Here is a 144,179-nt window from a genome sequence, read left to right on the forward strand (position 1 = left end):
GTTCTATAGATTTTTGAGGAGATGGGTAGACCGAGACACTGACCAGAATGTTTTATAGTCCTTTGGCTGTTATTCTGCACTCACATAAACATGATATCCCTATTAGAAATGAGTCATCGCTTACCCTTAATTCAGCAAATGTGCTGTTTTTTTTTCCTTTTAACAGTGCATTGTTTAATTTCCTTCCAATTTCTGTGTAGGTGATTTTCCCACTCCATAAAACCAGCCAGGATTATGTCTCTCACTCCTGGAGAGCCTGAATCCATGATTCTTAAACATTCGCATTACCCAAAATCGTAATTGATTAATTTAGATCATAATAACAAAAACACTTTTAAATAGATGCTCAAGTCTCAAACGCTTCCAAAAGGTTTTTCTTTCAGACAGAATTCTTTCACTTAGCCACAAATGGTCAACACATTTTGAAATTACGTCTAACATTCAGATGTTTCCAATCCAGTTTTTCCGGCATCTCTTTGAAGTATTTGAGTTCTATGTTTGCATGGTCAGACAGTTTTCCTGGATACACCGAGTTGATGTTGTCCTGTCTCTGTAATTGTCTGAGAATGTGGGTGGTTCTTAAACACTTTAATCGATCTGTATGCTGTGACACTGTCTCAGTCCTTTCCTGTCCTCTTCTCTCGTCTCATTCAAAAAACATCTGGAAATAATTTACCCAATGTTGTAACTGTTGTTGAGACTGAAATATCACTATACTAATCTGATAAATGTGAATTTAAATGTTCTTATACTAATACAGATGTAAGTTCTTAATTTGTGCCAGTTTGCTACAGCATGAAATACAGCAGCAACAGGAAATGTGAATTATTATGTGGATTATAAATCATTGTATGGTTTGATACCTTTTTTATATGAGAAAATCAAATCAACATAGGATTTGGAAGTTTAATTTCCTCTTTCTAAACATCAACTACACTAACATTTTTAAATGTCCTGCATTGCATGAAAGTTATCCTGCTACAGGGTGATCAAATTAAGATTATACAGTGCCTTATTCGGCCCCCTTGAACTTTGCGAACTTTTGCCACATTTCAGGCTTCAAACATAAAGATATAAAACTGTATTTTTTTGTGAAGAATCAACAACAAGTGGGACACAATCATGAAGTGGAACGACATTTATTGGATATTTCAAACCTTTTTAACAAATCAAAAACTGAAAAATTGGGCGTGCAAAATTATTCAGACCCTTTACTTTCAGTGCAGCAAACTCTCTCCAGAAGTTCAGTGAGGATCTCTGAATGATCCAATGTTGACCTAAATGACTAATGATGATAAATACAATCCACCTGTGTGTAATCAAGTCTCCGTATAAATGCACCTGCACTGTGATAGTCTCAGAGGTACGTTAAAAGCGCAGAGAGCATCATGAAGAACAAGGAACACACCAGGCAGGTCCGAGATACTTTTGTGAAGAAGTTTAAAGCCAGATTTGGATACAAAAAGATTTCCCAAGCTTTAAACATCCCAAGGAGCACTGTGCAAGCGATAATATTGAAATGGAAGGAGTATGAGACCACTGCAAATCTACCAAGACCTGGCCGTCCCTCTAAACTTTCAGCTCATACAAGGAGAAGACTGATCAGAGATGCAGCCAAGAGGCCCATGATCACTCTGGATGAACTGCAGAGATCTACAGCTGAGGTGGGAGACTCTGTCCATAGGACAACAATCAGTCGTATATTGCACAAATCTGGCCTTTATGGAAGAGTGGCAAGAAGAAAGCCATTTCTTAAAGATATCCATAAAAAGTGTAGTTTAAAGTTTGCCACAAGCCACCTGGGAGACACACCAAACATGTGGAAGAAGGTGCTCTGGTCAGATGAAACCAAAATTGAACTTTTTGGCATCAACGCAAAACGTTATGTTTGGCGTAAAAGCAACACAGCTCAACACCCTGAACACACCATCCCCACTGTCAAACATGGTGGTGGCAGCATCATGGTTTGGGCCTGCTTTTCTTCAGCAGGGACAGGGAAGATGGTTAAAATTGATGGGATGATGGATGGAGCCAAATACAGGACCATTCTGGAAGAAAACCTGATGGAGTCTGCAAAAGACCTGAGACTGGGACGGAGATTTGTCTTCCAACAAGACAATGATCCAAAACATAAAGCAAAATCTACAATGGAATGGTTCAAAAATAAACATATCCAGGTGTTAGAATGGCCAAGTCAAAGTCCACACCTGAATCCAATCGAGAATCTGTGGAAGGAACTGAAAACTGCTGTTCACAAATGCTCTCCATCCAAACTCACTGAGCTCGAGCTGTTTTGCAAGGAGGAATGGGAAAACATTTCAGTCTCTCGATGTGCAAAACCGATAGAGACACACCCCAAGCGACTTACAGCTGTAATCGCAGCAAAAGGTGGCGCTACAAAGTATTAACTTAAGGGGGCTGAATAATTTTGCACGCCCAATTTTTCAGTTTTTGATTTGTTCGAAAAGTTTGAAATATCCAATAAATGTCGTTCCACTTCATGATTGTGTCCCACTTGTTGTTGATTCTTCACAAAAAAATACAGTTTTATATATTTATGTTTGAAGCCTGAAATGTGGCAAAGGTTCGCAAAGTTCAAAGGGGCCAAATACATTCGCAAGGCACTGTATATCTGTAGGTGGATTGGGAAAACATCCTCAGATTTGGTAACATCTCGGTGTAATGCATTTCGAATTGATTGTAGGGTGCCAACTTTGCAATTTTGCATGATTATGCATTTCTGAGAGGCTTTAGTCACAGTGGGTAAGCAACATTTACCTTCGTGATGAAACCCTTTGAAGCCAATTACAGAACACAAAACGGTACTTGGCCACATTGGCCAATGGAAACACTTTAGGAAGTAAAACTAAGGAAATAGATATTGTCAATCCACTAATACTAAGCGTGTATTTAACATAGAAACATCCTATATATTTAGGATTTTGATCTTGAAAAACATTTATTAGAGGTATGGGTAGCACCATCTTGAATTGCCATAGTAACAACTGATGCCAATGCGTCATTGGCAGGATTTAGCAAATTGTGAGATTTGGCGCGGCGACTGAAAGTGAATGCTGCCACCGGGAGGCACTTCGCCTCCACTGGACCTGAAAGATTTCTTTGACACTGCTCTTTCATTGAGACCAGATCGACAAAATTAAGGTAAGAAACGGTATACAATGTGTTTTTATGATGGTAGCTAATTATAATATTACTATTTTATAACAAGTTGAGTAGACAGTCAGTCAAAACGAGGCAAGGTAGTTAGCTAGACTAAGTTACTTGATTTAGATCTTGGGGCGGCAGTTAGCCTAGTGGTTAGAGCGTTGGGCCTATAACTGAAAGGTTGATAGATCAAATCCATCCAAGTACTTCATCTCTATACTGTTATTTATTTTATTTATTTTGCTCCTTTGCACCACAGTATCACTACTTGCACACTCATCTTCTGCACATTTATCACTCCAGTTTTTAATTGCTATATTGTAATTATTTAGCCTCTATGGCCTATTTATTGCCTCACCCCCTTATCCTACCTCATTTGCACACGCTGTGTATAGACTTTTTCTATTGTATTATTGACTGTATGTTTGTTATTCTGTTGTTGTTTGTGTCGCACTACTTTGCTTTATCTTGGCCAGGTCACAGTTGTGAATGAGAAGTTGTTCTCAACTAGCCTACCTGGTTAAATAAAGGTGAAATATATAATATATATATATAATTATTATTATTATTATTATTATAATTTTTTTTTTTATTCTAAATAAATCTCAGAGCTGACAGGGTAAAAATCTGTCATTCTGCCCCTGAACAAGGCAGTTCCTTGTTCAGGCTGTCATTGTAAATAAAAATGTGTTCTTAACTGGCTTTCCTAGTTAAATAAATACAAATATATTTTTATGATATTCATGTTTTATTTGATAGCTATACTACATAAAATGCCCATATTGACAATTTGAAGAGCATTTGTCATTAGGCATTATTCAGAGCTAAAATGAACTGGCTAGTGATTCAATCTATAGCTAGCCAGCCAGAGAGGGTTGTTGCAGGATTGTTATTTCACCAGTAAAATGTAACTAGCTAGTTACTGTAGCTCCCTTGCTATGATCCCCATAGCTATAATTATTAGCTAGCTGGCTAGCTAGATAACTACATAGCTAGATACAGTAACTACCTTTCCTATTCATAATATCATTAACAAAGGTAATTCCTTTTTTATCCATAAAGAATGTTTAAAAAAAATCTATTACTATATCTGAATTTAACTATAATATTTGTTGTAATAAATGTTATATCTTTTCTGGAGAATGAAACTGGAATTGTAACCAGGTTTGTATGACTTGTTTTAGAAAGGGAAATATTTTAAACAAGGTTCCATTTTCAATTAATTGGAAGTGAGAGGTTGTAATCTGGATTTGGAAAAATGACATTTTTGAACAAGGGGTGAGCCATTCTTACTAATCTACTGAATATCCAGTTCAGGTTTAAGTATAACTTTTGTATGACTGATTAAATGTTTTTTGCTCAGATAATTTAAAAGACAAATTGTTTGGCTTAGGCAGCACCATAAGTAAATACAGTACCAGTCAAAAGTTTGGACACACCTATTCATTCCAAGGTTTTTCTTTATTTTCACTTTTTCTACATTGTAGAATAATAGTGAAGACATCAAAACTATGAAATAACACATGTGAAATCATGTAGTAACCAAAAAAGTGTTAAACAAATCTAAATATATTTGAGATTCTTCAAAGTAGCATCCTTTGATTGATGACAGCTTTGCACACTCTTGGCATTCTCTCAACTAGCTTCATGCATTTCAATTAACAGGTGTGCTTTGTTAAAAGTTAATTTGTGGACTTTCTTTCCTTCTTAATGTGTTTGAGCCAATCAGTTGTGACAAGGTAGGGATGGTGTACAGAAGATACCCTATTTGGTAAAAGACCGAGTCCATAAAATGGAAAGAGAAACGACAGTCCATAGTTACTTTAAGACATGAAGGTCAGTCAATCCGTAACATTTCAATAACTTTCTTCAAGTGCAGTCACAAAAACCATCAAACGCTATGATGAAACTGGCTCAGGAGAGGAAGAATCAGAGTTTCCTCTGCTGTAGAGGATAAGTTAATTATAGTTACCAGCCTCAGAAATTGCAGCCCAAATAAATGCTTCAGATTGCAGTGGTCGGTAATCTGTTTGTTGACTTGGCTTTCGAAGACCTTAGAAAGGCAGGGTAGGATAGATATAGGTCTGTAGCAGTTTGGGTCAAGAGTGTCTCCCCCTTTGAAGAGGCCGCAGCTGCTTTCCAGTCTCTGGGAATCTCAGACGACACGAAAGAGAGGTTGAACAGGCTAGTAATAGGGGTGGCAACAATTTCGGCAAATAATTTTAGAAAGAAAGGGTCCAGATTGTCTAGCCTGGCTGATTTGTAGGGGTCCAGATTTTGCAGCTCTTTCAGAACATCAGCTGACTGGATTTGGGAGAAGGAGAAATGGGGAAGGCTTGGGCGGGTTGCTGTGGGTGGTGCAGAGCTGTTGACCGGTGTAAGGGTAGCCAGGTGGAAAGCATGGCCAGCCGTAGAAAAATGCTTATTGAAATTCTCAATTATAGTGGATTTATTGGTGGTGACAGTGTTTCCTATATTCAGTGCAGTGGGCAGCTGGGGGAGGTGTTCTTATTCTCCATGGACTTTACACTGTCCCAAAACCTTTTTCAGTTTGTGTTGCAGGAAGCACATTTCTGCTTGAAAAAGCTAGCCTTGGCTTTTCTAACTGCCCTGTGTATTTTGGTTTCTAGCTTCCCTGAAAAGTTGCATATCATGGGGGCTATTCGATGCTAATGCAGAACGCCATAGGAATTTTTGGTGTTTGTTAAGGGAAGTCAGGTCTGGAGAGAAGGGCTATATCTGTTCCTGGTTCTAAATTTCTTGAATGGGGCATGCTTATTTAAGATGGTGAGGAAGGCATTTAAAAAAAAACAGGCATCCTCTACTGACGGGATGAGATCAATATCCTTCCAGGATACCCCGGCCAGGTCGATTAGAAAGGCCTGCTCGCTGAAGTGTTTCAGGGAGCATTTGACAGTGATGAGTGGAGGTCGTTTAACCGCTGACCAATTACGGATGCAGGCAATGAGGCAGTGATCGCTGAGATCTTGGTTGAAAACAGCAGAGGTGTATTTAGAGGGCAAGTTGGTTAGGATGATATCTATGAGGGTGCCCGTGTTTACGGCTTTGGGGTGGTACCTGGTAGGTTCATTGATCATTTGTGTGAGATTGAGGGCATCAATCTTAGATTGTAGGATTGCTGGGGTGTTAAGCATGTTCCAGTTTAGGTCGCCTAGCAGCAAGAGCTCTGAAGACAGATAGGGGTCAATCAGTTCACATATGGTGTCCAGAGCACAGCTGGGAGCAGAGGGTGGTCTATAGCAGGCGGCAACGGTGAGAGACTTGTTTTTGAGAGGTGTATTTTTAAAAGTAGAAGTTCAAATTGTTTGGGTACAGACCTGGATAGTAGGACAGAACTCTGCAGGCTGTCTTTGCAGTAGATTGCAACAAAGCCCCCTTTGGCCGTTCTATCTTGTCTGAAAATGTTGTAGGTAGGGATGAACATTTCAGAATTTTTGGTGGTCTTCCTAAGCCAGGATTCAGACACGGCTAAAACATCCGGATTGGCAGAGTGTGCTAAATCAGTGAATAAAACAAACTTAGGGAGGAGGCTTCTAATGTTAACATGCATGAAACCATGGCTATTACGGTTACAGAAGTCATCAAAAGAGAGTGCCTGGGGAATAGGAGTGGAGCTAGGCACTGCAGGGCCTGGATTCACCTCTACATAACCAGATGAACAGAAGAGGAGTAGGATAAGGGTGATGTCATCGCATGTGTGGGTGGTGGAACTGAAAGGTTGGATAAGGTATAGTGAGCAGGACTAGAGGCTTTACAGCGATAAGACAGCTAACGATTACGGGCCACAGATGGGCGTTCAGGTAACGTCGCGACCGATGGGCCAGTTGGATAACTCCCTCGGGCAGATAACGTCGGTAATCCAGTCGTGAAGGCCCGGTGGGGCTTCGCATTGGCAGTAAAACGGGTCCGGATTGATTGTAGCCCAGGAGTGGCTGATGGAACTCTTCAGCTGGCTAGTTCCTGAATAATTTATGTTTGCTCCGGGATCGACGTAAGCCAATAGTCACACGGATAGCAGCTAGCTTGCTGCGAGATCCAGGTGTAAATGTCCAGAGCTTGTGGTTTAAATCCGGGGATATGGAGAGAAAAATAGGTCCGGTATGTTCTGGTTTGAGTCGCGTTGTACAAAACATGGCGATAGATTTTCGAGCTAAAGGATAGCTGATGACCACAAACCGTGGTTAGCTGAATACTAACATTAGCCAGTAAACTGGCTAGCTTCTGGCTAGCTTCTGGTTAGCTTCTGGCTAGCTTCTATTGTGGATTTCAGATTTGAGGTAAATAATACTGTTTTTTTTATTGGTGAGGCAGGTTGCAGGAGAGTGTTTTGAAGTAAAATATGTAAAAGATATGCGAAGAAAGGTGTAAATATATATATACGGGACACGACAAGACGAGTACAAAGGACGTCTGACTTCTATGCCATCTTGGGATAATGATATCATTTACAGTACAGTGGCCCACATCTTTTGCCTCAGATCTCAAATACTTCCCCACATCTTACTATTTTACTTGGTAGAAACCAATCCTGAGAGATATGCCGACTTGAACGCTCAGCATTGGGGAGGTCCAGGAGGACAATGGCGACTGACTGACAGTGTTCAGTTGTGCCACAGAATGCCTGGCCCCAAGGGGATCGGTGAGAAAGAAAAACAGAGAAATCTAGAGACAGTTTCCACTGTGACTCAGATAAATTAAGGGTATTTACAGTGAGGCTCCTCAATGTGAAACCAATTATGGGTCCCGGCATTTATGGCTCCTGTGAAAAGACAGAGAGCCAATAGAATGAGTCACCACCGAACGTTGTAGCTTCAGTATGTGCAGTGCTGCTGAGAACAGTGGTGGAGAGCTTGCTCCTCCTCTCTTTTTATCTTTCTTTCTCTCTTTCCCACTCAACCACAGACAGGACTACCAAGGGCAGAATATATCTTCCCACACTCTCAGTTTAACCTTGACCACTTCATAAACTGGAGCATGGGCTGACACTCACAAAAGAACGTTGACCTTGATTCTGCACAATATTGCTTAATGGCCTATGAAGCAAGTTACTTCAGAGCAAGCCATTACTTCATTCCACTTCTGTGCTCTAGAGGACTGCGTTATGTGGATGCTCCAGCATTAAACAAAAAGTTAAGGAAAGACACCAATATTTAATCAAACATTTCACATTTTTGGCCTGTAACTGAAATATAATTGACTCTCCCTCTAACCATGTCTACATTGGCAGTCTCATGACCCACTATGACTCATCAGGCTGAGCAGAGGGGAACAGACCACTGCTTTGGCATATCCAGCACACTGCGGAGCCAAGTTTGGTAAAGTAGATTGAACGAGATCTCCCCTATACTCTGTCTGAATGGTTTCAATTAAGATCAAACGAATATGTCATGGGAGACAAAGGGAGGTCGACATGTGGAGACAAGAAACTTGATCACTGAGCATTAAAGTGTCCAGCAGCTTGAGACTCATGAGAAACCTAGTGATGAATTAATCTAACGCCAAAAGTTGACTGGGCAGAATTTTCAACAGGACAATGACCCAACACACCTCCAGGCTGTGTAAGGGCTATTTGATCAATAAGGAGAGTGATGAAGTGCTGCATCAGATGACCTTGTCTCCACAATCACCCAACCTCAACCCAATTGAGATGGTTTGGGATGAGTTGGACTGCAGTGTGAAAGAAAAGCAGCCAACAAGTGCACAGCATATGTGGGAACTCCTTCATGACTGTTGGGAAAGCATTTCAGGCGAAGCTAATTGAGAGAATAACAAGAATGTGCAAAGCTCTCATCAAGGCAAAAAATGGCTACTTTGAAGAATCTTAAATATTAAATATATTTTGATTTGTTTAACACTTTTTTGGTTACTACATGATTCCATATGTGCTATTTCATAGTTTTGATGTCTTCACTATTATTCTACAATGTAGAAAATAGTAAAAATAAAGAAAAACCCTTGAATGAGTTGGTGTGTCCAAACTTTTGACTGGTACTGTATATGCTCACATGCCCATCTCCAGCGTCCACATCACTCTCTGCCACATTGCCTCAAACTGCACCATTTTGTTTCTCTCTGTCCCCCACGCACTTTCAACATTTAAATAGTAAATAATTTTACCTTTCCATTGGGTTAACAACAGTGGATTGGTTGATTTCAGGTTTTAAGTATACGTTTCTTCACGATGATTGACGAGAAAAGTATCATCCAACCCATTGGGTATCTCACTGCACCCTCATAAACCATGTCTTGAAAAAACACATTTACATTGTAATATTTCTTACAGCCAACTTTCGAACTCCACCCATAACATTTGAACTTTATAACATTCCCAGAAGGCATGGGTTATTGAGTCATTGTTAGTTTTACACTTATGTTGTCCTGTAGAATTTGTGAATTTTGTCTCTTGTATAATACATTCTATACATTAGTTTATACTGGATTAAGCGTACATTTTCATTAACTGTAATTTCATTAGTTATGTTCCAACATTCCCTTCATCTTGTGCCAATATCAGTTATTTTTAAGTCTTGGTTCCAATAGTAATAATTTTTCTAAGAGAATGTCAGTTGGATAGGCTCTCTGCAAGGTTTTGTATAGCTTACTTATCATATGAATATCTTTTTCTGAGTCAAATAGGATTCCCTCAAGACTGCTCTGATGTATGAAAGATTTAAAGTGGAAATTTCATGATATGACATTTTTAAGTTACATGTTTTTAAAAATATCTGCATTGGTCAATCCAAAAATAGATTTTTAACCTCTACGGGATCGTTGTCCCTATACTAGGACGGTTGATGCTAACGTGCGCTAATGTGACTAGAATGACGTCGTAAGTAACAGAAAACTTTCTAGGACATAGACATGTCTTATATGGAGAGAAAGCTTTAATTCCTATTAATGTATCAGCAATGTCCAATTTACAGTAGCTATAAAAGGTACAATATACCATGCTATGGTTTGAGGAGAGTGCACAACAACAAAACACTTTTATCACTGCAACTGGTTTGATACATTCATCTCTGAAGGTAAATCATGTACTTACATTCAGTAATCTTGCTCTGATTTGCCATCCTGAGGGTCCCAGAGATAAAATGTAGCATAGTTTGTATATTCAAAAGTAGGAACTGGGTTCTACAGTTTGAACCCCTGCTGTCTCTAGCTTCCCCCCCCCCCCCCCCCCCCGGATATCTAGATGTGTGAAAGTTAGTGTATAAGCTACTGATCCATCTTGTTTGACATTCTTGGGAGTGTGTAAACAAAAATGTTGTATACCATATCATTTTTTGTATGCTCTCTGTAGTTATGTACTTGAAAATGTATCAATTGACCAATTCGGCACATTTGGGCAGACTTCATACAAAATACTGTGTTGTATTGCAGTGCTTCACTGGATCAATCTGAAATTTTGCTCACACACTGCTGCCAACAAGTGTCCAAAATTGAAATTGCGCCTAAACTACAATATTATATTATGACCCTTCTCTTGCATTTCAAAGATGATGGAACAAATAAAATAAAATAAAATCAAATAAAATTTATTTATATAGCCCTTCGTACATCAGCTGATATCTCAAAGTGCTGTACAGAAACCCAGCCTAAAACCCCAAACAGCAAGCAATGCAGGTGTAGAAGCACGGTGGCTAGGAAAAACTCCCTAGAAAGGCCAATACCTAGGAAGAAACCTAGAGAGGAACCAGGCTATGTGGGGTGGCCAGTCCTCTTCTGGCTGTGCCGGGTGGAGATTATAACAGAACATGGTCAAGATGTTCAATGTTCATAAATGACCAGCATGGTCGAATAATAATAAGGCAGAACAGTTGAAACTAGAGCAGCAGCACAGTCAGGTGGAAGTTGAAACTGGAGCAGCAGCATGGCCAGGTAGACTGGGGACAGCAAGGAGTCATCATGTCAGGTAGTCCTGGGGCATGGTCCTAGGGCTCAGGTCAGTTGAAACTGGAACAGCAGCATGGCCAGGTGGACTGGGGACAGCAAGGAGTCATCATGTCAGGTAGTCCTGGGGCATGGTCCTAGGGCTCAGGTCAGTTGAAACTGGAACAGCAGCATGGCCAGGTGGACTGGGGACAGCAAGGAGTCATCATGTCAGGTTCAACAATTCATTTTTTTGAAAACGCATGTTTTTTGCTTGTATTATCTTTTACCAGTCCTAATGTGCTATATTCTCCTACATTAATTTCACATTTCCACAAACAGTGTTTTCAGTGTTTCCTTTCAAATTGTATCAAGAATATGCATATCCTTGCTTCGGATCTTGAGCTACAGGCAGTTCGATTTAGGTATTTCATTTTAGGTGAAAATGGAAAAAAAGGGTCCGATCCTCATGGAAATAAATGTGTTAAAATTGGAATGGAAAGGGTGCTCTACCAAATTGGAAGTCATCTGACTAGGTTGGAAATACAGTACCTTGCAGTTTCAAAAAGACCTCACTGCTGCCCGATGAGCCTATTTTTACAACCTGATTTATTTTTTGCAACATTTATTTTTGACTCTGTCGCAAATCTAACTAAAAAGCAGCATTCCCCAAGTGAGGTTGGCCTTCATTTCAGTAGTGATGAATTCATTAACTTCTTTGACGAAAATATCATGATCATTAGAAAACAAATGATGGATTCCTCCTTGAATATGGCTATTTCTCCAAATCTCAGTTGTCCTGAGTCTGCACAGAACTGCCAGGACCTCGGATCAACGGAAACACATTATCCTGTATTCCTTGAAACATTGACAAATCAAACTGTGAAGGACCTCGGTGTTACTCTGTACCCTGATCTCTTCCATTCAACGAACATATCAAATATATTTCAAGAGTAGCCTTTTTTCGTCTTCTTAACATTGCAATATTCAGAATATGCTTGGAATATTTGATGCAGAAAATCCATGCCTTTGTCACTTCAAGACTAGATTACTACAATGCTCTACTCTCCGGCTACCCAGATAAAGCACTAAATAAACTTCAGTTAATGCTAAATACGGCTGCTAGAATCTTGACTAGAACCTCAAAATTGTATCATATTACCCCAGTGCTGGCCTCCCTACACTTGCTCTCTGTTGAGACTAGGGCTGACTTCAAGGTTGTTCTGCTAACCTACAAAGCACTACATGGACTTGCTCCTACCTATCTCGCCAATTGGTTCTGCCATACATACCAACACGTACGATATGGTCACAAGATGCAGGCCTCCTTGTTCCTAGAATTTCTAAGCAAACAGCTGGGGGCAGGGCTTTCTCCTAAACAAACATTTTATGGAATGATCTGCCAATCCATGTGACAGTGGCAGACTTGGTCTCAACCTTTAAGTCTTTACTGAAAACGAATCTCTTCAGTAGGTCCTATGATTGAGTGTAGTTTGTCCCAGGGGTGCAAAGGTGAACGGCAAGGCACTGGAGTGACGAACCACCCTTGCTGTTTCACAAGGTCCTTTGCTGTTGTTCTGGGATTGATTTGCAGTTTTCGCACCAAAGTACGTTCATCTCTAGGAGACAGAGTGCATCTCCTTCCTGAGTGGTATGACGGCTGCGTGGTCCCATGGGGTTTATACTTGTGTACTATTGTTTATACAGATGAACGTGGTACCTTCAGGCGTTTGGAAATTGCTCCCAAGGATGAACCAGACTTGTGGAGGTCTACCATTTTTTTTCTGAGGTCTTGGCTGATTTCTTTTGATTTACCCATGATGTCAAGCAAAGAGGCACTGAGTTTGAAGGTAGGCCTTGAAATACATCCACAGGTACACCTCCAAATGACTCAAATTATGTCAATTAGCTCTAAAGCCGTGACTCCATTTTCTGGAATTTTCCAATCTATTTAAATCTTGTTTTTCAACCACTCCACGAGTTTCTTGTTAATAAACTATAGTTTTGGCAAGTCGGTTAGGACATCTACTTTGTGCATGATACAAGTCATTTTTCCAACAATTGTTTACAGATTATTTCATTTATAATTCACTGTATCACAATTCCAATGGGTCAGACGTTTGCATACACTAAGTTGACAGTGCCTTTAACCTCAATGACTCCAACCTAAGTGTATGTAAACTTCTGACTTCAACTGTATATCCTGATGCCAGGTCACCTTACCCCTGTACATGTCCACCTCTATCACACCAGTATCCCTAGACATTGTGAATATGGTATTGGAACTGACCCTGTATATACTGTAGTTTCTTACTTTCTCGTGTTCTTCTTATTTTTTTACTACCACATGTTATTTTTTGAGCTACATTGATATTGATTGCATTATTGGGGTTGGAGCTTGCAAAAAGGGCATTTCACTGTACTTGTGCACGTGATATTAAAACTTGAAACTTAAATCCCAGGTCACCTTTAGCTCATCTGCGAAATCTGCAATCCAACCCAAGTGATCTGCTGCCCTACGACATTGCTCCAACAAAGGCACATTAACAACCAACGGTTCACTCTCCCCCTCCCCGAATCCAAAGCTGTGGCTGTCATCCAATTCACACTGAAAACCCTCCAAAGCCAACCAGGGATAGAGTAGGCTCGGCTTTAATTTATGTGCTCTCTGTCACCTGGAGTTGAATGGCAAATGGTCCAGCAACACAAAGAAAGCACAAAGGACAATTCCCAAGGACTGGTCAGCCCTTCCCCCTGAGGGGCCAAAATGTATTTCTCTGTTGCAGTATCCAGAGGACTGGCTATTGAATGTGTGATAGATACTGAACATGGATATTATAGTATTATTCTATCTGAAAGTTGTCCCCTAAAGAGGACTCTGAAGCTATCTATATGTATGTATGATATCTGTGGTTACTTTTATCTGTAAAGGCTGAACTCTAAATTACTCTGTGCAAAGGGGTTTACATTGGTTTCATCCCTAACACACGCCTTTAGATGCTGTGACACCTTGTGGAGATTGGGCCTTGGTGGTCAGGTTACTCTGTGAACTTGGTATCATTTGATTGTTCAATGGTTGTTGGTTTTGGGTTGAGTTACACCTTCAGATGGTATAAATGGAAATGAGGTCTGTTATTCTCTCTCTTATCCTGTATCCTGTCCACTGGAGGAAGGAGGTGTGATTCTCATTTTCTAGGCCTCTGGCTTAGTAGGCATCTCTTTGTTCATGCATTGTCTTGTAAGTTAACCTTAGGATCTACAGTATATGCCTAGAATAATGCTTTAGGCCTTGTATGTGAATCCGTTCATTTTGCAGTTATTGAATAATACTTACTTTGATATTCAATCCTTGTGAACATTCCTTGATCTTAGCCTATTAAAATGTTTATTTGGTTAGTTGCTTAGTCTTATTATGAGTCGCATATGAGGTATATACGGTATAATATGCATATATGATCATTATTACCCCACTACAATAGTATTTTATCCCTGGAATCCGGACTCTGAACACTTGTAGAGAAACCGGAATGAGACTCACTCGGCTGGCATTACACCCCTATCAACTCCGACCACCGCTGCTGCTCTCCACCGGCCTTAGACAACCCCATTCCCAAGGATGCCTCACCAGAAGACCCTTTGCCAGCCGCCTCAATATTCCTCACAAAGTCAGCCCAGCCGGAGACAATGGTCACACGAACTGTTCCAAGCCAAGGCCTCCTGATCGTGTTTCCACCGCAGGCAAACAGGACAGCACTTTAATCTTTAATTTTTAATTTTCATTCTGAAAACACATGCCCTAGGGCACGGTTGGTGGCTCAAACTCGGCTGGTTAACCTCAAGCAAGGCAAGCAATGGCTTAAAGAGCAGGAGCATAAGCAAACACAAATCCTTCCCAAGCAAGGAAGCATTAGCTACACAAGCAGAGCAGAAAGTAGTCAGATCCAAAACTCGCAACGTCTAAGGGGATGAGTACTCTTTCCTCACTAACAGACACCTAAGTTAGAGCCGAATCTCGTAGCCTTCGTGTGCTTGAAAAGTTGCATGACACGCTCTTCCTTCAGGCGAGTTGAAGAGCTGAGAATTGAGGAAATGTATGCAAGTTGCGCTATTATGGCATCCATTGACCCGTTGGGCGTGATTTCATTTTGCTTCAGGTGAATAAGATTTGTCGTTGACTCTCCATAGTATGTTATACCAAGTGACAGACTGAAAGGGAACCACAATTTGGCCCCTATAAGAATATAGTTTAATAGCCCTGTCATAGACCTAAGGATAGTCTTTCCACTCCTTATTTAATCTTGCTCTTGTGACTGGGTTCAAATCAGATTTGAACCAGGTCTCCTGCATGTCACAAGAATGTGTTAGCCCACTAAGCTAAGCCCATGGGGATGAGTTCAGGAAGCTAAAACAAGTCTTCAAGTCTACAGCAAGGCTTTCATCAGGAGATTATGGTTCATTGAACCACCTCAGTTATGTTTCACCCCACTTTGATATCATACTCATAGATCAGTCTACCAATATAACTGACTGGGTTTCGAAATCAAGCCTACTGCACAACAACAACATGTTTTGTGGCAAACAGAGGCAGAAGGATCTGTGTACCCCAGTGCAACAGAGATGGTTTGGTGATCCATGCATGTGATGAGCAAACTTGTCCAAGACCTGAAGCAGTGGTGGGGCTCCTCAGAGGTGGGGAGGACCATCCTCCTCAGTGAATTCCAGAAAAATTAAAATAGTGAAATATTTAAAAAGTTAACCTTTTCAGATAAAACTATACTAAATATATACACACACCACCAAATAATTGATTTAAACACACGGTTTTGCAATGAAGATCTACAGTAGCCTCAACAGCACTCTGTAGGGTAGCACCATGTAGCCGGAGAATAGCTAGTTTCCGTCCTCCTCTGGTACATTGACTTTAATACAAAACCTAGGAGGCTCGTGGTTCTCACCCCCTTCCATAGCTTGTGAAAAGGCAGTGAAATGACTATGCAATACTGCTGTACATATGCACCTGAAAAGTGTGTGGTGGAGGCACACACTTTCAGGGGCACATTTACAGTATACTAAAACTTTGTGTTGGTTGAAATTAACTACCTTGGCGCTGCTCTCTCACTCACTCTCTCCCTGGGCAACTGCCCGACTTGCACTGGCAGCCAGTAGCCATTAGGCCGAAAATGTGGATAGACAATCTTTTGATTTCTGTTAATTAAACAATTGATTTGAATGCCTCTGATGCCTTTATTCATCAACAACAGGAAAGACAAGTTTAAGCATAGTAATTGTTGGTTTCCCTCGTTATTTATTTTCCCAGGTGCTCCAGTGTCAAAATGTAATTTCATTTATCCCAACAACAGTTGCACGTTTGCATGTGTTGAGCATATTACCTTAATTAAAGAGACTTTCACTTTATTTAGATAGTCCCAATGCATATCTATAGAGGGTTACTGGGGTGTTAGTGAATGCACTGAACATGCTCTTCAGTTGATACATATTTGAATGTGAACTAGATTGTATGTAGACCGTCAACTAAGCTGAAAACTTGTTTTTCACTTTATTTGGATAGTCCCAAAGCAAATACTGTAGACAGATAGTTACTAGAATGACAACACATATGCTGTTAAATTGTAATTGATATTCAGTTGAGATGCTGCTGATAGTCACCTGATTGTTTGTTGATCATCTATAAATGTGCTTGACATTTGTGCAAGTGATGGGATACACTGTTAAAATATCACTGAAATGCTAAATACATGCTGTTGACATGTTATTACTGATTGTCTGTAGAGCATGTGTCAAACTCTTTCCATGGAGGGCTGAGTGTCTGCGGGTTTTCGCTCCTCCCTTGTACTTGACTGATGAATTAAGGTCACTGATTAGTAGAGAGCTCCCCTCGCCTGGTTGCTGAGGTCTAAATTGAAAATGTAAAAAAATAAATAAACAGCAGACACCATGCCCTCCATGAAACGATTTTGACACCCCTGCTGTAGCGAATCTACAGATGGACTATCCAAATAAAGTGTTACCCTACTTGGTGTCATTAGTCCCCTACGAACATTCATCACAGCATTTACCATGACTGATAATGGCTGGAATTGCAATGAAATGACCAATTGTCGGAACTCTGTGACAGGATGATGATGCAAACTCCCCACACTGAGGTTAGTCACACACCTGCCTGTCGAAATAAGAATAACTAGTAGGCGACCATGTTTGTGGACAGAAAAAAGGACTAATTCTATGGTTTTGAACGCAGTTCTCTGTGAACCCTGTCACTTACAACTGTCAACTGGAAATCACGACCATGATAAACAATTGTCAACTGGAAACCACGACCATGATAAAGTGAAGTTAATAGCGCTGAGGGTGGATGTTTCTAGTGAAGGGAGTTAATTCGGTAGACAGTGGTGGCATAGTGACAAGGAGAGGGACGTAATCTTTGGCCCACGCTGAATGCACAGCAGTACAACGCTTAGTCACTCCTCATGCCCCACAGAAACTCTGACACGGTTGGTGCCAGTCTGGCATGACCCTCGTTTCTGTTCTACATGGACGGCTGACAACTTAGCAGTTTGCACTGCCAGAGTTCTTCTCTCAGGACAAACCACACCACTTGGAGAACCATGGAAGAGCTAGCTAGCTTGGGCTCAGCTGTGGCAGCACAGGAAATATGTTGGGGAAAACAACACAAAACAATGCATCTGTCACTGTGAAATCCACACGCTGCTTATCAAGTTCACATAACTGCACTGTGCATGTGTTTGTCAAGCTGTGTTAGCCTCTCTTGGATGAGCGATAAAGGGAGACACTTGGAACACATGTTGGTTATTTATCACAGCTTAAACTATTGATCAGTGCAAACAGTGGACACTAAATGGGTTATTCGGGATGGGGATGCTTTTACAAACAAAGAGATTGCAGAGCAAGCACGAAAAGCTTGCTTGATCAAAACCCAACTGGAAAACAGAATGAGGCTTGTATCCAGTATGTCTGTATGTGCCAGAGTGCATAATGGTTTGTGTGTGTGTGTGTTTGATTCCATGCCATTAGACTTACGCATGCAACACACAGCTGTTGAGAACAGTTTAACAGTTTTTATTTTGTTTTACAAAACTAACCTGAACATTCTGAAGAATAAAATAATGGTACACCACACTCCTCATTTAAACAGCTCCAGCAGCGCAATCTAAGAGACTTGGTGGTAATGCCATGAGTGTGTTCATTAGTGCACACTCTAGCAAAACGTTTTGCAAACAGACAAATTCACATTAGTCTCTCCCGGTTTCAGCCCGTTTGATTCCTTTTGGTCCCTAGTGAGTACACCCCATGTCTCACTTCTAATTGCCAACAGCTAATTTGAGTGGAGACCTTTTCACTAGTGAATGCATGCTAAGCGAATGGTTACATAAAGTCACCAAGCATGTATTTTATTAAGTGCTCTGTGACAAGTAAGCCTCTGAACACTTAGCATGAGATATCTCAACACTCCCTCATCAGCAAATAGATCACAGCCATAAGGTAATTTTCCTTGAAGTACTGTACAATAAGTCCCACACGGCCAACAGGGCTTACTCAGAAAGTGTACACTATTACATATTTATAAGCTTATCCAGATTACATGTATAAGTATAACAATTACAGTACTATAATTCTACTATTTGATAACATACTTAGTCTAAAGACACATTTTTTAAATATAAAACACGGGCAGTCTTGAAAGGTCCAATCAGAAAAATGACTTGCCCTTTCCAATAATCTTTTGATAAATACTTCCAAAGAGATTCACAGAAGGTTCAGTCAAAATGTTGTGACACTGTTGCTTGTTGAGTTACCATAGTGATCAACATTAAAAAGAGGTTAGGGAGTTGAATGCCTTTCCCCTCATTCCCTGATCTAAATGTCTCATTTGTGACAGGGCTTCATTTTTTTTTGCGTTTTTAAGGAACATTTTTGTGAAGGGAACAGTCCTATCTTGGCCATCAAAACAACTGCAGAGGTAGAGCATCTGGAGTTACTGTGCTGAGTTCGGGGGGTCACTGGACCCCTTCTCTAACACTACTAAGCACAAACTCATAAATCACATTTCCTCCTTCACAGTACCCAGAACAGTTTGAGCTCCTTGGACTTGACCCGTTTCTACACGGGCTGGAATTTCATTGCAGCCAGCATGAAAGTGCAGTCTTAGTGTTACAAAGATTTTTATTTAACCCTTATTTTACCAGGTAAGTTGACTGAGAACACATTCTCATTTACAGAGGTTCACCCTGTAAACTATTTGGCCAGCATTATCTCTGCCTGGGACAGGCAAGGCTCAGTGTCTCTCATCCATTTAAGCCTCAGAAGTATAAAGTATGGTCTACTGTACCAGCCTTAAATAGACAGTTGTTGTGATAAAAATTCATGATAGACCACAGATAAATACTTTCACTTGTTACAATTAACCTGTCAACTTAGATGAGTGCAGCAACTTAATGAGCACAATGTTAAGCCAATCATACCATGGCAATTATATCTTCAACAGTGGAACATAATACTTAAATGGTGCCTACTAGGTCTATTTCACCTAGAGTATATCATCTGGATTTCTATGGTGGTTAGGTAATCAATCCCTTGCCTCAAATGACTTCTGTTTGACGGTAAGTGCTTTGTTTGGCCTTTTCTCACTCCTCTCATGAGTTATCTAAAAAAAAAAAGATCCTAAGTTGCGTCAGTATCGCACGCGCGCACGCGTACACACTCACACACACACACAGGATCTTTCACTCTGTTCGGTCTTCGTTTTTTGTCCTTTTGGCCTCTCTCTTTTTTGGTCAGTCTAACATTTCACAGTCTCCAGGGACCAGTCAGTACTGTTAAAGAGCTTTGCTCTCAAACTGAGTCATATACCAAAAAGAAGAAATCCACTGCTCAAGTTTATTAGAAAGTCTAATAAATGTTTATTCCCCCCCCCCCCCCCGTTCCCAGATGAAACACAAAGTTAAGTAAAACAAGACAACAAAAAAAACACTAACAGCTTGATAAGTACATTCCATATTCAAAAACTGGAACATGTGTGTTTGTGGCAGTGGTTCTAGAAGTGAATTTACATTACATGATGAATTCCTTTCCTTGCTGAGAAACTGGTTTAACTGTCATTATATACACACTGCCAGCTTGGACTTGTGTAAACATCAGCATGATGAGTGAATGTCTGTATTGGGAGATATAGTGAAGTAATACAAACGTATGATGACTCTTTCAAAGTCACTGTGGACTTGTGAGTGTATGTGCATGTGCATATGTAAATAAGGATTTATTGATAAATCTGTGTCCCAAGATATTCATACACGTTACTTAATAAAATGACGAGTTTAACTTTTTAATGAAAAACATATTCTGTAACTGTTCCAGAAATGTTACATTACAAACACTGGATGTTCTCCGCAACTCAACCAGAGAAAAAAAAACACAAAAAACACTATGTAGCACCAGTAGGAAAAATCATGCAGCAAATTGATTTGCTTTCATTCTTTTTGTAATATAGACTACTTCAATACTCATTTTGATCAAATCCTGTTTGTGGAATCCAGTGCAGCCACCTCTCCTTTGGTATAGCTTCTCTTTGGTCATTTTTGTTGATTTTCCTCAGAATCTCCTCAGTAGAGGTATATGTTGACAATGAATCAATGTCCTCCTACGTTTTTATTGCGGCAATGACTCCTTGGTTGACAGGTGCTGTCAGTGAAAAGCAGGAAAGAAGACAGACATGATATTTAAACAAAAACAATAACATTTAATTTATCTTGTTCATAGGGCAGGTCTGCCTCAACGGCAGAAAAACATGTGTTTGGTTAAGGTTAGGTGTGACATGTGACAAGTAATCCCAATTGGTTAGGGGTTGGGTTAAGTTTCGAAAATACATGTTATTGGTGAAGGTTAGGGGTTATGGTAAGATTCCAAAGAGCAACTTTGTATATGGCACATCATATACAAAGTAACTTTGTTACGCCCCCTTTATACCACCAACCTACCACCTAGGGAGCCTTTTCTTCTCTTTCCTTTTATTCTCACTCGTCGCTGTGAGCGCCGCCCGCTGTTTGCACGGCTTTCATCCAACCAATCCCATGCCTTCTGCCCTCGAGGCGGAGCTGCCCTCAGGACAAGATTGAAGGAAAACTCCAATGAGCATTTATTTACACATACACAATATTTGCAATATTGTCTGTCCCTGAGAAATGTTATTTTAGACGATGGATTGACAGATGGAACATCCACCTCTGATAAGGTGTATACTACTGTACATTATCCTCTGTTTACCCACCCATATGGAAGCAAAACCATTTATGTTCCACTGTTGGCAACCTGCCATGCTTAGTTAAGTCCTAATAAAGGTATCTGACTAAAAGCAGATGGGTAACAACGAAACAGCTATATTGCTATATAAACACCTTTTTTTGTGTGTGTGTGTGTGTGTGGGGGGGGGGGGGGGGGGGTCCTGTTTTTTGGTTTGAGCACATGCCCCCCAAAAGGTCTGTGCACTGCCCTGTATAATGCTGTATACTGCACTTCATAGAATGTGTTACCAATAGGGGAATTTACCAATAGCTGGAAGGATCTCCGTCTCGGGCTGCTGCTCCACTTGTTGCTGAGGCTCTGCTGTCAAACAGGGGGGAAAAAAAGAGTTTCTAAACTCAAGCAACAACCTTTTACAAACGGATCTACAACATCCTTAACACTTTAATTGTATGCGCCGTCATAGAGCTGTTTTTATACTGTGATGTAATAGATGCCATATACAGTCATGATAGGCAACAATATGTAAGCTTAACATGGTTAGCTTATCAGCTAGCTAACCAGGTAACCTAAATTGCATCCTGTATCATGACATTAGCTATCAGGGCTTCTTACGACAACTGTTATCAAGCGAATTACGGTCTATGATTGGCTATTTAGTTAGTTAGTCAAATAAGACCAGACAGGTGCAAACATCCTCGGCAAGCTTTTGGAAAACATGGCAACAAGGACCACTCACCTGACCTCAAGCAGCGTTTTAAGCACTGGGCCTCAGTCTCGAACCTATTGACAATGCTTTCACAACCACCATACCACAACCACCATACCAGATGCCGTTCATTCTGTCAAAGGAACACGTAGCCTGAAAGTCTTTGCACGCCATTCCAAGGTTATAGTTAAGAGAGCATGGCTCTGCGAGCTCGTTAGCTAGAGCATGCAAAACAAGACCAGTCACGAGAGGGTTGAGAGAGAGGAGAGCTGTATAAGTATGCTTAAGATGAACAACACCCACCTGAAAGCATATTTGAGATAGTGTCAGCTTGTTGTCTGCCATGACTAAACAGTATTTAATGAATATGTAATGGTATTGTCACTGGCTTGGAAGTGAAATGTGAAAACAGAACATTTGATAAGGTAATCAAATGTATCTCATTGCCGGATAAATTAAACTAAAAAATCTATTAGTAGGACTATTGCATATTACAGTAGCTGTACATCTATCAATGTGAGTCATTTTGAACAAGGAGTGTAGGAACAGGCATAGACTGTAAAGTAGCATAGGTTTGTATTGGTGAATTGTTGATATGAAATCAGCTGCTTCTCCCTAAACCATGTTGCTATCAGAGTTAATACATTTTAATGTTAGTACATTTTACTAATTGAGTAGGTCTGTGGATGTGTGGTCCCCATGTTCTGCAGCGAAACCACCATCTGTACATAATCCCGGTGGGCCAACTCCACAAGTACCTCTCGGTAATGCTGAGAAAGTACATGAATTCAACCACAGTCTTGGACGCAAGCGCACCCGTCAAAGCCACCCTACTGCAAAGTCCTTCCTGCTTTGCACATTACACAGTAATAGTATATCTTCTTAAAATAGCATTATCATTGCATAGTATTGCAATAATATGACTGGCTTCAATCAAGACCAATTATATATATATATATATATATATATATATATATATATATATATATATATATATATATATATATATATACATATACAGGTAACTGTCAAAATAAAGGAAACACCAACATAAAGTCTCTTAATAGGCATTGGGCCACCACGAGCTGCCAGAACAGCTTAAATGCGCCTTGGCATAAATTCTGAAACTCTATTGGACGGATGCGACACCATTCTTCAACAAGAAATGCAATCATGTGGTTGATGTGTGGTGGAAAACGCTGTTTTAGGCGCCGCTCCAGAATCTCCCATAGGCCTAAGTGTTCAATTGGGTTGATCTGGTGACTGAGACGGCCATGGCATATGGTTTACATCATTTTCATGCTCATCAAACCATTCAGTGACCACTCGTGCCCTGTGAATGGGGCATTGGCATCCTGGAAGAGACCACTCCCATCAGAATAGAAATGATTCACCATAGGTTGAAGGTGATTACTCAGAATGGCTGTGTATTTATTGGCATTTACCTTGCCCTCTAAGGGTTTGAGTGGATCTAAACTATGCCAGGAATATGCCCCCGACACCATAACAGCCACCAGAACCCTCATTTACTCAAGTGTTTCCTTTATTTTGTCAGTTACCTGTATGTATATCATATATACTGTAAATATAATATGTACATATACTGTAAGTATACTGTAAGTATATCATGAAAATATACAGTTGAAGTCGGAAGTTTACATACACTCCACAAATTTCTTGTTAACAAACTATAGTTTTTGCAAGTCATTTGGGACATCTACTTTGTGCATTACACAAGTAATTTTTACATCAATTGTTTACAGACAGATTATTTCACTTATAATTCACTGTATCACAATTCCAGTGGTTCATAAGTTTAATATACTAAGTTGACTGTGCCTTTTAAAAAGCTTGGAAAATTCCAGAAAATTACGTCATGGCTTTAGAAGCTTCTGATAGGCTAATTGACATCATTTGAGTCAATTGGAGGTGTACCTGTAGATGTATTTCAAGGCCTAACTTCAAACTCAGTGCCTCTTTGCTTGACATCATGGGAAAATCAAAAGAAATCAGCCAAGACCTCAGAAAAACATTGTAGACCTCCACATGTCTGGTTCATCCTTGGGAGCAATTTCCAAATGCCTGAAGGTATCACGTTCATCTGTACAAACAATAGTACGCAAGTATAAACACCATGGGACCAAGCAGCCGTCATACCGCTCAGGAAGGTGACGTGTTCTGTCTCCTAGAGAAGAACGTACTTTGGTGCGAAAAGTGCAAATCAATCCCAGAACAATAGCAAAGGACCTTGTGAAGATGCTGGAGGAAACAGGTACAAAAGTTCCTATATCCACAGTAAAATAAGTCCTATATCGACATAACCTGAAACGCCGCTCAGCAAGGATCAAGCCGCTGCTCCAAGACCGCCACAAAAAAGCCAGACTATGGTTTTCAACTGCACATGGGGACAAAGATCGTACTTTTTGGAGAAATGTCCTCTGGTTTGATGAAACAAAAATTTAACTGTTTTGCCATAATGACCGTCGTTATGTTTGGAGGAAAAAGGGGTAGGCTTGCAAGCCAAAGAACACCATCCCAACCGTGAAGCACGGGGGTGGCAGCATCATGTTGTGGGGGTGCTTTGCTGCAGGTTGAACTGGTGCACTTCAGAAAATAGATGGCATCATGAGGTAGGAAAATTATGTGGAAATCTTGAAGCAATATCTCAAGACATCAGCCGGGAAGTTAAAGCTTGGTCGCAAATTGGTCTTTCAAATGGACAATGACCCCAAGCATACTTCCAAAGTTGTGGCAAAATGGCTTAAGGACAACAAAGTCAAGGTATTGGAGTGGCCATCACAATGGCCTGACCTCAATCCTATAGAACATTTGTGGGCAGAACTGAAAAAAAAAATGTGTGCGAGCAAGGAGGCCTACAAACCAGACACAGTTACACCAGCTCTGTCAGGAGTTTTTGTGTAAAGCTTCTGGAAGGCTACCTGAAACGTTTGACCAAAGTATGTAAACTTCTGACCCACAGGGAATGTGATGAAATATATAAAAGCTGAAATAAATCATTCCCTACTATTATAAAATAAAGTGGTGATCCGAACTGACGTAAAAGGGATTTTTTACTCGGATTAAATGCAGGAATTGTGAAAAACTGAGTTTAAATCTATTTGGCTTAGGCGTATGTAAACTTCTGACCTCAACTGTATATGATTTTTTTAAAATCATTTGTCACTATGACAACTATAGTAGTTGTGTTTGTGAGTTCTCAGAGTTATCTGAATCTCAGAGGCAGCCCCCCTCAAAAACTCCCTGATTCGCTGGTTCAGGAGATTAACTAATCTCTTAGCTATTCCCACCGTACGCTCTCTACCATAAGGGAGAGTGTGCAGTGGCCTCACTCCAAGGCTCAACATGTGAGCAATAAATCTTCATCAATGGAGTTATTTTCTACAAATACTTTTTCTCTCTCTCACTGTAAAAGCTACAGGAGCTATAATAATAGTTAAGAGATTGTATTTCAGTGAACAGTTCAGTTGTTTATTAAGTAATAATTTTCTCCATGCCCCATATTTTTGGCAGCATAACTTACTATCAGGGGCAGAAATACTGCTTGTTTATTTTTTTTTACAGAAAACTGCCCTTTTCGTCCTCATGCAGTCTAGCAGTAGCCACGGCAGCCATTTTGGAATGGCAGTGTCAGCCAATCAGTTCCTTTCTTGTTCAACGCGACGTGCCATTCCAAAATGTCTGCTGTGGCTACTGCTAGCGATCATGACTACACAGTGTCTTAGTGTAACCATGATTGCGTTCCGATCCCAGTTCAACTCAGTGTAAACAAGTGTAATGGTAGGGTTGGTTTCTTCTTGCAAGGGCGGACTGTGACCAGATTTATTGTTCCTTGAGGCCCCCATTATTAACCAGATGAGGAGCATTTTGTGCTAAAAAGTTAGATGGGCCAACTGGGCAAAAAAACTGACCAGCCCATTTAGCATGATGGCCAGTCGGCCCCTTCTGAATATAGATTAAAAAGGCACCTTTTTTAATTAAAGGACCTCTCTGTGATATTTACACCCATGTTTTTTTTATTTGAATAAATGATTTACGAGTGGGCTTTTAACTTGAAAATCATTGTGCATTATGTGTGAAAAGCTTTTGTGTGTTGAAGAGTGATTCTGAACCATACTGTTGGATTTATTGGAGTAACAACAATGCTGCCAATGCAAACGCAAACACAATGAATCCCATTAGAGACCATTAGCCAGAATGAAAGGCAATCTCTGAACCAGGCAAGCCAAGGGGCGGCTTCTCAAAAGTAAAAGCTGGCTCTTTTTGAGTTCAAATGGAAAGTTCCTAGTGGGCCAATTCAAATTAGCCTCAATGCCTAATAAATCTGCTAATTGTTTGAAGAAAACATGGTTTGAAATCATGCCAACCCTCGCTCACACATGCCAACCCTCGCCACCCCTTGCACATAACACACGCACACGCACGCACATATACACACACGTTTGTTCTACTGTCCTTGTGGGGACAAAACAATTGATTTTCCCTAAACCCTAGCCCCAAACCCCTAATCCTAAACCTAATCCCTAAACCCTAACCCTAATTCTAACCCTAAACCTAACCCATAAGCCTAAAATAGCCTTTTTTCCTTGTGGGGACCAGCGAAATGTCCCCACTTGTCTGAATTTTCCACGTTTTACTATCCTTGTGAGGACTTCGGTCCCTACAAGGATAGTAAAACCACAAAAAAACACACGCACACACACACACACAGAGACAGGTGTCACTCACCAATCTCTGGTTTGTCCAGTGGTGTAGTGGCCATGATACCTGTCACCTCCATGGGGGCAGTGACCTTATGCTCTGCTGCTGCTTCTGTCCAATCAGATATTACATAATAATGGTCAGTGGATTCAGTTATACAGATATTTATGGATGTTGTGTGGCTAGTCTGCCACCAGGTGGCATGTTTTGTTTTGCCTTGCACAAAAAACAATCTTCCAATAAAATATAAGAAAGAAAGATGGTTTTCCGAAAGAGGAAAACCACCTTTATCACAATACCAATTTAATTATCACAATAACAATACTTTAGATATTTTATTATGCCGAAATAGGACTACTGTACAGTATACACATTTCTATCAATTGCTCAGGCAAAACTGTCATTAACAATGATTTTCAGGTTGACATTACCATTGCAGGGGAAAAACGGGGAAAACCTAAGCAGACCAGACAATCGCTGTGGTGTGTATCATGGACTTACTGGTGGTAATAATGCCTTTGTGGGTGGCCGCAACGTGGCCCTGGGCGGTGTGCATGGTCACCACGGCGTGGTAGGTCTGGGCGCTCTCCAGGCCGCCAACAGTGAGCTCTGTGCCCGTCACATTTCTCCTCAACACCAGTGTGTTGTCACGCAGGCGCGTCACCACCACCTTAAAGTAGGCCATGTACTTGGGGTCCGGGCTGGCCCAGTGCAGGGTCAGGCTGCTGGAAGTGACGTTGGCTACGTGCAACTCGTCTGAGTCTTGGTCTAGGGATAAAACGTAATGACACACGCAGACATAGAACACACACACACACATAACATACACAGATAAAAACATACACGTTCACAAATGATCAGTCTTTGAACCACCACGGGAGACAAAGCATGACTGCTGTTGATTTATTGAACTGGTGGTAAACCCTACAATTGTATTTTTATTTAATGTACCATTGTGCTTTCTTGGATGGACTGCCTGGTGGTTTTCGTGTTTTTGATGTTTCCTACGCAGAGTGGATTATTGACACGTTATATAGGATTCTACCAATACATAAAGATATCTATATAGCGATTTACATGACAAACATGACAAAAAATGTTGTAACTATACACGTGATAAACATGATCTGAATACTCACTCTTGGCTGTGGTGTGACTTGGGGAAGGGGAACTTGGGGAATGACTGGTCACTCTGGTACCAGTGACAGTTTTTGGAGACTTCAGGGGACATGTAGAAAACGTTCTCAACTGCAGACACAGGAGGAAAAGGACAATATTCACATACAGTATCAAACTGACAAAAAGGCCATTAAAGGTTTCTAAGTGGTTTCCACAATTAAAACCAGAACGACAATCAATGTGTCCACAAGTATGTGATTTCAATCTTATTATTGAATTTGCTTTGTCCATGAAAAACCTGTTTTCAGTGAATACAAGATTAAAATAAATCAAACAGATACTCAATAGACAGCAACAGTGTAAAATAATGCACTCACTGCTGAGATACTTGGGCAGCAGTCGGCCAAAGTTCTGAATGTGCATGTCGTAGAAGTGCGTGGTGCTGGTCAGCCTCTTGAAGAAGACGTCGGATGGCTCGCTGGCCATGCGCGTCAGCACGCGGGTGTCCCCAGCACCCAGCTTCTCGCCCACACCCAGGATGACCAAGAAATAGCCCTTACACTTGGCCTCGGTGGCCACAGCAACCAGCTGCTCCTCATCCTGCTCCACAGGGCCTGTCACAAACAACATCAGAACCTTGAGGTCTCGCTGGTGGGGTGCTTTCTCAAACACCTGCTCCACCGTGTGCTCGATGGCCACTGCCAGCGCCCGCCCACCCTCCAGTTGGGGCGTCTTCTCAAGTAGGAAGTTGCGGATGTCCTGGGCCGAGCGGTGGTCAGTCAGGCCCACATCCACAAGGATGGGTGAGCCGCTGCTGTTGCGCAGGAACTCGTAGGGAGCATGCTGGATTACAGCCACGCGGGCGTGGTGGATGGATGCCACGGGGTCCGACGAGACTTCCAGCTGCTCTACGATGTGTGCAACGTAGCGTTTCATCTCAGTGAAGTCGGTGGGGTAAGTGGTCTCGGAGCTATCCATGACAAAGGCCATGTCAATGTCCACATCAGTGGTGGAGGCCCTCCTGTCTCTTGACTGCTGAGGGGGGGCATAGTCACACATTTGGTCCGGGGCGCAGGAGTCTGGAGAACAAAGGAACACATAAATGGGCTCAGGCATTTTGGCTTGTTATGGTTTTCATTATGTCCCACTGGATTTGTTTAGAAAGCTATTTTTCTGCAACTGTCAATGGCAGGCAATGTGCATCCAATTAGCTTACAATAGAACTACTATGATCAGAAGGAAAGTGTGGGAAAATCCGTAACACCATTAAAAATAAATAGTGTTCCATAAAAAAATGTAGAACACAAGAATGCACAATGTACTTATTGGTTGTTGAATAGAAATTCAAATAAAAGTTCATTGCAGAATTTGTGTGAAGTTAGTCTCTAAAAGCTCTTACCCAGGCAGATGTGGCAGTTCATGACCTTTTGGATAGCTGAGATGTACTGTGCACTTCCGGGATTGGGCAGCACAATCACCTGACCCAGTGCTGACCCAGTGCTGTTCATCTGACACAAAGAGAGGAGGTAACAACATGTAAAAAAACATGTTCAGGTCAGCTGACAAGACATCTCTGTAAATTCATGTTTAAGTGTTGTATACTACTTTCAGGTACCAGAACAATAACTACATTTCAATATCTATACTACCACATTGCATGCAGAATACATTGCCTCATTCTACAGTATGCTGGTGCAGACATTAGAGCCAAAATTATAAACATGCTCTGTGTTTTGGTGACAGAGCCTATTTTTCTGCCTCTTGTCTCCTCCTTAAACCCGCTTTACGTTACCTTCAGAGCTCTGGTGAGCTGGCCATCCTCTTTATTGGTCAGGAACACTGAGGCGATGCCGGAGTCATAGAGGCGTAGGGCGGCTGCGCTTACCGCCCGCTGATCCTTCACTGGCCCATTAACAAAGAAGATGGCCACCTTCCTCATGAGGAAGCCGCTGCGCACCCTCTTGAAGGTGTTCTGCGCCAGGAAGTTCATGGCTGTCTCCAGGCTACGCTGTTTGCGCGTCTGTAATGCCTGGAGGCCCTCCACACGCTGCACCAGTGCACGCCGCTTCAGCCCGTCTGCAAAGCGGATTTCGGTGGTCACTTCATTGTTGTAGAGGGTGAGGGCCACTCGGGCGCCGCGGGGGCAGTTGCTCTCGGCAATGGTGATGTTGCCAACCAGGCGGAGCACGGTGTCACGCATGTTGTTGAAGTCAGGCCTACCCACGTTTTCGGAGGTGTCCAGTGCGAAGGCCAGCTCGGTAGGGTAGAGTGGGCACTCCTGCTGACCATAGCAGCAAGCTAAGAATAAAACGAAAAAGAAAACAGGTTTTGGGGCATTAATACTCCTATGTCAAGTATATGAGTGCCAGAGCAGGAGAGGGAGGTGGGTTATGCAGTGTGCATCTAAGGTGGGTTTACACGACATTAAGGATGGGGGGTCCTGGCATCCCTTTTCGGCACCAATGAATCAGTTAAATAAGGTACATTACATACTAATCAGTGTAAGCAGTTTTTTACTTACGACAGTTGTCTCTGATTTTCTTCACCAAGTCACATTGCTGAAGAGAAAAGGAACCATTTAAAACTGATGTTAAGACAATTATACATATTCCACACATGTAAACTTTTTTTTGGTAAAATTTCCTATACAAAATATTTTCTGTCTGATAAATGGACTCTCACCACAACGCCAGGTCCTCTCGGTCCTTTCTGGCCCTGTGGGAAGACAAACAGCAGAGTTGAACAACAGATGGACACAGCTGGAAGGAAACAAAGCAACAGGACACACTCTCAGGACTGACACCACTCTAGATAACAACACCATTATTTGTGTCAATTACATAAACAATGAACGGATTGTGTTGACGTTATAAACAATACATATTCTATACATTTACAATGTGACATGCTGTACAGTGCATTCAGAAAGTATTCAGACTCCTTCCCCTTTTCCACATTTGTTACATTACAGCCTTATTCTAAAATGGATTAAATGAAGAAGAAAAAAATCCTCAACAATCTAAACAAAATACCCCATAATGACAAAGCAAAAACAGGTTTTCAGAAATTCTTGCAAATGTATTAAAAACAGAAATACTTTATTTACACAAGTATTCAGACCCTATGCTATGAGACTTCAAATTGAGCTCAGGTGCATCCTGTTTCCATTGATCATCCTAAATTAAATTGATTGGACATGATTTGGAAATGCCCACACCTGTCCATATAAGGTCCCTCACCTCCGAGACAGGACTGTGTATGAGGCACAGATCTGGAGAAGGGTAACAAAACTTTTCTACAGCAATGAAGGCCCCCAAGAACACAGTGGCCTCCATCATTCTTAAATGGAAGAAGTTTATAACCACCAAGACTCTTCCTAGAGCTGGCCTCCCGGCCAAATTGAGGTTTTGGTCAGAGAGGTGAGGTGACTAAGTACCCGATGGTCTCTCTGACAGAGCTCTGGAGTTCCTCTGTGGAGATGGGAGAACCTTCAAGAAGGACAACAATCTCTGCAGCTCTCCACCAATCATAACTTTATGGTAGAGTGGCCAGACGGAAGCCACTCCTCAGTAAAAAGGCACATGACAGTCCGCTTGACACCTAAAGGATTCTCAGAACATGAAAAACAAGATTCTCTGGTCTGATGAAACCAAGATTGAACACATTGGCCTGAATGCCAAGCGTCACGTCTGGAGGAAACCTGGCACCATCCCTATGGTGAAGCATGGTGGTGGCAGCATCATGCTGTGGGGATGTTTTTCAGAGGCAGGGACTGGGAGACTAGTCAGGATCGAGGGAAAGATGAATGGAGCAAAGTACAGAGAGATCCTTGATGAAAACCTGCCCCAGAGCACTCAGGACCTCAAACTATGGTGAAGGTTCACCTTCCAACAGGACAACAACCCTAAGCGCACAGCCAAGAGCACCCAACACAGGAGTGGCTTTGGGTAACTGGCCTCTACCATCAGTCCTATTAGCCAACATGCAATCATTGGATAATAAACTATATGAGCTCCGACATAGACAGCGACATAGACAGCATAAAGATGGCTGTATTTGGCTGTATTTTCCGTGGATCTGCAATATGGAAGAGCTGCCTCCGGTAAGACAAGGGGTGGCCGTCTGTGTCTATTTGTCAATAACAGCTGGTGCACGAAATCTAATACAAGTGAAGTCTTGAGGTTTTGCGTGAGTATCTCATGATAAGTTGAAGACCACACTATTTACCAAGAGAGTATCATCTATATTTTTTGTAGCTTTCTATTTTCCACCACAAACCAATGCTGGCATTAAGACCGTACTCAACAAGCTGTATAAGGCCATAAGCAAACAAGAAAATGCTCATCCAGAGGCGGCGCTCCTAGTGGCCGGGGACTTTAATGCAGGGAAACTTAAATACATTTTTCCTCATTTCTACCAGCATTTTAAATGTGCAACCAGAGGGAAAAAAACTCTAGAGCACCTTTACTCCACACACAGAGATGCGTACAAAGCTCTCCTTCGCCCTCCATTTGGCAAATCTGACCGTAACTCTATCCTCCTGATTCCTGCTTAGAAGCAAAAACTAAAGCAGGATGTACCAGTTACTCGTCAATATGGAAGAGGTAAGATGACGCAGATGCTAAGCTACTGTTTTGCTAGCACAGACTGGAATATGTTCCAGGACTCTTCAGATGGCATTGAGGAGTACACCACATCAGTCACTGGCTTCATCAATAAGTGCATTGATGATGTCGTCCCCACAGTGACTGTACGTAAATACCACAACGAGAAACCATTGATTAGAGTCAACATCCGTACTGAGCTAAAGGGTAGAGCTGCAGCTTTCAAGGAGCGGGATTCTAACCCGGATGCTTATGAGAAATCCCGCTATGCTCTCCGACGAACCATCAAACAAGCAAAGTGTCAATACAGGACTAAGATTGAATCCTACTGCACCGGCTCCGATACTCGTCAGAGGTGGCAGGGATACGTATTATTACTGACTACAAAGGGAAGCACAGCCATGAGCTGCCCAGTGACATGAGCCTACCAGACGAGCTAAATGACTTCTGTGCGCGCTTCAAGGCAAGCAAATAATACGTATCCCTGCCACCTCTGACGAGTATCGGAGCCGGTGCAGTAGGATTCAATCTTAGTCCTGTATTGACACTTTGCTTGTTTGATGGCATACATAAAAGCACCAGGTGTTTCAGACGACTGTGTGATCACACTCTCCGTAGCTGATCTGAGTAAGACCTTTAAACAGGTCAACATTCACAAGCCCGGAGGGCCAGACTGATTACCAGGACGTGTACTCCGAGCATGCGCTGACCAACTGGAAAGTGTATTCACTGATATTTTATAGAATGTTCTCTCTGCTACCGCACAGCAAGCGTTACCGGAGCGCCAAGTCTAGGTCCAAAATGCTTCTTAACAGCTTCTACCCCCAAGCCATAAGACTCCTGAACAGCTAACCAAATGGCTACCCAGACTATTTGCAATGACTCCATTTTTACGCTGTTGCTACTCTCTGCTTATTATATATGCATAGTCACTTTACCTCTACCTACATGTACATATTACCTCAATTAGCTCGACTAACCTGTGTCATCGCACATTGCTTCAGTTTATTTTAGTAAATACTTTCTTAACACTTTTCTTAAAACTGCATTGTTGGTTAAGGGCTCGTAAGTAAGCATTTCACTTTAAGGTCTACATCTGTTGTATTCGGCGCATGTGATAAATACAATTGGATTTGATTAGATTTTGACAAGTCTCTGAATGTCCTTGAGTGGCCCAGCCAGAGCCCAGACTTGAACACCATCGGACATCTCTGGAGAGACCTGAAAATAATTGGGCAGCGATGCTCCCCATCCAACCTGACAGAGCTTGATAGTATCTGCAGAGAAGAATGGGAGAAACTCCCCAAATACAGGGTTGCCAAGCTTGTAGCATCATACCCAAAGAAGACTCAAGGCTGTAATCACTGCCAAAGGGGATTCAACAAAGTACTGAGTAAAGGGTCGTAATACTTATGTAAATGTTTTTTTTTAACTACTAACTAGTCTTAGACTATTAGTCATTACTATGAATTCATCTTTATGCAATTATGGACTATTGTACAGAGCAAAGGAGAGAATGTGTTTATAAAGGGTCTCTCCGGGTTGTAAACACATGGGGCTGGTTTCCTGGACCCAGATTAAGCCTAGTATTGGACTAAAAATCATTCTAAATGGAGAATGTCGATTGAACGTGCTTTTCAGTCCAGGACCAGGATTAATCTGGGTACGGGAAAGGGATCCATGATGTACAGTTAAGTCAGTGCTTACATAAGGTCCCGGGTATCCAACCTCTCCCTTCTGTCCTGGAGTACCAATTTCTCCTGAAACACCCTAGAAGAGCAATACAACAGCATAAAAAGTTTGATTTAAAACATCATTGTGTATGATGACATTCCAAACATACACATAATTTATCCATACTGTACACTCTACCCTGATATCCAGAGCAACTTACAGTCTGTGCAGTCAACTAAGGTAGGTAAAACAAACACATATCAGTGGTTGTTTTAGTTATAATGGCAGTTAAGAAACTCCCAGAGCACACAGCACTCCTTATCCCAGTCTCCCACCCCAGCTAAAACATTCACCCTCTGGCCACGGTTTCCCATGGGTCCTGGTCCGCCATTGGTTCCGCCATCACCTGCCGCTCCCTGTATGGTGACAGAAACATCAGTGTGGGAACCGTCACAGGGAACAATAAGACAGAAACCTTGGTCATGTTAATTTGGCAAGAAACTGAAGTAAATGGCTCGAAACGGGAAGGTACCATGTGAACCTGTCTAATAGGAAATGATCGTTATCATTTTCCAGTGCAAAACATTTTGCTACGGTGTGCCTTAGTGAACACAACCCTTGTGTCAAAAGTGACTAATTCAAGAGAGCCCATATTACAGGTCATATTACAACCTGAGATTATTTGAGTGAAAATTTGAACAATTCTTGCGTTTAACTGAATGAAATGTGACAGTGATTATGTCCTTGACATTACCTTTGGTCCTGGGAATCCTGGGAAGCCCTCATCACCCTGTAAGGAAGACACTTGTCTGTTCATTTGAGCATACAAGGCAATTTCAGATATCATGCAAGCTCATTATAACATAGAACATTGATTGATTGACTGATTGATTTTGTTGGATATTTAAAAGTAGTAGGCTGCTCCAGACAACATTACATACAACATGATTACATGAATTATTTCGGTGCAGATTGGACAGCTTGGACTGAACAGATGAATATATTGTGCGTACAGTACAAACAGTTGCAAATCGCATTTTGTCAAAGGTTTGATTATTTACCTTTCTTCCTTTGGGCCCTGCGATTCCAAATCCATCTCGACCATCTTCGCCCTGTAAGAAGATGATACTGTGCTTACTGCAATTTGACAGATGGCACAGTATTGTCTACTGACCCAATCTTATAGTTAAAAGTACCATGTGCGTTAAACTAACACCGAACAATGTCGCTGTAAGTGCAGCTGACCTGGGTTCAAATAGTATTCAAAATCATCAAATACTTTCACTGTGCTTGATTGAGCCTGCCTGGGGCAACATAAGTAATGAAATGGTCCCAAAAGTGCCTACCCTGCCCATATGGCACTCCAGGCAGGCACAAGAAAACACTCAAAGTATTTGCAAGTCTCAAATACTTTTTAAACCCAGGTCTAATATACAGCCTGAGGTAATGGTTGAGGAGAAAACTGTATGCACTTATCTAAACTGATCATTAGAGTACAAGGATAGTATGTACAAATACAGGGCTCTCCAACCCTAATCTTCCGTACCTGATTCTAATAATTAGCTGGTTGATAAGCTGAATCAGGTTAGTTACAACTAGGGTTGGATAGAAAACCTACAGGAGGGTAACGCTCCAGGAACAGGGTTGGAGAGCCCTGTACTTGTACCAGGGACTAACTCACAGAATGGGAACAGATCACGTAAGAAGCCAATGAAGCGAGATAGAATGTTTGGTGTTAGGTTCTGAGGAGTGAGAGGAGCTCAGAGACATAAATCCTGCTGCTCCTTGAACTGGCCATGACTGTGAAATCCAGATTACCATCAGTAGGCCTAGGAGCCTGGAGCACATCTAAGGTTGAGTCCAGATTCTCTACCCGTCTCCTGAAGTGTGTAATTACACACATCCTCATATTGATTTAACATTGATCTGGCCTGGTAAAAGAAACCAAAGTATGGATTTCTGTCTTACCTGCTTATAGGGTAAGAAAACTGTTATATACAGTGCATTCAGAAAGCATTCAGACCCCTTGACTTTTTCCACATTTTGTTACATCACAGCCTTATTCTAAAATGGTTTAAATACAAATATTTCCTCATCAATCTACACATAATACACCATAATGACAAAGCGAAAAAAGATTTTAAGCAAATTTATAAAAAACAGAAATGCCTTTTTTACATAAGTATTCAGACCCTTTGCTATGAGACTAGAAATTTAGCTCAGGTGCATCCTGTTTCCATTGATCATCCTTGAGATGTTTCTACAACTTGATTAGAGTCCACCTGTGGTAAATTCAATTGATTGGACATGATTTGGAAGGCCATACACCTGTCTATATACGGTCCCACAGTCCCACAGCATGTCAGAGCAAAAACCCAGCCATGAGGTGGCTTCAGCACCAGTCTCTGAATGTCCTTTAGTGGCCCAGCCAGAGCCCAGACTTAAACCCAATCTAACATCTCTGGAGAGACCTGAAAATAGCTGTGCAGTGGTTTTCCGCATCCAACCTGACAGAGCTTGAGAGGATCTGCAGAGAAGAATGAAAGTCGCCAAATACAGGTGTGCCAACCTTGTAGCATCATACAAGACTCGACGCTGTAACCGCTGCCAAAGTTGCTTCAAGAAAGTACTGAGTAAAGTGTCTGAATACTTATGTAAATGTGATATTTCATTTTTTATTTTTATTACATTGGCAAAAATGTCTAAAGACCTGTTTTTGCTTTGCCATTATGGGGTATTGTGTGTAGATTGAAGAGGAAAAAATCGAATGTAATCCATTTCAGAATAAGGCTGTATCGTAACAAAATTTGGGAAAAGTCAAAGGGTCTGAGTACTTTCAGAAAGTACTGTACATTTGGAATTTGGGGGAACTATCCCTTTGCCATTGGTGGAAACTCCCTCCTGCCAATGCTTATTGCTTACGCCAATCCAATGCTTAAATCTATGGTTGGGAGAGTGCAAGTGCACACTTCAGGAGAAAGGTAGAGAATTTGGAGGAAATCAAAGTGTCACACTGCTCTAAGCCTAAATTCATATGAACACCATTCCATAGGGCTACAAATGAAACAATTAATCTCATAAATGTATCAATTTCATAGGATAAGAAGTGTAAGAAGATAATTCCAACTGCAATAACATCAATATGATTTATTACACTTGTGTATTTTTATTGTATCCATCTCAATGTATGTTGATCTCATGTAATCTACAATCTGATTAATAGTCAGTTGGTTAACCTTCCCTAGGTTCCAGTTGTGTTGAGCTGACAGGATGTGATGTATTGACTTACAGGTTCACCACGAGGTCCCAGAGGTCCCACGATGCCTTTGGGTCCGGGCTCTCCTGGCTCACCCTATAACGAAAGATACAGAGATACAGCCAGAGAGAGAGAGAGATAGTAGAGATGGTACACAGGGAGAGATATAAAAAGAAAGAGAGAGGAGAGAGGGAAGAGAGAGCCAGAGAAAGAGAGAGAAAAAGAGAGAGAGCACATTCCTTCTGAATTGTGCAGAGATTTCATCTAGATTTACATGCATTCAACCCTTTTATTTGAAATAGATGTGACACACGGGCCTGGATGTTTTGTTAGGGAGCATTCTATGTTGACTCTAATAGGCTGTGTATGTGTGTCCAGTAACAGGAGAGTGGGAGGCTTAGGCCAATGTGATTATACTGTAACCTAAATAGGGCCTGGGATGACTGAAGCATTAGCTAGACTAGAGCGATGCCAATGATGATCAGTTAAGTTCAGTACCTTGCGACCGAGAGGTCCTCTCCTGCCATTGTTTCCGGGGGGTCCCTGGGCTCCTCCTGGGCCCTGGAATAAAACATTTAAAAATCAGAGAAATCTTATCACCATTGACACCCATGACACAGTCATCGAAGAAGTTACATCGATGCTGAAACAATGCCTGTTGTCGTACAGTGCCCTCAAAAAGTATTCAAGCCCTTTGACTTTTTCCACAATTTGTTATGTTACAGCGTTATTCTAAAGTTGAATGGAAAAAACTTCTCAACAATCTACACACAAAACCCCATAATGACAAAGTGAAAAGAGGTTTTTATACATTTTAGCAAATGTATTAAATAAAATAAAATAAATGAAATATCACATATTCAGACCCTTCGCTATGAGACTCGAAATTGAGCTCAGGTGCATCCTGTTTCCATTGACCATCCTTGAGATGTTTATACAACTTGATTGGAGTCCACCTGTGGTAAATTCAATTGAATAGGCATGATTTGGAAAGGCACACATCTGTCTATATAAGGTCTCACAGTTGACAGTGCATGCCAGAGCAAAAGCCAAGCTATGAGGTTGAAGGAATTGTCCATATAGCTCAAAGACAAGATTGTGTTGAGGCACATATCTGGGTAAGGGAACCAAAAAATGTATGCAGCATTGAAGGTCTCCAAGAACACAGTGGCCTTCCATCATTCTTAAATGGAAGAAGTTTGAAACCACCAAGACCAAGAACCCGATGGTCACTGACAGAGCTCTAGAGTTCATTTGTGGAGATGGGAGAAACTTCCAGAAGGACAACCATCTCTGCAGCACTCCACCAATCAGGCCTTCATGGTAGAGTGGCCAGACGTAAGCCACTCCTTAGTAAAAGGCACATGACAGACCGCTTGGAGTGCCAAAATGCACCTAAAGACTCTCAGACCATGAGGAACAAGATTCTCTGTTCTGATTAAACTAATATTGAACTCTTTGGCCTGAATGCCTAGTGTCACGTCTGGAGGAAACCTGGCACCATCCCTACAATGAAGCATGGTGGTGGCAGCATCCTGCTGTGGGGATGATTTTTAGTGGCATGAACTGGGAGACTAGTTAGGATTGAGGCAAAGATGCACGGAGCAAAGTATAGAAAGATCCTTGATGAAAACCTGCTCAGACTTGGACGAAGGTTGTCAACAGGACAATGACCCTAAACACACAGCCAAGACAATGCAGGAGCGGCTTCAGGAAAAGTCTCAGTGTCCTTTACGGGCCCAGCCAAAGCCTGGTTTTGAACCCGATCTAACATCTCTGGAGAGACCTGAAAATAGCTGTGCAGTAACGCTCCCCATCCAACCTGACAGATCTTGAGAGGATCTGCAGAGAAGAATGAGAGAAACTCGACAAATACAGGTGTGCCAAGCTTGTAGCGCCATATCCAAGAAGACTTGAGGCTGTAATCGCTGCCAAAGGTGCTTCAACAAAGTACTGAGTAAAGGATCTGAATTTTGCTTTTTATACATGCGCAAACATTTATAACAGCCTGTTTTTGCTTTGTCATTACGGGGCATTGTGTGTAGATTTATGAGGGAAAGAATGTTTGAATCATTTTTAGATCAAGGCCGTAACGTAACAAAATGTGAAAAAAATCAAGGGGTCTGCATATACTTTCCAAATGCACTGCACATGTGAAATGTGTGCCAGCTGGGAGGTATTCATTTTGTCTGTGTTTCCTAGAGAACATGTGTTGCTTCTTTCCGACCGCAAGTTGTTTGTGTTTACTATTATACACAATTAGATGCCTTTTCATCAAGTCATATGGTGATGTGCAGTACAGCTCAAAGTACAAACTTCTTATATCAAAGAGGACTAAAACCCTATGGTAATTCATCACTCTGTGGCACATTGAAACATATATATTTTTGACTCCTTTTTTTCTCCCCAATTTCGTTGTATCCAATTGGTAGTTTCAGTCTTGTTCCATCGCTGCAACTCCCGTACGGACTCGGGAGAGGCGAAGGTCGAGAGCCATGTGTTCTCCAAAACACGACCATGCCAAGCCGCACTGCTTCTTGACAGACTGCTCGCTTAACCCGCACCGATGTGTCATAGGAAACACTGTACACACATGAGTCGCTAGAGCACGATGGGACAAGGACATCCCAGCCGGCTAAACCCTCCCCTAACCCGGATGCCGCTGGTCCAATTGTGTGCCGCATCATGGGTCTCCCGGTCGCTGCCGGCTGCGACACAGCCCGGGATCGAACCTGGGTCTGTAGTGATGCCTCAAGTACTGCGATGCAGTGCCTTAGACTGCTGCTCCACTTGGGAGGACATTTTGAAACAATTAGGTCAAAGATGAATGGGTAGATAGATATACAGTGCCTTGCGAAAGTATTCTGCCCCCTTTAACTTTGCGACCTTTTGCCACATTTCAGGCTTCAAACATAAAGATATAAAACTGTATTTTTTGGTGAAGAATCAACAACAAGTGGGACACAATCATGAAGTGGAACGACATTTATTGGATATTTCAAATCAAAAACTGAAAAATTGGGCGTGCAAAATTATTCAGCCCCTTTACTTTCAGTGCAGCAAACTCTCTCCAGAAGTTCAGTGAGGATCTCTGAATGATCCAATGTTGACCTAAATGACTAATGATGATAAATACAATCCACCTGTGTGTAATCAAGTCTCCGTATAAATGCACCTGCACTGTGATAGTCTCAGAGGTCCGTTAAAAGCGCAAAGAGCATAATGAAGAACAAGGAACACACCAGGCAGGTCCGAGATACTGTTGTGAAGAAGTTTAAAGCCGGATTTGGATACAAAAAGATTTCCCAAGCTTTAAACATCCCAAGGAGCACTGTGCAAGCGATAATATTGAAATGGAAGGCGTATCAGACCACTGCAAATCTACCAAGACCTGTCCGTCCCTCTAAACTTTCAGCTCATACAAGGAGAAGAATGATCAGAGATGCAGCCAAGAGGCCCATGATCACTCTGGATGAACTGCAGAGATCTACAGCTGAGGTGGGAGACTCTGTCCATAGGACAACAATCAGTCGTATATTGCACAAATCTGGCCTTTATGGAAGAGTGGCAAGAAGAAAGCCATTTCTTAAAGATATCCATAAAAAGTGTTGTTTAAAGTTTGCCACAAGCCACCTGGGAGACACACCAAACATGTGGAAGAAGGTGCTCTGGTCAGATGAAACCAAAATTGAACTTTTTGGCAACAATGCAAAACATTATGTTTGGCGTAAAAGCAACACAGCTCATCACCCTGAACACACCATCCCCACTGTCAAACATGATGGTGGCAGCATCATGGTTTGGGCCTGCTTTTCTTCAGCAGGGACAGGGAAGATGGTTAAAATTGATGGGAAGATGGATGGAGCCAAATACAGGACCATTCTGGAAGAAAACCTGATGGAGTCTGCAAAAGAACTGAGACTGGGACGGAGATTTGTCTTCCAACAAGACAATGATCCAAAACATAAAGCAAAATCTACAATGGAATGGTTCAAAAATAAACATATCCAGGTGTTAGAATGGCCAAGTCAAAGTCCAGACCTGAATCCAATCGAGAATCTGTGGAAAGAACTGAAAACTGCTGTTCACAAATGCTCTCCATCCAACCTCACTGAGCTCGAGCTGTTTTGCAAGGAGGAATGGGAAAACATTTCAGTCTCTCGATGTGCAAAACTGATAGAGACATACCCCAAACGACTTACAGCTGTAATCGCAGCAAAAGGTGGCGCTACAAAGTATTAACTTAAGGGGGCTGAATAATTTTGCACGCCCAATTTTTCAGTTACTAAAAAAGTTTGAAATATCCAATAAATGTCGTTCCACTTCATGATTGTGTCCCACTTGTTGTTGATTCTTCACAAAAAAATACAGTTTTATATCTTTATGTTTGAAGCCTGAAATGTGGCAAAAGGTCGCAAAGTTCAAGGGGGGCGAATACTTTCGCAAGGCACTGTACAATCTACATTAATTAGAACCAACGTTTTCGGCACCATTCCTTTTAGAAGCGTTATGTTTTGATACACAGCAGAGACTAAGGTCTTAACATACTGCAGAACCTGATATGCCAATATCAGAGGTGTGTCATATTCAAAATGTCTCTGGTAGTTTCCTTACCCTTGGTCCAGGGTTCCCGTCCTCACCTCTGGTACCAGGTGCACCAATTGGTCCAGCTTGGCCCTAAATAGGACAAAGCATCACACACACGCATCTAAATCAGAAACTGGTCTCCTGTTGAATCAAAGTGATCAATGGATTTGGTGGATAAAAAATTGTGTTTAGTTACAAAGTGAGTGTGATTTGAATCTGAAGGACAATTGCCTGTTGGACTTAGTTCAGCCACCTAGCTCCAGTATAGACATGGCTACTATGAAAGCCCCCATAATGACTGATACCAATAAAAGTGTGATGAAAGTAATTGATCAAATCTAGCATGGGAGGATATACATGCACAGCTTAAGCTACACAATGTGCTATCAACAACAAAAAACACACAGAGTGGACGGATGCACTTACCCTGGATCCTCCGATACCTGGCTCTCCCTGCACACCGTTACCTCCGGGTTTGCCAGGGTCTCCCTATAACATAAGAGAAACCCATGTCTCGTCTCAATTAAGTTCAGTGTATGATTAGACCTCAGGTAACCATCTTTTTAGCAGGCATAAAAAGCCTAAAAAGCGGGGTCCTCACTTCCGTTTTTCAGGGGAAACAGAAATTCCGTTGAAAATACTGTATCCCTGAAAACCAGAAACATCCGCTTTCCTATGACCCCACAGAGAGTGGACCTCAGTAAACATGATCAGTTTGTTGAAATTAGATGAAGTGGGTTTATTGTAGATAATTGAGTAGCTAACACTAAGGAAAGTCAGCCCAATGTAAGTAAGGACAGCTGCTAGCCTGATATGCTAAGTTTGATCATCAAAAGAAATGGATGTTTGTTGATGTTAAGTTTGCTAAGTGTGGGTAATGTTATTATGCTATATGCTACATATATGCTACTGCAAATTCTACACACGTGCTAGTATGTACAGTACGTATACAGTGTGGGTGTATGTAGTGTGTTCGTAAGTCTGACGAGTGCATGTGAAGTGTCATAGATATGCAGATAGCAACGGGTAATGGGGATTGAGGGTGCTGGTTTGCCTGATGGCAGATACAGTAATGTAGCTTGGTTAAGAAACATTAGGCTTTCTTAAGCAACGCATCAAGTGGTCAGGTTCAGGGTTCACTTACAGCTTGTCCGGGTGGGCCTCTTCTACCATCAGAACCCTAGAATAATGCAAACAGGAAAGAAACAAATTAAACAGCCACTGTTATTACTGAGTTACCTCATAATGTGGTGGAGGTAAGTAAACTGGGTAGTTCCACAAAATGAGTGCATTTTGACATTTTAAGTAGAACATTTTAATTTTAAAAGCCTGTTATATTAAATGAAGTGCCTTTTCATTTAGATCTCATGGATTATTCAATATATCCAATTTATTATAAAATATGTCCAATTTATATATCCAATTTATTATTCAATATATCCCATTTTTGATAAAGGCTTGCTAAAGTGCCAAATTCAGCATTTTGACATTTCCCTCTGTCAACCCTGTGTCACTTCTAGGAAGATTTGAACCCACTTAATCCCAAAATCTCTCCAGTTTCACCATCACTGTAAAGCCCTAGATATTTTGTTGCTTTGACAAAGTCATTTCGAAGATTATTATTTATTTAATGTGATTAGTGATTCATTCTGTAACTCGTTTTAAGGCCAACTCTGGTATGTGAACTGAACTCTAGTTTTAATATGGTGAAACTGCTTCTTTTTTTAAATTATTTGAAAGAAACACCGAACATCAAATCATACAGTACGGCAGGTGAAGTGAGACGGTTTTATTATTTTTGGCTATGGCTGGGCTGGATAGGCCAAGAGATGAGTTCGGATTGGTCTGCCATGTAGCACGCTTTTGTCTGTCATATGAGCTGCTTAGTATGTGTAGGTAATCATTTTTATAGCAGCTTTTTTGAAAGATATCACAAAGAACTGCACAAATTTGGCTAAGGCTCTCCACTTTCTGGATAACCGAGTTTTGAAATCAGTGGAATGCCAGTTGGAAGCTAAGGAGATGGAGAAATTTCAGGCGTTTGATTGAAAATATGCGGAGTGAGTCAAAAACAGAACACGTAGAAGGCTGTTGTATAAAACACCTGTCTCCAGATTACAGCTTTAAAGTAAGGGCAACCATGGCATCCATGACAGAGAGGGAGAAGCGTTCATCCATGTATACAGGTAACAGAGTCTAGCTAGCTACATTTTCAGATATGATACATTTCAAATTTTGTCAGAAAGTCATTTTTATTGCAAGTTAAAGCGTACTGTTAGCGAATGTTATCTGACTGGCGTGCTAGCTAATGTTACGTGTATGATCTGTGTAGTAATATTATTCATATCGCAGAGCCATTTGCATTGCTAGTTGTAGCCTAATGTTAGTTAGCTAGCTAACATTGAACCTAGTTTGTTTAGCTACCTGCAGATTTTTGCAGTGTAGTAATGTTAGTAGTTTGGATTATGGTTCATTGTTTAGCTAGCTACATGTTAGTTACATGTCTAAACAAAAGACTCCACTATAACCATTTCACTATACCATTTACACATTCTGTATCCTGCGCATGTGACAAATACACTTTTATTTTATTTTATATAGTGTGTGTTTACCAGAGACGGTAAAGAACAATATGACCTGCTCCAAAGTCAAATTAAGATATAACCTTAGGCCAACGAGACAGTGTCCAAGTTCAAACATTCTCTGGTAGAATGCTCAGCTTTTATTTCATCACACTCACAACCGTAAGCTATTTTCTGTAATTGGCTCACCATTAACTTGTAAACAATGATCTTGTGAGTTTATTTTCCTGTAATAATTCATACAAATTAGCTGAAGTTAAGACGTTGTCAGCTATATGATATGGTCAGTATTTGAACTAGCTAGCCAGCTAACTTCACATTAGCTAGCTAGCTAACAAGCTAGAAACTAACCAAAACATTGTTCAGAAAGTTGGTTTTAGTTGCCTGGTTTGCTAGATTGACCTATACTAAATACATTTTTAAACAAATGGGTTTATTGGTTTTAAAATACACAAGTTATGTCATTTTGGACTACCAGGCTGCTGATGTCATGCAGCCTGTAGTTTTTGTGTTTATACTTTTGTTTATACTTGTTTGATGTTGGATGTCCCTGTGACAAATGTCAACAAACATGTTAATAGACGTAGTATAAACCAACTTTTAGTCTTAAAATCTTGAGGATGTTTAGTACACTACCGTATTTATTATTTTTAGCACATGGCCTCACATGGGAATCCTTAAAGCGATGGATGGGGCTAAGGCTTAAGAGGGTCTGAATGATGCTGAATGGGTGTAGACAAAGAAAAGCTCTCCAGTAGGTATACCAAAATATTCAAGTGCTCTGCACCTCTACTTTTATCCAACGTTAAAAAAATAATAATAATCAAATTCTGCTACAGAAGACCGAATCGAGCCGGTCGGTCACATATATTGACGGGCTAGAAATTTTTGAATAATGTTATTATTTTGTGAAGCTTGCGACTGCCACTCCCTGTTGCACACAACAAGCATCCATTCCCAATGTCACAAGGGGATTCATGGCTGATTTAAGAATAAATTGTCAACCCTGTTACGGTTAACCCTGTTACAGTCAACCCTGTTACTTTATTTGTCACTTATCAGGCACTTACTATAGCCATTTATTTATTTAACCTCTTGAGATGGGAAAACTTCAATTTGATTAAAATGTATTATGTAATTATGTAAATTATGTAAATTATGTAAAAATGTAAATTTGATTAAAATTTGACAAAATATTAAAATGAGGTGAAATCAAATGTTTTTTTTTAACAAGTTACACTCAAAAGGCACCAAATTGGTGGAACGACCCAACTATTGTGTTTAATGAAACATTAAGCCAAATATCAGACAAGAGCTTTTAGTAATAGAGAAGAAGAGAGAGAGTGGTCCTACCGTCCTGCCTGGTTCACCGGGGCCTCCCATCTTACCATCGTCCCCTGGCTCTCCCTACGATTCAAGACAAAGTCCATCAGTGAGAGAAACTATTTAAGTTACTATTTAAACAGGAAATTAGTGATGAACATGCTCACTCGTACTCACTGTGCAATGACAAAAAAGCACTCAAAATATCAAGAATACCTGGATACTGGATAGTTAATTTCCTATACAAAACACTGTAATCTCCAAAGCAGTTCACATTATAGCTTGGTGAGAGGAAGAGAGTCAGGAAGACATTACCACTGGGCCGACATCGCCTGGGTCTCCTTTAGGTCCAGCCACATTGTTATCTCGCCCTGTGGTTCCCTAGGAAACATAAAGCAAATGGAATCAGATTCAGAATCAGTTTGGCTCTTAATAATGTGGTAGAAATACTTGGCTGACTAGTTTGGTTTGTTTCTCTGTTATATTTACCATAAGAATCCCAATCATTACTTGTCATGATATCATTATAAGGTAATACCAAATGATGATCGAACCAGGATCAATTTACCCATCCCTGGCCCTGAATAAAATCATTATGTAAAGAAAACAAGCTCTGATCTGGAAGTGGTCAGAGGATACTCACAGGATCTCCTCGGATTCCGGTATCCCCAATGTCTCCTGCATGTCCTTTAGTTCCTTTGGGTCCCTGAACACAAAGAACACAGAAGTATCTGTGAGTGATAACCATATCAGAATCATGAAAATTAATGAATGCATGGAAAAGTATCAAAACATTATATTTGTGAGGTTGCAATGACCATACGAGGACTCACCCTTCTCCCAGGGTTTCCTCTGTCTCCTGGGGGTCCAGTGACTCCACTCTTGCCCTAGTGGAAGGCAATAAATCAGTCAGCCACACATTACAGTGTGGTCTAAACGTTAATCATAAGTCATCATATTAGTCTCTACTACTGTGGGTCTGATTTGTGGGAACAACTTCAAAGCAAAAGCACTCAAAGTTGGATTTACTATTTAGCTATTTAGCTATGTAAGATGGTGGATTATAGAGTGGATTTCAAAGGCCCTTCTTGCATGGAACCAAGATTTTAAAAGCTGTAACTGTTCCCTTGAAGTTCGGTAGGACAGTCCATGCCATAGTTTAAAATATCTTAAAGTTATGTTTTTCTTACCTCTTCTCCATTGATGCCATCCAGGCCAATCTCTCCAAATTCACCCTGATAGAAGACAAGGGTTGTTGGGGGTTGATACTCATCATTAACATTCAAACAATCATCAGTATTATGTGATCAATATACTGTATCGATTATCATTTGAATATACAGTGCCTTCAGAAAGTATTCACATGCCTTGACTTCAACATTTTGTTGTTTTACAGCCTGAATTTAAAATAGATTACATTAACATTTTATGTCACTGGCCTACACACAATACCCCATGATGTCAAAGCGGAATTATGCTCCCAGACATTTTCAAACATTTATAAAAAATGAAAAGTTGAAATGTCTTGAGTCAATAAGTTTTCAACCCATGTGTTATTGCAAGCCTAAATACGTTCAGGAGTAAAAATGTGCTTAACAAGTCACATAATAAGTTACATGTACGAACTCTGTGTGCAATAACTGACTACCTCATCTCTGTACCCAACATATACAATTATCTGCAAGGTCCCTCAGTAGAGGAAAACTTGGTTCAGTCTGCTTTCCAACAGGCACTGGGAGACAAAGTCACCTTTCAGCAGGACAGCAGGACAGCAGGACCAAACACACAAGGTCAAATATACACTGGAGATGCTTACCAATATGACATTGAATGTTCCTGAGTGGCCTAGTTACAAATTTGACTTAAATCGGTTTGCAAATCTATGGCAAGACATGAAATGTCTGTATAGCATCGATCAACAACCAACTTGACAGAGCTTGAAGAATAAAAAAAAAGAATAAAGTGCAAATATTATACAATCCAGGTGGCAAAACTCTTAGAGACTTACCCAGAAAGACTCACAACTGTAATCACTGCCAAAAATGATTCTAAAATGTAATTGAATACTTATTTAATCAAGATATATTACTGTTTTATTTGTTATATTTATTTTTAAGTCAAGGGGTGTGAATACTTCCTGAAGGCAATTTCTCAATTTCAAAAACTCACCTTTTCTCCAGAGTACCCACGACCACCCTGATCAAGAGAGAGAAAAAGAGATATCTATTGTTAAATAAAAAAAAGTACTACATTCCATTATGATTTCACATCAATTAACCTGATGATTGATACAGTGGTGCTAACTGGGTACTTACCTTGATGCCCCTCTGTCCAGGACATCCCTGGAAACCTTGAGTTCCGTTGACACCAGGAGGACCTCTGTCTCCCTGTCACAGGACGAGAAGTAAGAGATTTCATGTAACAAAACATAGCGTACGTACACTGTATCGAATAACATTGAGATTGACGATGGTTGCCGTGCATCACCCTAGGGTCCTACACATTTGTGACCTAGTATTCTCTGCATCGTTGCGGAAGAGCTTGTAAGGAAGCATTTCACTGTACTGTTTTACGCCTGTTGTATCCTGTGCACGCAACAAATAAAATTAGATTTGATTGCACTTTGAGCATCTGGAATTATTACTATTAAACTTCAGAGCAGGTGTATAGTGTGGACTGAGGGCACAGTCTTACTAAAGAAGACAGAAAGAAAGCTGAACATGTATTTGTGGGGTTATTAATAAGGTTTCAGATAAAGTATGAACATAAATCTGACTTACGGATCCACCCTCATCTCCGGGATGTCCTGCTCCACCTGCTCCGCCTGGACCACCCTGCAAGATAAGAAGTATATTATGCATAAATCTACACTGTATAACTAACTCATCACAATAGTAAAGCACAAGGCCTTTCATCATCTACAGAAACATTTTCCTAGCCATTTTTTTATTTATACACTTAATATTAGCATACTTAAGTTCAAGTAATAATAATAAAGAAGATTAGTAACCTTCAGTCCTCCAAGTCCGACTGCTCCTCTGTCTCCCCTTCTGCCGGTGCATTTGCATGGCACCGCGCAACACTCCCTCTCAGCAATGTTGTCCTGTAAATTGCAAAGTTTACAAAGTTGGAATTGAAGACGGAACAAAAACAATTGTGTACAGCCAAGATAATTGGTTGATTATCCACTCAATCAAAATGTGCATCTCTGTGACTTGACTGGGACTTAAATTATCTTCCTTTAAGATGTTCAATGTGGTCATACTATAGTTTAGTCCTTAGTCTTTCTCCAGGTTCTTTCCTCAAAGCGTTTGTGGGGCAAAGTTGGGTTACATGGCAGTTGGGCTGTATGGTACAGTATAGGTACAAGTACAAAAACAGGTAACATTTCAGTAGTGAGTGACTGTAACACCACTAGGGTTGCAATCACTAGGGTTGAAATTTTACCAGTAAACTACCAGATTTTTGGTCACTTTCAAGGGTATAGAATTTGATCAAATACGTCTAGTGGCATTTTTGGTTACTTCATTACATCACAAGTGTCTGTCATTATCTCTGGCCCTCAGTGTGGCCTTATCACATGTAAAATATATTTTTTTAAATGATTACCATTATTTTAAAATAAGTAGAGAATGACAACGCTGTAAAACATTATCCTAAATATAAACCATCAACTTAATGAATCCCAATGGTGTTTAATATGAGGGAATCAGCATGAAATATCCTTTATATTTTTCTTTAATCACTTTAATTTATAATACCATGTCAATAGGTCTTTGTTGGGGCAAAACTGATGGCAGTTGTGAAAAAGACAATAGTTGGAAGAGTTTTTCATTCGATTTTGGATTAGATGCTTTTTTCATTAATAAGGCTATTTTCTCTTGAACCATATGGTCTATCCACCAGAAACAAATGCATTATTTGGACACAGATATAAAACAGGTAATATTATATATGAATACATTTTTAAAAGTTATTCAAGTATAAATGACAAAATGTATCATAGATTGCCATAGATTACCTGTTAATTACAGAAGATTCTGGTAACTTTGATAAATTACATGTAGCTTTTCAACCCTAGACACCACTCACCAGTTCCTCCAGAAGCTCGTAGTCCAAGTCCATGACATTAACTCTGAGGGGTCTGGTGTACCTGAAGCCGCGGCCAAACTCCAGGAGCACGGCCTCCTCAAACCTGGGTACCCGCTCCAGACCCACCAGGATAAAGCTGTTCACACCTAGCATGGCACAACACACATAAGACTCAGATTCTATTCCCTTTGTCCAGCATGTTTCTCAGTTAATGCCGTTTCAACCGCTTATTATCCAGACATAATAATTCTCCTCACCTGAAATCTTAAGTTCTTCAACCTGTCTCTTAATTTCATTATACTGGCCATCCAGACCATCAGTCAGATGGATCACAACCTGTGCAGGGGGTGGACAATCATTTAATTTCATTAATCGTGAATGGCATTTGTTTAAATTGGTTTGCTTTACTCTCAAGTCAAACTTAAAATGGCAGACTTCAAATCTGCTCTCACACAGTTACATGTTTATGAAGATAATTACATTAAGTAAAAAATAAAAAGAGACAAACAGACACACCTTGACCGCATCTGCTGCTCGGCTTTTGAACCTGGACCCATATGCGGCAATGGTCTTGGCATTGAGGAAGTAGGGTCCGCGGGCGCGCAGTGCTCGGAATGCCTCGAACAGCATGTCGGCGTTGTCCGTGAACTCCAGGTGGACGGGTTCTGAGGCGGCATCCATGGCCAGGATGCCCACCTGGATCAATGGGATCTGGCCCGACGAGCAACTGATGCCCGTCATCTTGGTGATCCTTTGGAGGATGGCACCCATCTTGGACTCCAGGATCCTCTGGGCCTGGAAGATGTTTGGTGAGGACACATCAAAGCCTACCAACACCTCCAGACTGCAGGCTGAAAGAGAGAGAGAGGAGATACGGTGAGGTTGGCTTGTTGTTGGTGTTTGGAGCTTCTCTGTACCACAACTTTTAATATAGATGTTTTTTTGTCATTTCTTTTATCAATGTTCTATATGAAAGTGAATGTAAGTAAAACAATCATCAGGAAGTTAAATAGACATGCCATGTTATGTCCCCCTGATACCAACACTAAGGAAGAAAAATTAAAATGATTCTCACTTTTTGAGGGCTCCTGGCTCACGCCAGTGCAGAGCTTGATTCCCTTCACCTCGTCATCCAATGTCTCAAGGATTTGCTCGTTGAGCTCAGAGAGCTCCACAAACGTGCTTGCCCTGGCCACTGTGGAGGCCTCACTCGCCAGGTTGTTCAACTCATCCTCAATGTCACCCACGCCGACAGCGTAGATGCGCACGCCGGTGGCCTTTAACGCCAGAGCTGCGGTCTTGCTGTCGCTGGCCGACCTTCCGCCGGTGATGATCAACAGGATCTGGGCGATTCCCTCATCCTTCCTGCTGCCTTTATCTTTGATGAAGTGGTTCTCCTGTACGTGGTGGATGGCGGTACCTGTATTGATCCTGCGGCCTCCCTTGTACTCGGTGCGGCTGATGGCATCGATTATGTCGTCCTTGTTCTTGTAGGTGTTGAGGTAGAACACGTCGGTGACGTCGGTGGTGTAGCTCGCCAGGCCAATCTGAAGGTTGTCACGCTCAGTGAAGAAGAGGTCGATGAGGTTCTGGATGAACCCCATCACCTCCTTGAAGTTGTCCTTGCCCAGGTTGATGGAGCCGTCCACCAAGAATACAATATCAGCAACCTTGGCTTTAGGGAGGCCTGATGCAGAGAGAGAGAACAGAGAGAGTGAGTGAGAGAGCGAGAGAGAGGGATAGAGGGAAAGAGAGAGGTGCCATGTTGAATCATATCTACAGTATTTATTTTGATTTTATTTTGTATTTATCAATACATTTCTTATACAGAATAAGGTGAGAATGCATTTCTGCGTGGTTTCACTTACTTGGGTCGACAAAATCTGGTGGTGCCTCATCAGGCATTGTTCCGTTCAGCCTGGCAATAAACCTCTCCTTAATGACAGGCAAGCCGGGGAAAGCGGGTACCTGGAGAACATCGGCAGAGCTGGTGGCAATCTGGTTGAGCTCCCTGTAGTCTGCACCAGCCCCGATGCCGATGCAGTTAACCCGGGAGCCTTTAAGCAGAGGGCCGTACACGGACACGTCAGTGGAGGACCTTCTGCCGGTAAGGACCACTAGATGCTGGGAGGCCTGCGCAAGCCGGACACCCGCCGAGGCTTTCAGCTCATTCCTGGTCACATACTCGATGGCGTTGGCAAGATCGGATGATCTTCCACCCTGCTGGCGTAGTCTTTTGATGGCTGAGAGCACAGCTGTTTTTTTGTTGTGGGAGTTGAGAGAGAACTCTGTCTTGACCTTGTCGGAATATTGGACGACAGCGACCCGGACCTGGTCAAGTTGCACATCTAGTTGCTGAACGATGTTGAGGATGAAGTCACGGATGTGGGCGATGCCATTGGAGCCTGTGGTGTCCGAGCCATCGATGAGAAAGATGATATCTTTCCTCCCCATGTTGAGGTTAGCTGAGAAGTAAGACACAAGAAAAAGTAAAGCAGGTGGTGTTTCACTTTTCTTGTTGGCAAAATATCTTTAAAAAAGTCAACAAGAGGATCATAACAGTTGAGCCAATATCATACAAAACATAACATAAATTTCCATCATATTCAAAAATATTTTTGATTGGTAAGCACTATTTAGAATTACGTTGGGTTAAATAATCTAGTATGTCTTACCAATATCCAAAACTGAGGGAACAAAACTGCCGGAGATGTCAGTGGTGGTCATGGTGTTGACTGAAGCAATAAGCTGCTGCTCCACTGTTGGAAGCTGCCCGAAGTTGTTAATGGAGTAGGCAAGTTCTGGCTTTAGGGCGATCTGCCTCAGTTCATTGGGGTCGGCATTCTTTGTGCCGATTGCTAAAGGGGCAACCTGGTTGGTCTTCAGCTGATTAACCGGTCCAGAGACGTCATCATTGGACTTTCCCCCTGTGACTAGAATGAGGAACTGAGGAACTCCCTCCTCAATGCGGCTACCTGCTGATTTCTGGTAGATGTTCTTGGAGATCCATTCAAGTGCACGGCCAGTGTTCCGACGGTTCCCACCGCTGCTCTGAAGCTTCCTCGTGGCCTGGCGGACCTCGTCTTTGGTGGAGTGCTCGTTCAAGAGGAACTCCACCGTGGCACCGTCGCTGTACTGCACCACTGACACCCTCACCCGATCCAGACCCACGTCCAGCTTTTCCACGACCCTCCCGATCATGTCACGGATGGCGGGGAACTCGCTGCGCACCACTGTTGTGCCGTCAATGAGGAAAACCACGTCCCTCTTTTCTCCGCCAGTGAATACTACGGTTGTGGTGACTGTGAGAGAAGACAGATACATCAAATGTGTTTGTTGACAACACAAGTTGAGCTGCAATGTCAATGGTGGCCCACCCATTAGGGAAATAGAGGACACAAAATATAATATATCATTATTATTGAGAATACATTTTTGTAATGAACATTTGAGCAGAATATAAATAAAAAAAATCGATATTCAACTAGACTACAGCATTGCACAATCACAGGTGGTGATGCAAACTACTGAAACCTAGTTAAAAGTTCAACCGTAAGAACAACACCCCAGCGGTCACTCTCGAAAGTGCAAAAGACTGTTTCTAATAGACGTTGTTGGGGTGTTCATCTCAACTAACGATACAACAATTGAGCATGTGTCAGGTTGTAGCGATTGTGCTCTGTCTGTAGTGCTGCTTTGACAAACTCCCATGTAAGCGAACTTGTAGTTTTCCTGCTTAACCCACAGCTAGCTAACATCAATCAATCAAAACTGTAAACACACATAATCTTTGTTTTTAGTCTCTTGTGTCACTGGATTTGAAGAAATAGAAATGGTATTGTACCAGCACTTCGTTTGGTTGAGCTTGTGTGTTAGCTATTAAAGCATTTTTGTGCCCCTGCTAATACTTCAACGGTGCACCCATGAGCCGGGTGGCCTTTCTCAACTGATGCTTATCCTGTTCAATACAAAGTTGCACTACGTGCAGTAATTGGTGATTTCATATTTTCCCATGCAAAAATGTAAAACATCTTCAGCTGACCACCTTGGAGCGATTATTCGGCTATATTTGCTATGCCCGTTTAAAAGTCAATATGAAGAGGGCCATGAAGGATAGAGTAGTAAACACTTATTCCACAGACAACTGCAACACTGTAGAATATATTGGACCGGTATATAAAGTATTTGTGTAAGACGTAGTCAATTAGCAGAGCACATGCTCAAATGCATTAAAAAAATATGATTATTTGTACAAAACTTTCAAGTATCAAATAAAAATGTATTGATATTTTTAAACGTGAATGAACTGACCTTTTCACCTTCTGAATCAGTTTCAAATATTGTTTCAAATTGAGGGGGCATGACAGTTGCTGTTCAACTGTATTATGACGTTATAAGTAACAGGAGGAAAATCACCAAATTGCACAATTTTTATACAACTCCATACATGAATTTCACTGTGGAGTTGGCCCCCTCTGTCAAACACAGACGAACTACACCACACCAAACAACGCGTAGTGAGCAGCCCATTTTTTTGGTATATGCTCTATCCAAACCAGACAATCACATACATGTTTAGAAAATGTGTTATTTGTTATCCGCTGCTTAAGACGAAAACATTGGTACCAAATATACTGGGGTAAGTAATGTGGAAGTCCGTGTAGGACCGTTTAAATCTCACGAGCCAATGAAAATATAACATTGACGGTGACATCATTTTGGGGTGTAGTACCGCTACTAATCATTGGAGAAAAGTTGCACTCATTCAAAGCACAGGACCCAGAGGGTGAATGGGCAACACAAAATATTTAAGTGCCTTTGAACAAGGTATGGTAGTAGGTGCCAGGTGCACCAGTTTGTGTAAAGAACTGCAACTCGGTTACACTCAACAGTTTCCTTTGTGTATCAAGAATGGTCCTACACCCAAAGGACATCCAGCCAACATGACACAACTGTGGGAAGCATTGGAGTCAACATGGGCCAGCATCCATGTGGAACGGCATTAACCATACACCTCAATGAACTCTGCTCCTGCCGTCAGAGTGAGATCATGGTCAGAAGTGAATGGACTCGCTGGACTGTTCATCTGTATTGCATTTGACCTGTGTTTAGTGCGTGCATCTAAGTGTAAGTTCTGTACATGTCATTGCTTCTTTAGATCATTGCTTCGTTGGGTGTTGCTAAGGTAGTTGAGTCATTTACTAGGTTTATAAGGTTCATTATTCCTTTACCATTTTCATCATGCTACTTCTAGGAAGCTAGCCTAGGTGCAAGCCAGTCATGCTAGCTCATTTATGCGCTGTACCACATACCTCGGATATGATTCTTCTATTCTTATTTTCTGTGTATGCATATCGTTATGTTTATGGACATTATGTTTATACACATTGTTTGTGTAGCCTCATGCTATGTGCACTGTATTTATAGCCTGATTTAGGCTGTGCCTTCCTCATGGTGCAACAACTATCCCATGTTTGACATTGCAATCAAATTTCAGTTGCTAGTCCAGCAACTTTCTATGTCATTAGATTGGTGTAGGTCTGGCCTATGCTTATCATTGGTCATTCTCTGTTGTGTGCATTATTTACCTGTATACTACATTGTTGTGTTTAGTCATTTAACTGTGTTATTACTGTCTGGTCATTATCGTGTTTATAGCAATGCATAGATATTATGTTATTACTATATCCTACCCGGTATATGCTATCCCTAGCATTCATACGTCAGTGTGCAGTATGTGTATGTACATTCCATCTAGCCTCTTTACTGCCATTCCAGAAATGTCTTGTAGAACCACTTTTGTTATACATGCTTATTTCCACTGTGAGTACTGTCAATACAGAGAGGTGTGGTGTGGTGAATCATTATCTACAATAAACCTGATCTGAAGACATTCTTGCCGGACACTGGCACCTTTAGCTCTCTACTTGTGCCCCTTCTACATGGTACTCCCGTATCAGCCTTTAGTATTTTCTCAGTGCAATGGCTCCAATTTTGGCTGAAGTGTTTTTCCAAGCGAGTGGAAGAGAGAACGTTCTTTTGTATTTATCCCCGGTAAAGCCAATAACGATTCTCCGTCTTAAATTTGATCGTTTATTTACGTATTAGGGTATCTAAGTTTTGATTATAAACATTGTTTGACTTGTTTGGAAAAGTTTATTAGTAACGTTTGGGATTCATTTTGTATGCATTTTATGGAGGAAAATTGGGTGGATTATTGACAGAAGAGAGCCAGCTAAACTGAGTTTTTATGGATAAAAAGAAGGACATTATCAAACAAAAGGAACATTTGTGATGTATCTGGGATCTTTTGGAGTTCCAACAAAAGAAGATCATCAAAGGTAAGGCATTAATTATATCGCTATTTCTGAAATATGTAGCGCACCTGCCTGGTTGAAATATGTTTTTCATGCTTTTGTATGCGGTGCGTTGTCCTCAGATAAATCCACATGGTGTGCTATCGCCGAAAATACTATTTAAAATCTGACACAGAGGCTGGATTAACAAGAAGTTAAGCATTATTTTGATGTATCACGCTTGTGATTTTATGAAAGTTAAATATTTATAATTCTGTAGGACGAATTTTGCGCTCCGCAATTTCAATTTTGTTGGCCAGGTTGGACGCTACCGTCCCACCTGCCCATAAGAAGTTAATTAACAGTGATGACACATACCTAAATCTGTTGTTGTTTCTGGCGTAACGTCAATAACAACTGACTCCACCGAGGACAGAAGTTGCTGCTGGATGTTTGGAAGGTCAGTGAAGTCAGAGACAGACAGAGCGTAACTGGGATCATGTGATATCCTCTGCAATTCTCTGCTATCAGAGCTCCTTGTTCCAATTCCAAAGATCAAGACCCCAAGCTCCTTCAGAGCAGAAGCTGGAGTGTCAACATTGTCAAAGGACCTTCCACCACTCAGCAGAATCAGTAACTGTGGAACACCTTCAGTGCGTCGACTTCCGGAGGAGGCAGTCAAGACATTGTCTCTCACGTACTGGAGAGCTGCTCCAGTGTTGAGAGGTCTCCCACCTTTGTGTCTCAGACCTCGTACAGTGTTGAGAATCTCTCCTTTTGTTGTGTATGTGTTCAGATAGAATTGGGCGGCTGGATCTCTACTGTACTGGACCACAGCCACGCGATCTTTGTTCTCATCCACACCGAGTGTCTCCACTACTCTTTGAACAAAGTCCCGCATTGCTGGGAATCCACTCCTAGTGCCATCAGATCCATCCAGCAAGAACACGACATCCCTCCTGGGAGCCTGACTCTCAACTAGAGAATGTGAATGTTCAAAAAAATAGTTTTATTAAATTATGCATAGGTAAGGGAAAAACAGGACAAAGCTGCTTCCTTCACATGACAGTCATCCCTTTCCCTATTCTCAAACAACCATTCAAAGAAAGTGTCAATGTGTGCATTGGACTGAGTGCTATCATAGAGAACATTCATACAGAGGTACGAAATAAATCCAACATGAAAGGCCTCGGGAGGCATCTACCTAAAATGTCAAAGCTATCAAATACTCAAATCCTGATGTAAGAGTGAAAATGGAACTGATCAAAACCATATTTATCTTACCTAGAATTGTTGGTTTTACTGTTGGTGTCATGGTTGTGACCTTTACAATGACAGTGCTCATAGCAGAAAGAAGCTGCTGTTGGACGTTGGGGAGGTCAGTAAATTCAGACACGGAAAGAGCATAACTGGGGTCATAGGATATTTTTTGTAATTCTCTGCTATCAGAGCTCCTTGTTCCAATTCCAAACACCAAGACACCAAGCTCCTTGAGAGCAGACGCTGGTGTATCTACATTGTCAAAGGACCTTCCACCATTCAGCAGTATCAGAATCTGTGGAACACCTTCAAGGCGCCTACTTCCGGAGGAGGCAATAAAGACATTGTCCCTGACATACTGGAGAGCTGCCCCAGTGTTGAGGGGTCTCCCTCCTTTGTGCCTCAGGCCTCTTACGGTGTCCACAACGTCTTCCTTTGTTGTGTAAGTGTTCAGATAGAAGTGGGCCTCTGATTCTCTGCTATACTGGACCACAGAGACTCGATCTCTGTTCTCCTCCACAGTGAGTTTCTCTACCACTCTTTGAACAAAGTCACGCATTGCTGGAAAGCCATTCCTAGTGCCATCAGAACCATCCAGCAGGAATACTACATCCTTTCTGGCAATGCTTTGGTCCACTAAGAGTTTCAGAAACAAAACAGAAAATATATTAACATTGCTTCAATGAACCTGAGACTGAAATATGTGTGTTGTTTTAGTTGTCCTAGATAACGCATCCGTTCTTACCTATGACTGTTGGGGTTTTGGGTGTGGCCTCAACTTGTACAGTTTTGAGTGTGGAGAAAAACTGCTCCTGGACGCTGGGGAGGTCAGTGAATTCAGAAACAGACTGGGAAAAACTAGGATCAGTGGCAATCCCTTGAACCTCTCTGCTGGAATTTCTGGTTCCAATGCCAAAGATCAAGACCCCACTGTCTTTCAGGGCAGAAGCTGGTATGTCAACATTATCACTGGACCTTCCCCCACTCAGCAGTATCAGCATCTGAGGGACGCCCTCTTGACTTCTGCTTCCAGAGGAGGCAGTAAGGACATTGTCCCTTACGTATTGGAGGGCTGCCCCAGTGTTAAGGGGTCTACCTCCTCTGTGCCTCAGACTTCTCACAGTGTTAAGAATGTCCTCCTTTGTGGTGTATGTGTTCAGATAGAAATGAACTTCTTGATCTCTACCGTACTGGACAACAGAAACACGGTCTTTGTCTCCTCCCACATTGAGTTTCCCCACTACTCTCTGAACAAAATCACGCATTGCTGGGAATCCATTCCTTGTGCCATCAGAACCATCCACAAGGAATACCACATCCTTTCTGGAGGTGTCATGATCAACTGAGAAAATAAATAGATTATGTCAATCAGACAGTTGAAATGTGGGGCTTGTGGTCAAATTATACCGTTGTTTCTAAGACTCAGCTGACATGTTACTAACACTTCCTGACTCTCAATTAACAGTGATGACACGTACCTAAATCTGTTGTCGATTCTGGCGTAACGTCAATAACAACTGACTCCACCGAGGACAGAAGTTGCTGCTGGATGTTTGGAAGGTCAGTGAAGTCAGAGACAGACAGAGCGTAACTGGGATCATGTGATATCCTCTGCAATTCTCTGCTATCAGAGCTCCTTGTTCCAATTCCAAAGATCAAGACCCCAAGCTCCTTCAGAGCAGAAGCTGGAGTGTCAACATTGTCAAAGGACCTTCCACCACTCAGCAGAATCAGTAACTGTGGAACACCTTCAGTGCGTCGACTTCCGGAGGAGGCAGTCAAGACATTGTCTCTCACGTACTGGAGAGCTGCTCCAGTGTTGAGAGGTCTCCCACCTTTGTGTCTCAGACCTCGTACAGTGTTGAGAATCTCTCCTTTTGTTGTGTATGTGTTCAGATAGAATTGGGCGGCTGGATCTCTACTGTACTGGACCACAGCCACGCGATCTTTGTTCTCATCCACACCGAGTGTCTCCACTACTCTTTGAACAAAGTCCCGCATTGCTGGGAATCCACTCCTAGTGCCATCAGATCCATCCAGCAAGAACACGACATCCCTCCTGGGAGCCTGACTCTCAACTAGAGAATGTGAATGTTCAGAAAAAGAGTTTTATTAAATTATGCATAGGTAAGGGAAAAACAGGACAAAGCTGCTTCCTTCACATGACAGTCATCCCTTTCCCTATTCTCAAACAACCATTCAAAGAAAGTGTCAATGTGTGCATTGGACTGAGTGCTATCATAGAGAACATTCCTACAGAGGTACGAAATAAATCCAACATGAAAGGCCTTGGGAGGCATCTACCTAAAATGTCAAAGCTATCAAATACTCAAATCCTGATGTAAGAGTGAAAATGGAACTGATCAAAACCATATTTATCTTACCTAGAATTGTTGGTTTTACTGTTGGTGTCATGGTTGTGACCTTTACAATGACAGTGCTCATAGCAGAAAGAAGCTGCTGTTGGACGTTGGGGAGGTCAGTAAATTCAGACACGGAAAGAGCATAACTGGGGTCATAGGATATTTTTTGTAATTCTCTGCTATCAGAGCTCCTTGTTCCAATTCCAAACACCAAGACACCAAGCTCCTTGAGAGCAGACGCTGGTGTATCTACATTGTCAAAGGACCTTCCACCATTCAGCAGTATCAGAATCTGTGGAACACCTTCAAGGCGCCTACTTCCGGAGGAGGCAATAAAGACATTGTCCCTGACATACTGGAGAGCTGCCCCAGTGTTGAGGGGTCTCCCTCCTTTGTGCCTCAGGCCTCTTACGGTGTCCACAACATCTTCCTTTGTTGTGTAAGTGTTCAGATAGAAGTGGGCCTCTGATTCTCTGCTATACTGGACCACAGAGACTCGATCTCTGTTCTCCTCCACAGTGAGTTTCTCTACCACTCTTTGAACAAAGTCACGCATTGCTGGAAAGCCATTCCTAGTGCCATCAGAACCATCCAGCAGGAATACTACATCCTTTCTGGCAATGCTTTGGTCCACTAAGAGTTTCAGAAACAAAACAGAAAATATGTTAACATTGCTTCAATGAACCTGAGACTGAAATATGTGTGTTGTTTTAGTTGTCCTAGATAACGCATCCGTTCTTACCTATGACTGTTGGGGTTTTGGGTGTGGCCTCAACTTGTACAGTTTTGAGTGTGGAGAAAAACTGCTCCTGGACGCTGGGGAGGTCAGTGAATTCAGAAACAGACTGGGAAAAACTAGGATCAGTGGCAATCCCTTGAACCTCTCTGCTGGAATTTCTGGTTCCAATGCCAAAGATCAAGACCCCACTGTCTTTCAGGGCAGAAGCTGGTATGTCAACATTATCACTGGACCTTCCCCCACTCAGCAGTATCAGCATCTGAGGGACACCCTCTTGGCTTCTGCTTCCAGAGGAGGCAGTAAGGACGTTGTCCCTTACGTATTGGAGGGCTGCCCCAGTGTTAAGGGGTCTACCTCCTCTGTGCCTCAGACTTCTCACAGTGTTAAGAATGTCCTCCTTTGTGGTGTATGTGTTCAGATAGAAATGAACTTCTTGATCTCTACCGTACTGGACAACAGAAACACGGTCTTTGTCTCCTCCCACATTGAGTTTCCCCACTACTCTCTGAACAAAATCACGCATTGCTGGGAATCCATTCCTTGTGCCATCAGAACCATCCACAAGGAATACCACATCCTTTCTGGAGGTGTCATGATCAACTGAGAAAATAAATAGATTATGTCAATCAGACAGTTGAAATGTGGGGCTTGTGGTCAAATTATACCGTTGTTTCTAAGACTCAGCTGACATGTTACTAACACTTCCTGACTCTCAATTAACAGTGATGACACGTACCTAAATCTGTTGTCGATTCTGGCGTAACGTCAATAACAACTGACTCCACCGAGGACAGAAGTTGCTGCTGGATGTTTGGAAGGTCAGTGAAGTCAGAGACAGACAGAGCGTAACTGGGATCATGTGATATCCTCTGCAATTCTCTGCTATCAGAGCTCCTTGTTCCAATTCCAAAGATCAAGACCCCAAGCTCCTTCAGAGCAGAAGCTGGAGTGTCAACATTGTCAAAGGACCTTCCACCACTCAGCAGAATCAGTAACTGTGGAACACCTTCAGTGCGTCGACTTCCGGAGGAGGCAGTCAAGACATTGTCTCTCACGTACTGGAGAGCTGCTCCAGTGTTGAGAGGTCTCCCACCTTTGTGTCTCAGACCTCGTACAGTGTTGAGAATCTCTCCTTTTGTTGTGTATGTGTTCAGATAGAATTGGGCGGCTGGATCTCTACTGTACTGGACCACAGCCACGCGATCTTTGTTCTCATCCACACCGAGTGTCTCCACTACTCTTTGAACAAAGTCCCGCATTGCTGGGAATCCACTCCTAGTGTCATCAGATCCATCCAGCAAGAACACGACATCCCTCCTGGGAGCCTGACTCTCAACTAGAGAATGTGAATGTTCAAAAAATAGTTTTATTAAATTATGCATAGGTAAGGGAAAAACAGGACAAAGCTGCTTCCTTCACATGACAGTCATCCCTTTCCCTATTCTCAAACAACCATTCAAAGAAAGTGTCAATGTGTGCATTGGACTGAGTGCTATCATAGAGAACATTCCTACAGAGGTACGAAATAAATCCAACATGAAAGGCCTCGGGAGGCATCTACCTAAAATGTCAAAGCTATCAAATACTCAAATCCTGATGTAAGAGTGAAAATGGAACTGATCAAAACCATATTTATCTTACCTAGAATTGTTGGTTTTACTGTTGGTGTCATGGTTGTGACCTTTACAATGACAGTGCTCATAGCAGAAAGAAGCTGCTGTTGGACGTTGGGGAGGTCAGTAAATTCAGACACGGAAAGAGCATAACTGGGGTCATAGGATATTTTTTGTAATTCTCTGCTATCAGAGCTCCTTGTTCCAATTCCAAACACCAAGACACCAAGCTCCTTGAGAGCAGACGCTGGTGTATCTACATTGTCAAAGGACCTTCCACCATTCAGCAGTATCAGAATCTGTGGAACACCTTCAAGGCGCCTACTTCCGGAGGAGGCAATAAAGACATTGTCCCTGACATACTGGAGAGCTGCCCCAGTGTTGAGGGGTCTCCCTCCTTTGTGCTTCAGGCCTCTTACGGTGTTCACAACGTCTTCCTTTGTTGTGTAAGTGTTCAGATAGAAGTGGGCCTCTGATTCTCTGCTATACTGGACCACAGAGACTCGATCTCTGTTCTCCTCCACAGTGAGTTTCTCTACCACTCTTTGAACAAAGTCACGCATTGCTGGAAAGCCATTCCTAGTGCCATCAGAACCATCCAGCAGGAATACTACATCCTTTCTGGCAATGCTTTGGTCCACTAAGAGTTTCAGAAACAAAACAGAAAATATGTTAACATTGCTTCAATGAACCTGAGACTGAAATATGTGTGTTGTTTTAGTTGTCCTAGATAACGCATCCGTTCTTACCTATGACTGTTGGGGTTTTGGGTGTGGCCTCAACTTGTACAGTTTTGAGTGTGGAGAAAAACTGCTCCTGGACGCTGGGGAGGTCAGTGAATTCAGAAACAGACTGGGAAAAACTAGGATCAGTGGCAATCCCTTGAACCTCTCTGCTGGAATTTCTGGTTCCAATGCCAAAGATCAAGACCCCACTGTCTTTCAGGGCAGAAGCTGGTATGTCAACATTATCACTGGACCTTCCCCCACTCAGCAGTATCAGCATCTGAGGGACGCCCTCTTGGCTTCTGCTTCCAGAGGAGGCAGTAAGGACGTTGTCCCTTACGTATTGGAGGGCTGCCCCAGTGTTAAGGGGTCTACCTCCTCTGTGCCTCAGACTTCTCACAGTGTTAAGAATGTCCTCCTTTGTGGTGTATGTGTTCAGATAGAAATGAACTTCTTGATCTCTACCGTACTGGACAACAGAAACACGGTCTTTGTCTCCTCCCACATTGAGTTTCCCCACTACTCTCTGAACAAAATCACGCATTGCTGGGAATCCATTCCTTGTGCCATCAGAACCATCCACAAGGAATACCACATCCTTTCTGGAGGTGTCATGATCAACTGAGAAAATAAATAGATTATGTCAATCAGACAGTTGAAATGTGGGGCTTGTGGTCAAATTATACCGTTGTTTCTAAGACTCAGCTGACATGTTACTAACACTTCCTGACTCTCAATTAACAGTGATGACACGTACCTAAATCTGTTGTCGATTCTGGCGTAACGTCAATAACAACTGACTCCACCGAGGACAGAAGTTGCTGCTGGATGTTTGGAAGGTCAGTGAAGTCAGAGACAGACAGAGCGTAACTGGGATCATGTGATATCCTCTGCAATTCTCTGCTATCAGAGCTCCTTGTTCCAATTCCAAAGATCAAGACCCCAAGCTCCTTCAGAGCAGAAGCTGGAGTGTCAACATTGTCAAAGGACCTTCCACCACTCAGCAGAATCAGTAACTGTGGAACACCTTCAGTGCGTCGACTTCCGGAGGAGGCAGTCAAGACATTGTCTCTCACGTACTGGAGAGCTGCTCCAGTGTTGAGAGGTCTCCCACCTTTGTGTCTCAGACCTCGTACAGTGTTGAGAATCTCTCCTTTTGTTGTGTATGTGTTCAGATAGAATTGGGCGGCTGGATCTCTACTGTACTGGACCACAGCCACGCGATCTTTGTTCTCATCCACACCGAGTGTCTCCACTACTCTTTGAACAAAGTCCCGCATTGCTGGGAATCCACTCCTAGTGTCATCAGATCCATCCAGCAAGAACACGACATCCCTCCTGGGAGCCTGACTCTCAACTAGAGAATGTGAATGTTCAGAAAAATAGTTTTATTAAATTATGCATAGGTAAGGGAAAAACAGGACAAAGCTGCTTCCTTCACATGACAGTCATCCCTTTCCCTATTCTCAAACAACCATTCAAAGAAAGTGTCAATGTGTGCATTGGACTGAGTGCTATCATAGAGAACATTCCTACAGAGGTACGAAATAAATCCAACATGAAAGGCCTCGGGAGGCATCTACCTAAAATGTCAAAGCTATCAAATACTCAAATCCTGATGTAAGAGTGAAAATGGAACTGATCAAAACCATATTTATCTTACCTAGAATTGTTGGTTTTACTGTTGGTGTCATGGTTGTGACCTTTACAATGACAGTGCTCATAGCAGAAAGAAGCTGCTGTTGGACGTTGGGGAGGTCAGTAAATTCAGACACGGAAAGAGCATAACTGGGGTCATAGGATATTTTTTGTAATTCTCTGCTATCAGAGCTCCTTGTTCCAATTCCAAACACCAAGACACCAAGCTCCTTGAGAGCAGACGCTGGTGTATCTACATTGTCAAAGGACCTTCCACCATTCAGCAGTATCAGAATCTGTGGAACACCTTCAAGGCGCCTACTTCCGGAGGAGGCAATAAAGACATTGTCCCTGACATACTGGAGAGCTGCCCCAGTGTTGAGGGGTCTCCCTCCTTTGTGCCTCAGGCCTCTTACGGTGTCCACAACATCTTCCTTTGTTGTGTAAGTGTTCAGATAGAAGTGGGCCTCTGATTCTCTGCTATACTGGACCACAGAGACTCGATCTCTGTTCTCCTCCACAGTGAGTTTCTCTACCACTCTTTGAACAAAGTCACGCATTGCTGGAAAGCCATTCCTAGTGCCATCAGAACCATCCAGCAGGAATACTACATCCTTTCTGGCAATGCTTTGGTCCACTAAGAGTTTCAGAAACAAAACAGAAAATATGTTAACATTGCTTCAATGAACCTGAGACTGAAATATGTGTGTTGTTTTAGTTGTCCTAGATAACGCATCCGTTCTTACCTATGACTGTTGGGGTTTTGGGTGTGGCCTCAACTTGTACAGTTTTGAGTGTGGAGAAAAACTGCTCCTGGACGCTGGGGAGGTCAGTGAATTCAGAAACAGACTGGGAAAAACTAGGATCAGTGGCAATCCCTTGAACCTCTCTGCTGGAATTTCTGGTTCCAATGCCAAAGATCAAGACCCCACTGTCTTTCAGGGCAGAAGCTGGTATGTCAACATTATCACTGGACCTTCCCCCACTCAGCAGTATCAGCATCTGAGGGACGCCCTCTTGGCTTCTGCTTCCAGAGGAGGCAGTAAGGACGTTGTCCCTTACGTATTGGAGGGCTGCCCCAGTGTTAAGGGGTCTACCTCCTCTGTGCCTCAGACTTCTCACAGTGTTAAGAATGTCCTCCTTTGTGGTGTATGTGTTCAGATAGAAATGAACTTCTTGATCTCTACCGTACTGGACAACAGAAACACGGTCTTTGTCTCCTCCCACATTGAGTTTCCCCACTACTCTCTGAACAAAATCACGCATTGCTGGGAATCCATTCCTTGTGCCATCAGAACCATCCACAAGGAATACCACATCCTTTCTGGAGGTGTCATGATCAACTGAGAAAATAAATAGATTATGTCAATCAGACAGTTGAAATGTGGGGCTTGTGGTCAAATTATACCGTTGTTTCTAAGACTCAGCTGACATGTTACTAACACTTCCTGACTCTCAATTAACAGTGATGACACGTACCTAAATCTGTTGTCGATTCTGGCGTAACGTCAATAACAACTGACTCCACCGAGGACAGAAGTTGCTGCTGGATGTTTGGAAGGTCAGTGAAGTCAGAGACAGACAGAGCGTAACTGGGATCATGTGATATCCTCTGCAATTCTCTGCTATCAGAGCTCCTTGTTCCAATTCCAAAGATCAAGACCCCAAGCTCCTTCAGAGCAGAAGCTGGAGTGTCAACATTGTCAAAGGACCTTCCACCACTCAGCAGAATCAGTAACTGTGGAACACCTTCAGTGCGTCGACTTCCGGAGGAGGCAGTCAAGACATTGTCTCTCACGTACTGGAGAGCTGCTCCAGTGTTGAGAGGTCTCCCACCTTTGTGTCTCAGACCTCGTACAGTGTTGAGAATCTCTCCTTTTGTTGTGTATGTGTTCAGATAGAATTGGGCGGCTGGATCTCTACTGTACTGGACCACAGCCACGCGATCTTTGTTCTCATCCACACCGAGTGTCTCCACTACTCTTTGAACAAAGTCCCGCATTGCTGGGAATCCACTCCTAGTGCCATCAGATCCATCCAGCAAGAACACGACATCCCTCCTGGGAGCCTGACTCTCAACTAGAGAATGTGAATGTTCAGAAAAATAGTTTTATTAAATTATGCATAGGTAAGGGAAAAACAGGACAAAGCTGCTTCCTTCACATGACAGTCATCCCTTTCCCTATTCTCAAACAACCATTCAAAGAAAGTGTCAATGTGTGCATTGGACTGAGTGCTATCATAGAGAACATTCCTACAGAGGTACGAAATAAATCCAACATGAAAGGCCTCGGGAGGCATCTACCTAAAATGTCAAAGCTATCAAATACTCAAATCCTGATGTAAGAGTGAAAATGGAACTGATCAAAACCATATTTATCTTACCTAGAATTGTTGGTTTTACTGTTGGTGTCATGGTTGTGACCTTTACAATGACAGTGCTCATAGCAGAAAGAAGCTGCTGTTGGACGTTGGGGAGGTCAGTAAATTCAGACACGGAAAGAGCATAACTGGGGTCATAGGATATTTTTTGTAATTCTCTGCTATCAGAGCTCCTTGTTCCAATTCCAAACACCAAGACACCAAGCTCCTTGAGAGCAGACGCTGGTGTATCTACATTGTCAAAGGACCTTCCACCATTCAGCAGTATCAGAATCTGTGGAACACCTTCAAGGCGCCTACTTCCGGAGGAGGCAATAAAGACATTGTCCCTGACATACTGGAGAGCTGCCCCAGTGTTGAGGGGTCTCCCTCCTTTGTGCCTCAGGCCTCTTACGGTGTCCACAACATCTTCCTTTGTTGTGTAAGTGTTCAGATAGAAGTGGGCCTCTGATTCTCTGCTATACTGGACCACAGAGACTCGATCTCTGTTCTCCTCCACAGTGAGTTTCTCTACCACTCTTTGAACAAAGTCACGCATTGCTGGAAAGCCATTCCTAGTGCCATCAGAACCATCCAGCAGGAATACTACATCCTTTCTGGCAATGCTTTGGTCCACTAAGAGTTTCAGAAACAAAACAGAAAATATGTTAACATTGCTTCAATGAACCTGAGACTGAAATATGTGTGTTGTTTTAGTTGTCCTAGATAACGCATCCGTTCTTACCTATGACTGTTGGGGTTTTGGGTGTGGCCTCAACTTGTACAGTTTTGAGTGTGGAGAAAAACTGCTCCTGGACGCTGGGGAGGTCAGTGAATTCAGAAACAGACTGGGAAAAACTAGGATCAGTGGCAATCCCTTGAACCTCTCTGCTGGAATTTCTGGTTCCAATGCCAAAGATCAAGACCCCACTGTCTTTCAGGGCAGAAGCTGGTATGTCAACATTATCACTGGACCTTCCCCCACTCAGCAGTATCAGCATCTGAGGGACACCCTCTTGGCTTCTGCTTCCAGAGGAGGCAGTAAGGACGTTGTCCCTTACGTATTGGAGGGCTGCCCCAGTGTTAAGGGGTCTACCTCCTCTGTGCCTCAGACTTCTCACAGTGTTAAGAATGTCCTCCTTTGTGGTGTATGTGTTCAGATAGAAATGAACTTCTTGATCTCTACCGTACTGGACAACAGAAACACGGTCTTTGTCTCCTCCCACATTGAGTTTCCCCACTACTCTCTGAACAAAATCACGCATTGCTGGGAATCCATTCCTTGTGCCATCAGAACCATCCACAAGGAATACCACATCCTTTCTGGAGGTGTCATGATCAACTGAGAAAATAAATAGATTATGTCAATCAGACAGTTGAAATGTGGGGCTTGTGGTCAAATTATACCGTTGTTTCTAAGACTCAGCTGACATGTTACTAACACTTCCTGACTCTCAATTAACAGTGATGACACGTACCTAAATCTGTTGTCGATTCTGGCGTAACGTCAATAACAACTGACTCCACCGAGGACAGAAGTTGCTGCTGGATGTTTGGAAGGTCAGTGAAGTCAGAGACAGACAGAGCGTAACTGGGATCATGTGATATCCTCTGCAATTCTCTGCTATCAGAGCTCCTTGTTCCAATTCCAAAGATCAAGACCCCAAGCTCCTTCAGAGCAGAAGCTGGAGTGTCAACATTGTCAAAGGACCTTCCACCACTCAGCAGAATCAGTAACTGTGGAACACCTTCAGTGCGTCGACTTCCGGAGGAGGCAGTCAAGACATTGTCTCTCACGTACTGGAGAGCTGCTCCAGTGTTGAGAGGTCTCCCACCTTTGTGTCTCAGACCTCGTACAGTGTTGAGAATCTCTCCTTTTGTTGTGTATGTGTTCAGATAGAATTGGGCGGCTGGATCTCTACTGTACTGGACCACAGCCACGCGATCTTTGTTCTCATCCACACCGAGTGTCTCCACTACTCTTTGAACAAAGTCCCGCATTGCTGGGAATCCACTCCTAGTGTCATCAGATCCATCCAGCAAGAACACGACATCCCTCCTGGGAGCCTGACTCTCAACTAGAGAATGTGAATGTTCAAAAAATAGTTTTATTAAATTATGCATAGGTAAGGGAAAAACAGGACAAAGCTGCTTCCTTCACATGACAGTCATCCCTTTCCCTATTCTCAAACAACCATTCAAAGAAAGTGTCAATGTGTGCATTGGACTGAGTGCTATCATAGAGAACATTCCTACAGAGGTACGAAATAAATCCAACATGAAAGGCCTCGGGAGGCATCTACCTAAAATGTCAAAGCTATCAAATACTCAAATCCTGATGTAAGAGTGAAAATGGAACTGATCAAAAACATATTTATCTTACCTAGAATTGTTGGTTTTACTGTTGGTGTCATGGTTGTGACCTTTACAATGACAGTGCTCATAGCAGAAAGAAGCTGCTGTTGGACGTTGGGGAGGTCAGTAAATTCAGACACGGAAAGAGCATAACTGGGGTCATAGGATATTTTTTGTAATTCTCTGCTATCAGAGCTCCTTGTTCCAATTCCAAACACCAAGACACCAAGCTCCTTGAGAGCAGACGCTGGTGTATCTACATTGTCAAAGGACCTTCCACCATTCAGCAGTATCAGAATCTGTGGAACACCTTCAAGGCGCCTACTTCCGGAGGAGGCAATAAAGACATTGTCCCTGACATACTGGAGAGCTGCCCCAGTGTTGAGGGGTCTCCCTCCTTTGTGCTTCAGGCCTCTTACGGTGTTCACAACGTCTTCCTTTGTTGTGTAAGTGTTCAGATAGAAGTGGGCCTCTGATTCTCTGCTATACTGGACCACAGAGACTCGATCTCTGTTCTCCTCCACAGTGAGTTTCTCTACCACTCTTTGAACAAAGTCACGCATTGCTGGAAAGCCATTCCTAGTGCCATCAGAACCATCCAGCAGGAATACTACATCCTTTCTGGCAATGCTTTGGTCCACTAAGAGTTTCAGAAACAAAACAGAAAATATGTTAACATTGCTTCAATGAACCTGAGACTGAAATATGTGTGTTGTTTTAGTTGTCCTAGATAACGCATCCGTTCTTACCTATGACTGTTGGGGTTTTGGGTGTGGCCTCAACTTGTACAGTTTTGAGTGTGGAGAAAAACTGCTCCTGGACGCTGGGGAGGTCAGTGAATTCAGAAACAGACTGGGAAAAACTAGGATCAGTGGCAATCCCTTGAACCTCTCTGCTGGAATTTCTGGTTCCAATGCCAAAGATCAAGACCCCACTGTCTTTCAGGGCAGAAGCTGGTATGTCAACATTATCACTGGACCTTCCCCCACTCAGCAGTATCAGCATCTGAGGGACGCCCTCTTGGCTTCTGCTTCCAGAGGAGGCAGTAAGGACGTTGTCCCTTACGTATTGGAGGGCTGCCCCAGTGTTAAGGGGTCTACCTCCTCTGTGCCTCAGACTTCTCACAGTGTTAAGAATGTCCTCCTTTGTGGTGTATGTGTTCAGATAGAAATGAACTTCTTGATCTCTACCGTACTGGACAACAGAAACACGGTCTTTGTCTCCTCCCACATTGAGTTTCCCCACTACTCTCTGAACAAAATCACGCATTGCTGGGAATCCATTCCTTGTGCCATCAGAACCATCCACAAGGAATACCACATCCTTTCTGGAGGTGTCATGATCAACTGAGAAAATAAATAGATTATGTCAATCAGACAGTTGAAATGTGGGGCTTGTGGTCAAATTATACCGTTGTTTCTAAGACTCAGCTGACATGTTACTAACACTTCCTGACTCTCAATTAACAGTGATGACACGTACCTAAATCTGTTGTCGATTCTGGCGTAACGTCAATAACAACTGACTCCACCGAGGACAGAAGTTGCTGCTGGATGTTTGGAAGGTCAGTGAAGTCAGAGACAGACAGAGCGTAACTGGGATCATGTGATATCCTCTGCAATTCTCTGCTATCAGAGCTCCTTGTTCCAATTCCAAAGATCAAGACCCCAAGCTCCTTCAGAGCAGAAGCTGGAGTGTCAACATTGTCAAAGGACCTTCCACCACTCAGCAGAATCAGTAACTGTGGAACACCTTCAGTGCGTCGACTTCCGGAGGAGGCAGTCAAGACATTGTCTCTCACGTACTGGAGAGCTGCTCCAGTGTTGAGAGGTCTCCCACCTTTGTGTCTCAGACCTCGTACAGTGTTGAGAATCTCTCCTTTTGTTGTGTATGTGTTCAGATAGAATTGGGCGGCTGGATCTCTACTGTACTGGACCACAGCCACGCGATCTTTGTTCTCATCCACACCGAGTGTCTCCACTACTCTTTGAACAAAGTCCCGCATTGCTGGGAATCCACTCCTAGTGTCATCAGATCCATCCAGCAAGAACACGACATCCCTCCTGGGAGCCTGACTCTCAACTAGAGAATGTGAATGTTCAGAAAAATAGTTTTATTAAATTATGCATAGGTAAGGGAAAAACAGGACAAAGCTGCTTCCTTCACATGACAGTCATCCCTTTCCCTATTCTCAAACAACCATTCAAAGAAAGTGTCAATGTGTGCATTGGACTGAGTGCTATCATAGAGAACATTCCTACAGAGGTACGAAATAAATCCAACATGAAAGGCCTCGGGAGGCATCTACCTAAAATGTCAAAGCTATCAAATACTCAAATCCTGATGTAAGAGTGAAAATGGAACTGATCAAAAACATATTTATCTTACCTAGAATTGTTGGTTTTACTGTTGGTGTCATGGTTGTGACCTTTACAATGACAGTGCTCATAGCAGAAAGAAGCTGCTGTTGGACGTTGGGGAGGTCAGTAAATTCAGACACGGAAAGAGCATAACTGGGGTCATAGGATATTTTTTGTAATTCTCTGCTATCAGAGCTCCTTGTTCCAATTCCAAACACCAAGACACCAAGCTCCTTGAGAGCAGACGCTGGTGTATCTACATTGTCAAAGGACCTTCCACCATTCAGCAGTATCAGAATCTGTGGAACACCTTCAAGGCGCCTACTTCCGGAGGAGGCAATAAAGACATTGTCCCTGACATACTGGAGAGCTGCCCCAGTGTTGAGGGGTCTCCCTCCTTTGTGCTTCAGGCCTCTTACGGTGTTCACAACGTCTTCCTTTGTTGTGTAAGTGTTCAGATAGAAGTGGGCCTCTGATTCTCTGCTATACTGGACCACAGAGACTCGATCTCTGTTCTCCTCCACAGTGAGTTTCTCTACCACTCTTTGAACAAAGTCACGCATTGCTGGAAAGCCATTCCTAGTGCCATCAGAACCATCCAGCAGGAATACTACATCCTTTCTGGCAATGCTTTGGTCCACTAAGAGTTTCAGAAACAAAACAGAAAATATGTTAACATTGCTTCAATGAACCTGAGACTGAAATATGTGTGTTGTTTTAGTTGTCCTAGATAACGCATCCGTTCTTACCTATGACTGTTGGGGTTTTGGGTGTGGCCTCAACTTGTACAGTTTTGAGTGTGGAGAAAAACTGCTCCTGGACGCTGGGGAGGTCAGTGAATTCAGAAACAGACTGGGAAAAACTAGGATCAGTGGCAATCCCTTGAACCTCTCTGCTGGAATTTCTGGTTCCAATGCCAAAGATCAAGACCCCACTGTCTTTCAGGGCAGAAGCTGGTATGTCAACATTATCACTGGACCTTCCCCCACTCAGCAGTATCAGCATCTGAGGGACGCCCTCTTGGCTTCTGCTTCCAGAGGAGGCAGTAAGGACGCTTGTCCCTTACGTATTGGAGGGCTGCCCCAGTGTTAAGGGGTCTACCTCCTCTGTGCCTCAGACTTCTCACAGTGTTAAGAATGTCCTCCTTTGTGGTGTATGTGTTCAGATAGAAATGAACTTCTTGATCTCTACCGTACTGGACAACAGAAACACGGTCTTTGTCTCCTCCCACATTGAGTTTCCCCACTACTCTCTGAACAAAATCACGCATTGCTGGGAATCCATTCCTTGTGCCATCAGAACCATCCACAAGGAATACCACATCCTTTCTGGAGGTGTCATGATCAACTGAGAAAATAAATAGATTATGTCAATCAGACAGTTGAAATGTGGGGCTTGTGGTCAAATTATACCGTTGTTTCTAAGACTCAGCTGACATGTTACTAACACTTCCTGACTCTCAATTAACAGTGATGACACGTACCTAAATCTGTTGTCGATTCTGGCGTAACGTCAATAACAACTGACTCCACCGAGGACAGAAGTTGCTGCTGGATGTTTGGAAGGTCAGTGAAGTCAGAGACAGACAGAGCGTAACTGGGATCATGTGATATCCTCTGCAATTCTCTGCTATCAGAGCTCCTTGTTCCAATTCCAAAGATCAAGACCCCAAGCTCCTTCAGAGCAGAAGCTGGAGTGTCAACATTGTCAAAGGACCTTCCACCACTCAGCAGAATCAGTAACTGTGGAACACCTTCAGTGCGTCGACTTCCGGAGGAGGCAGTCAAGACATTGTCTCTCACGTACTGGAGAGCTGCTCCAGTGTTGAGAGGTCTCCCACCTTTGTGTCTCAGACCTCGTACAGTGTTGAGAATCTCTCCTTTTGTTGTGTATGTGTTCAGATAGAATTGGGCGGCTGGATCTCTACTGTACTGGACCACAGCCACGCGATCTTTGTTCTCATCCACACCGAGTGTCTCCACTACTCTTTGAACAAAGTCCCGCATTGCTGGGAATCCACTCCTAGTGCCATCAGATCCATCCAGCAAGAACACGACATCCCTCCTGGGAGCCTGACTCTCAACTAGAGAATGTGAATGTTCAGAAAAAGAGTTTTATTAAATTATGCATAGGTAAGGGAAAAACAGGACAAAGCTGCTTCCTTCACATGACAGTCATCCCTTTCCCTATTCTCAAACAACCATTCAAAGAAAGTGTCAATGTGTGCATTGGACTGAGTGCTATCATAGAGAACATTCCTACAGAGGTACGAAATAAATCCAACATGAAAGGCCTCGGGAGGCATCTACCTAAAATGTCAAAGCTATCAAATACTCAAATCCTGATGTAAGAGTGAAAATGGAACTGATCAAAAACATATTTATCTTACCTAGAATTGTTGGTTTTACTGTTGGTGTCATGGTTGTGACCTTTACAATGACAGTGCTCATAGCAGAAAGAAGCTGCTGTTGGACGTTGGGGAGGTCAGTAAATTCAGACACGGAAAGAGCATAACTGGGGTCATAGGATATTTTTTGTAATTCCCTGCTATCAGAGCTCCTTGTTCCAATTCCAAACACCAAGACACCAAGCTCCTTGAGAGCAGACGCTGGTGTATCTACATTGTCAAAGGACCTTCCACCATTCAGCAGTATCAGAATCTGTGGAACACCTTCAAGGCGCCTACTTCCGGAGGAGGCAATAAAGACATTGTCCCTGACATACTGGAGAGCTGCCCCAGTGTTGAGGGGTCTCCCTCCTTTGTGCTTCAGGCCTCTTACGGTGTTCACAACGTCTTCCTTTGTTGTGTAAGTGTTCAGATAGAAGTGGGCCTCTGATTCTCTGCTATACTGGACCACAGAGACTCGATCTCTGTTCTCCTCCACAGTGAGTTTCTCTACCACTCTTTGAACAAAGTCACGCATTGCTGGAAAGCCATTCCTAGTGCCATCAGAACCATCCAGCAGGAATACTACATCCTTTCTGGCAATGCTTTGGTCCACTAAGAGTTTCAGAAACAAAACAGAAAATATGTTAACATTGCTTCAATGAACCTGAGACTGAAATATGTGTGTTGTTTTAGTTGTCCTAGATAACGCATCCGTTCTTACCTATGACTGTTGGGGTTTTGGGTGTGGCCTCAACTTGTACAGTTTTGAGTGTGGAGAAAAACTGCTCCTGGACGCTGGGGAGGTCAGTGAATTCAGAAACAGACTGGGAAAAACTAGGATCAGTGGCAATCCCTTGAACCTCTCTGCTGGAATTTCTGGTTCCAATGCCAAAGATCAAGACCCCACTGTCTTTCAGGGCAGAAGCTGGTATGTCAACATTATCACTGGACCTTCCCCCACTCAGCAGTATCAGCATCTGAGGGACGCCCTCTTGGCTTCTGCTTCCAGAGGAGGCAGTAAGGACGTTGTCCCTTACGTATTGGAGGGCTGCCCCAGTGTTAAGGGGTCTACCTCCTCTGTGCCTCAGACTTCTCACAGTGTTAAGAATGTCCTCCTTTGTGGTGTATGTGTTCAGATAGAAATGAACTTCTTGATCTCTACCGTACTGGACAACAGAAACACGGTCTTTGTCTCCTCCCACATTGAGTTTCCCCACTACTCTCTGAACAAAATCACGCATTGCTGGGAATCCATTCCTTGTGCCATCAGAACCATCCACAAGGAATACCACATCCTTTCTGGAGGTGTCATGATCAACTGAGAATATAAATAGATTATGTCAATCAGACAGTTGAAATGTGGGGCTTGTGGTCAAATTATACCGTTGTTTCTAAGACTCAGCTGACATGTTACTAACACTTCCTGACTCTCAATTAACAGTGATGACACGTACCTAAATCTGTTGTCGATTCTGGCGTAACATCAATAACAACTGACTCCACCGAGGACAGAAGTTGCTGCTGGATGTTTGGAAGGTCAGTGAAGTCAGAGACAGACAGAGCGTAACTGGGATCATGTGATATCCTCTGCAATTCTCTGCTATCAGAGCTCCTTGTTCCAATTCCAAAGATCAAGACCCCAAGCTCCTTCAGAGCAGAAGCTGGAGTGTCAACATTGTCAAAGGACCTTCCACCACTCAGCAGAATCAGTAACTGTGGAACACCTTCAGTGCGTCGACTTCCGGAGGAGGCAGTCAAGACATTGTCTCTCACGTACTGGAGAGCTGCTCCAGTGTTGAGAGGTCTCCCACCTTTGTGTCTCAGACCTCGTACAGTGTTGAGAATCTCTCCTTTTGTTGTGTATGTGTTCAGATAGAATTGGGCGGCTGGATCTCTACTGTACTGGACCACAGCCACGCGATCTTTGTTCTCATCCACACCGAGTGTCTCCACTACTCTTTGAACAAAGTCCCGCATTGCTGGGAATCCACTCCTAGTGCCATCAGATCCATCCAGCAAGAACACGACATCCCTCCTGGGAGCCTGACTCTCAACTAGAGAATGTGAATGTTCAGAAAAAGAGTTTTATTAAATGATACATAGGTAAGGGAAAAACAGGACAAAGCTGCTTCCTTCACATGACAGTCATCCCTTTCCCTAATTTCAAACAAACATTCAAAGAAAGTAGCAATGTGTACATTGGACTGAGTGCTATCATAGAGAACATTCCTACAGAGGTACGAAATAAATCCAACATGAAAGGAGGCATCTACCTAAAATGGCAAAGCTATCAAATGCTCAAATCCTGATGTAAGAGTGCAAATGGAACTGATAAAAACCATATTTTTCTTACCTAGAATTGTTGGTATTACTGTTGGTGTCATGGTTGTGACCTGCACAAAGACAGTGCTCATAGCAGAAAGAAGCTGCTGATGGATGTTGGGGAGGTCAGTAAATTCAGACACTGAGAGAGCATAACTGGGGTCAAAGGATATATTCTGTAATTCTCTGCTATCAGAGCTCTGGGTTCCAATTCCAAACACCAAGACCCCATGTTCCTTGAGAGCAGAGGCTGGTGCCTCCACATTGTCTCTTGACCGTCCACTACTTATCAGAATGAGTATTTGTTTCACCCCCTCCAAGTATCTACTCCCAGAGGAGCTTGTAAAGACATTTTCTTTCACAAACTTCAGAGCTGCTCCAGTATTAAGGGGTCTTCCTCCTTTATGTGAGAGCCCCCTCACAGATTTCAACATGTCTTCCTTTCTCAGAAATGAATTCAAATAAAAATGTGCCACTGCCAAGTTACTAAATTGTACCACAGCCACTCTGTCATTGTTTTCTTCCACGTTGAGATTTTCAATGATTTTGTGGAGGAAATCACGAATTGCTGGGAATTCTTTTCTGGTGTTATCTGATCCATCCAGAAGAAACACAATATCTCTCCTATTTCCGTCATTTCCCACTGTTTCCACTGTCCAATAAACCATAAATTAATGCAATACATAAAACAATTCAATAAAAAACATATGACCTGTTTAAAATGTAAATAAATTATGTTGTTCTTTTCAAAAATCAAATAAAGATATTCAACATTTACAGTAAGTCACCAGTATAGTTTAATATTTCTTACCAACTCTAGTTTCCTCTTGTGGTCTCACTTGAGCAAGATGTGTCTCCAAATTTTTCTGGATGTTTTGAAGGTTTGCAAAATCAGGGACTGAATAAGAATAATTTGGAAGAGATGATATTGATTGCATTTCAACCAAATCAGTCATCCTTGATCCAATTGCAAATGTTACAACCCCCAAAGTCTTGAGTGCCCTGGAAGGACCTCGAGGAGAATCTCTAGATCTGCCACCAGTCAGTAGCACTAGGATCTGTTGAGCACCCTCGTGACGTCTACTTCCAGCATTATTAGTAAAGACATTGTCCTTCACAAACTGGAGGGCTGTGCCAGTATATTGAGGCCTCCCGCCTTTTGGTCTTAGATTTCTGACTGCTGTAAGCACATCATCTCTTGTCTTGTAAGAATTCAGGTTAAAGTTCACTGCTGCACTGTTGCTGTACTGCACAACAGCAACTTGATCTTTTCCTTGGTCCACATCAAACTTTTCCACCACTTTCGCAACAAACTCTCGTATTTCTGTGAATCTGCTCCTAACATCATCAGATCCATCAAGGAGGAAAACAATGTCTCTTTTCACACTGGTGCCTTGAACTAGAATGAAAATGAACCTAAATCAGCAAATTGTGCACAGTACATAATATACATTTCATGCTACAGTATAAGCTACATACTATATTTTGAAAATGATTGAAAAACAACTTATTTTATAAATGTTTTCAAAGATATTGCTTGATATTGTACTCTGTTTCACTTACCTAAGCCTGGTCTTGCTGCATCTTTGTGAGAGACAATTGCTGAGAGTAACTGTTGTCTAACAAGAGAGAGGTCAGAAAACTCTCTGAGAAGATATGCCTGATTAGGACTGTACGCAATTCTCTGCATCTCCGCTCCATCTGCGTCTTTGACCCCAACAGTCAAAAGCACAATCCCATCTGCCTTCAGACTCTCAGATGGAACCAGAACATCATCCTGAGATTTCTCCCCACTTAGCAGTATCAGGATCTGAGGAATGCCCTCTTGGAGTCTGCTTCCAGAGGAGGCAGTAAATATATTGTTTTTAACAAAATCAAGAGCTTCCCCAGTCTTGAGGGACCTTCCTCCTTCAATATTGATATTGCGTACTTTTGCCACGATATCACTCTTAGATGAGTATGTGTTCAATAGGAAATTAGTGGTGGGTTTGTCACTGTACTGGATCACAGCAACATGTGTTTTGTCAGGCCCAATTTCGAGATGTTCAACAAATTGTCCAAGAAAATCACGTATTGATTGGACACTTTCTCGCATCTTATCAGATCCATCCAGTAAAAATACAACATCGACCCCATCCACCAACTGGATATCTGATGTCAACAAAGTTGAATTGTCTAAAATGAGCAAAAATAATAATTAGGTCCATATATACTGCACATCTGTTCTGAAATCAAATCGTTTTGTATTCAATAGTATGTCAATGCTGCTCTCTAATACTGTGATTTAGAATACATTCTCAGTAAACTACTGTAAATGTATTACAATCTTTGATTTAAAAAGCCTTAAGTGACAGTGAAATATACACTACCGTTCAAAAGTTTGTGGTCAATTATAAATATCCTTGTTTTTGAAATAAAAGCACAATTTTTGTCCATTAAAATAACATCAAATTGATCAGAAATACAGTGTAGACTTTGTTAATGTTTAAATGACAATTGTAGCAGGAAATGGCAGTGTAGCCTAGTGGTTAGAGCGTTGGGCTAGTAACCGGAAGGTTGCAAGTTCAAATCCCCAAGCTGACAAGGTACAAATCTGTTGTTCTACCCCTGAACAGGCAGTTAACCCACTGTTCCTAGGCTGTCATTGAAAATAAGAATTTGTTCTTAACTGACTTGCCTGGTTAAATAAAGGTAATAAAAGAAAATAGGCCTACAGTGGCCCATTATCAGCAACCTTCACTCCTGTGTTCCAATGGCACATTGTGATAGCTAATCCAAGTTCATTGTATTAAAAGGCTAATTGATCATTAGAAAACCCTTTTGCAATTATGTTAGCACAGCTGAATATTGTTCTGCTGATTAAAGAAGCAATTACAACTGGCCTTCCTTAGACTAGTTGAGTATCTGGAGCATCAGCATTTGTGGGTTTGAGTACAGGCTCAAAATGGCTAGAAACAAAGACCTTTCTTCTGATACTCATCAGTCTATTCTTGTTCTGAGAAATGAAGGCTATTCCATGTGAGAAATTGCCAATTGGTACAATGCTGTGTACTACTCCCTTCACAGAACAGCACAAACTGGCTATAACCAGAATAGAAAGAGAAGTGGGAGGCCCTGGGGCACAACTGAGCAAGAGGACAAGTACATTAGAGTGTCTAGAAGGCCAGCATCCCAGGGTCGCCTCGTCACTGTTGACATTGAGACTGGTGTTTTGCGGGTACTATTAAATGAAGCTGCCAGTTGAGGACTTGTGAGGCATCTGTTTCTCAAACTAGACACTCTAATTGTCCTCTTGCTCAGTTGTGCCCCGGGGCCTCCCACTCCTCTTTCTCTTCTGGATAGAGACAGTTTGCACTTGGATTAGCTAACACAATGTGCAGGAGTGATGGTTGCTTATAATGGGCTTTACAATGTCTACACTGTATTTCTGATCAATTATATGTTATTTTAATGGGGAAATGTTTTTCTTTCAAAAACAAGGACATTTCTAACTTACTCCAAACTTGAACGGTAGCGTATCTTAATAATCTTACCAATGACAGTTGAAATTTCAGGTGTTTCCTTAACACCACTCATTACAGCAGCCACGGAAGAGTGTATCCCGTCAAGCTTGTTAAAATTGGCAACAGAAAAAGAGTGTGCTGGTGTAAAAGATATGCTTTGTAACTCCAATGTATCAGCATTCCTTGTTCCGAAGCTAAATGTTCTTACTCCATCCCCTCTCAATGACTGCGCAGGTCCCCTTAAGTCATTACTAGATCTCCCACCACTGAAAACAAATAGATATTGAGGCACACCCTCTGCACGTCTGCCTCCAGCTGAAGCAGTAAAGACAGTGTCTCTCACAAACTGCAGTGCTGTGCCAGTGTTGAGGAGTCTTCCAACTTTGTGCCTCATGGATCTTATTGAATTAAGCACATCATTTTTAGAAGAGTATGAATTCAGATAGAAATTGGGTGTGGCATCCCGACTGTACTGAACAAGGGCCACCCGGTCGCCATTTTCCTCCACATTCAGACTCTCCACTACTTTCTCTGCAAAGCGGCGAATCCCAGCAAAGCCAGTTCTAGAGTCATCAGATCCGTCAATGAGAAATACAACATCCTTTTTGTCAGATTCTGAAATGAAGATAAAGAATGGTTGCAGAGAGAAAGGAAAGCCACTTTTCTGAGACGGCACAGAAGCAAGGTCATTGCTAGCATAACCTTATTCTTTTAAGGAGAAACACCTTAGACACACATCTATATTTTCCTCAAAGGACATGTAATAACATAGATAAGATCCTTTACCAGAACACAGAGAACACATGCCACTACAGAAAAATAGAAATAGCTACAGCTTACCAAAATGCATGGTAGGGACAGTTGGCACTAGTTGATGGGATGCTTCTGTTAACAATGACAACAATTCTCCCTGAATTGTGGGAAGGTCTTCGAAATCAGTAATAGAAAGGGCGTAATTAGGTTCATGAGATATCGTTTGTAGTTCAAGGGTGTCGGCATCTCCTGTGCCAATACAAATTGAAATGACTCCCATTTCTTTGAGCTTTGTGACAGGGGTTCTGATATCATCTCTCGATCTTCCACCACTCAGCAGTATCAGTATCTGTGGAACACCTTGCAGGCTTCTACTTCCATTGGAGGCAGTAAAGACATTGCCCCTCACGTACTGGAGAGCTGTTCCAGTATTTAGAGGACTTCCTCCTTTGTGCCTCAGACCTCTTACGGCATCAAGAACAGAATCTTTTTTTGAATGCATACCCAACTTGAAATTGACCTCTGCTGTGTCACTGTATTGAACCACAGACACATGATCTTTGTTCCCATCTACATTGAGTTTTTCCACAACTCTCTGAATAAAGTCTTGAATATCTGTAAATCTTCTTCGGGAATCATCAGAACCATCAAGTAAAAATACAATGTCCCTCCTGGTATCATTTGATGCATCTATAAGCATTTACAAAATTGGTTAATAACATTTTGCATATACATTTAGGCAATTCAATAAACTTTTAAATTAAATACATCAATATTATACTAACTGAATTGACCAACTACAGCATAACTGATGATTGCAGTCTTACCTATTAATGTTGTTGGCAAGTTAGTAGCGGTCATTTCAACTCTCTCAACAGCAGATACTACTTGCTGTTGAATGTTTGGGAGATCGTTGTAATGTGTAGCAGAGAAAGCATAGCTAGGTTCATATGAAATTGTTTGAAGCTCAAGTATATCGGCATTCCTCATTCCAACCACTATTGCCATGACACCAATTTCTTTCAAGTTTGTAACTGCATTTCTAACATCATCATTGGACCTTCCCCCACTCAATAGAACCAGAATTTGAGGGATGCCCTCTTGGCGTCTGCTTCCGGAGGAGGCAATAAAGACATTGTCCCTGACATACTGGAGAGCGGCCCCAGTGTTGAGGGGTCTCCCTCCTTTGTGCCTCAGGCCTCTTACAGTGTCAACAACATCTTCCTTTGTTGTGTAAGTATTCAGATAGAATTGGGCCTCTGGTTCTCTGCTGTACTGGACAACAGAGACTCGATCTTTGTTCTCCTCCACAGTGAGTTTCTCCACTAGTCTTTGCACAAAGTCACGCATAGCCTCAAATCCATTTAGAGTTTCATCAGAGCCATCCAGTAAAAAAACAACATCCCGTTGTTTGGATTCAGTTTTATCTAGAGATTCATATGAATGAAATGTCATTTGCAGGTAAAATGATAAAGAAAGATCATGGAAATGTATATTTGTGACTAGAAAGTGATAGCTACATTTTTCACCAGGCATGCTTAAAATAGTATCATGAATGTACTGGGTAAGACATCCAGCTATTTTCAGCAAGAAGGTATCAACCTGAAATGTGACAGATTAAATGGCTAATGAAGAGAGGTAGAGAAATAACTCCTTACCTACTACAGTTCGTTGATAAACTTTTGGCTGACGAGGGACCCTTTTTACAAGTGACAAAAGCTGCTGTTCAATACTTTCAAGGTCATCGAACCAAGGGACAGAAAGAGCATAGGAGGGGAAACGAGCTATTATTTGGAGCTCTAATATGTCTGCATTCCTTGTACCAATACAGAATGGTACAATTCTGTTCTGTTTCAAAGCAACAGCAGCACCTCCAACATCATCTTGAGATCTGCCACCACTCAGCAGTATCAGTATCTGAGGGACGCCTTCTTGGCCTCTGCTTCCAGAGGAGGAAGTAAAGACGTTGTCCTTTACATATTGGAGGGCTGCCCCAGTGTTGAGTGGTCTACCCCCTTTGTGCTTCAGGCTTCGAATAGAACTTAGAACACTTTGTTTTTCTGGATATGTGTTCAGTAAGAAATGGGCCTCTGGATTTCGGCTGTACTGGACCACAGAAACTCGATCTTTGTTCTCTCCAACATTGACGTTTTCCACTACTCTTTGAACAAAGCCAAGCATGGCTGGAAATCCACTCCTAGTATCATCAGATCCATCCAAAAGGAACACTATGTCTCTCTGTGCAGCATCTAATTCAACAAAAGAGAACATTGAATGACCTATTTAATAATAATTTAATAATAAAACCATGACAGATACCAGGCCAGGCAGATATACATGCACAAGGACGGCATATCAATAGAATGTAGTAAACACAATATACAATATTATCCATTATATATATTTGAACTATGATGACTTTCAGGTCATTACATAAGCTCTATAAATATTGCCAAGCCTTGTAACCATTTTCATCAATGCAACAATACAAAGAAATAGGATGTGAAATTAAAGGGATTTAAAAAGGTCTCAAATGACAAAATATTTAAGAAAGTTTGTAGAGCGAGATTATCAGTTTTAGGAAAAATATGTCAAGATGTGAAATCAAACACTCCTTCCATGAAGGAAGACGAAGATTGTATGCTTAAGACAGCGGAGAATCTAAACTAGTGTAAATCAACTAGACAATGATATACTGTATAATTGTTCAAGAGAGAGCTTAAACAGAAAGGACCAGAAAAGCACAGTTTCCTGATTTTAAACAATTAAGAAAAGCATGATGTTTCTGGAATGTGGAACAAGAAAGCGGAGATTTGGAATTTGTATGCCAATAGAAATGTCTTTGCAAAACAGAAACCCTCCCAGCACCATCTCTGATGTGTTTGTATAATTATGAGTAGGTGTATATTGGACAAATTGGACAAAGGCAAGGATCTCCGGCTGTATGGACAAAAGTTCACCAAAGACGGGTAGGATGAAAAGAAATCTGGAAGAGTAGGCAATGCATCGAAGCTCCTCTTGCCTTACATGTTTCATCCCAATGGCAAAAGAAAGAACCCCAAGATGTTTCAGATCAGATGCAGCAGCTGTGAAGTCATCATTAGACTCTCCAGCAGTTAACAAAAACAACATCTGGGGAACCTCTTCCAGATGCCGACTCCCGGACGAGGCAGTGAAAACACTGTCCTTAACAAACTGAAACGCTGCTCCAGTGTTGCGGGGTCTTCCTCCTTTATGCCTTAGGCTTCTAACAGCACAGATGACAGCCCTTTTGGTTTTGTGAGCTTTAAGGCGGAAGTATTCCACAGCATCATCACTGTATTGCACAACAGGAACTCGAACATTGTCCCCATCAATGTCAAGTTCATTGGCCATTCTTCGTATAAACTCTCTAATGGCAGGCAATCCATTTCTGGAGTCATCTGAACTGTCAAGGAGAAACACTATATCCCTTTTGATGTTCTCTGTATCAAGTAGGTAGTGAAGATAGATAAAAATGGAATACATTGACTAACAAATATATTATAGAAAAGGCATGTAGGCCGTCATTGTAAGTAAAAATTTGTTCTTAACGGACTTGCCTAGTTAAATAAAGGTTGAACATTTTAAATGCATGTAAATGTTTTTAAAAATTAAACATTGTTAGGAATGTTTGAAGCTGAATTTGAACACCAGGCATATCAGTGGAAAAATATCACTGACAGAAGAAATTACTGGAAAATTACAGTTGTGGTTAGTTGTCTGTCTCAATACACATTCACATGCATATTTGCAAGGGTGTATGATAATCTGGAGTAGTGTATGCAGGAGCACTAAACTACTGTTCTGAAAGGTATCATCACAAGCAGAACAACAAGGAATAATCTTTTCAAAAAAAGTTGGTATAGTTTCCCAATACATGGTTGAGGTAAGAGATAAAGAGAGAGAACAGAGTGAAATGGGGGGAAATTGTTTTGGTTTAAGAGAATAAAAAGCTAATAAATACTCTGAATAAAGACATTTTAAAATTATATTTTTTCAATCATGCAACCAAATACTAGCATCTTTCACCAAAATGCATAACATGTATCGACATAGCAGGAAATACTCTACTGAGACTATGTTTACCAAAGGCTTAGGTATCTATGTATTTACAATGCTTCAACTTCAGCATTGTTCCAAAGATAAAGTATATGGTATATATCTTGTAGTTAGCATACTCAGATCCAAGCGGAAGTTCTTACCTACTAAATCAGGAATCCCAGGTGTCACATCAGGAATCCCAGGAGCTACTGATTCTTCGGTGTCTTTCGACAGGCTTTTAAGCGCAGCAACAAGCTGTGGCTGGATTGTGGGCAGCTCAGAGAATTCGGTGACCTGGTATGTGAAACCAGGTTGGAAGGAAATCATTTCCAATTCACGGACATTGGCGTCCCCAACTCCGACCCCCAATGACACAATTTCCAGATCTTTAAGAGCTACAGCAGGACCCTTAACATCATCTCTGGATTTCTTGCTAGTCAAAAGGATCAGAATCTGGGGCACACCTTCCAGTCGTCTACTGCCAGAGGAGGCTGTAAAGACACGGTGTCTTACAAACTGGAGAGCTGCCCCAGTGTTTAGGCTCCTTCCACCCTTGTGCCTCATTTTACTTATGGCATTAATAATGGCATCCTTTGTTTTGTGAGAGTTTAGATAGAAATGGGCCTCTGGTTTGTCAGCGTACTGAACCACAGAAACTCTGTCTCTGTTCTCCTCCACAGATAGTTTACCCACTATACTTTGAATAAATTCTCGCACTGCTGGGAATCCACTCCTTGTGCCATCAGAACCATCCAGCAGGAATACAATATCTCTTTTCACAGCATCAGTATGAACTGAGATAGCATAAGCATGAACCGAGGCTAAGACACAACAAACAAGGCACGTTTAGAAGAAAAATACATCACAGCACAAAGAGCATCATCAACACAGAACATGACAAAAACTTTTGCTTACCTTGGTCCAGAATGACCTTCAGCTCTTCATTGGGAAGGCTCACATAGCTATTGAGCCTTTGTTGTACCATATTGAGCTGGCTGAATTCCTTCACATTGAAAGCAAAGGATGGGTTGTGAGAAATGGCCTCGATTTGCTTAGGGTCTGCATCCTTGACACCAACGCCAAACGGTACCACTCCATCGGTCTTTAAAGCGCTAGCAGATTCCTTCACACTATCCTTTGACTTGCCTCCGGTCAAAACTATCAAAAACTGGGGGACATTTTGGGCCGCACGGCTACCATGAACCGGGGACAGGATAGTGTCCTTCATGAATTTCAAGGCCATTCCGGTGTTTAGACTCCTTCCACCGGCCAGTCTTAGATCATTAACAGCCCTTAATACTTCAGCCTTATCCTTATATGTATTCAGGTAGAAGTTGGGAGCTGGCCTCTCACTATGTTGGACAACTGAAATCCGTACTCTATCTTGTCCAATATCAAGAGGCTCAATGACTTTGATGATAAAGTCCCGGATGTAGGGGAAATCTGCTCGGATATTATCCGAGCCGTCAATCAGGAATGCAACATCCCTCTCGCCTCCAGCAACTGCTGTAAGAAAAGAGTCAATGGTATTACTTTTCAGTTTGTTATATGTCTTTAATACAATTTTAAATGTTTATATATTTAATATCCACTGTTAAATCCAAAATGTACTGATAAAAGCTCAAATACAACATAAAGCTTACCAGGTTCCTTGGTTATTTCGATGTCTGTTACTGAGATGTCGGTGTCGCCGACCACAGTAATCAAAGGAGTCATGATCTGTTCAACAACACTTGGTAGGCTAGAAAATCTGCTTTCATGGTAAGCCAAGTTTGGGACAAAAGCGACCGTCTTCAAGTAGGCCTCATCTGCCTGGCCGGCACTGACTGTGAAGGTCAGTACACCCGCCACAGCCACTTTGTCTGCAATCTTTTTAACCTCATCCTGGGATGGGCCTCCAGTGATCAGGAGAAGAACCTGTTGGACACCCTGCCTCTTACGTGACCCAGTCGAGGCCTGGAACATGTTGGTAAGGGCATAATCCATAGCCGCTCCAGTGTTCAAAGCAGATCCTCCCATTAGCCTGAGCTGATCAACTCTAGCCAGCACATCTTTCTTTGTTTTGTGTGTGTTCAGGTAGAATTCGATCTTTGGGTTCTCTGCAAACTGCATAAGCCCAATGCGCACCCTGTCGGGCCGCACGTCCAGCAGGTTTACCACGCCGACAATGAAATCCCGCACATATGGAAGATTGGCACCCCCAATGTAGCTAGAGCCATCCACCATAAAGACGATGTCTCTGACTACTCGCTGGGTCTGCACTGTTGTAATTTCAACCACTGGGGAAAAAAACAGGGGAGGAAAAAACTATCATTACATCTATTCTAATATTCAAGTTATAACTATTAGATGTCAATGATTTTGAATAAAGCCCTAGGTGAGGGGAGTTCCTAACTAATCAGTGACCTTAATTGATATATCAAATACAATGGAGGAGTGAAAAACTGCAGAATCTCGGCCCTCCATGGAATGAGTTTAACACCTGTGCCTTTTGGAGTCTTGGGGTAAGAAAATGCCACCGGACATGTGAGGTATACATTTTATGTAAGTAGCTAGTATGAATCCTAGTAACAATAGGAGAGGAGCATTACCTGGCTCTGTGGGTTCCTCAGTCACCACAACCCCAGATAGAGTGGAGAGGAGAGAGACAATCATCCTTGGGTTGTGAAGCAATATGCGGAAGTCCTTCAGCATGAACACCAAATTCTCATCAATGGCAATCTGCTTCAGCTCCTGCTCATCGGCAGTCTTAGAGCCAGCGGCCAGGGTCAGAACCCCCATGCGCTGCAGTGCCTCAGCAGCCTGCCCCACACTGTCACTGGACTTTTTACTGGTCATCAACAGCACCAGCTGGGGCACACCCTGCTGAATACGACTCCCCTTTTCAGCCCTCAGCATGTTGGTCCTCACAAAGTCCAGGGCCACCCCGATGTTCACCATTTGTCCCGGTCTTGGCTTGAGTCTTCCCAGAGCCGCATTCAGGTCCTCCTTGGATCCATATGAGTTCAGGTCTATCTCAAGTCTGGCAGCGTTGCTGAACTGGGCCACACCTACTTGCACTTGGTCCGGTCCGATTGGCATGGTGTCAACAAACCTTTTGATAAACTCTCGAAGAGAGTTGATCGTTGTGGCACCCATAGTGCTGTCAATGAGAAAAATTATGTCCCTTTTTCCCACTTCCAAGGCTGAAAGAGAAAATACAATTATGTTAGAGAAAGCCATGATAAAAGCTAACTATTATTAGCTAAATAGAGCTAATACAGCTGTGATACTCCCTTAATAATGGTAGCCTAGGTACAGATGTGAATAATTAATTAATGCCATAGTTAACATGAATGAATGCATTCACAAAGCATGCCATGTTTAAGAAAGGCACCCAAATATGGATTGTAGAATTCATACTGTATTAATAAAGGTGTAACATCTGTGTAAACATAGCTGCACAGCATTCTGGGAATTACAGAATGGTACCATTTTGGAGGTGTTCTAGATTAATTTTATGGTGTGCTACCAGTGGTGTAAAGTACTTAAGTAAAACTTATTTGAATTCATTTTTTGGGATATCTGTACTTTACCTTTCATATTTTTGGCAAATTTAATTTCAATACAGTCCTAAAGAAAATAATGTATTTTTTATGCAATACCATTTTCCTTGACACCCAAAAGTACTTGTTACATTTTAAATGGTTAGTACGACAGGAAAATTGTCCAATTCCCTCACTTACCAAAATAAAATCCCTGGTCATCCCTACTGCCTCTGATCTGGTGGACTCACTAAACACAAATGCTCATTTGTAAAGTAAATCTGAGTGTTTTTTATTTTTATTTTACCTTTATTGAACGAGGCAAGTCAGTTAAGAACAAATTCTTATTTTCAATGAAGGCCTAGGAACAGTGGGTTAACTGCCTGTTCAGGGGCAGAACGACAGATTTGTACCTTGTCAGCTCGGGGGTTTGAACTTGCAACCTTCCGGTTACTAGTCCAACACTCTAACCACTAGGCTACCCTGTTGGAGTGTGCTCCTGGCTATCCGTAAATGTAAAAAAACAAACAATAAATTAGAAATGATTTATACTTTTACTTTTGAAACTTAAGGACATTTTAGCAATTACATTTACTTTTAAAACATAAGTATATTTAAAACCAAATCTTTTTAGACTTTTAGTCAAGTAGTATTTTACTGGGTGACATTCACTTTTACTTGAGTAATTTTCTATTAAGATATCTTAACTTTTACTAAAGTATGACAATTGGGTACTTTTTCCACCAGTGTATGAAACTAGTTTAGGAGAAGAGTGTAATTGTGTAATACTAATAAAATGTTATTTCTTCACAGGAAGAGGTGAAAAGATTTGCAGTTTTTAATGTTGACTGTACTATAATGACTCTGTTTACCAAATCTTCATTGAGAGCATTTACCATTTTTGTGTAATGTTTGTTGGTTTGGCAATGCCACCGTCAGACAGAAAAATATGCTGAGATTCAAACAGACAGGCTTGGATGAGGTCAGGCTCCCCATCAAGGCTCACAAAATAATTTTAGACCTGGACTGAACTCCCCCCCCCCCCACCCCCCAGCAGGAAAAACAGAATTAGACAATACTTTTTGTCAGGTGTCATTTCTCTCCTAAAGAGCTCGGGCTAATGTTCCTGTCCACCCAGTAAGGCCATCAGGGAAGTCTCTTTCATTGGTATACAATATACTGTATGTAACTGTTATGAATTTTGTATTACCAATTTGTTCTCTACAGTATGTTAACACCACGTTTAACATGTACATGATACTGCAATAACATTTCCCCATGGGGACAATAAAGTCAGTAAAGTAAAGATCTAGTTAACCGTATACGCGGACATCTACTGTATATCCAAGTTGGACAGCAAGCTTATCTAACCAGCTACAGTAACTAAACTATACAAAACCTACGTTATCATGTTGCTCTTTTGTAGGTCAGCTAGTTTGATTACACATGATCTTAATAGCCAAATTGGCTAAACTGCGGTATTTCAGTATTCAGTTAAAACTAAGTTTGGTAATGCTTGTGCACTTGTTAGGTTTGTTTTTTATTATCAATCTGGCTTAAGTTAGAAATCAAGTCAGGATGCTAACCTATCTGTTTTTTGTCATACATTTCATTACAATGCATTGTCCTATTTGTGAAATGTTATCTACCACTATTTCAATATAAAAATTTGATTAATATATTCAATTGAGATAAATAAGGAGTGTACCCTCAAACCCCAAATTTCAAGCACCTGCTGTCTCACAATTACATATATAGGACAGCCCCCAAAATTACTCTTCTTATCTATCAACAGTCTATGCAAAAAGTTTGATTGTCTTCTCAGGAATTCAGCCTTCTCTGTTTTGATCTTACCAGCCCCCTGTTTCTCACCTCTGAGAAGCAGTTACATTCTGTAGGTTTGATATCTGATTGGAGATTAACTTTACAGTAATGCTATTGGTCAACAACTCAGATTTTGAATCCAAACAGCTCAGATGATTGTAAAAGGCTCTTAAATTAATTGTTATTTCGTTCCTGACCTGCTGTGGTGAGATTCTTTTTGTTTTTCTTTCTTTCCTCCAATGAACTATTGGCCATGGCACAAGCCATGGTTTCTTTGTCTCTCTTTGTCTCTTTCTCTGATAATGCTTGCAATAATGCCTTGTACAGAGCCTTGCAAAAGTATTCAGCACCCTTGGAATTTTCCTATTTTGTTGCCTTACAACCTGGAATTAAAATGGATTTTGGGGGGGGGGGGTTATATCAAAACTTGAGTGTGCATAACTATTCACCCCCCCCCCCCCAAAACAAAGTCAATACTTTGTAGAGCCACCTTTTGCAGCAAGTACAGCTACAAGTCTCTCTGGGTATGTCTCTATAAGCTTGGCACATCTAGCCACTGGGGTTTATGCACATTTTTCAGGGCAAAGCTGCTCCAGCTCCTTCAAGTTGGATGGGTTCTGCTGGTGTACAGCGATCTTTAAATCATACCACACATTCTCAATTGGATTGAGGTCTGGGCTTTGACTAGGCCATTCCAAGACATTTAAATGTTTCCCCTTAAACCACTCGAGTGTTGCTTTAGCAGTATGCTTAGGGTCATTGTCCTGCTGGAAGGTGAACCTCCTTCCCAGTCTCAAATCTCTGGAAGACTGAAACAGGTTTTCCTCACGAATTTCCCTATATTTAGCACCATCCATCATTCCTTCAATTCTGACTAGTTCCCCAGTCCCTGCCGATGAAAAACATCCACACAGTATGATGCTGCCACCAACATCCTTCACTGTGGAGATGGTTTTCTCGGGGTGATGAGAGGTGTTGGGTTTGCATCAGACATAGCATTTACCTTGATGGCCAAACAGTGTCTACATATTGGGTCTTTAAATTACTATTTGTTGTGTTGCCATTTGTGGCCTTGAGCAAAGCATAAGCAACGGGTAGCTAATGCTCTAAGGCCAACCCTGTGGTGTGTCAGGGGGTTGGGTACTGCGTATACACGTTTCCATTTTACGAATGAACAAACTTAAAAGCTATTCTAAGGGACTTTAATTTTTCTTGAATAATGTTGAATAAAGTGTTATTGCAACGCTTACACAGGTAAGGTGTCATGACAGCATTATGTATACCCCCTTCAAGAATATCAAGGCCAAGAAAATCATCAAGGACCTCAGCCACCCGAGCCACGGTCTGTTCACCCTGCTACCATCTAGAAGGCGGAGATTGTACATATGCATCACAGCTGGGCCCGAGAGTCTGATAAACAGTCATCACTAGCTTGCCTCCACCCAGTACCCTGCCCTGAACCGTAGACACTGTCACTAGCCGGCTACCACCTGGTACTATACCCTGCACCTTGGAGACTGCTGCCCTATGTACATGGGCATTGAACACTGGTCACTTTAATAATGTTTCAATACTGTTTTACCCTCTTTATATGGTATATCTTTTATTCTAGTCATGGCTATTTATATACTGTACATATTTATATTCCGGACTCTGACATTGCTCGTTCTGATATTCCTCGTTCTGATATGTTAATTTGTTGTAATTTGTTTTATTGTTGGATTATGTGTGTATTGCTATTGTGTTGCTAGAAGTTGCTGCACTGTTGGAACTAGAAACATAGGCATTTTTCTGCACCTGCGATAACGTCTGCAAAACTGAGTATGATTTGATTTGATTTCATGTAAAGTGTTAGCAATTTATTATTCTTAAAGTACCTAAAGTATGCAATCAGCTACAACACACACAAAATAAAAATGTTCCATGAACCCTCAACCCACTCCCACCTTGCATGGAAGTTACCTACCTTCTGTGAATTCATTCAGAATGACAATGGTACCCTGGGCCACCCCGTTAACGTATGGTAGCAGCTGGTCACCCATGCTTGCCACTGCCCTGAAATCGGGGGCCGACAGAACAAAGCTCTTGTCTGTGGCGATAGTCTCCAGCTCGGCGGTGGCCGTGCCGCCGACCACTACGCCAAACGTGATAACGCTTGCTGCCTTAAGAGCCCGGTCACCCGCACTGAAATCGTCATTGGACGGTCCAGCACTGATAACCACCAGAGCTTGGGGCACCCCCTCCTCTGCCCTGCCCCCTGATGCCGGACTCAACAGGCTCTCAGCGACTTTCTCCAAGGCGGCTCCAAGGTTAGCCTCATTGTTGCCTGTGAACTGAATGGCCTTCACTGCATCCAGGACAGCGGCTTTGTTCTCATAGGTATTTAGAAAGAACTGAACCTCGGGGTCCGCGCTGTACAGAGCCACGGCCACCCGAATTGTGTCCCTGCCCACATCAAGGCCCTCAATGACTTTCATAGCCAAATCTCGCACACGGGGGAAGTTGGCCGCTCCAACATTCTCAGATCCGTCAATTAAGAGTACAAGGTCAGCTGACTCTTGTGCTTAAAAGGGAGAAAGAGATAAAACAGGGAAAAAATGCAACGTGAAAGCATTAAAACAGAGAAAGAGGGAGAAGGATAATGTGCTGGTACATCATTGAATGTAACATTCATGGTGAACACAATCAATTATTAAAAAACATCACAAAAGCACATTATACTGCATGTAGGCTGAACCAAGGAGTGAATACATGTTGACCTTAAGTGATTATGGTTGCAAATTAGTCTGAGGATGACCCCCCTAGCTTGCTATATAATACTCCATTAATGTGTTTTTTTGCTAAATACATTGTTTATGATAATTTCCCAAAACGTTTAGGGCAGTGCGACATCAACAGAACATTACAAAATAGCTTTGAAGCACTGTACTCATTATACACTCATAATACTCATAATTTCATAATACTGTCAAAGGGGTCCGTTTCTCCTTTTTATCTGTCTTATATCAGCTTGGGTTCTGTGATAATGCACCAAAAATGACCTCCTTCAACTCCATTGAGTTCAGCTACCCCATGCAGATTCATGTTACAGACCTCAGATATACTGGGTACCAGTCATGACCCTGTGGCCCATCCTCAATGCTTAAGAGCCTCTACTGTTAATCAAGAGAATAAATAACTATTCTATAACATTTGATTGTGCATTGTGCCAAGCTGTTACATGTTACTTGCTCAGCTGATATCACACTAAATTTGCCCTGTCAATATTATACTGGATTAAAACTAGGCTCTGCTGCAAGTCAAGGATGAGTCCAGGCCAGGTTCATTACTGTTCCAAGTGTAGAATATTATGCACATATTTTACACAGTTATGAAGACAGTAACTGATAAAACATAGCCTAAACACACACAACAACAACAAAAAACAAGACACACAAGCAGTGGGTGGATGGTCAGCCATCGTTAAAAGCTGCTCTCCGTGATTTGGGAGGCCATTTGTCACTGCTCTTCATTCACTTTTTCAAAGGTCTACGCCATAAGGGCCTAATATATGGAGATTTGTTCTCAATGAGGCAAAAGCAGCTACGTGATTTCTGTAGAGCAAAGATCGTGGACTGAAGGTGTTCTAAATGTGTTAGATGATAGAGAGAAAAAGAGAGAGAGAGAGAGCGACAAAGAAAGAGATTATTGAAGTTAATACCCTGTTACTGTATAATGTGAATAGATTATTGTCCGCCTGTAACAGTCTGCCATGAATGTTGAATTGTTTGAAGATCCTACTTGTAACTTTTACATAGTCAATGCTGTTGTAGCGAACTAAAATGTCAAACAAATGGTGATTTGTCTTTACCATATAAAAAAGGCAATGGGTATTCCAAATGACTGAGATGGCCTGTTCTCAGTTCATGCACAAGCTTTATAAATTGGTTGATCTGGCTTGTAAGAGGTATAGCAGCCACCAGTGCCATCAAAAGCCCTCTTCTGAAAAGTATTAGCAGTGTCAATCACCTGCAAACCTGGGTGGTGATCTTAAAGTATTACAGGCAAATTAAACGTGATGAGAAACAATGATGTTAATGGGTGCCGGACGGTGGAATGAGGGTTATCGTGTTAAATACCCCTTAATCGTGTTAATACAGGACTCCATCCAGATATGGCCACACATTCGCAGCTGCTTTCTTTTTTAATGATAATGTAGGCATTAGTATGGTAGTGACACAAGCCACTTGTTGGTACCCGTCACATCACGAGGCACTCCTTTGGCTTCGACAACCACAGGGGCATCCCCGGCCTGGGTCACTGCGCCGCACAAGCACACCACCACTAAATCCTGGATTACTCCCCGCAGGGCCAGGAAAGAGTCTACGCTGAACACGTGTGTGTCCTGCAGCGCACTAGCCATCTCCCTGAGTTCCCAGTCCACCGTGTCCTGCACCCCCACCGCAAACACCTTCACACGGGCCAGCCACAGTACCTGCATCTTGGGAGCGACCGTCTGTCAAGACCACCACCACATGGGTCACGCCCTCGCCTGCACGGCTGCCCGCTACCGCGGGCCCGTGTGGGTGTCGCCTCCCCAGCAGGCTATGGCCCGGATGTGGGCCAGGGCCCCCAGTAGAGATGGGTACATGATCGGCTGGAACTCGGTTTTGAGCGAACCACTGTACTGGACGAGGGCAAACCGCCACCCTCATGCAGAGCTTTAACAACACTTTACAGAAACTGTCGGACGTACTGAAAGTTCTCTTGTCCCATGATCCAGGACGAATCCACTAGAAAGTATATATCGGCGGCCAGCCCTTGTGCGCAATCTTCAAAAGAAGAAACACGGTTTTGAGGACTCTCACCGAGCTGTGAAAGAGGCCAAGTCCAGTGGTATGACTGCAATCACGACCCTGTTAATGTACCATGTAAAATAGGCTATGAACTGGTGCTAAAATATTAAGGCAGTACACCTTAGCTCACCTCACCTGCCAGAAGGCTATCATAAATGAGGCGGAACTGCGAGGCCAGGGATCCAAAACATAACTCTAAGGCTACAGTGACTCCTGAGTAGACCTCATGTTGAGCTTTTCTGATTCACACCATGAGAAAAGCTCAACATGAGGTCTACTCAGGAATCACTCTACCTTTGACCTCCTGCAGGGAACTAGACAGCTTTGACTTTGTACCCAAACGTTTCTTGTTTCAAGAAAGGGGGAACCTCAACCCATACATATCAATCCAACTCCAGTTTAAAAGCAGTGCTCAGAAATATCATCATTGTCATTCCTCATTTTTTCTTAAATGTCTAACATTTTGGCCAATTGACTAATTTGTGCTGAAAATAACAAGAACCATCATCAACAGCACTTGCACAGATCCATAACCTGAATAGTCACAGTTACAAATGAGGCTTCCAGGTGCTACTAAGATCAATGGGTATGTGAAGTGATAGGGGCCTAAGACAGGGCAACACAAGTTAAACTGAGAATAGAAACCTAGCCAAGCTTACCTTCCTCTTGAGCGTCAAGTTTGGGCAGCAGTCCTGCAAAAAGGACGCCCAGAAGAGAGCACAGCGCTAACATCCGGTGTTTCCTCATCTTCTACCCAACACCAAAAGTAACACCTGCAAATGAAATAGAACAGGAAGTGTCATGGAAGGTTGGTGTTCTTTTCAGCATCACAGCAGGTAACAGTCTCTATGGCAGGTATAATTGAAAAAAAAAGACATCATAGTAGGTAAAGTAATAGAAGACTTGAATGCTGCATTTTTGTGAAGTAGTCCTAAGTGTGTCAGTTTCCCTTTAACAATGCCATCATCAATGCTTTATAATCCGAGTATTAATTATTTAATTACAATACAACATAATAATCCATCAACATCGTAAAATGAGCAAATATTTCAAAATAGAAAAACTTACAAGACTGAGTTTTTGTCATTCTGACAGGGACATTATGAAGCTCTGTGAATACCTAGCGGAACCCTACATTAAGTTGTTGTTTTTGGTTGCCTCCCTGTTCCACGGTCATCACACGGTGAAAGCAAATACCTAATAATGTCAACAACATATTTACAGTTATGTTTTACTCTTCAACACACCATTGGAGAAAAAAAGAGAAATATAGATATATAGAAATATGGGATCCACTGCTACCACGACGTCAGCTTGGACTAGCCAATCCTGCAAAGCTGTCTAAGAAAGGGGTTTTCAATGCATTTCTCCCTTATCCACATCAACAACAGGCACTTGCTAGCAAATACCTCCAGTTAAGGGTTCAAAACAACAACCACACTCCGGTTAGTTTATGTCTCTCTTAGAGTGCTATCATTGGTGGCTCATTTCTGTCTGTCCAAATAAGTATTAGCGTAGGTGATATTGAGCTCGAACTTGTAGAGCCTAATGGCATGATCAAAACCACCTATTCAAACTACCAGTCTACATTGCTAATGATCTACTGTTGGCGAGGAGCATATTTTCCATCTTATAAAAGTTGTGTTCTTAGGAAGGTTGTTGGACTGGAGAGTCCAGTTTCACGGTGAGGTTTGTGTGTTCTATATTTAGTCCAGCTTCCCCTTTTTGTGAAGTGTCGTCGAGGGAAATTAAAAAGTCCAGAGAAAGATCAAGCAGATAAACTTTGTTCCAATCAAATGTTCATAGGAAAGAGTGTGTGCAACAATTGTGGATTGTTTTGCCAAAGTAAGATTAAGGCCAAACCCAGAGAGAGTTTCAAATAGACTACACAATAAAGCCTTGTTCACATTGGCAGTTTGAAGTGACTCATCCCATTTTTTTGCAAACTCAAATAGAATTTCTTATTTTTCCTGCAGTCTGAACAGCCATAAAGCATATGGAATCGGATATTCCAAGCCACAATTCAAAACATGAACATTGGTTCCTACCCTGTCATAACTCCTACGTGGCTTTTTCATCTGTTGTCATTCCAAACAACGCCAACCATAGAATTTGAATAATCATTCTATACTATGATTCCTATATCACAAATCAAATCACAATACGATTTGTTGTCCATATCATGCAGCCCGACTAACAACCTAATAACTTTACCAGCATATGCAAACATTTGGTGGCACAGAAATAAAGGAAAAGTGGTAAGTATGATTCATATAGGCCAAATGTAGGCTATACATAAAAAACCATATATACACATTTTGTGTAGTTAGGTGCACCAGTGCTACCAGTGCTACCAATTAAATGCTTAATTTAGAGCCCCGAAAACAGATATAGTATGCCATGACTTAAGGACATACGCCAAATTGGCTGAGCTCAGGAATTTATTGGATCTCTGAAAATGTTTACAAAAAACAGTAATCAAATGCCTTGTACGCTGCTGACCAAGCTGAGATTCACAGTCTCAAACAAGTCGCACGCGCACACACACACACACACACACACACACACACACACACACACACACACACACACACACACACACACACACACACACACACACACACACACACACACACACACACACACACACACACACACACACACCAGTGCAGCATCACTAGATCCCCATAAAGTAGTGGGTAACTTGCCAGAGCACTTCCCCGTTAGGGTCCCATATTAGCACCATTCACACAGAGCTGCTGTTGTAGACCCATTAATGTACACAGATTTCAAATGTAATAGTAAGCCTGCATATATACTGTATGGTGGAAACCTTAGCACACCCAATAGTTATTCTAAACTATGGAATTTCTGTTGATAATGTCATGCTGCGGACATTTCTGTGCAGAAAGAGCTAAATACAGCACCATGTGCTGACTTTGCTGTTTTCTGCGTGATACAATGCCCAACCTCAGCTCTCTTTCACCGTAAATTCCAATTCCAACTGGCAACTGAGCTGTTCGGCAATGAGGAATTTTCTTGCATAGACAAATAAACGCTGTCACCAAAGGAAAGGGGACAAAAAAATGTAATATCTTTGGCAGGCATACATGGCCCATGACTGGGAAGGTATCCACTATTAACATAATGATGAAGGTGAGCGCAGCCATATGCCCATAGTTGAGCCCCAGGGGAGTTCATTTTACATCTAAGTGCACTCACACAGTGCTCTGGCAGCTACTCCAGCCAAATCACAGCGGAGGGCAGCTCAATGACGCACAGATTATGGTGAGGAAAGTGTGTGTGATGATATAAAGAACTATTGAAAGTTAATGGAGAAGAAGGAAAAATTGGGAAGTTACATGCTAATGGGTAAAATTCAGGTACAGTATCATGGGATCAAATGTGACATGTTTTCCTCACCCTCAGATCTATTCACATAGATAAGTAATTTAAAGAGTAACTTTCATTTTCTCGGCTTAGTTATAGTGAAACATGTCAATTCTGGTCTTTATTTTGCCAGTTCGTTGCAACAGCCTGGTCTTATAGAATATATGTAATATAGTAAATGTTTTTTATTATTATAATTTTTTTAAACCTTTATTTAACTCAGCAATGTAAATCTGGGATACTCACATTTGTATGATATGTTCCGTTTGGTATGGTTACACAAGAGAGAATGTTATTAATTTATTGGTCTCAGTGTATGTATACTAAACCAAAATATGAATGCAATATGTAAAGTGTTGGTCTCATGTTTCATGAACTGAAATAAAAGATCCCAGAATTTTTCCATACGAACAAAAAGCTTATTTCAAAAAAATGTGCTGTACAATTTTGTTTACGTCCCTGTTAATGAGCCTTTTTCCTTAATAATAATACATCTACCTGACAGGTGTGACATATCAAGAAGCTAATTAAACAGCATGATCATTACACAGGTGCACCTTGTGCTGGGGGCAATAAAAGGCCATTCTAAAATGTACAGTTTTGTCAAACAACACAATGCCACAGATGTCTCAAGTTTTAAGGGAGCGCGCAATTGGCATGCTGACTGCAGTAATATACACCAGAATTGTTGGCAGAGAATTTAATGTTTATTTCTCTACCATAAGCTGCCTCCATTTTAGAAAATGTTGATAGTACGTCAAACCGGCCTTACAACTGTAGACCCCGTGTGAACAACACCAGCCCAGCCACCTGGAAAGATGATGAACCTGAGGAGTATTTCTGTCTGTAACGAACGCCTTTTGTGGGGAAAAAACTGTCTGGGCCTGATTGACTGGGCCTGGCTCCCCAGTGGGTGGGTCTGACTCCCAAGTGGGTGGACGTATGCCCTCCCAGACCCACCCATGACTGCACCCCTGCCCAGCCATGTGACATCCATAAAATAGGGCCTAATGAATTAATTTCAATTGACTGATTTCCTTATATGAACTATAACTCAGTAAAATTGTTGAAATTGTTGTATGTTGCAATTATATTTTTGTTCAGTATAGTAAATCTAACTCTTTTTGCCCTGAGTGTTTAAACTCTACCAATTGAAATTGTGATGTAGAGGCACCCTGAGAAGCCTCTACGACATCTCAAGGGAGGGGTTCGGTATAAAATACACTCCCTTCTAGATGTCCTGGATGGTACCATCCCAAGGATTACTATAAAAGCAGTTGACAGCGAGCCTTATTCTGTATTTTTTTATTCAAGGCACACTTAACCAGAATGGCTACCACAACATTATGCAGCGATTCGACATTCAATCTGGTTGCACTCATTGGGACTATCATTTGTTTTTTAACAGGACAATGACCCAACAAACTTCCAGGCTGTGTAGGGGCTATTTGACCAAGAAGGAGAGTGATGGAGTGCTGCATCAGATGAGCTGGCCTCCACAATCACAATCACTAATTGAGATGGTTTGGGATGAGTTGGACCACAGAGTGAAGGAAAAGCAGCACTTTTTTGGTTACTGCATGATTCCATATGTATTATTTCATAGTTTTTATGTCTTCACTATTATTCTACAATGTAGAAAATAGTAAAAATAAAGAAAAACCCTGGAATGAGTAGGTGTGTACAAACATTTGACATATGCTTTATATACAGTGGATTGCGAAACTATTCACCCCCATTTTTCTAATTTTGTTGCCTTACAACCTGGAATTAAAATGTATTTTGGGGGGATTGTGTCATTCGATTTACACAAAATAAGTATCATTTTGAGATGCAAAATATTTTTTCTTGTGAAACAAACAAGACATAAGACAAAACAACTGCAAACTTGAGTGTGCATACCCCCCCCCCCCCCCCCCCCAAGTCAATACTTTGTAGAGCCACCTTTTGCAGCATTTACAGCTGCAAGTCTCTTGGGATATGTCTCTATAAGATAGGCGCATCTAGCCGCTGGAATTTTTGACATTTCTTCAAAGCAAAACTGCTCCAGCTCCTTCAAGTTGGATGGGTTCTGCTGGTGTACAACAGACTTTAAGTCATACCACAGATTCTTAATTGGATTGAGGTCTGGGCTTTGACTGGGCCATTCCAAGACATTTAAATGTTTCCCTTTAAACCACTCGATTGTTGCATTAGCAGTATGCTTAGGGTCATTGTCCTGCTGGGAGGTGAACCTTCGTCCCAGTCTCAAATCTCTGGAAGAATGAAACAAGTTTCCCTCAAGAATTTCCCTGTATTTATCGCCATCCATCATTCCTTCAATTCTGACCAGTTTCCCAGTCCCTGCTGATGAAAAACATCCCCACAGCATGATTCTGCCACCACCATGCTTCAATGTGGGGATGGTATTCTCGGGGTGAGTGGAGGTGGGTTTGTGCCAGACCTAGCATTTTCCTTGATGTCCAAAAAGCTCAATTTGAGTCTCATCTGACCAGAGTACCTTCTTCCATATGTTTGGGGAGTCTCCCACATGCCTTTTGGCAAACACCAAATGTGTTAGCAAATGTTTTATTTTCAAGGAATACTTGTCACTCGTCACTGATTTACTGTACAACTAAGAGATATGCTAACTGTAACAGTCATTCAAGTGCAGCAAAACTAGTAAGCGAAGTGATTCACGTTTCTTGGATGCTAACCAAATGACACTTGCATCTCTAGCTGTAGCCACAGAAAAACGATATGGGGGGAAAAAGTCAGCCAGAAGCTAAAAAGCTAAAAATCCTAACATTAGCCTCTGTGTTTTTAGCTTGCTAAATAAGTGGCTACACGTATAGATAAGCTAGCCTATTACTTAGCGACGTTATGACTGACTTGTGATAATTACCATTGCTAGTTTGATTGTTTTGACATTCCCAGTCTTGGTTACATTCATCCAGTTTTGTCCAAAATATTGCGTAATTGAAACTGAAACACTGCATCCCAAATGGCTGTAAGAAGCAAACAATGTTCCAGGCCAGCTGTGAGGTACAACCTGATAGCAATTTTAGTTGGACTACAAAGAAATGTATTGGTGATTGACAGTGCATTCGTATTCGTATTCAGTATTCAGACCCCTTGACTTTTTCCACTTTTTGTTATGTTACAGCCTTATTCTAAAACAGATTTTTTTTTTTATCTCATCAATCTACACACAATACCCCAAAATGACAAAGCAAAAGCAGGATTTTAGATTTTTTTTTGCAAATGTAGATATTTTTTAAAACTGAAATATCACATTTACATAAGTATTCAGACCCTTTATTCAGTACTTTGTTGAAGCACCTTTGGCAGCGATATTAGCCTTGAGTCTTGGCACACCTGTATTTGGGGAGTTACTTCCATTCTTCTCTGCAGATCCTTTCAAGCTCTCTCAAGTTGGATAGGAAGCGTCACTGCACAGCTATTTTCAGGTCTCTCCATAGATGTTCGATTGCGTTCAAGTCCGGGCTCTGGCTGGGCCACTCGTAGACATTCAGAGACTTGTCCCGAAGCCACTTCTGCATGGTCTTCAATGTATGCTTAGGGTCATTGTCCTATTGAAAGGTGAATCTTCACCCCAGTCTGAGATCCTGAGTGCTCTGGAGCAGGTTTTCATCAAGGATCTTCCTGTACTTTGCTACGTTCATCTTTCCTCGATCCTGACTAGTCTCCCAGTCCCCACAGCATGATGCAGCCACCACCATACTTCACCATAGGGAAGGTGCCAGGTTTTCTCCAGATGTGGTGCTTGGCATTCAGGCCAAAGAGTTCAATCTTTCATCAGACCAGAGAATATTGTTTCTCATAGTCTGAGAGTACTTCAGGTTACTTTTGTCAAACTGTCATGTGCCTTTTACTGAGGAGTGACTTCCGTCTGACCACTTTATCATTAGGCCTGATTGGTGGAGTGCTGCATAGATGGTTGTCCTTCTGGAAGGTTCTCCCATCTCCACAGAGGAACTCTGGAGCTGAACTACTTGAACTACTTGACCCATATATATTCAAATAATGCATTAAATCTCATTGAATGCGATATATTCACTTAGGCATCATGTCTCTGACGGTCATCTCTAGGCGTTTATATTGTGACACATAACTTCCCCCCTATTGTCACGGTCTTCCTCCTCTTCATCTGAAGATGAGAGGTGAGAAGGATCGGAGGACCAAAATGCGGCGTGGTTTGTGTTCATCTTGATATTTAATAAAGAAAACACTGAACACTGAAACACACTATACAAAAACAATAAACGAAATAACGACCGTGAAGCTAATGAGAATTGTGCTGACACAAGCAATCAACATAGACAATCACCCACAAACAAACAGTGAAACCCAGGCTACCTAAGTATGATTCGCAATCAGAGACAACTAATGACACCTGCCTCTGATTGAGAACCATACTAGGCCGAAACATACAAATCCCAAAATCATAGAAAAACTAGCATAAACTGCCCACCCCAACTCACGCCCTGACCATACTAAATAATGACAAGACAACGGAAATAAAGGTCAGAACGTGACACCCATTTGAATACAATGTATTAACTTAAGTGTCATGTCTGTGATGCCTATCTGTAGGTTTCAAGATTGTGACACTGATCTTCCCCATTAAATGCAATGTATTCACATGAACTTCATGTTTCTTGAATAATATATTTTTGCAAACATATCAGATTGACGCTTTTCAATGATATCATGTTGGCCGACACTAAAGAGATCCAATAAACAAAGACATTAAACACACAAACCCCATGCTCTCTTCCAGTGTGCAAACATCTGTGTGCATAGCATACCCACAAATTATGCTGTAACGTAGGGTTCACACATTAGCACTACACCAGCAGCTCCCCAAACATTATCTTACTGTATAGAACCTACAACTCTAAGAGGGAGCCCTGTCTTTCATCAAGCCTCTCTGCTACAATGAGTCACGAGGTGTACTCTGCTTGCACAACAGAAAACTAAGAGATGAAAAGTTTCAGATAGAAATTGAAGGTCTAGAATTGATATTGCTATTTCCCCTATGAAATGTCTTCTTGTGTATTCCATTTCTCAATGTTACCCTCAACTGTGCCAACTAAGAACACTTGAGGTGTGCTCAGTTTGGCTTGAACATTTTTTACGTTGCAGAACGGTTTGTACTGAACAACACATTTTCCCAATACGTTCTTGTATGTTCTTAAACAGTCTGAGGTGTGTTTGCACCTGTTTGGTGGGTATGGTAAGGTGTAGCTTGATGCAATGAGTGACATATTCAAAGGACAGTGGCCTTGCTGACAGCATTCCCCAACCCATAACTCCCCGTCCCCTCCCCGTTTTTTCAACTGGTCATTCAGTACAACACCGTTACCATTCAATTGAACGTTCCAGAACATAAAAACGTACTGAACGCAGCCCTGATGTCTGTCCTCTGAATTAACCAATCTTAGGGCCATATTGGGCCACACTGGCCAAAACGCCCCTCCCACTGACTGGAAGAATATGATCGGATCAATGATAAAGGTTAAAGAGGACAGGCGGACAGGCAGACAGGCGAATTTCACACAGCTCATCCCTGTTATCCTGTCTGACAGCAACAGTCCTAATGCTTCAGGCTGGCTGCATTGTAAGTAGGTGATAATCACCAAAAAGGTTGATGTTCTTCGCACATTGTCCAAATCTGGGCCCTTATTCACAAAATGTCTCAGAGTAGGAGAGCTGATCTAGAACCAGTCATGCCTTTTAGAGAGCATCCTAGATCAACACTTTTACTCTGAGGTTTTTTGTGAATAAGAGGCCTGTCATATGGCCTCTCAAGATTTTGTGATGACTGCAAGGCTTTATGAATTAAATGTTACAATGTAACACCTTTCTACAGCACATTACCTATTTTTTCATTGGAATACATGTTATCATCTAATTGGTATTTTATTAGTATCCCTATTAGCTGTTGCAAAAGCAGCAACTACTTTTCCTGGGATCTACACAAAACATGACACAATTCAGAACATAATATTACAATGTTTTTACTCCTCAGTGGTGCAGCGGTCTAAGGCACTGCATCTCAGAGCTTGAGGCGCCACTACAGACACCCTGGTTCGATTCTAGGCTGTATCACAACCGGCCGTGATTGGGAGTCCCATAGGGCATCGCACAATTGGCCCAGCGTCGTCCGGGTTTGGCTGGTCTAGGCCTTCACTGTAAATAAGAATTTGTTATTAACTAACTTGCCTAGATAAATAAAGGTTACATTTCAAATAAATTAGACAAGAACAGCTCAAGTACAGAACTGCATCAATTTTAAAATGGCACACGTAGCCTGGAACAACAATCTATAGTTCATCTAGACATTCATCATTCAAAAGAGTGATGGCATCAATTGAAGTGAATCATGAAGGCGCAAATGTTCATTCTGAATTAAATTACCTTGGGGACAACTCTTTCAGGTGGGCCTTGTAAAATGACCGCAAACCCCCCCAAAGGTCTATGTGCTGCAGTGTCTAAAAAACAGTGACTTTGCTGGAGAGCATAGAGCAATAAAGCTTAGCTAGGCTGATTCACAGAACAACTCCTTCACTGCGAATTTTCCTAATGCTGCTCTGCTGGTGTCTTATGATAAGAGCTTCCCTAAAAGCCTGGCTGTGGGAGTACAACTGTGATGGGGAAAGATTGAGCACACACAAAAATACTCATGTATAATTTCACTCTTGAGGGTGAGGGTAAAGGTTAATGATGCACACCTGGTTTTCCCTGACTCTGGATTTCATATTGAAGGACCAAACTCCCACAGTCCATCTGGCCGGGGGTGTGGAAAACGCTCTCTCGTCACACTTTCCACTCTTCCATTCGCTCCAGAGGGTGTGGTTTATAGCTGAGACCGAGCTGAAAACATCGCTACACTCAACCACCACCGATTGGTGGTGCTCAAACGCCAATGTAGGGACACACTTAGCATGCTGGAATCATAAGTCTATGTCGAGCCATTTCCATCACTCAGGAACATATTTATTTCAACAAACAGCTATTGGGGGCCACTTATGTTATGCTAAAAGCCCAAATGCTAAAAAGACAACACGCGCATTAACATCAACAATTAAGGAACAAGTGACTCTGGGACACATTGACATGAGCTTCTTGAAGAACACACATTTCAGTCCATGCTGCTGTTTTGATGTGCCTGTAGAAAAGGTTAAGCCTTAAATGAAATCACAGGTGTCAAACGCATTCCTCGGCGGGCCAAGCGGCTGCAGGTTTCTGCTTCGCCCTTGAACTTGATTTATTACTTAAGGTCACTAATTAGTAAGGAACTCCCCATACCTGTTTGTCTAATTGAAAAGAAAAACCTGCAGACACTAGGGCCTCCATAGAATGAGTTTGACCCCCCTGCCTTAAATTAATGCTACATCGGAATTAATACAAAAACCTGTGCACCACATGTCTGTGGAGGAGAGCGTGACTGCACCACTTTGTGGAATGCAGTACCTTATATGTTCACAACTCTGGTCAGATACATTATCTCCACTTGGAACTCACTTTGATGCTGGCAGAGTTTCCACAGTGAGCAAACTACCCTCACATCCCAACTAATTTAAAACAAGCACTCAATGCAGAGTTGCAGAGATCATGTATTTTAGATGCAGAAGTGCAGCTTTTTCTGATCCAGTAAAGATAGAGAGCAGACACACGACTTGTCATCTCTTTGTACTGCTCTCCACATGTCCTGTGGCATTGCATCGCTAAAGCACTCCTACTTCCCCCCCACTGTAACTATGTCTCACCTCTAACTCTTCCACTCCTCTCGCCCTCTAAGTATAGGTATCACTCTGCCTTCAAACACTTGGTGTCTGATATTTATGAGCTTAAAGGTAACATGTCAGAAGAAAACTATGATTATGGGCTTGCATGCTCACATTTATGAGATGCCATACCATGGCCAGTTTCAGACACACACAAGTCAAATTTAATGCTTGAAAATATGCAAAGAAATGAGAACAAAAATAACATATCAAGTGTTCTTGATCCATTGTGCAAAAACTAGCAAAAACATGCTCTCACCAGTAAACAACAACTCCCAACTTTCACTACTTTCGAAAAGTCACTTTTAAAACAGTCCGAGAGAGTTTAACACTTACCCTGAGCTGAACTATCTTTATTCCACAGTCTTTGGTAAAACAAATTCTGCAAAATGACAAAGGCCTTTAGGTCATTATCCTCCAGGTATTTCCCCTCTGTGCAGCTGGCTTCTCCAGCTCCTCCCGAAGGAAGGCAGATGAGCGAGGTGGAGATGGGGAGGATTGCAGAGGATCCTCTGTTATTGGGAACAATGGCACACAATGAAACGAAGCACTCAGAGACAGACTGCCACCTTCTCGATCGCTCTGCAGAGGATCTGTGGCTCTGACTAAGGCTGAGACGGGACAAACTCCCAAGCTTCTGGAGCACTGCCACTCCTCTTTTCCTCCTCCCACGTTCTCCAAAGAGGGGAAAAAGGGAAATATTGGGGGGGGGGGGGGGGGTCTTAAAATGAAAACCAGATGCACAGCCCTGTTTGGTCTGGATGGAAGCAGTGGGGAATATGATGTCACAAACCTGGAGTGAGATTCTCTTCTCACCTCCCTCCTTCCGCTTCTTCATCCGTCTCTAAAGGACCCTTATTTGATAATCTGGCTATTCAGAGATCTGGATATTTGTTTCAAAAGGTAAAAACAACAACACATAAACAGCGTGAGAGTTATCACTCTTTACTCTGTTTTTGTTCACGATGTCACAGTTGAGTAAAGTCTGCAAGCAGTTTCAGATAAGTAGCTGGCATGTGGTGGTCAGTGGTAGAAAAAAGTACAAATAATTTAAAATTCCTTATATTAAGCAAACAAGATGGAACAATTTTCTAGGTTTTTATTTGTTTGTGATAGCCAGGGGTACACTCCAACACTCAGACATTATTTGCAAACAAAGCATTTGTTGTTTAGTGAGCCTGCCAGATCAGATCAGAGGCAGTAGGGATGACCAGGGATGTTCTCTTAAGTGTGTGAATTGGACCAATTTCCTGTCCTGCTAAGCATTCAAAATGTATGGAGTAAAAAGTACGTTGTTTTCTTTAGGAATGTAGTGAAGTAAAAGTTTTCGAAAATGTGGTCAACCGGCTTGATTCGGTCTCGTAGTGAAATTTGTGTTTTTTTACAATGCATAAAAGTAGAGACCCAGAGATAGAAAATGGTAAACCTACAGTTGAGGAACAATGGGAAAGTAATTATCATTGAAGGTTGATAAAATTGTAATGCCACTTTTGAGAAAATAGCCCTTGAATATTTTGGTACACATACTGGAGAGCTCTTCAGTTTTCTGCATGTTTTCTTATTTTGTATAATGTTACATTTTTTTTATTAAAACACTCAGTCCCTGAACTTGCTTCCAGACTCTCAGCGCACTCGTTACAATCAGGCTGTTGATTGTGGCCTGCGTAATGGTTTCCCACATGGCTGTGCGATATTGTTCGATATTGGCGGAATCAGGAAAACGCTGCCATACAGGTCGATATGGAGCATCCCAGACATGCTTAATGGATGACATGTCTGGTGAGTGGCAGGCCATGGAAGAACTGGGACATTTTCAGCTTCCAGGAATTGTGTACAAATCCTTGCGACATGGGGCCCAACTTTACATGTTGGGTTTATATTTTTGATCTGTGGTGATACAGTGGCCCTACATTTCAAACAGCTGTAGGCTAACTACGTTTTCACTCAGCAGTTGTGCAAGCTTTTCACTTCAGATTTAATAGTTGTAGTTAATAAACATGCATCCTCTCGCATTGTTGTCCCTCTAAAAACCACAGTTCCTCCACAAAAAGCAACATTGCCATACTCAGAAAATGCCTTCAAAATATGACTGGGCTAGTACATTATGGGTCGTTCTGGCACCACATCAAAACAATGTATGCAATGTCAACGTTAAGGGTAATTATGTCCTTTTAATTGATTGATGTGTGTTGACTTTGTGCCTTCATGCTGTGTCGAATTGAGACGTTGCTGTTTTTTCACAGTCTGCTGAGCCAAGCTGCAGTCTCTCATGAATCAACAAAAAAAGCTTGGACTGTTTTTTAACTCTGCTGTGGATCTCAGGGGGAAATGTACAACTGTTCCATGATCTTCCTCAAGTTTGGCCTTACCTGAGACCTTGTGTTCGTGCTGTCTAGGGCTAAGACAGCATGTGTTAAAGGGCCCATTCTGCAAGTACTGTATCTTGCCGTTGAACCTCTCATGAATCAACCAAATTGACCCTTAATTAGTTTTAGTTAATCTGACCTCTTCTTAGGACAAATGTACAACCTTTCCATGGTCTTCTATAGCTTTGGCCTCACCGGTGGCCATTTCATCAAGCCGCTGAGGACAAAAAGTCAGTGTGCTTTAAAGTAGGGGCCATCTCTATAGGCCAACTCCAGCAGGGACATATAAATATAGGTAGAGAAGGTCAGATGTCACATTACATTTCAGCTTGTGCTGTGGTTCATAGACATAGACCCTTTACAACATTTTAATGTGGCATGAACACATTTGTCTAACAAATCACTTCAAAAAGTAGGCAACCTCTGTATGTTTGTCCACTCCCAAATACTTGGATATACATATACACTCGGACCATTTGATGAATGAAAATAGACTGTTCTGTTTACAAAACACCAAAAACTGTGCTTGATGACATTTTGCGATTGCTATTGATTAGGCCTGCATTAATCAATGCGCCTTGCTGACAAAACGTTTAAATTAATAAGTCAGGACAACTGAAATGGGGCTGAACACATTCCTGGGAAAATGGGATGGTCACCTTAACACACATGGTCTACTTCTTCTGGCCACGGACGGCATGGAGAACACCAATACCCGCACGCACCTGAAAAACAAAACAAAGAGCGCTCGAAACAGCTGACTGACAAAAGCAAACAATGGTAAATCAACTGATAAATCTATAACGCATTGGAATAAAGGCTATTTTTTATCAAGAATTCATGGCAAAAAAAAATTTGAAGTATAAAGGAAAATCTATGCATTTAAAAGGAGCTCAGCTGAGGCCAAAATGAAGCACTACTGAGTGAACAGGGAGACAGTTTGAGCAGCCACATAGAAATAAATGGTTTAAACAATGACAGAGAGGTGAGGGTGTTTGTTTCATTTGGAAGCTTTTATATTAAAATATACCCCTGTAAACCATTTACCACTGCATTTTAAACAAGGAGATTGGTTAAATTTGTATTATTTAGAGACCCCCCCCCAAGTTTGACTTTTGTTGCATGTAGGGGAGCTAATGTCTCAGTGAGGGGAGCTGAGCTCCTTGGCTCCTCCATAATTCACACCCTGCTTTTAGGGCTCTTCTGAGCCTTGAGGCCCCAACTGGAGCAGAGGGACGAGGCTCAGTATGGCCTCTACAGATTGATTCTCCCGGGATACATAAACAGCTCTCAACTCTCTGCTCAAAAACCAAGTTCAATGCCACATTCTGAAAACCTGGCTTCCCCCATCTCCCTCTTAAAAACAAAAACAGATGAACTCAGAAATAATTTGATATCTTCCTCCCTCAACCTCTCCAGAGCAGTTCGGAGGATAGAAGGATAAGCTCTCAGGAGAAAGAAAGATAAGCAGAAAGACATTTTGTTTTGGATTCATGGAGTGAGATAGAGAGAAATGCAGAAACACGGATTGTGAGAGAAACAAATAGAGAGAGAGCATTTTGTAAGAAAAAGTGATAGACTCGCTCCGGTCAAATGATGAGTTGTTTATGGTGGTAAAACTCTAATGGGTTAATTAGCACAGTTTTCCTTGCTGTGGAGAGACCACCAATGTGAATTTGAAGCGCTCCCATGCACAGCAGTAAAATGATCATCAATTCATTTCTGTGGATTGTGGTTTGTTCCTTGTCGGTTTCTATACTTTAGAAAGACATGTCTCGTTGTTTCCATAATCACTAACTGATAAAATGCCTATGAGTGAGAGAAGCCTTGGGGGGACCAACCCAAGTTTAATCGAATGTATTGTTAAAAAGAAAAATGTATTTAACCTTTATTTAACTAGGCAAGTCAGTTAAGAACAAATTCATATATACAATTACGGCGTACCCTGGCCAAACCCGGACGACACTGGGCCAATTGTGCGCCACCCTAAGGGACTCCCAATAGGAGTACGTTGTGATACAGCCTGGAAAATATGCCACTCCAATATCAAAATAGAATTTGTATGTTTATTGAACAGAAAATAGTTATTGTATGAACACAAAATCACAGATACTGAACAGTTAATGTATACTGTAATTGTATAGCCAAAGACAAACATATCAGTCCACATAAAACCCACTAGTCAACTGACCGAAGATGGCATTGAGCTGGAAAATCCCACTAATGTGTTTGCATCATATAAGAGAGTATAACATGATAGACAGCTCTAATGTGTAACATAAGGAGGGGCGGCATGTTATGTCACCCAATTCTTTGGAAACTATTTTGAAGCCCAGGTGGGAATATCACAAACCCTCCCTTGCTACTGTTCATTTCCCGAAATCCACCAAATCTCATAACTAAATGGCGAAAATGCATCTGGACAGGCTTGTGATATCTGGACAGCTGCGCTTCCGCATGAATATTGTTCACTGCGGTAGGATTCAGTTCCATTTGTACCTTTGCCTCTATAAACCAGTAGATCAGGAGTTTCATTTATAGGGAATTGGAGTGTGCCAAAAAGTGCTTAAGAAGCTCACCTCTCATCTTGTCATTTATTGGGACTAGGAGTGTGCCAAAAAGTGCTTAAGAAGCTCACTTCTCATCTTGATGGCTGGATGAGGGTGGTGTGAGCTGGGATGGGAATTGTTCTAGAGAACCAAAGGGGCCATTCAGCCATTGGGTTCTCATTCGAACCATTGACCACAGCGCGGTCGATGTGTACAACAGTCCCGACACTTTGTCTAACCATTAATAATCATTGCGTGCAATACGGTTTCAGAAACCTCAGAAACTCTACTTTTATATCTCCCCAAAATAATTGGACAAATACAGAAGATACACTTACTGTGCCCCGTTTTAACACAGATTCCCACAGGGGTGTTTTGTGTTGCACATTTTACCTACTTAACAACAACACTTCATGAGCTATTGGAAACTCAGGAGGGAACCCCCGCAAAAAAATATTGGTTCACAATAATGGCTGGAACGGCGCAAATGGAATGGCATCAAACACACTGGAAACCAGTGTTGGATCTGGTGGATTTGGCTTCTCCACCAACCTCACTTCTTTAAGCTCCTGACTCTTATCACAAGACAGAGCGGTGTCACCCCACAAAACCCAGACCCGGTTTTGCAGTGGGTCCTCACTAACCTCACAACATGACTGGGAAAAATCTCCTCCCTCCTATAGCCCAATGAGAAATATGTCAGCTAAATCAAAACCTGACACCCAAATTTCATGGTCAACCTGCTGAGTAACCACAACCTCCTCTACTGGGGCAAAGACCGTGTCAGCTACAGGAACCAAAGAATCACTGATCACCTCTGAATCTAACGTGTCACTTCGAGGAACCAAATCCGTTATCAAAACACCAACAGAACCGAGTTGCTCAGTGTCACTTTACCCAACAAAGAATGTCTCCCCTAAATTGACACCTGAATCAACTTAATCCTCAACATGCGGAGGGCACACTACATCATATATCTCTGCCCAGAAGGTCTCGGCTAGAAAGACACAAGAATCACCTCCCTCACTATGGGGAACCTTTTCCTGCGAACAAGGTTATTGCAGTAAACAAAAACTGAAACAAAAAATAAAATTGAAAAAACGATTTATTTCATTTATTCAAATGAAATAAAAATACAAATGAAAAACATGTGTGAGCGCTTCACATGCATACTGAATCCTTTGGCAGACAACTTTGATCCAACCCCTGCAGCAGCTGGCCTGATGGACCAAAGTGTGCCTCTAGCACTTCGCTCAGCAGAGATGGAGCCACTGATGAGGGAAGCAGAGTCTTTTGTACTTCAGAAAATCAGAGAGTATAGCCATGGAGCAGTAGGACCCCAGGAAGATGCCAGCACAATGTATCCAGCAAGCATCTGGACCCCAGTGCTTCATAAATATGGCTTAAATCACATCAAATATTGTCTGAAGTCATTGTCCACCCAGAGGGTCAATCTGGCAGGGCATTAGGTGCTCCGTGAGCTGCGTAAATACCTGGAAGAGGTAAACGAGGGCATGTTTACAGAGTCACCACTCCAGTTCCGGCAGGCAAGGATGGCTGTTTATCCAAACATGTGCTCTGTGGGACTAGATCTGGTTTCTGCACCTGCATCCTAAGCGTTCGCGGAGAGAATATTCTCTGTCTGTGGATAACTGTCATTAGGCTTGAGAAACCGAAAGACCACCTCTCTGGAACGCAGAGTCTTCTTGAAGATGAACCCAAGAAGTTTGGTTGAACAGAAACACACACACATGCACACACACACACACACACACACACAGCAATAAACACACAAGCTGGCTGGCTGTGAACTGATAGATTTGTGAAGAAGTGTTGTATTGCAGCTGTATTTATTTGAAGGGTTAGTCGTTGATGAATGTTTAATATTACATAAACATAACATGTCAAATGGGCCATGACTTCATGTGTTGTTTTTTCCACTCTCTTCCTGTCAGAGAAAGGTAAAGGTACTTGGTTCTTCTTACATCCACTACTAAAGTAAAACAAAAAAATTGGATCGGCGTATGAGCAAGAGTTTCCTTCCACCATATTTCTAGCATTAGTCTAGGTACTTATCCTTTAAATCCATGTCACATTAGGATTTCTTTCGTTTTTAATAATGTTTTTTTTCACAAGCACCACACACAACAACACAACAACACAACAACACAATACTTTGTTGAAGCACCTTTGGCCGCAATTACCGCCTCGAGTCTTCTTGGGTATGATGCTACAAGCTTGGCACACCTCTATTTGGGGAGTTTCTCCCATTCTTCTCGGCAGATCCTCTCAAGCTCTTTCAGGTTGGATGGGGAGTATCGATGCACAGCTATTTTCAGGTCTCTCCATATTATTATTTTTTTTTTTAACTTTATTTAACTCGGCAGAGATGTTCGATCAGGTTCAAGTTCGGGCTCTGGTTGGACCGCTTAAGGGCATTCAGAGACTTATCCCAAAGCTACTCATGGCTGTGTGCTTAGGATCGTTGTCCTGTTGGAAGGTGAACCTTCACCCCAGTCTGAGGTCCTAAGCCCGCTGGAGCAGTTTTTCATGAAGGATCTCTATATACTTTGCTCCGTTTACCTTTCCCTCGATCCTGGCTAGACTCCCATCCCTGCCACTGAAAAGCATCCCCACAGCATGATGCTGCCACCACCATGCTTCAGCATTTGACGTGTTTCTATGAACTTTACGGATACAATTTTGATTTTTTTGTCAGATTGTTTTGACTGCGTTTGAGCCTGTGGATTACTGAAGAAAACTCGCTAACAAAACAGAGGTTTTTGGATATAAAGAGACTTCATCGAACAAAAGGAATATTTATTGAGCAAATGAATGTCTTCTGATTGCCACCATATGAAGATCATCAAAGGTAAGGGATTAATTTTATCTCCGCTTATGAGTTTTGTAACGCTTCTGCTTGGCTGGTTACTGTTTGTAAATCATTTGTCAACTGGGCTATGTTCTGGTCTAGGTATGTTCTGGGCTAGGTATGCTTTCACTGAAAAGCATTTTATAAATATGACACTGTGGTTGGTGTAACAAGTTAATCTTTAAACCTATGTAAAATATGTTTTGTTTTCTGAATTTTTATAATGAGAATTTCGGTATTTGAATTTGGCGCTCTGCAATCTCACTGGATGTTTGCCAGGTGGGACGCTACGTACCCTAGAAGGGTTAAAACATTCTGGGTTCTCACACAACTTCCTTGAGGCTTTTGTCATTGGGTTCATGACAAGAGACACATAGCACCCTGAGAATTGGCCTAGGAGACATCATTTTCTGTTTAATATTCTGGGTTTTATTTTTTAAATCTTGTTTAATGTTCTGGGGCCGCATGTCTTGTTCTGGGCTTTATTTATAATGCGTCTGCCACACCCAATAACCCGGACATTCCTGTTTCATAGACCACAACCCTAAGGTCAATAAAACAAGGGGTGGGGGAGCCATACTCTTTGAAATGCTCAAACACCTCTCCCCCAGTTCAAAGAGGTCCGTAGACATCAATCATCATGACAATTTCAAAGGAATAGATGCAATATATGCATAAATTAGCACACCCTCTAAAGCGTGAGAACAGGAACAGGATGCCCATGTATGGGCATAAGCACGCGATAAGTTCCCGCCAGTATGTCCTGAAAGGATGCCCAAAAATGGGCACTCCCTAGAGCACGTGATCAGTTCCCGCCAGGATGTCCTGACAGGATGCCCAAATATGGGCATGCACACGTCATCCGGACATAGGGTCATAAATCAAACGTTTGATGTGTGCCGTCCACTTTATCCTCTCTTATTTAGTTCAAAGCCCTTCAGATATCCAACGGTTGTAAATTTGACTGAAGGAAAACCAAAGCTAGTCCATCATATGCGTGAGACGTCTCAAAGCAAATAAAAATGATGTCAGTAACAGCTCCTAATTGTCAAGGATTTCCTCCTCTTCTTCCGAAGAGGAGAGGCGAAAAGGATCAGAGGACCAATATGCGGCGTGGTAAGTGTCCATGGTTCTTTTAATACGTAAACGTAAACATGAACAACTGATTACAAAAAACAAGAAACGTGTGAAACCCTAAACAGCCCTATCTGGTGCAACACACAGAGACAGGAACAATCACCCACAAACACACAGTGAAACCCAGGCTACCTAAGTATGATTCTCAATCGGAGACAACTAATGACACCTGCCTCTGATTGAGAACCATACTAGGCCGAAACATAGAAATACCCAAATTATAGAAAAACAAACATAGACTGCCCACCCAACTCACGCCCTGACCATACTAAATAAATACAAAACAAAGGAAATAAAGGTCAGAACGTGACAGTACCCCCCCCCCCCCCCCCCAAAGGTGCGGACTCCGGCCGCAAAACCTTGACCTATAGGGGAGGGTCTGGGTGGGCGTCTGTCCGCGGTGGCGGCTCTGGTGCGGGACGCGGACCCCACCTCACCATTGTCTTAGTCTGACTTATTGTCCGCCTCCGTGGCTTTCTCACCATGGCCACCCTTCTCAATGACCCCACTGGACAGAGGGGCAGCTCGGGACAGAGCGGCAGCTCGGGACAGAGGGGCAGCTCGGGACAGAGGTGGGGCAGCTGCTCTGGGCAGTGGGGCAGCTGCTCGGGACAGAGGGGCAGCTCTGGGCAGAAGGGCAGCTCTGGGCAGGCGGGAGGCTCCGGCAGCGGCGCCGGACAGGCGGGAGGCTCCGGCGCCGGACAGGCGGGAGGCTCCGGCAGCAGCGCCGGACAGGCGGGAGACTCCGGCAGCGGCGCCGGACAGACAGGACCCCCTGCAGGGAGGAGACAGAGAGACAGCCTGGTGCGTGGGGCTGCCACAGGAACCACCAGGCTGGGGAGACCTTCAGGAGGCTTGGTGTTAGGAGGCACCTGAAGGACCGGGCTGTGGGGGAGCACTGGAGCTCTGGTGCGCAACCTTGGCACCACTTCCCCAGGCTGGACAACTACTCTAGCCCGGACCCTCCAGAGTGCAGGCACAGGTTGAACCGGGCTGTGGGTAAGCACGGGAGATCTAGTGCTTACTACACGCATCTCTCCCTTAGGCTCCACTCCCACATTTGCCCGGCACGAGCGGAGCACAGGCAGAGGACGCACTGCACCCTCACAGCGTCCCGGAGACACAGCACGCAGAGCAGGCGCAGGAAAACCTGGACCAAAACTGCGTACCGGCGACCAGACCCGCTGAGCAGGCACCATATGCCCTGGCTCAATGCCCACACTCGCATGGCACTTTCGGGGGGCTGCCCTATAGCGCACCGGGCTATGGGCACGCATTGGCGACACCGTGCGCTTAACCGCATAACACGGTGCCTGACCAGTAATGCGCTGCTTATCATAAGCACGAGGAGTGAGCTCAGGTCTGCTACCTGGCTTAGTACCACACCTCGTCTGCCCCCCAAAAAAAACATTTTGGGGCTGCCTCTCGTACCTGTCGCACTGCCGTGCTGCCTCCTCATATCGCCGCCGCTCAGCTTTCGCTGCCTCCAGCTCTGCTTTGGGGCGGCGATATTCCCCAGCCTGTGACCAGGGTCCCTCTCCGTTCAGTATCTCCTCCCATGTCCAGGAGTCCTGTGATGCTGGCCGCTGTTGTTGCTGCTGCTGCTGCTGTCGTCGCTGCTGTTTACCACGCCGTTTGGTCCGAGTTGGGTGGGTGATTCTGTCAAGGATTTCCTCCTCTTCTTCCGAAGAGGAGAGGCGAAAAGGATCAGAGGACCAATATGCAGCGTGGTCAGTGTCCATGGTTCTTTTAATACGTAAACGTAAACATGAACAACTGATTACAAAAAAACAAGAAACGTGTGAAACCCTAAACAGCCCTATCTGGTGCAACACACAGAGACAGGAACAATCACCCACAAACACACAGTGAAACCCAGGCTACCTAAGTATGATTCTCAATCGGAGACAACTAATGACACCTGCCTCTGATTGAGAACCATACTAGGCCGAAACATAGAAATACCCAAATCATAGAAAAACAAACATAGACTGCCCACCCAACTCACGCCCTGACCATACTAAATAAATACAAAACAAAGGAAATAAAGGTCAGAACGTGACATTAATCTCCAAAATGTATTTTAGATTGGGAGAGTAAATGCTACAGAGCTTAGTGTCGGTGAAACTGACTGGTTTGCTCTTTTTGATGGCATCCTCTAATCTCTATGTCCCCCCAAAAATAAAGGAATGTTTAAAAGACAATGGTTAAATAGGAAGCAGACATCCCGACAGCCGTCCAAGTAAAAAAATAGAAGGCTGGGAAAAAATGCTGCTCGGGCCCAAGAGGACGAATAAGCTTGAAATGTGCTGTGCACATGGGGAGCACAGGCACAGCTGCAATCCATCTCTTAGTGAACCCATTTCCTTTGATTCCCCTCATTTTTAAAGGGATTAAACATTGACATTCTGGAAAGACACCAGGTTCTCCAGATGATCTGTGGCATTGGACAGACGAGTGACGTGGCCAATGGATCTCATACCCAGACCCAACACAAGAGCACTTACGGTAAATGCCATGCGTTAAGAGGGGTTGCAATGAGGGCAAATCCTAATTACACTATGGGCTCTATTTTAATAAACCTAACGCAACAGTAAATCATAGGTTTAAAGATCTAAGTGCAGGAGGCAGCGTTATAGGTTCAGGGGTGTGTCAGAAATATTTGAGCTATTTTCACTATTTCAATTATAGGCGCACTTGCTGGCGTTGGCACGAAAGGGCCGGGTTTTGATGTATAAACAAGTTGTGGGTGTGTCGAGGCTTGGCCCCTCACTGGCCAATCAGAATGTGTTCCATGGCGAACTATGTGGTTGCTTCAAATTTGGTATTTACTTTTTTATATGTATTGCTCCAATTCCAATGTTAGTCCATTTTAGTTTGGTAATTGGCTTACAGAAACAAAAGAACATTCACACTGATATAGGGGCCAGGCCTACTGTAAATTGCATTATAGCTGAGCATGGACAAGCCAAACATTGTCAATAAGCAATATTAAATTCATTATTGATGAGGCCTAAAAAGAGAACAAATAATTATAATCAAATTCTAAACAAAACGAAAGAACAACTTGTTTTAAATAGGCTTGTCACATTTACAGGCACCATCATTTCTGCCCTTGGGCATAGAATACTAAAACAACGCAGACTATGGAGGGTTTTACGCACATCCAAGCTTTTTACAGTAGCTGGACAAAGATCCAATATAAAGAGAAAGGGAGAATGTCCACTCACCGTTATACTGCTCCCAAATAGGCCTATGTTTTATGAACATAATCGGAACCATCTTACAGATGAGATCGCGTTCACACATCACCAGAAGTTGCATTACAGGTGCGCCATGGACATTGTAACCATAAAACCAGGAAGACGATCATTCTAATACGATTGCTTGTTTTGATTTTATTACAATCAGTCTTTTTTTTAAAACAACAAAAACGAATTGTAAATGATGTAATGTAATGATATCGTAAAATCGGCAGGATAAAAAGACATGCAATTGCTGTTGAACCAGCCTTCGTTATAGTAGGCCTAAGGGAGGGCTTGGGTTACAGATAACTTCTAAATAGTTTACCAGTATTCCCCCGAGGGACTCATCTCTCGTTTCATTATGGGGATGGGCACGTAGCCTACATGACTTAACCAACCAACTTTTAATTTTGCACGCCCAATTTTTCAGTTTTTGATTTGTTAAATTTTTTTGAAATATCCAGTAAATGTCGTTACACTTCATGAGTGTGTCCCACTTGTTGTTGATTCTTCACAAAAAAATACAGTTTTATATCTTTATGTTTGAAGCCTGAAATGTGGCAAAAGGAGCGCAAAGTTCAAGGGGGCCGAATACTTTCGCAAGGCACTGTATATCTAACACATTCAGGTGTCTAACACTTGAATTTTCATCGACATTTATAATAAGAATTTCTGTAAAATTATGTGGCTCTCTGCAATATCAACGGATGTTTTTGTAACTAGTAAACGTAACGCACCAATGTAAACTCAGATTTTGTTATATAAATATGAACTTTATCAAACAAAACATACATGTATTGTGTAACATGAAGTCCTATGAGTGTCATCTGATGAAGATTATCAAAGGTTAGTGATTCATTTTATCTCTATTTGTGCTTTTTGTGACTCCTCTCTTTGGCTGGAAAAGTGAGTTTTTCTTTGGCTTGGTGGTGACCTAACATAATTGTTTGTGGTGCTTTCGCTGTAAAGCCTATTACTGTGGTGGGATTAACAACAAGATTACCTTTAAAACGGTATAAGATACATGTATGCTTGAGGAATTTTAATTATCAGATTTCTGTTTTGAATTTGGCGCCCTGCACTTTCACTGGCTGTTGTCATGTCGATCCCGTTAACGGAATTGCAGCCCTAAGAAGTTAACTGAATCCAGGACACTCTCCAATACTGGAGTACCAAGTGAAAACTCACCAGTTTATGGGGGTTAATCGAAAGAAGAGTGAAACCTGTTGATCTCAACGGGAATGTACTGTATTTCACTGTGGCTCAATCTTTTTCCCTACTAATGTCCCTAATGCTTGATTCTGGACGACTGTCGGTACCACCCGTATTGTTTCAAGAGTTTTGCTGTATAGTTCAAGGGTTTGCATGAGCAATTTAGCTGCAGAAGTCCAAAGAATACCTTCCACCATCTGCTAGGTTACATTCTGTATTAGGGGTGAAAGTAGATTTCTTCCCGGTACGTGTAATGACATTGGGCGGTTGTTAATTGACCAGAATGTATGTGTCCACTATTGCCCAAGCGGGTCTTGGTGTCGGCTACTCATCTTTCCCTTGGCAAAATGTCAGTGTTCTCGTCGAACCACAGCGTATTTTGGAGCGTAGACTATACCACCCATTTTCAAGTCTGTTCGCTCAATGTTCATGCCTCCGACAAGCAGTAATGACAAATAATGGTGTAATAGCCTACAGTTTGTTTTGATTATTGCGATAGGTTCATGTTTTACCAGTGTAACCCCACTATTTACTTTGCCAGGATGCCGTACCAGATCCTACTGCCTTACTTTCACCCATGGTCTGTATCCAATGGTCCACTGATAATAGATGGTCGTAGCAATGCCTTGCATCCAGCCGGCAGTTGGCATCCGTTCAAAATGGAACTTTCAGTTTAGTTGTGATGGTTAAACAGTACAAGTCGGGAGCAATAGTGGCAGACAAAATAATCAAGATCCAGCCCTCACCTTACATGAAGCGAGGGTGGCCCACAAATAAAAACATCCAAGGCCTTTTTCTAAAATAAACCCTCTCTTTAGTCATAGTTGCCGAGAGCCAACTCGAACAGTGTTATGTCACTAGTGGCCATATGAACCTGAAGCATCATCATGTGTTTTTTATTGAAAGTTACACCATTTAATCATCCCAGCAAAGGGGATCACAATGTGTTTTGATAAACTCACACATGTGTAAGCTTGTATGCATGTACGTACTAACACACCCACATCCACAAACATGCATACACACATATGCATGCGCACACACACACATGCACGCACACAACAGATGGGTGCAATCTGGTCCCAATTACAGACATCCGTTTTTATATATGAAGAGCAGGAATTGAAAACATGCTTCATACTCATGATCCAGGTATGTTTTCAGATTTTGAACATTAAAACCCTCCTGGTGTATGTTGAGATATACTACCCTTTAAGGTCATAATGCCAAATCCTTCAAAGGATAACACTTCACATTAAGTTCCCCCTATTACTATGTAACTACAAAGTAATAACTGAGGTAACAACATAGAAGTTATTATGTAACTACATAGTAATACATTTGCAGCACTTTAAGTTATTACACAATTAAACAAGGAATGTGTAATTACACATCCACTAGATGAAGGTTATTCTACGTGTAATTACTAATGTTATTACACTTTCTTGTTCCACTATGTATCTAATGTTTTGTAGTTACATGTTTGAAAGTCACCTGTGAATTACTATGTAAAGAACTCTAACCAAAACCTGACCTTATTGCATGTAAAGTACAAGGTGCATCTACCATCAAATCCTCATGTAAAACCAGGGTTGATAAATAGTCTAGGACCTGGCAACAACAATTGTAACAAGGCACCCCCTGTCATTAACTCCGGTCATTTTTATTTTTTCTCCACAATTTCATGATGTTCAATTGGTAGTTATAGTCTTGTCCCATTGCTGCAACTCCTGTATAGACGCAGGAGAGGCGAAGGTCGAGAGCCATGCGTCCCCCAAACAAGACCCTGCCAAGCCGCACTGCTTCTTGACACACAACCGGAAGCCATGTGTCGAAGGAAACACTGTACAACTGGCGACCATGTCAGCATGCATGCACCTGGCCCGCCACAGGAGTCGCTAGAGCACGATGGGATAAGGACATCTTGGCAGCCCAAACCCTCCCCTAACCCGGACGACCCTGGGCCAATTGTGCATCGCCTCATGAGTCTCCCAGTCGCAGCCTCCTGTGACACAGCCCGGGATCAAACCCAGATCTGTAGTGACGCCTCAAGCACTGCAAGTGTCTTAGACCGCTGTGACACTCAGGAGGCCCAAACTACCGGTCATTTTTAATTAGTTTATTTCTGTTATGACCTCAAAGGCAATACCGAATCAAGTGTAATATAACAACAATGCATTTACATAGGATATACTTGTAATTATCATGTGCCTACCCAGGAGCAAGCAACTTAATGTAAAGTGAAACCCAGTAGGGTATAACCTTTACAATTACTATGTAGTTACAATGTAAAACCTTTTCAGACAACGGGCTAAGCAGTAGAAATTAGGAGACAGGAGAACATTAGGTATAACCATTTTAGTTACATTGTGGATTGAATGTACTTACACTACCGTTCAAACGTTTTGGGTCACTTAGAAACGAGGCAGAGTTGCAAAGAAAATCCATATCTCAGACTGGCCAATAAAAATAAAAGATTAAGGTGGGGAAAATAACACAGGCACTGGACAGAGAAACTCTGCCTGGAAGGCCAGCATCCCGGAGTCACCTTTTCACTGTTGACATTGAGATTGGTGTTTTTCGGGAACAATTTAATGAAGCTGCCAGTTGAGGACTTGTGAGGCATCTGTTTCTAAGCTAGACACTCTAATGTACTTGTCCTCTTGCTCGGTTGTGCACCGGGACCTCCCAATCCTCTTTCTATTCTGGTTAGGGCCAGTTTGCACTGTTCTGTGAAGGGAGTAGTACGCAGCGTTGACCGAGATCTTCCGTTTCTTAGCAATTTCCCGCATGGAATAGCCTTCATTTCTCAAAACAAGAATAGACTGATGAGTTTCAGAAGAAAGTTTGCTGTTTTTGAGCCTGTAATCGAACCCACAAATGCTGATGTTACTGAAACTCAACTAGTCTAAAGAAGGCCAGTTGTATTGCTTTTTTAATCAAAACAACATTTTTCAGCTTTGCTAACAATTGCAAAAAGGTTTTCTAATGATCAGTTAGCTAATCCAAGTTTATCATTTTAAAAGGCTAACAAAACGTGCCATTTGAACACAGGAGTGATGGTTGCTGATAATTGGCCTCTGTGCGCCTATGTAGATATTCCCATAAAAAATCTGCCGTTTCCAGCCACAATAGTCATTTACAACATTAACAATGTCTACACTGTATTTCTGATCAATTTGATGCTATTTTAATGGACAAAAAAAGTTGCTTTTCTTTCAAAAACAAGGACATTTCTAAGTGATCCTAAACTTTTGAACGGTAGTGTACATTCAGTAATCTTGCTCTGATTTGTCCTCCTGAAGGTCCCAGAGATAAAATGTAGCATAGTTTTGTTGGATAAAATACATTTTTGTGTTCAAATGCAGGAACTGGGATCTACAGTTTGACCCCACTGCTGTCTCTGGCTCCACACCCACTCCGCCCGGCCATCTAGATGTGTGAAAGTTAGTGTATAAGTTAATGGTCCATCATGTATGACATTGACATTGTATCATGTATGACGTAAACTTGAATATTTTATTACCATAGCATTTTTGTATGTTTTATATAGTTATGTACTTGAAAATGTATAAATTGACCAATTCGGCACATTTGGGCAAAATCCTGGCAGACTTGATACAAACATTGTGCAGTAATTTAATTCTTCACTGGATCAGTCTGAAACGTTGAACACAAACTGCTGCCATCTGGTGGCCGAAATCTAAATTACACCTAGACTCCAATCTGAAAGTATGGCCTTTGTCTTGCATTTCAAAGGTGATGACATTTTTACAAAAATACAAAATGCATATTTTTTTGTTTGTATTATCTTTTACCAGATCTAATGTGTTATAATCTCCTACATTACTTTCACATTTCCACAAACATCAAAGTGTTTCCTTTCAAATGGTATCAAGAAAATGCATGTCCTTGCTTCAGGTCCTGAGATACAAGATTTGGGTATGTAATTTTTAACACTTGAGTAAATGAGGGATACAAAGTATATTGAAAGCAGGTGCTTAAACAGAGGTGTGGTTCCTGAGTTATATCCCATCATGCTTAGGGTCATATAAAAATGCTGGACAGGCTATTTGAACCATTATTTTTTGCTACTTTGGCTATGCCCCCATAAGATGGCAATGCACGAAGAGTCACTGAATGGTTTAATGAGCATGAAAACGATGTAAAGTACTGAAATACTTTTAAGTACTACTTAAGTCATTTTTTGGGGTATCTGTACTTTACTTTAGTATTTATATTTTTTACAACTTTTACTTTTACTCCACTACATTCCTGAAGAAAATAATGTTATTTTTACTCAAAACGTTTTCCCTGACACCTAAAAGTACTCATTACATTTAGAATGCTCAAGCAGGACAGAATTATGGCACCTATGAATATAACTCTTTGTCAACCCTACTGCCTCTGATCTGGCGGACTCACGAAACACAAATATTGTGTTTGGTAATGTCTGAGTGTTGGAGTGTGCCCGTCTGTCCATAATTAAAAATAATATGAAAATCGTGACGTCTGGTTTGTTTAACATAAGGAATTTGATATATAGCATTTACTTTCACTTCAAACTTTTACTCAATTATGACAATTAAATCGTTTTTCTACCACTGTACTTAAGTACATTTAAAATCAGATACTTTTAGACTTTTACTCAAGTAGAATTTTACTGGGTCACTTTCACTTTGACTTGTGTCATTTTCTGTTAAGGTATCTTTACTTTTACTCAAGTATGACAACTGAATTCTTTTTCCACCACTGTTAACAGATGACATGAATAAGGGACCATAGCTTTCATCTGGATTCACCTGGTCAGTTTATGTAATGGAAAGATGTTTTCCTAATGTTTTGTACACTCAGTGTATATTTACAATGTACTTACCCAGTAGAAAGCAGATACAGAAAGTTAACAGCATAGTAGGCCAATTTCCGCAGCAACTAAGGGCGTTGAAAAGTGAAGCTAAACCTCTCCGCTGTTTTGGTGCAACAGTGCAGATACTGTGTGTGATTGTGTGAGAGCGAAGTCTTGCATCTCACTCATCTCAATATATGTGGCGCTACTCGTGGCAACCCTATTTAGCTGAGTCTACCTTTAAAAGTGAATTTTAAAAAAAATATTTCGTAATTACAATGTAACAACCTTTGCAGATAATTGGCAAACCAGGAGAAATAAGGAGACAGAGGAACATTTTTCTGTTTGGCTTTTCTTTCATGGATTTGACAAAGAATCATATTCAAACCATTCAAATTCAATTCCCAATTTCAGACTCAAAGCAGTCACCCTTTTAGTTAGTAAAACATACTAACACAGGGTGGTAAAGCTAGCTAGCATTTCCCCATTATTCACTAATGTAGCTAGCTACTGTATGTTCTGGAACTGACACACCCACTCATTTTTGCATACACATTTCAACAACATGCTGCCCGCATGGTTCCAAATGTTGAATAAGCACAAAAATCTCTTAGCTGAACCATTAATTAAGAAGATTGGAAATCACTTTAAAGGGCCCCATTGGAGAATAATAATGAAGATTTCAAAACTATGAAATAACACACATGGAATCACGTTTTTAATGGTTTTTGCAACTGCAATAGAAGAAACTTTCAACGTTTTTGACATTTTCCGGATTGGCTGTCCTTCATGTCTTAATTCAAGTAATGATGGACTGTCATATCTCTTTGTTTATTTGAGCTGTTCTTGCCATAATATGGACTTTGTCTTTTACCAAATAAGTCTATCTTCTGTATACCAACCCTACCTTGTCACAACACTGATTGGCTCAAACACATTAAGAAGGAAAGAAATTCCACAAATGTACTTTTAACAAGGCACACCTGTTAATTGAAATGCATTCCAGGTGAGTACCTCATGAAGTTGGTTGAGAGAATGCTCAGAGTGTGCAAAGTTGTCATCAAGGCAAAGGGTGGTTACTTTGAAGAATCTCAAATATAAAATATATTTCGATTTTTTAAAACACTTTTTTGGTTACTACATGATTCCATATGTGTTATAGCATAGTTTTGAGGTCTTCAATATTATTCTACAATGTAGAAAATAGTAAAATTAAGAACAATCCTTGAATGAGTAGTTGTGTCCAAACTTTTAACTTGTATTGTATGTATATGAACTTAGCTATATTATATGGATTTATTTCACTGCATATACGTGTATAAGAAACATCAGAAAACAATGTTTATTTATATTTTACATTCATTTCATGTCCTGGTACTGGGTAAAGTTCATGATGCCGTTGACCTTACCATATGGGTTTGTTTTGCTTCCACTGGTCCTGGTGCTCTTGTTAAGGTCAACGACATCATGAACTCTACCAAGTACCAGGATATTTTAGACAGGTTATTAGCCATGTGCACAGGATACAAAGGGTGTAAAACAGTACAGTGATATTCTTACCTTGAGAGCTCAACCTGGTTGACTTTGCCAGGAGGCTGACACTTGGCCGCAAGTGAATCTTCCAGCAAGACAGTAAGACCAAGCACACACCAAACTCCATAAAGAAATGGTTCATTCACCACAAAATCCAGATTTTGCAATGTTCATCTCACTGCCAATAGTTTTGACCCCTATCTTTTTTTAGATTTGTTGTATTACTTATTAAACAAAATATCTTTCTATGAGCGATTGTATTTGAGCTTACAATATAGCTCAGCATTTGTATTATTTATTTACACAGTCTTTTTTGCTCATCTTTATCAAGAATTATGGCCGTGATATACGGTAAATATACGGTAATTGCATGATCTACATGAGTGATAACCATCATAATAACCTTTAAGTAGAATGATACAACACATAGAGTACTTTAAATAGGATAGGGTAATATAAAATCAGTCTAAACTGATGTTGTTTATTTTGATGTACTTTATATATGAAGTATTACTTATGTGTTAGAAAACACAAACAGACAAATGTCAGGGAACATGCCAGTTTAGTCCAAGAATCATTATTCAATTATTTCTCTTTGAAATTAATTCAGTTGGATTTACAGTGCTTCTTTGGTGAAAACCCACTTCAACGAAAAAGCTTACTAACACAGCCAAACACGTGATCGGCACATTTTCATATCCTTTCGGTATGAAGGCAGTTTCTGGAATATTCCTCTGAGTTTTCCCATGCATGACCAATCTCAGGCTCTATTACACCTCTTCCTGTGTGACATCAATGGGGAGCATGACCGCCTCTCCCCCACACACAACCCCTGCATGATGAGGAGGCAAACTCTAAACCTCACTAGGCATCAAATGGAAGAAACAAGGAGGGGCTATCTGATAAGAAACAGTTAATTTTGTTTTTCGTTGCAAAATGTTTGTTGTTGTTGTATGCCCTAATGAACATGACCCAGGTATTTCAAAAAGCATGTTCAACAGTTTGGTGAACTGTCTTAATAAATTAGTACTGCAGTGTATTAAATAGCTAACTTAGTTGTATGGAGTTATTGTGAAACATTTAAAACATTGTTTTCGATTGTTTACATTATATTAGCTCGCTTACTCATTTATCCTGATTCACTTACCCCCTGGTAGGCCTACCATTTACGGAAGACCTTTTTGCAATACCCTTTTTTTATAGATTTGCATGAACCTTTCTTACATTTTGTAGGACCATCGTCCAAGTAACTTTTAGTGTTCTTGAACAAAAAGAGCCTGGGACCAACGGTCTTTCCAACAGTTACTGCTGTACTGTAACTAGCTTCTGGTGTATCACATCTCCCTCTCTCTTTGCCAATTGTAGCCGCACAGCCTTCACTGACTCACCAATCGGACTGAACAATGCCAGCCATTGAAATCGCAATGGTTGTCTTTAATTGACAGCTGGAAATCATTAATGCCAAGCCCGGTAGCCATAGTGACTCTACAATAAATTTGTCATCCATATTCATGACAGAAAATATATTTTAAGCCTGGCACAATGAAACTAAGATGGAAACATCAGACTTTGTTTGGCGCAGCCCGCGCATAGTGACTAAACAGTGTTAGTAGTCTTGAAAAGACCCTTCAGTGTTGCAGCATGTTTTGGAGCTGAGTCACCGCACTGTGGTCTTTTCCACCCCTAGTTCCTGAGTGCTATTTACCTTTAGGAGTTATAATTTCCATGATTTGGCTAAATGGGGCGGCTGCAGTACATCTGGGAACCATTTTGAAAATCAGACTTACAGTTCTACTCTGTTCTTCTCTATGTCATGTTAGGGTACTGTAAGGGAGACCGGGGTTGGTTGTCACACTTTTTACTCTCGTGTGTATTTCTTACAAGACTATTAGGAAAAATACCAAGGTCTGTGTTTAAAATGGGGACCCTTTTAATCATATCGTATCGTATTAAAACATGTAGTTGTTAGCCATCAAATACACTCTTGCGCTTGTGACAATCAGCCCCATTGCAAATTTGGATGTCACACCTTATGGGGTTGGTTGTCACAATGGTTGCTAGTAACTTATTCCTTTTGTAAAAGGACATGAAGCAATACAGCAAACAGACCCTCATGAAAAGATACTACAGGTTACTATAGAATACTACAGTACTCAATATAGAATACTGTAGTATACTCTAGAATACTATACTACACACTGTGGTATCACTCGATCAATTCTAGTACCTACTATAGAATGTTGTGGTATGCTGTAGAATACTATAGTAAATGCAATAGTATTATCCAGAAAAAAACACAAGTAAATATTACTGTAATGCCAACAAAAAACTACACTTGTTTAAAACTATAGTAAAAACTACAGTATTCAATTGACATATACCCTGCCCATTCCACTCTCCAAATTGTAATTTGTTCCACCCATAAGTGAGAAACATACAAACCAAGTATTAACTATATTGTGTCCCCTACAGCTTATAGAAAAGAGCAGACGCTCTGAGCTAGCCGTTCAGACCCTAGTCCTACCTACAGTTGAAGTCAGAAGTTTACATACACCTTAGCCAAATACATTCAAACTCAGTTTTTCACAATTCCTTTTCTTAGGTCAGTTAGGGTCACCACTTTATTTTAAGAATGTGAAATGTCAAAATAATAGTAGAGAGAAGGATATATTTCAGCTTTTATTTCTTTCATCACATTCCCATTGGGTCAGAAGTTTACATACACTCCATTAGTATTTGGTAGCATTGCCTTTAAATTGTTTAATTTTGGTCAAACATTTTTGGCAGCCTTCCACAAGCTTCCCACAATACGTTGGGTGAATTTTGGCCCATTCCACCTGACAGAGCTGGTGTAACTGAGTCCGGTTTGTAGGCCTCCTTGCTCGCATACACTTTTTCAGTTATACCACAGATTTTCTGTAGATTTGAGGTCAGTGCTTTGTGATGGCCACTCCAATACCTTGACTTTGTTGTCCTTAAAACCTCTTGAGTGTAGGGGGCAGTATTTGGATGTTTGCATGAAAGACGTACCCACATACTGCCCATTTCTCAGGCCCAGAATCTATAATATGCAGATGATTGGCAGATTAGGATAGAAAACACTCTAAAGTTTCCAAAACTGTCAAAATATTGTGAGTATAACAGAACTGATATTGCAGGTGAAAACCTGAGGAAAATCAAACTAGGAAGTGGCCTCTATTTTGAAAGCTCCATGTTCCATAGCCTGCATTCACTCCATTTAAAGGGATATCAACCAGATTCCTTTTCCTATGGCTCCCCCATGGTGTGAACAGTCTTTAGACATAGTTTCAGGCTTTTATTTTGGAAAATGAGCGAGAAAGATCACATATCGTCACTGTATGGCTGGGTGCCAGCAGCGTTTTGTATGCGCAACAGCTTGGTGCAGCCATTTTCTCTCTCTCTCCTATTGAAGAAGCTACATTCCCAGTTGATATATTATTGATTATATATTGTAAAAACAACCTGTGGAATGATTATTAAAAAAAACGTTTGAAATGTACGGATACTATTTGGAATTTTCGCTGCGATGTCGTGACCGCCCGAGCCTGTGGATTTCTGAATATAACGCGCCAACCAAATGGAGGTATTTTGGATATAAAAATAATCTTTATGGAACAATAGGAAAATGTATTGTGTAACTCGTGGGTGCAAAAATCCGAAGATCATCAAAGGTAAGTGATTTAATTTATTGCTTTTCTGACTTTCTTGACCAATCTACTTGGCTGCTAGCTGTTTGTAATATTGAGAGAGATATGTTTACATAAACGCTTGGTATGCTTTCGCCGAAAAGCTTTATTGAAATCTGACACGCCAGGTGGATTAACCTGTTGAATCTAGGGGGCACTATTTTCATTTTTGGAAAAATAACGTTCCCAAAGTAAACTGGCTATTTTGTCAGGACAAGATGCTAGAATATGCATATCATTTACAGCTTAGGATAGAAAACACTCTAAAGTTTCCAAAACTGTAAAAATATTGTCTGTGAGTATAACAGAACTGATATTGCAGGTGAAAGCCTGAGAAATATCCAATCAGGAAGGGACTCTTATTTAGAAAGCTCTGCGTTCCTATGCGTCCCTATTGAGCAGTGAATGAGATATCAACCGGATTCCCTTTTCTATGGCTTCCCTAATGTGTCTAGTGTCACAATAGAGAGTTTCATGCTTTTATTTTGAAAAATGAGCCTGAACGTCAACATTGCGTCAGTTGTCAGCTGGAGGCTCTCAGAGTGTTTTGTGCGTAAAAGACAAATGTGGCCATTGTTTCTCTCTTTCCTACTAAGAAGCCACCTGTCCCGGTTGATATATTATCGAATAGATATTTGAAAAACACTTTGAGGCTTGATTATAAAAAACGTTTGCCATGTTTCTGTCGATATTATGGAGCTAATTTGGAATTTTTCGGTGGAATTCTCAGTCAAACGGCTACAAAAATAATATTTTTTGAAAAAAGGAACATTTGCTATCTAACTGGGAGTCTCGTGAGTGAAAACATCAGAAGCTCATCAAAGGTAAACTATTTAATTTGATTGCTTTTCTGATTTTCGTGACCAGGTTGCCTGCTGCTAGCTAGGCATAATGCTATGCTAGGCTATCGATAAACTTACACAAATCTATTTTCTGAAGTGCACCAGTCCCTCCTCCAGCAAAGCAAATCAAATCAAATCAAATTTATTTATATAGCCCTTCGTACATCAGCTGATATCTCAAAGTGCTGTACAGAAACCCAGCCTAAAAACCCCAAACAGCAAGCAATGCAGGTGTAGAAGCACGGTGGCTAGGAAAAACTCCCTAGAAAAGGCCAATACCTAGGAAGAAACCTAGAGAGGAACCAGGCTATGTGGGGTGGCCAGTCCTCTTCTGGCTGTGCCGGGTGGAGATTATAACAGAACATGGCCAAGATGTTCAATGTTCATAAATGACCAGCATGGTCGAATAATAATAAGGCAGAACAGTTGAAACTAGAGCAGCAGCACAGTCAGGTGGAAGTTGAAACTGGAGCAGCAGCATGGCCAGGTAGACTGGGGACAGCAAGGAGTCATCATGTCAGGTAGTCCTGGGGCATGGTCCTAGGGCTCAGGTCAGTTGAAACTGGAACAGCAGCATGGCCAGGTGGACTGGGGACAGCAAGGAGTCATCATGTCAGGTAGTCCTGGGGCATGGTCCTAGGGCTCAGGTCCTCCGAGAGAGAGAAAGAAAGAGAGAAGGAGAGAATTAGAGAACGCACACTTAGATTCACACAGGACACCGAATAGGACAGGAGAAGTACTCCAGATATAACAAACTGACCCCAGCCCCCCGACACATAAACTACTGCAGCACCCCCACAACTAAAGCACCCCCACAACATCATGCTGCCACCCCTGTGCTTCACGGTTGGGATGGTGTTCTTCAGCTTGCAAGCCTCCCCCTTTTCCTCAGAACATAACGATGGTCATTATGGCCAAACAGTTATATTTTTGTTTCATCAGACCAGAGGACATTTCTCCAAATAATACGATCTTTGTCCTCATGTTGCAAAGCGTATCTGGCTTTTTTATGTCGGTTTTGGGGCAGTGGCTTCTTCCTTGCTGAGCGGCCTTTCAGGTTATGTTGACATAGGACTCGTTTTACTGTTGATATAGATACTTTTGTAGCTGTTTCCTCCAGCATCTTCACAAGGTCCTTTGCAGTTGTTCTGGGATTGATTTGCACTTTTCGCACCAAAGTACGTTCATCTCTAGGAGACAGAATGCGTCTCCTTCCTGAGCGATATGATGGCTGCGTGGTTCCATGGTGTTTATACTTGCATACTATTGTTTGTACAGATGAACGTGGTACCTTCAGGCGTTTGGAAATTTCTCCCAATGATGAACCAGACTTGTGGAGGTCTACAATTGTTTTTCTGAGGTCTTGGTTGATTTCTTTTGATTTGATTTTCCCATGATGTCAAGCAAAGAGGCGCTGAGTTTGAAGGTAAGCCTTGAAATACATCCACAGGTACACCTCCAATTGACTCAAATGATGTCAATTAGCCTATCAGAAGCTTATAAAGTCATGACATAATTTTCCAGAAATTTCCAGTCAACACGGTCAACATAGTGTATGTAAACCTCTGACCCACTGGAATTGTGATACAGTGAATTATAAGTTAAATGATCTGTCTGTAAATAATTGTTGGAAAAATTACTAAAGTAGATGTCCTAACCGACTTGCCAAAACTATAGTTTGTTAACAAGAAATTTGTGGAGTGGTTGAAAATCAAGTTTTAATGACTCCAACCTAAGTGTATGTAAACTTCCGACTTCAATTGTACCTACAGGTTATGGAAAATGTGATATTTTAGTATTTCTCTAGTAGGTTTCCTGAAGGAGAAAGCCTACACTTCTATGTCAAAGATAATAAAATAAAAACACTATAGGAAATCAAATCAAACATTATTTGTCACTATAAATTGTCCAGTGCTGATATTTATTAATTGTTTAGCAGTCTAATGGCTTGGGGGTAGAAGCTGTTGAGAAGCCTTTTGGTCCTGGACTTGGCACTCCGGTACCGCTTGCCATGGGGTAGCAGAGAAACAGTCTATAACTTGGGTGACTGGAGTCTCTGACAATTTTATGGGCTTTCCTCTGACTATATAGGTCATATAGGTCATAGATGGCAGGAAGCTTGTCCCCAGTGATGTACTGGGCCGTTCGCACTACCCTCTGTAGCACCTTACAGTCAGATGCTGAGCAGGTGCCATACCAGGCGGTGATGCAACCAGTGCTCTCGATGGTGAGGATCTGGGGGCCCATGTCAAATCTTTTCAGTCTCCTGAAGGGGAAAAGGGTTTTGTCGTGCCCTCTTCACGACTGTCTTGGTGTGTTTGGACCATGATAGTTTGTTGGTGATGTGGACACCAAGGAACTTAAAACTCTCGTCCCACTCCACTACAGCCCCGTCGATGTTAATGGGGGCCTGTTCGGCTCGCTTTTTCCTGTAGTTCACGATCAGCTCCTTTGTCTTGCTCGCAATGAGGGAGAGGTTGTTGTCCTGGCACCACACTGCCAGTTCTCGGACCTCCTCCCTTTAGGTCATCTCATAATTGTCGGTGATCAGGCCTACCACTGTTGTGTCATCAGCAAACTTAATGATGGTGTTGGAGTCATGTTTGGCCACGTAGTCGGTCAACAGGGAATACAGGAGGGGACTAAGTACACGCCCCAGTGTTAAGGATCAGCTTGTCAGCGGGTGGTTGCCTACTCGAACGACCTGGGGGCAGCCCGTCAGTTTGTCCAGGGAGGGAGGTGTTTAGTGATGAGCTTCATGGGCACTATGGTGTTGAACGCTGAGCTGTAGTCGATGAACAGCTTTCTCACATAGGTGTTCCTTTTGTCCAGGTGAGAAAGGGCAGTGTGGAGTGGGATTCATATTGCGTCATCTGTGGATTTGTTGGGACAGTGTGCGAATTGGAGTGGGTCTAGAGTGTCTGGGTGGATGCTGTTGATGTGGGCTATGACCAGCCTTTCAAAGCACTTCATGGCTACCGACGTGAGTGGCACGGGACGGTAATCATTTAGTCAGGTTACCTTCGCTTCCTTGGGCACAGGGACTATGGTGGTCTGCTTGAAACATGTACGGACTCGGTCAGGGAGAGGTTGAAAATATCAGTGAAAACACTGGCCAGTTGGTCCGTGCAAGCTTTGAGTACACGTCCTGGTAATCTGTCTGTCCAAGCAGCTTTGTGAATGTTGACCTGTTTAAAGGTTTTGTTCACATCGGCTACCGAGTGGGTTATCACACAGTCATCTAGAAGAGCTGGTGCTCTCGTGCATGCTTCAGTGCTTCAAAGCAGGCATAAAAGGCATTTAGCTCATCTGGTAGGCTCGCGTCACTGGGCAGCTCGCGTCTGGGTTTCCCTTTGTGCTCCGTAATAGTTTTCAAGCTCTGCCACATCCGACAAGCGTCAGAGCCAGTGTAGTACGATTCACTCTTAATCTTGTATTGACGTATTGATGCTTGTTTGATGGTTCGTCTGAGGGCATAGCAGGATTTCTTATAAGCTTCCAGATCCCGCTCCTTGAAAGCGGCAGCTCTAGCCTTTAGCTTGATGCGGATGTTGCCTATAATCTATGGCTTCTAGTTGGGATATGTACGTACAGTCACTGTGGGGATGACGTCATAGATGCACTTATTGATGAAGCCGATGACTGAGGTGGTGTATTCCTCAATGCCATTGGATGAATCCCGGAACATATTCCAGTCGGTGCTAGCAAAACAGTCCTGTAGTGTAGCATCCGCGTCATCTGACCACTTCCGTATTGAGCGAGTCACTGGTTCTTCCTGCTTTCGTTTTTGCTTGTAAGCAGGGATCAGGAGGATAGAATTGTGGTCAGATTTGCCAAATGGAGGCGGGGGAGAGCTTTGAATGCATCTCTGTGTGTGGAGTATAGGTGGTCTAGTAAAAATTTGGAAAAACTGATTTAAAGCTTGCCTGCATTAAAGTCCCCGGTCACTAGGAGCATTGCTTTTGGGTGAGCGTTTTCTTCTTTGCTTATGGCCTTAGAGTCGGTTGAGAGCGGTCTTATTGCAAGCTTCGCTTTGTGGTGGTAAATAGACGGCTATGGATAATACAGATGAGAACTCTCTTGGTAGATAGTGTGGCCGACAACTTATCATAATGTACTATACCTCGGGCGAGCAATACCTCGAGACTTCTTTAGTATTAGATTTCGCGCACCAGCTGTTATTGACAAAAAGATACACACCCCCACCCCTCGTCTTACCAGAGGTAGCATCTCTGTATTGTCAGTTTCTTCGTTCAGCCACGTCTCGGTGAACATAAAATGTTACAGTTTTTAATGTCCCGTTGGTAGAATAATCTTAATAGTAGGTCATCAATTTTATTTTCTAACGATTGCACGTTAGCAAGGAGAATGGAAAGTATTGTGAGTTTACTCGCTCGCCTCTGGCTTCTCAGAAGGATCCCCGATCTGCGTCCCCTTTTCCGGCATCTTTTCTTCATGCAAAAGGTGTGAAGCTGGGCCTGTTCCAGTGAAAGCATGATATCCTTCTCGTCAGACTCATTAAAGGAAAACGTTTCTTCCAGTCCATGGTGAGTAATCAGTTTTCTGATGTCCAGAAGTTATTTTGGTCATAAGAGACGGTAGCAGCAACATTATATATACAATAAGTTTAAACAATAAGTTACACAAAGCGCAAAAAAAAAAAATTGCACAATTGGTTGGGAGAATGTAAAATGTTCTTCGGCGCCATCTTTAAATACTCAAGTAATGCCCACAAAAACATGACAGTAAATAGTACAGTATAGTACAGTCAGCAAAAACACTACAGTAGATCTTACTGCCGTGGAAATTCTTACACAGAGACACTCCAAGTCAATCTTAAATTAATCATTTTTATTGTCAGCGTGCTGGAGAGGTTCCAACCAACTCAATGCACCATAGTACACATGTCAATCAGGAGCTCTGCCTGGGCAGACCCAGCAGTTGTCTTATATACGGCTATACACAGATAAGTTATATTTGCATGAATTAGCATAATCAATTCATCATTACCGTTTTGTTTCATCCATGTGACAGACCAATACTGGATCATAACATGTCACAGACCAATACCTCATGAGGCTTCTTTGTCTCTAAGCTGAGACCTTGAAGCTGAGATATCTTTTGTTTGTTCTCAAAACAAAACAAGGATGTACTGATCACAATGTAATAGCCATATCTAGGAAAACCAAAGTTCCAAAGGCTGGGCCTAATATAATGTATAAGAGGTCATACAGTATGTATTGTAGTGATTCATATGTTGATGATGTAAAGAATAGTTGCTGGTCTGTGGTGTGTAATGAAGAGCAACCAGACGCTGACCAGACGCTGAAACTACTTATTCCAGTTACTTATAAGCACGCACCCATTAAGAAAATGACTGTAAAAACTGTTAAATCCCCTTTGAACAATTGTATGGTTCAGAGGGATGAGGCAAAATGTATGGCAATTAAGTCTGGCAGCCCAACTGATTGGCAAACATGCTCCAAATTAAGAAATCATGCGACTAAACTAAATGTAAAAAATATAAATTATATAAAAGAATGATGGTAAAAAGCTTTGGGGCACCTTAAATTACATTTTGGGGGAAAAAAGCCAACTCAGTTCCTTCATTCATTGAATCAGATGGCTCATTCATCACAAAGCCCACTGATATTGCAAACTACTTTAATGACTTTTTCATTGGCAAAATATGCACACTTAGGGATGTCATGCCAGCAACAAACGATGACACTACACATCCAAGAATATCGGACCAATTTATGAAAGACAAGAATTGTACTTTTGAATTCCATAAAGTCAGTGTGGAAGTGGTGAAAAAAAGTATTGTTGTCTATCAACAATGACAAGCCACCTGCGTCTGACAATCTGGATGGAAAATTACTAAGGATAATAGCAGACGATATTGAAACTCCTATTTGCCACATCTTCAGTTTAAGCCTACTAGAGAGCATGTGCCCTCAGGCCTGGAGGGAAGTTAAAGTCATTCTGCTACCCAAGAATAGTAAAGCCCCCTTTACTGGCTCAAATAGACGACCAATCAGCCTGTTACCAACCCTTAGTAAACTTCTGGAAAAAATTGTGTTTGACCAGACACAATGCTATTTCACAGTAAACAAATTGAACACAAAATTTCAGCATGCTTATAGAGAAGGACACTCAACAAGCACAGCACTTACACAAATGACTGAGGATTGGCTGAGAGAAATTGATGATAAAATTATTGTGGGGGCTGTCTGGTTAGACTTCAGTGCAGCTTTTGACATTATCGATCATAGTCTGCTGCTGGAAAAACGTATGTGGCTTTACACCCCCTGCTATAACGTGGATAAAGAGTTACTTGTCTAAGAGAACACACAGGTTGTCCAGTATTTATGCTGCAGTAGTTTATGTGTCAGGGTGCTAGGGTCAGTTTGTTATATCTGGAGTACTTCTCCTGTCCTATTCGGTGTCCTATGTGAATCTAAGTGTGCTTTCTCTAATTCTTTCTCTCTCTCGGAGGACCTGAGCCCTAGGACCATGCCCCAGGATTACCTGACATGATGACTCCTTGCTGTCCCCAGTCCACCTGGCCGTGCTGCTGCTCCAGTTTCAACTGTTCTGCCTTCTTATTATTCGAACATGCTGATCATTTATGAACATTTGAACATCTTGGCCATGTTCTGTTTTAATCTCCACCCGGCACGGCCAGAAGAGGACTGGCCACCCCACATATGCTCTCTCTAATTCTCTCTTCTTTTTTTTTCTCTCTCTCGGAGGACCTGAGCCCTAGGACCTTGCCCCAGGACTACCTGACATGATGACTCCTTGCTGTCCCCAGTCCATCTGACTGTGCTGCTGCTCCAGTTTCAACTGTTCTGCCTTATTATTATACGACCATGCTGGTCATTTATGAACATTTGAACATCTTGGCCATGTTCTGTTATAATCTCCACCCGGCACAGCCAGAAGAGGACTGGCCACCCCACATAGCCTGGTTCCTCTCTAGGTTTCTTCCTAGGTTTTGGCCTTTCTAGGGAGTTTTTCCTAGCCACCGTGCTTCTACACCTGCATTGCTTGCTGTTTGGGGTTTTAGGCTGGGTTTCTGTACAGCACTTTGAGATATCAGCTGATGTACGAAGGGCTATATAAATACATTTGATTTGATTTGATTTGATTTAAATATAATCGTGTGGTGGTCAGCTGCCACAAAAAAGGATTTAGGAAAATTGCAATTGGCTCAGAACAGGGCAGCACGGCTGGCCCTTGGATGTACACAGAGAGCTAATATTACTAATATGCATGTCAGTCTCTCCTGGCTGAAAGTAGAGGAGAGATTGACTTCATCACTACTTTTATTTATGAGAGGTATTGACATGAATGCACAGAGCTATCTGTCTAAACTACTGGCTCACAGCTCGGACCCCCATGCATACCCCACAAGAGGTTTTTCTTTAGTTTGACTATTTTCTACATTGTACATCAAAACTATGAAATAACACATATGGAATCACGTAGTAACCTAAAAAGTGTTAAACAAATCAACATATATGTTATTATTGAGATTCTTCAAAATAGCCACCCGTTGCCTTGATAACAGCTTTGCACACACTTGGCATTTTCTCAAACAGCTTCACCTGGAATGCTTTTCTTGAAGGAGATCCCACATATGCTGAGCACTTGTTGGCTGCTTTTCCTTCACTCTGCGGTCTAACTCATCCCTAACCATCTCAACAGGGTTGAGGTCTGGGTAATTGTGGAGGCCAGGTCATCTAATGCAGCACTCAGTCACTCTCCTTCTTGGTCAAATAGCCCTTACACAGCCTGGAGGTGTGGTTTTGGGGCATTTTCCTGTTGAAAAACATGGGATAGCGTATCGACTTTGTGGCAACAGTTTGAAGGAGGCCCTTTCCTGTTTCAGTATGACAATGCCCCCATGCACAAAGCAAGGTCCATACGGAAATGGTTTGTCGATCAGTGTGGAAGAACTTGACTGGCCTGCACATAGCCCTGACTTCAACCCCATCAAACACATTTGGGATGAATTGGAACAGCGACTACGAGCCAGGCCTAATCGCCCAACATCAGTGCCCAACCTCACTTATACTCTTCTGGGTGAATGGAAGCAAACTCACGCAGCAATATTCCAACATCTAGTGGAAATCCTTCCCAGAAAAGTGGAGGCTGTTAAAGCAGCAAAGGGGGGACCTATTCCATATTATTGCCAGTGATTTTGGAATAAGATGTTTTGATGAGCAGGGGTCCACATACTTTTGGTCATGTAGTGTAGGCAGGAAGACAATCGACACTAAACTTCAATTGGACCAGAAACTCCTTCATTGACTTCCAGCCTATAAGTTTCAATGTTGAATAAGCATAGGGAAATTAGATGACAGCATTTCTAAACCTTGAATGAAAGGAACATCATTCCAAAATCTGTTACGCATAACTTCACACTCCAAGACTTAAAAGGCTGTGTGATGACATAGTGCACATAAAAAACTTTTGCCATTCCATTCCCATGTACCGAATAAAAAAAAGAAACATTTAATGGGTTTCCATTGCATGTTCAACTATAATGGTGGTTTTGTCACAAACTGTTGCGTTATATAGCAAATATGCCCACTCTTGTCTTCTCACATGTGCTCTAGCAAACAGTTCACACATACAGTGGGGGTGAGCTATCTACAACATGCAACAATTTCAAATATTTTACTTTGTTACAGTTCATATAATGAAACCCTAATCTATGGATTTCACATGAATGGGAATACAGATATGCATCTGTTGGTCACAAATACCTTTAGAACAAGGTAGGGGCAGTGATCAGAAAACCAATCAGTATCTGGTATGACCACCATTTGCCTCATGCAGTGTTACACATCTCCATCGCATGGAGTTGATCAGGCTGTTGATTGTGACCTGTGGAATGTTGTCGCACTCCTCTTCAATGGCTGTGCAAAGTTGCTGGATATTGGCAGGAACTGGAACACGCTGTCATACAAGTCGACCCAAAGCATCCCGAACATGGTCAATGGGTGACATATCTGGTGAGTATGCAGGCCATGGAAGAACTGGGACATTTTCAGATTCCAGGAATTTACATGATGCTGTGCATTATCAGGTAAAAAGGTAAACTCTGGCATCAGCTCTGGATGACATTCCTGCAGTCTGCATTTCAATTGCACGCTCCCTCAAAACTTGAGACATCTGTGGCATTATGGTGTGTGACAAAACTGCACATTTTAGAATGGCCTTTTATTGTCCTTAGCACAAGCATGTGCGGTGAAAGGTGACAGAGCTCAAGCGGTGTTTGTCAGTCAGACCGAAAATTGGTATTTTCATAAAATCGTCTGTAGCATCTGTTGGTCCATTTCTTCAACAAATGATCAGGTCTATACAGTATAATTATCAAACATACATTAGCAATGGAAAGGAAACACAGACTATTTGTTTAAGTGTTCAAATACTCCTTTAGTAATACAATTGTAGGCAGAAGTTGGAACAGATTACAGTACATAATAGCTCTCCCCAGGTTCTGCAAAATGTCTAAGACATCCTGTAACTCATATAGCCTCTCCCAGTCCTCCAAGCGTGAGTTTCCCTGGCAACAACATTTTAATAAATCTAACCTCCCCCTGACAACATCAACCATCTTTTCAGCAATTAAAAGCTCAGAAGTGGGTTAGACTGAAATTTGACCTTTCAGCACAAGTATAGTCATAACAAGGTGAACAAGTCCAAGCATCTTCTGACAGGTGGCTGTTTTCATCAGGCCTGTGGCAGCCTTGTGTTCTCAGAAACTCAGATAGCTATTTGGGGCCCAGACAGGAGGAGTATGAACGTACCGTAGACGGTTTCCATCTTCTGATAGTGTCTGAGACCTTACAGTTTATCATAACATAATTCATTAACCCTTTAAAAGGTATGAGGCCTTGGTTTAACTTCTTAATGCATTTGAGCCAATCAGTTGCGTTGTGACAAGGTAGGGGTGGTATAGAGAAGATAGCCCAATTGGTAAAATACCAATGCCATATTATGGCAAGAACAGCTCAAATAAGCAAAGAGCAACGACAGTCCATCATTACTAGGATTACCCCTTTTTTTCAATACTCGCCTAAAATGACATACCCAAATCTAAGGGACTGTAGCTCAGGCCCTGACGCAAGGATATGTATATTCTTGGTACCATTTGAAAGGAAAAACCTTTTTTGTTCCATCATCTTTGAAATGCAATAAGGTATTATTCCAGCCCAGGTGCAATTTAGATTTTGGCCACTAGATGGCATCAGTGTATGTGCAAAGTTGTAGACTGATCCAATGAACCATTGCATTTCTGCTCAAAATGTTGTATCAAGACTGCCCAAATGTGCCTAATTTGTTTATTAATAACTTTGTTCAAAATTGTGCACTCTCCTCAAAACAATACAATGGAATTATTTCACTGTAATAGCTACTGTAAATTGGACAGTGCAGTTAGATTAACAAGAATTTAAGCCTTCTGCCAATATCAGATATGTCTATGTCCTGGGAAACATTCTTGATACTTACAACCTCATGCTAATCGCATTAGCCTACGTAAGTTCAACCGTCCCGTGGAAGGGACACCGAACGTTAAGACATAAAGTTCAGTCAATATGGAACATTTCAAGAACTTTGAAAGTTTCTTTAAGTCCAGTAGCAAAAACCATCAAACGCTATGATGAAACTGGCTCTCATGAGGACTGCCACAGGAAAGGAAGATAGAATTACCTCTGCTGCAGAGGATAAGTTCATTTGAGTTACCAGCCTCAGAAATTGCAGCCCAAAGAAATGCTTCACAGAGGTCAAGTAACGGACACATCTCAACATCAACTGTTCAGAAGAGACTGTGTGAATCAGGCCTTCATGGTCGAATTGCTGCAAATAAACCACTACTAAAGTACACCAATAAGAAGACGAGACTTGCTTGGGACAAGAAACACGAACAATATACATTGGACCGGTGAAATTAGTCCTTTGATCTGCAGTCCAAATTTTAGATGTTGGGTTACAACCGCTGTGTCTTTATGAGATGCGGTGTGGGTGAACGGATGATCTCTGCATGTGTATTTCCCACAGTAAAGCATGGAGGAGGAGGTGTTATGGTGTGGGCGTGCTTTGCTGGTGACACTGTCTGTGATTTATTTTTTAATTCAAGGCCTACTTAACCAGCATTGCTAACAAAGCATTCTGCAGTGATACGCCATCCCATCTGGTTTGGGCTTAGTGGGACTATCATTTGTTTTTCAACAGGACAATGATCCAACACACCTCCAGGCTGTGTAAGGGCTATTTGACCACGAAGGAGAGTGATGGAGTGCTGCATCCACACTCCCCTGACCTCAACCAAACTGAGATGGTTTGGGACAAGTCGGACCGCAGAGTGAAGGAAAAGCAGCCAACAAGTGCTCAGCATATGTGGGAACTCTTTCGAGACTGTTGGAAAAGCATTCCATGTGAGGCTGGTTGAGAGAATGTCAGGAGTGTGCAAAGCTGTCATCATGGCAAAGGGTGGCTATTTGAAGAATCTCAAATATAAAATATATTTAGATTTTTTTAACACTTTTTTAGTTACTACATGATTCCATACATGTTATTTCATAGTTTTGAGGTCTTCACTATTCTACAATGCAGAAAATAGTAAAAATAAAGAAAGACCCTTGAATGAGTAGGTGTTCTAAAACTTTTGAACTGTAGGGTATATATTGAGACTGTTTAGTGTCAAAAATAAGGGGTAAACATGTAAAGAAAAAGATATCACGTTTCCTGATCTTTCTTATATCACTCTCAAATCTGTTGTTCCATGTAGTGAATCTGTTTTCAATACATTTTGTGACGCCCTGAATTTTTCTGAACCGTCTCAGTGCAGCTCCTTCCAATAGGGCGCTTTCCCTTTAATTCCCAATTAAATAGCCAGCATCAGCTGCGCAAAAGTGGGGTTGTGATGGAGTGAATGAGGATGTGTTCAACCCTCAGTTCCGAAGCTGCTCTATTCCGTTTGTTTTGTTGTCGTTAAACGTGTGTTTTGTAGCCTTTTGTAGCCGTTTACCCAGGATCGGATCCACTCTTTGCGCACATGGACTACACCTCTCCGTTCTTCGTGGCCTTTCTCCGCTGGAGATCTATTGGCGGATTGGATTGTCTGACTGACAGACTGACTACAACCTTTTTGTATACGGTATTTCATTTGTTTTGATGTGAGGTATACTGTGATGATTTATGTAGTTAGTTGTAGTTGAGGACTTAATAAGAGTTGATACGCTTTAAAGTTCTGTGGTAAAATAATTGTTATATTGATGGTATGTTTAAATACTGGGTTTACGCTACACTGAATGAACGGACAAACATTGCGTGACAAAAGTCACTTGAGTTCACTGACCTTCCGTTACATAAAAAAATGGCACCCCAGATGGGACTTGAACCCACAATTCCTGGCTTAGGAGGCCAGTGCCTTATCCATTAGGCCACTGGGTTCCTAAGCCAGGAATTGTGGGTTCAAGTCCCAACCGGTAGCAATTGTGTGCGACATCAATCTAGACGACCACTTGGATGGAGTGAGGTAGAGTTCCGCCTGTGTAACCGCTCCTATATGATTCCTTCTGTTATCCTACAAACCAAGAACCTTGCTTTTCCTGTCGTGTTGGGAATTGATTTAATGTACTTCAGTGGTGTCCAGATTGATATCGCACACAATTGCTACTGGTTTCCATACAATCTGAGCAAGAAGCATTTCTTCCAATCAGAAGCTATGAAATTACATGATTGGGGTTCAAATGTGGCACTCTTCTCTGCCGTTGCTCCGGTACCACTAACCCTTGATAATCCTTCTGACGATCTCCGTTTACAGGCTGTGAGAAGAGCTCAGCTGGAACAGCCAGAGGAGTTAAGGCTGTTGGAACAGCTGCAGAATAATGCTGATGTATGTACTTCAAAGCTGGGCTCCTGAAGCACAAAATATTCCTTACACAGGAAATGCCGATCAAGCAAAAGCCATATCGTTTGTCCCCAGCAAAGCTAATCATTCAAAAGGGACTCATTAATGATATGTTAACACAAGATATAATAGAACGTTCCTCCTCTCCCTGGGCTGCTCCTGTTGTCCTCATCCCCAAAAAAGACTGGTGGTCTTAGATTTTGTGTGGAATATAGGAAGACCAACAATGTTTCCCAGACTGATGCCTATCCTCTTCCTACCATCCACGAGATCCTGGAGTCATTGTCTGGCGCTGTTGTGTTCACTACCCTTGACCTCAATAGTGGTTATTGGCAGGTTGAGATGGACCAGGAAAGCAAGGACAAAACTGCTTTTGTCTGTGCTGAGGGCTTGTTTTCCTTTAAGGTGATGCCCTTTGGATTAAAGAATGCACCTGCCACTTTCCAAAGACTCATGGAGATTGTGTTAGGTGAGCTCAAAGGGAAGATCTGTTTCGTCTACCTGGACGATATAATTATCTACTCTCAGAACAGAGAACAACACTTTCAAGATCTTCAAGCAGTGTTGGACAAGTTAAGAGAAGCTGGTCTGACCTTGAATATGAAGAAGAGCAACTTCTGCCAAACCTCCCTGAAGTTCCTTGGCCATATTGTGTCTTTTGACGGCATTCATGTGGATCCTGAAAAGACAAAGGCTGTACAAGACTTCCCTGTGCCAACCACACTCAAGGCCCTTCAACGGTGCCTTGGGATGGCTGGATGGTACCATCAGTTTGTGTCGAACTTCTCCCAGGTGGCAGAACCCCTCAACGCGTTGAAGCGAAAAAGAGTGAAATTCCA

At 42.0% G+C, this 144,179-nt stretch overlaps 3 protein-coding genes and 1 non-coding gene across 5 annotated transcripts; all 4 read right to left on the minus strand.

Annotated features, from left to right (window-relative positions):
- Window positions 1-20,002: 20,002 nt before the first annotated feature.
- Window positions 20,003-72,753, minus strand: LOC109904091 (uncharacterized). 2 transcript variants are annotated; one of them, XM_031793738.1, is made up of 57 exons: window positions 72,455-72,753; window positions 71,734-72,345; window positions 70,828-71,427; window positions 70,095-70,691; window positions 69,374-69,985; window positions 68,469-69,068; window positions 67,736-68,332; window positions 67,015-67,626; window positions 66,109-66,708; window positions 65,376-65,972; window positions 64,655-65,266; window positions 63,749-64,348; window positions 63,016-63,612; window positions 62,295-62,906; window positions 61,390-61,989; window positions 60,657-61,253; window positions 59,936-60,547; window positions 59,030-59,629; window positions 58,297-58,893; window positions 57,576-58,187; window positions 56,670-57,269; window positions 52,671-53,297; window positions 51,864-52,460; window positions 51,071-51,682; window positions 50,512-50,846; window positions 50,253-50,331; window positions 49,996-50,141; window positions 48,914-49,006; window positions 48,684-48,737; window positions 48,219-48,290; window positions 48,073-48,099; window positions 47,094-47,138; window positions 46,737-46,790; window positions 46,547-46,609; window positions 46,219-46,284; window positions 45,934-45,987; window positions 43,143-43,178; window positions 42,425-42,487; window positions 42,026-42,088; window positions 37,910-37,972; window positions 37,445-37,507; window positions 35,217-35,267; window positions 34,910-34,945; window positions 34,509-34,571; window positions 34,189-34,251; window positions 30,560-30,592; window positions 30,399-30,435; window positions 29,670-30,175; window positions 29,277-29,385; window positions 28,255-28,956; window positions 27,898-28,006; window positions 27,710-27,762; window positions 27,260-27,526; window positions 26,786-26,869; window positions 21,637-21,690; window positions 21,069-21,185; window positions 20,003-20,772 (listed from the first exon to the last, which is right to left on the minus strand). In XM_031793738.1, the coding sequence occupies exons 1-57, from the start codon at window positions 72,708-72,710 to the stop codon at window positions 20,732-20,734; spliced, it is 17,859 nt and encodes a 5,952-aa protein (XP_031649598.1). In that variant the 5' UTR covers window positions 72,711-72,753; the 3' UTR covers window positions 20,003-20,731. The 2 variants fall into 2 exon arrangements, with proteins under 2 accessions (XP_031649598.1, XP_031649595.1); XM_031793735.1 differs by having other exon boundaries at window positions 21,637-21,693.
- A 7,155-nt stretch (window positions 72,754-79,908) lies between these two features.
- On the minus strand, window positions 79,909-82,218 carry LOC116356367 (collagen alpha-3(VI) chain-like). The gene is made up of 3 exons (XM_031802051.1): window positions 81,500-82,218; window positions 80,760-81,362; window positions 79,909-80,534 (listed from the first exon to the last, which is right to left on the minus strand). Exons 1-3 carry the CDS (start codon window positions 82,206-82,208, stop codon window positions 79,909-79,911), a joined length of 1,938 nt encoding a protein of 645 aa, XP_031657911.1. The 5' UTR covers window positions 82,209-82,218.
- Window positions 82,219-82,226: 8 nt separating this feature from the next.
- On the minus strand, window positions 82,227-106,684 carry LOC116354399 (collagen alpha-3(VI) chain-like). The gene is made up of 8 exons (XM_031793745.1): window positions 106,437-106,684; window positions 95,577-95,690; window positions 92,049-92,645; window positions 87,326-87,919; window positions 86,378-87,013; window positions 85,650-86,240; window positions 84,896-85,555; window positions 82,227-82,921 (listed from the first exon to the last, which is right to left on the minus strand). Exons 2-8 carry the CDS (start codon window positions 95,662-95,664, stop codon window positions 82,290-82,292), a joined length of 3,798 nt encoding a protein of 1,265 aa, XP_031649605.1. The 5' UTR covers window positions 95,665-95,690; window positions 106,437-106,684; the 3' UTR covers window positions 82,227-82,289.
- A 36,123-nt stretch (window positions 106,685-142,807) lies between these two features.
- trnar-ccu (transfer RNA arginine (anticodon CCU)) lies at window positions 142,808-142,880 on the minus strand. The gene has a single exon. It is a non-coding gene; the product is annotated as a tRNA-Arg (tRNA).
- Between the last annotated feature and the right edge of the window lie 1,299 nt (window positions 142,881-144,179).

The sequence above is a fragment of the Oncorhynchus kisutch genome, linkage group LG2 (genome assembly GCF_002021735.2).
Source record: "Oncorhynchus kisutch isolate 150728-3 linkage group LG2, Okis_V2, whole genome shotgun sequence".
Lineage (NCBI taxonomy): Eukaryota > Metazoa > Chordata > Actinopteri > Salmoniformes > Salmonidae > Oncorhynchus > Oncorhynchus kisutch.

What these genes read in the sequence shown, in the direction of transcription:
- LOC116354399 (XM_031793745.1), bottom strand. Translation starts at nt 95,664, where the DNA reads ATGAGGAAACACCGGATGTTAGCGCTGTGCTCTCTTCTGGGCGTCCTT. An exon ending in TGAGGAACCCACAGAGCCAG is followed by an intron (nt 87,014 to 87,325) that starts GTAATGCTCCTC and finishes TTTTTTCCCCAG; the next exon opens with TGGTTGAAATTACAACAGTG. An exon ending in CGAAATAACCAAGGAACCTG is followed by an intron (nt 86,241 to 86,377) that starts GTAAGCTTTATG and finishes CTTTTCTTACAG; the next exon opens with CAGTTGCTGGAGGCGAGAGG.
- LOC109904091 (XM_031793735.1), bottom strand. Translation starts at nt 72,710, where the DNA reads ATGCTGATACTGCTGAGTGGGGGAAGGTCCAGTGATAATGTTGACATA. An exon ending in AGAATCGACAACAGATTTAG is followed by an intron (nt 63,613 to 63,748) that starts GTACGTGTCATC and finishes TTATTTTCTCAG; the next exon opens with TTGATCATGACACCTCCAGA. An exon ending in CCGGTGAACCAGGCAGGACG is followed by an intron (nt 43,179 to 45,933) that starts GTAGGACCACTC and finishes GCATTATTCTAG; the next exon opens with GGTTCTGATGGTAGAAGAGG.
- LOC116356367 (XM_031802051.1), bottom strand. Translation starts at nt 82,208, where the DNA reads ATGCCTGGTGAAAAATGTAGCTATCACTTTCTAGTCACAAATATACAT. An exon ending in CTTGCCAACAACATTAATAG is followed by an intron (nt 81,363 to 81,499) that starts GTAAGACTGCAA and finishes AAATGCTTATAG; the next exon opens with ATGCATCAAATGATACCAGG. An exon ending in TGTCCCTACCATGCATTTTG is followed by an intron (nt 80,535 to 80,759) that starts GTAAGCTGTAGC and finishes TCTTCATTTCAG; the next exon opens with AATCTGACAAAAAGGATGTT.